Consider the following 144,179-nt stretch of genomic DNA (forward strand, 5'->3'; position numbering starts at 1 on the left):
TATCTGCTAAGAAAGTGCAAGAGTAGGTTTTATCCCTACAGATTTCCTTTCTTAGTATTAATGTGAGGAGTACTAAGTTCTAAGCTTTACCTCTGCATTGATGAATAGATGTTGGATTTTTTTTCAGAGTTACCAAAAATACTTTTTCTTATTTGGAGCTTGCCTTTGGGACACTAAAACTTGTGACATATTTCACTTGCCACCTGCAATTCCCAGAACTACTCAAAATAGATGAGCACGTTAAATACAGCACCAATGGACTCTGATACGAAGTCAGCAAAGTGCAGGGTCTTGGAAGCATCCTGGCTATCCCGCAAAGTGTGGAAGGAGGGGCAGAGGCAGCCGGTGGCTGCAGGGCCTGGAGCAGTGCCTGATTCCCTCATGCTGGTTCCGGGGCCGCCGGGTATAAAGAGCTTTATGCAATGTCTGGAGGGTGGGAGTTTATAGAAAACGCGATGTCTCAACAGGCGAACACGCCTATCTTCTGCAACTAGCAGGATAAGAAAAAGACACCAGGCTCCTTGTGCTGCTGCTGTGCAGATCAGCACCCCGGAGTCCAGGAGCCAGCTTCTGAGGAAGCTGGAGCATCCCAGCCCAGATGGGACCTCACCATCGGATGGATGGAAGAGCAGCAACTGCTTGCAAACTGCTCATATTATTCGCTGCATGCATAATGCAGGGCAGTTGCCAAGGTAAGCACTATGCTCCAGCCTCTCCGGAATGGGAATTGCACGGCAAGGAGCACATCCCTACTCCGGGGACTTTTATAAGAAAAAGACCAAGTGCCTGAAAGTAGAGGGTTAATGGGCGCTGATTCAAGGAGTTCTTTCTAATAGCTAGGGGAGACAGTTGGCTCTTTCCAGGAGTCATTTGATGGAGTCGGTTTCTCTTGTGGAAAAGTGAGTAGCGCCTTAAAAATACTGCAAACACCACCGACTCTTTCGCTTCACTTCATCTTGGTTTTAAGTTATCCTAGGATGCTTCCTTTGATTGTTTTTCTGATTTGTGCAAACTCTTTTTTCCCTGGTTGTGTAAGTCAGCATCACACAAATGTGACTAAATTTTGAGGGACATCTCAGATTTTGCAACTCCACGGTCTAAACTAATGGTTTTACAGAAATGCAAGCAGGCAGGTTTTTCTGTGGGTCCTGATTACTGGCTGTGAATAAGGAAAAAAACAAACAAACAAACAAAACCCCATCCCAGACTTTTTGCTTTTTTTCTTGCGATCTTTGTGCCTTTCTTGCTACTAAAATAAGGGTGGCTTTGCAGAGCAGAGTTCACCTGCATTCCAAGAGCTGATTTGGTTACCACTGAAATTGTACCCAGAGTTGTTTTTGGTGAGGAGTGCACAGGCTGCAGCACTTGCACGTAGACAGGTTGGGCCGGGGGTAGGGGTAATGCATGGACATGCTTGCCTACGTGTGGTATATGCAGTCATTTGCAGAAGGCTGTAAGAATGAAACAGATGCTTAGTCTGGAGCACAATAAGCTCCCCTCAGTCGGTCTCAGACGCAGATTTGAAGTTGAGAGAGGGAGAACTTTTTCTCTGGGCTTTACTGTTGCTAGGCGACATGGAGGAGCATGTGACTGGCGGAGCAGGCTGAGTGTCGCTCCTCCAGTACTAATCTGGCTGCTGGGGATGGAGTAGCCCGAGTCCTCCCTCCGGCCTGTGACTGCAGCCGATCTTCCTGCCTTCGCCCTCTTCACGCTGTTTAATTGCCTTGCATTAAAAATCAAGCCTCTCTTGTTGGGCAAGAGTGGCTGAAGTGCATTTCCCCCGCCCCGCGTATTGACCTGTAGTCCTGCTGTTCTGTATGTGCCTGTGTGTTACGTGTGTGTTCAAATTGTTAATCTGCTTTCTTTGCTCAACTCTTAGTTTAAGCTCCTTAGACAGAATCAACTGAGTAATTATACAGCAACTGCTGCTAGCAGCTCCCACTTAGGAACAGGGAAATGAGAGATAGCTAATGTGCTGGAGACCTGCAAAAACTCCAGCCAAGGAGGTCACACTGGGCAGAATTAATCCTATGCACTATTATTTTACATTGGATAGAATGGAACCTGCAGTGCAGATCAAAAACTTGTGGTTTTGTTATAGAGCTGCTTGTGATTGTCCAGAATGTATCTGATAAATGACAAGACGGAATAAGCAGAGAGAGGCTTGGAACTAGGCAGTAGAAGTACAGATTTTTTTTACTTTTATGGTGTTCCTCCCCCTCTTTCTCCCGATCTCCCCTCCCCCTTGCCTCCATAGTAGAATAACTATGGAAATCAAACTTTCTAATTTTTAGTAATGGATGACTGATACTACCAAAATGCCTGGATAGCAACTTTGCCTGCACTGTGATTATGATAGTAAAATATTTGTTAACCTTAAGTTACAGTTCCTTGAATGTTGAGATCATGTCAGACACTTATTTTAAAAAGAAAATTTGGAGAACCATGAAAGCAATCCCAAGCCTTAAAAGGAAAATGGTGAAAATCTATTATCTTGCCTAAGCCTCAGTATTTCCAAAGGTTGCTTCACTGATGTTTTTTGAGATTCTTATTGGCAATATCTGAGTGTTCCCAGTAAAAGACGGATGTTTCTAGAAGAATTTCACCTAAGCACTTGCTAAAATGATAATACTCTTCCTTAATTTACCTAATTCTAGTTTTACTGAGAGTAAACATAGTGCTCATAAATGGAATAAAGACGCTGTTTTGTAATTGCCAGCAGTATAGGGCCTGTTTGTCTGACCTTTACTCTATAGGTCTTGTTGCCTGTGGGGTAATTGTTGTCAGAAAAAAGTGTAACTGGAATCTAAATAGTAGTTAAGTGAAGATAGAGTCAAGCAGGAGCATCACAAGACTATTGCTCATGTTTGTTTTGAATATCAAAGTGCTTCAAAACTCAGTCATTAACTAGAGACAATGGATGGATACCAAATTTCATTTGCATCCTGAATCTCTGTAATGATAAATCATCAGCTTGATACATCCCAGGCAAATATGACTAAAATTTGTTGCCATTATGAGGTCTCTATTAGTCTGAGAATGAAGGCTATTCTAAGAATGAATATGTTTAGTGTGATACAATATATCAGAAATCACAATGAACATTTGTATGAAGTGTGGCAGGCATCAAGAAATAGGTATGGTAAGACCAAGTAGAGAAGAAGTACAGGAGTTCTTTCTGGAAGTTGTGGAGAAACATGCTTTTCCATAAGGCATTGTAATAGTTCTATCTCCAAATTAATAGTTTAGTGGTTTTTAGGAATTTTCTTCACTCAAAATGATTTAATTTGTCTGTAGGATGATGTACAGTGACATTGCTACAGGCAACAGGTTAGAGTCACTATTCATACTTCCTTGTACAGCGCTGCACAGTTTGAAATGACAGAGAAACCTGTCTGTAAGATTCCAGCCCTGCCAAAACCTGGAGTTTGAAGACTTGAGTGACTGGGGACTGAGAATTTGGAAGTAATGAGAAGGAAAAAAGGATGACAAGAAATATGACTATACTGATGCATTTCTGACATACAATTTACCGGGTTTTGTCCATTTCAGTGTTCATTATCCTGCACTAGTACAATTTTCTTGGTTTCTCTTGGAGATATACTCACACAAAATCAAGAACAAAAATTGCACTGAGTGTCCATCTACCTGGCTTCTAAACTGGCCCAACAATTTAGAAGTATCTGTCAGTGAAACACATTATAGTCTTCTCACATTTTAATGAGTTTTTCTGTGCACTAACAGGGATTTTGTTCTTTTTTTTTTCCCTTTGTTCTGTTTAATGAATAGCCCACTTCTAGTACATTTCTTGAATTTTCTTAATAATTCACTTTTTTCTGTATTCTGTTCAGTAAAGCATATCAGGTATTTGCAAAGTAATCAGCTAAAGCAAAGAATGGGTCAAACCCCAGAATTCTAGTTAAATATTGAAAGCAGTAATTGGATGGCACCTGGTTAGATTTAGGTTCTATGCCAAATGCTAGAATTACAGTAAATAATTAAGCTACAGGAGTGAAGACAAACAGCGACAGAGCATCCAAGGAGATTTCAACTAAGATAAATGTGTGATGTGTGTGATGCTTCTATTTTCCTGTAAGACAACCCAAAACCTTCTTTCATAAATTGAGCTGATTGGAAATTTGAGCAATGAAATCCTACTTTAATCCAGATTTACTTGCCATGTGTTTTGCAGGAAATAGCAAAGATTCATTTGGGGGAAAGGTAGGCTGCAATTTCATCACAGCCTTTTAATTCTTTTCCTTTTGGTCTTCCTGAGTTGACATGAAATCACTGGTACTGTTTGGAGCCTTTCTCCTCCATGCACCTTCTTGCACTCTTCTAATTCTTTAACACTGAACCTGGAGGCTCTTCTAAATCTAAATACTCATCTTTTTAATTGAACAGTAAGCAGGCACATTGTAGACATAGTTTATTTTATCTATGTTATTGGATCCATTCAGTCTTCTACAATACTTACTTTTAGATCTGAGTGGTCATGATAACTTTTCAGATAGACAAATATGACACCTGAATCAGACTGTACTATCACTTTTTAAAGCAGGAGTTGTATCTCCTGTTTCCGAGCTCTGCTTAAAACATACTGGAACCACATGGCACTTTGGATGTTTCAAAGGAAGTTACACTTTCTAGAAGTAGTCACTGTTGGAAAACATTAAAGGTCCCTTCTAATTAAGGATCTACAGGTTGACATCTATTTAAAGAGAAGTGGATGTTTTTATTCGACTTTGACTAATTAGTGATGAAAATAATTTGTCCGTTTCTTTTTAATAGCTTACACTGAATGGGGCAGATAAAAGAGCTGTTTTTAAAATTATTTTAAACTAAAGTGCTTCTTTATATAATTCGATAATAATACACTGTTCTTAAAAATACCTTGAGCTGTTTCTAGATGAAAGAATAACAAGGTTTCTTCTGAGTGGTGCAATTCTTTTAATTTCAAAGAAATTACATTGAGTTGTACTGATCTAAGACAGAACATATGAATCAGTGAGGAGTAAGCATCTATTTAAATGCTTTTTATTGTTTGAGATCCATTTTGAATCCATTTTGTTATGATAATGTTAATTTTTAACAACTTTTTTCTCCCTTGACTCAGTAGATTTATAGAACAGCTGAAAAAAAATTAAATTTAATGAGTAAGCATAGACCTGTTTAAGGAAATGGATAGCCCTTAGTGTATTCCTTAAGCTTTTACTGTTGGTTTCAGGGGTTTTAATGTTTTCTTTGTTTTGCAATGCTTAAAGTGGATTAGAGATCAAAGGATCACTGTTAAAAGTTTTGTTTTGGATTAATGAAACGACATATGAAAGTTCTATTTCTATGACCTGTTCTATTTTATAATTTTAGCATGAATAAGTTGCCTTTGTTTTACAATCAAGAAGCCAGATCTTCAGCAAAAGGGCACTGTTTACAGCAGCAGTGTGCCTGCCCAATTATTTTCCTGCACAGCCAGGTCATGATACTACACCCTGCTGAGTCAAGACAGAGAATAGGGAATTGGAACTCCCTTTAATGGGGATTGCAGGGTCATGCTTTTGTGGATTGAGAAGGCTGGGGCTTTGGTTGTGTTCTGTGGCTCTGTGGCATTTCTTAAAAAAAAAAAAAAAAAAAAAAAAAAAAAGGCCACAGTCCCCAAGATATCCCAGGAACCGGTACATCTGATGCATTCACTAATGTATTTATAATCTAGGTAATGGTTTTTATCTTCAGAAACCATGGTGCACATTATCAAATAAATATACCATAGAAAGTTCAGTTTACTTTGAGGAAGTATAAGGCCTGTAGAACTGGAATACAGACATATATGAATAACCCTTCCCAGATTTGTCCCAGAGAATAACTACTGTGTAAAGTTCATATCATTCAATACCCATTTTGATCTGATCAAGCCCTTGTCATACCTTGTCATCTAAGGGTAGAGTTTCATGAGAAGTGATGAGTCCCATGAACAGTTAGCTCACTGCTCCTGGGAGGAGGATGCTCCCACTTATCTTCCTTTCCTTTTCCAATGTCCCATGCCTGTGTTGCTGACAATTTTGGGTTTTTGGTACTTCCTTTGTGCCCCTGCTTATTGGACCTTCTCTGGGCTGCTTTCACTTAGAAACCTGTGGGAAAAATAAACCAGATTTACGAAATTATGGGTTAGGGATTTTGAGCAGCATGCTGAAAGAAAGGCCTGGTAGTTACTGGAGTTTGTAAAAGAAAGGGGCCCTTGGCATCATGTACAAGGAGAGGTGTTAGAAAGAGGGTGAGAAAAAGACACTCCATTTTCCTATGGTAAGTCAGGCTGGCCATGCAACCACTGTCTAATGTTACTGCTAAAAATCTTACCATGCTGCTAACAAGAGTAGTCCTATCAAGGCTAGAATGAGCAAGTGTTAGGCTGCTGGAAACCCTTTTATAAAGTTGTCTTGGGTAAATGGATGGTTTGACTTGAATGGGGCTTCTCACATGTTCACTTTTGAGCAGGCTTGTAGGGCTGTTCTCAACCTGCAGTGTAATATGTGAATTGGATGATAACCAAGCACAAGGAGTGTTGCTGCAGTTATTGTTGGCCTTCTAGCTGTATTATTAAAAATTGCTTTTAGTACTGCAAGGTCTAATACTTTTTAAAATCATTTCATGTGAGACAATCTCCAGTCTGAAATGAGTGACAAAGTCTGTGGTGTTTTCCATAAGAATATTTGAGCTGTGTTTGTTAGCTCTGCAGTTATTAATTTTCTGTATGAAGTCAGCCACAGAATGCACTTTAAAGCTTCACTAAAAATGGGTGCAAACCTTTTTATTTGTTGGCCTATGTAACTTCTTCTAATAGGAGTTAGGAATTCTCAGAGACTTAAATCCTGTAAGACAGTAGAGGAATGGAGAGCCTCAAATGATCACCCTGTTAAAGAAAAAGTCTTGCCTTTAAACAGCCTGTGTGGAGATACTGACTCTCTGGACAGAAATGTAACAGGTGTGGTTGCAATCTTCTCCTAGCAGACATTGTGAAAGACTGATGGAAAAGTGTTGCTATGAGGAGGGGATTACAAGTTAAAGATTGCAGACCTGTGGCAAATGCCTGCAGTCCTCTGAGCAATGTGATTTGTATGCTGTGTGTTACCATTGAGATACTTGGGAGACAGTGGATGCGTTTCCTGTATTTTTTTGTGCTTGCTTCTGGATGTAAGGAAGGACACAGGGTGCAGTATGGATATGCTTTTGTGTTTCCAAGCATGTAACGTGTAAGGATTCATGCAGCTATACCAGCTAGAGAAGTTCTTCCCTACTACTAACCTCTGTGTCTGGAATGCTGCTTAGGGTAGCTAGCTAATGTAATTTAAAGAATTATTTAAAATATTATGCCCAGCAGCCACTAATGAAGGGAAGTTACAGCAGAATCAAGCATCCTTTAAAAGCCAAAATGGGTGAGTAAATCTGAGAGTTACAGAGTTTGGATACTGAGGGAAATTATAGGTAAAACGCTTCCATTGGGGTTGACAGGAAGAGCAATATTTTAGGAGAAGATGATATTTCTTGTATTTCTCTTCTTCTGATGAATTCAAGAGCTGTTTTTTAATGTGGCATAGTCATTAGCATTACTATTTGTGTAAAAGGATTTCTTAAATTATTCTTTAAACCAAAAACTAGAAAAGTACTAATTAGTATTACTATTTGTGTAAGAGGATTTATTAAATTATTTTTTTAAACCACAAACTAGAAAGAAAATATGCTATACTTAGAAATGAAACAGCCAAAGGGTGATTTAATTCTTACTGTTTTCCGGTCCTTTAAAATAAAACTGCATTTTGTATGTGCACATCAGTCAGAACAACATTGTTGTTTCAGTTCAGGTGATCCTGGCAGGAGGTGTGCAACTAGATGATCTTTAAGGTTCCTTCAAACCCAAACCGTTCTATGATTCTATGATCTGTCATTTATTCAGGTCTGGCTTGACATGTGGAATTTCCTTTTTGGGAAGCTTGGTAAGGAGTGACCAGCCATTAGCTGCTAACTGAAACAGAGTCACTACTGAATAATGTGTAGTGTCAATGCATCCAAAGGAATACCTGTAGTCCCCAGTGTCATGGGCAGTAGTAAGCAGCATTAGAATATCTATTAGGGCGCACTAGATGCTTGTAGCATGTGGTCTGTCTATTCTGTACTGCCATGTGGGTTCTGCTTTTCTGACAATGTTCCCACACGTTTGGTTTGCAATGAGTAACTGTTGCAATTTTTGGAATTTGTGCAAAATGACAAGTGCCCTGTGAAGCTTTGGGGCACAGCTTAAATTGTCTTCTTCTTTTTTAAATCTAGAGTCCTAGTATGGTATGATGCTAAAGAATTTTGTTATGGATATAAGTTCTGTGGTAGGAAGACGGAAATAGCTTTCATTTTATGTGCTTATCATGTTTATTATCTGAAAGGGAAAGTGGCTTATTTTTTGCATGGCAGGTTTCATTTAATAACTTGTAATATAAAATTATAGTAAGGTTTATAATTTAGCAAAATGTTATATATTGCATAGCTATTTTCATTCTAGCAATGATACAGAAAAGAAATACAAAAATGACACAATTTCACTGTCACTAACTGCAGGAAGGCTCTTACTGAGGCCAGTTCCTAGTGCTACAATGACTCATCAGCTTTCAGGAGAGCATGACAGAATTGAATGCAGGTCATCATCTCAGCATGTGGTCTAACTTTGAGAAAAAACAGCATAGTGGTTGGAAAAATTATTTCAAAAACTGTACAGATCTCAAAACAATAAAAGCTTCCTCAGACAGTTGTTTTTATCATCTGCTACTGCATCTGTCTGACTTTCTCAGTGTTCTCTCTAAGTTGTTAAGGCACTATTTTTTTTTCCCTCTCCACTTTCCACACACTGTGTAGTAGTAAATACTTCTTAGTCTTGAAGATTTTCCTCTTTTGGTCATATTCCCCCCCACCTTCTCTTACCCAATTGTTATTCTACAGCAGCCTTGGGGCTATTAGCAAGATTCATTCTTATGAAAATGCTTGGGATGCTTCCTTCTGTGAGTAACTGAGGCTGTCTTTATTTCTACGGTGTTTGCATGTTCTTCTTCCTCTTTATGTCATATGGTCAATTAGAACAGATTTTTGCATACTTAATGTGCCATTCATGAAAAAGAAGCTACTAAGATTTAGGAGAGCTGGGATGTGTATGCTTCCCTAGAGATCCACAGTGCTGCTTCACTTCCCCAGCTAACACAATCACAACTGATTTATGTGGATTGAGACACCTAATGTCAAGACAACTGGTTGGGGTTATCCAATTGAAGGCAGAACATGTTCTTCACATATAATGTCTGTAGCACATTTTTATATTGAGAAGGCTAATCTTTCAGCAGCACTGCAAGTACTGGTTCTCTTGAATTTGGCTGTACAGATAATAATTTTATGTAAATCTATAAGGAGTACAAATAGTTTTTGTTATTATCCTCCTGGAAAGTATTTTACATACAGTTTAGATTAATGAAGGTGTCCAAAAAAAAATTAATGGCTTACCCTCAGTTATCACTGAAGTACAAGAAATTTGTCAGTGACTTAAATGAAAGAAGGAACTTGGTCTGTTCAATATAAAGAATATTTACTTTATCAGTAGAAAGGTGTATCACCTCCTGTCTGTTAGAATTAGTCCTTGCTTAAAAGGATTATTTCTTATTCCTATCTTGTTATAGGACTAAAAAGATAGTAAAAGTTTATTTGTTGCTTTAAAAAAAGTGAGTTGAAACAAGATTATAAAGAAACCTAATTTTTATAATTTTGTTTGTAGTACAGTGTGATGGAAAAGGTACATAGTATGGATATGTACTGTTTGTGAGCATGTATGATAAATAAATTGTCATGGTTTTAAATTTAGAAGGTTGGGTTTTTACATTTAGGATCAATGTAAATAACTTCAAAAGATTGAATATCCTATTTTTTTTTTACTTTTCCCAGAATAATTGGTTTGAAAGTGGTAATGTAGAAACCGTTGTTATTTTGTTCTGAATACCAGAGTCTTGAGGAAAAAAATAGAACTAAGATTTTTTTTTTTTTCCTAGGAGGTCTATATGTGGTATATATTAAAGAAAAGAGAGCTTGTTCTCTTTATTGGCTCAGGCTTAAACTTGAAAAAAAAAAAATTGAATAGATTTGTTAAGAACTAATTAATAAACTATTTCCATTTTCATTAAGCTGTTTGCATTTGCTGTTTTTTCAATTAATAAAACTGAAATAAGGTAGAGGAGATGAGGATTATGAATATCTTTAATGTTGCTAGGAAGCATTTACAGTGTCATTCCTTTGAACTTGTTATCTACAGGAGACCTGAACCCTTTTTTCTTTGCAAGAAAGCTTTCCTGCTTAGTTTCAGTAGATTAAAATCCTGAATTTCTTTAATTCTTGGATTTATATTGGGGCATTAACAAAAATTAATTTATAGTTATATTAATTTATAACTGAATTAACTGAAAACAAATAGTTTAACATTAAATACAACGATTTAAAGTATTTTTATAAAAGATTTTGCATGTGAACATTATTAAAATGGTATTTGATGCTTTAGTTTTAATAATTGCTTTAGTTGACAAGTATCTGTATGTTCAAGAACATGCAGACACAAAATGCAGAATATAATGTAGATTTTGCTGGGGTGTTTTCCTGCTTGGCAAGTAAAGGCAAACCATAAAAATATGCTGATGCTGCAAGGAAACATGGTATTTCTACGTCCATAAAGAAAGACAATATTTTCACTTTTGGTTTTGAATTTGAAAGTGCTTTTTAAAAAAAGTCAGTGAGTAAAAATTTCGAATGCATATATTAGAACTTACCTGTCAGAGTAGAACTTGTTTATTACAGTTTCTGATACTCATCATTGTGCTGAACACAGAATGTGGTTTACTCAAAAGTGAGTCCAGGTGATACTGATGAGGAATCACATCTTTTGCTTCCAGGTCAGTCCTTTATCATTTCCATCACTGCTCCCTGCCTCCCACCCCCAAATAACCTCATATGTACCTTGTTTTTTTGCTGTCTAATAAACATACCAGCAAAAACCAGAGTGTGCCTCTCATGTATTATGACTTTTTTTGCGTGCTAACAGATTAAAAATAGAATATGAATATGTGTTGATGAAAGGAAGAACAGGCCCAATTGGCCTCTTGACATCAGTGCACCCCTGGGAGTTCAAGAGTCTGTTGTATTTATGCTGCAAACTATCTAGGGTAGGGCTCCTTTTGTTACATGACTGTACAGAGCAAGGCACAAGGAGTTCTTGATCAGATGCTGAGTTTGTAGATGCTATTTTACTACTAATAATCTTGTTGTATATTATTGGATAATAATTCAGTTAAAGAAATCCTCCACTTCCTTTTAACAATGTATTGCTGTATATCTGGCACTTCTGAGCTTTTCTGCTTCAGATTGTCCCTTGACTAGTCTTCTGTCTGCCTATCAATCTATCTATAAAGATCTTGCAGTCATGTGAAATGGGTGCAGCTGCACATTTGTACTGTCTTTTCGTTGATATTATCAGGAAAAATTATTTCTTTAATCTAATTTAGAGATATGTAGGTACAAAATATGTTTTGTGTTGCAAGGGCTTGAAAACTGCAGGTAAACATTTTACTGCTTTGTGTAATACCTATAAATGTTTGTGTGGTCTGTGTTTTCTTTAAATCTGAATCGTTTGTATTAAATGTAATGAAATTTAAAGAGTGTAGAAAGACTGAAGATTAAATACCATGTCAAGATACGTGGAAGTTAGCATGATTTCATCAGACTCTATTTTTCTTATCTATTAAATAATATTTGTTCATTCTCCTATTATAATTGCTAGCAGAGTACTGCTTTTCAGTATCATAGGGCATTGATTGAAAATAAGCTAAGGTTTTTCCTAAATTTTTAATTTCCCTTACTTCTACATTAGAAGGAACAGAGACGGAATTTCCAGAGGTTCAGCCTTCCCTACCCTGATCATTCCAATACCTCAGGCTGTTTGACATGCAATTAAGCTAGGCAAAAATCTGACAACAAAGTGTATGGAAGGTGATCCTTCAGGATTCTTTTACCTGCAAGGGCCCTAGAGTAGGCTGCTCTATTTGGGGGCCAAATGGGAAAGAGAGTACCCTTTTTTGGAAGCCAGAAAGAGAGAAAAAAAGAGCTTGCCACTTATTTTTCTATTTGTAAATTTTGTGTGGGAGAGGTTTGTAATGCACAGTCTGTTTGCATTTACTTGTTGAAAACCTGAAGATGTATTGCAAGTGGAACTGCTCTTTGAACTGTTGAAAAAAATACTGCCTTGAAGAACATTACTCTTTTAGATGCAAATAAATCTGTTGAGAATGTTGATTCCTGAAGTGTAAAGTAATTGCACCAGTGTAAGTTTGATTTCTGAGTGGACAGTTTGAGAGTAGTACAATCTACCCTGGGCTTAATACATTCCTCATTACTTTAAATTCTTTATTCAGACTTTACTGCTAAAGAAGTGTTAGCAGTTCCAGAGCACAAGGAAGGAAGAATGAATGAGGGATTTTGGCCTATTCTGTGTAGTCAGAATGAACAGTCATGGCCCTTAATCTATGGATGACAAATGTAATTCAGAAGATGTGCAGAGTTAAAAGCGTGAGGGACTGCAAGGTTAAATGGACAGGTAGAAAATGTAAGAGAAGAATACAAAAGACTGGAAGCATTCAGGGAGGAACTGCAAGGAGTCAAAAGTAACACCGAGGGGTGAAGAGTAAGGCTGTTTTTTTCTATTATAAACCAAACATAACTTTCTGGTTTTAATACAAAAGGATTGAATTTTAGCTTTAATTCTTAAACTATATGTTTCTACACAAAATGGAGCCCAGTGGAGGTTGAGAGGGTGTAGTGGACTGCCTTCCTGTTGAAGACTGTAATCCTGTAGGTTAAAGCATTGTGCTGTGAAATGTGTGATGCTATTAACCTCCCTCTCTTCTGATGGAATTCCCTGTGACTTAATGTGACATTGAGTAATGTTCATTAGTTGTGAATATTGACTACCATCCTCTAATGGCAGTGCGGTTTGTCTTTGGCAGTGGTTTACCATAGGATACTTCATTCATACAGGCAACAACTGTTGCAGAAAAATAAGGTGAATAGTGGTAGAAGATACACTCATTTTTAATAAAGTAAAAGTGAAAAAGGGTACTTTGTTTGGTTAGTAATTTGCTCAATCTTTCCTGTGATAAAATCACTACCATGTTGTTCTATTCCAGTGGAAAATGACTACCTGACAAAATCTTTCTACAAGTAGATTTCCCAGAGCTAGTAACATAAGCCTTCTTGTTTTACCTGGGCAAATTCTGAATCTGAAACATCCACTGAGAGTCTCTTACAAGAGAATCCCAGACACAGAGAACAATATAAATTCCAGTGATCAGGTTAGCACGAAGCACCAAGATTGTAAGTAAAACAAGAAGTTTGGAGCTAGTGGTTTGGTCTACATTTTTCCAGTGATGCTTCTGATCTTTGCTTTGCAATTTCAGTATTAGACTCTTTTCTATTAAAGCCAATATAATATATTTGTTATTTCTTTGGTGTTTTCCTGAATATCAAGCAGTTGAAACAGATTTTAACTTTCAAAATTATTTTGTTAATTCCAGAGATTCTTCTTTATGTATATATGTTCTGGTGTGATTGCTAAGGTCTGCCATGCATTTTTTAGTAGTGCTTTAATCACAGTCAGAAGACTGAAACTGAACTATAGTAATAGTAGAGTAACACTAAAAATTGAATAATTTCTGAAACTTGAACTTGAAAAGTCACCCAGATTCTGTTCTATTAGCAAATTGTAAGCATGAAAATGAAGACTGATTACTTTATTGCTCATTTTTAAACTCAGTGGTTATTTCCTTCCTATCAGCATTTGTTAGAGTAAATCTGAATTTGTATGGAAATTAGCTCATTAGTATTATGTTTTTTGTAATATCTGACTGATTAATGAGCTGCCTCACCATTTAAAAAAACCACAAAAATTTATTGAAAAGAAAACCTTCCATAAAATTACTAGTGAATAATTCTTCAGTGAATTGAGGCTTCAAATAATATCAATAAACAAGCAAATACCCCTTGTTTTCTGACAGTCCCTGCTCTCCCTGAAACCCAGGTGCTGCAGGCTCACATTGCATAGAATATACCAAATCTGGTTATTGCTAACATGGTTATTTTTCTTTCATTCTGGTTATTTCTCCTGGGTATTTGTAGCAGTAACTTTGTAATCGTGTATTTTTCCCCTGATTACCTTCTCCTTTATCAAAGTTAGAATTGTTTAGGCTCACAGATGAAATACCAGCTTTTTAGAACCTTTTTGAAAAGTGCCCTTGATACTGCGGATCACTTTTACTTCTTTCATATTACTGTTTTTCAAAGATTTGTTTTTTAAAATGAATTTACATAATTATCTGCTAAGTAATTTTCTTTGTTGTAAAGGTAATATAAAAAAGTGATAATTAAAGCATTAGTCTTTCATAATATTTGTAGGTGTTTCAGAGCTCTTTGCCTTCAGTTATAAGTAAGCACAGCAGATAACATTTTAAAGCTTAATGCCATTATTAAATGAATTATAACAGATCTGCTGAAGAATAAATGGACATTGATGGTGCTTACTGTCTATAGGTGTGAGCATCTTAAATTATAATTCTGAAAAGTATTGTAGGGAGTAGCAGAACTGTGTGACTTGCAGGTTTTCTGTTAACATTCAGTTATCATTTCTGGTACTGTACAAAGACTGTGTGTTTATACTGCTTTTAAAAAGGTTTATCAGTGTTATCGCCTCATTTTAATCACTATAAGGGTATGTTTAACTAGAAGATAGGCAGAATAAATTATTGTTGTACATAGTGCTTGAAATTTTTTTAGCTAGTTATTATTCAGAGATAATATACAATTATTCATATTACTTGTTTATGAGCATATTTCATTAAAAATTCTAATCCTGTGGTTGGAGATTTGATTCTATATTGTAACTTCTTTTTTTTAAGTAAGTGACTATGAATATTTTTTGAATAGCCATAATATACTAAATATACAAGAAGATTTAGTATTTGTTTTGCATAGTAATTGCAACTGATAAATGGTGGGTTATATGTTGTGTTTTTAGAGTTTTAACTGCTAATCTCATATGAAAATGTTGCTTTGTAGGGCAAAATTCAGGGAGAGGGCCTGGGATTCCAGAAAGAACTTGTACATTCCTTCAGGGCATTTTTGCAAGGGAGGTTGTTGTGTTTTAAAGGTAGTTGATAAGAGACCTGCACCACCAACCCCAGACCTGCACCACCAACCACCATCATGCATTAGTCTATAGAAGGTATTTGGGTGAACATACTCCTGTACCACTCCGTACCACCATTTATCCAAGTGAAATTTTTGACCATTTGCAGGATACATTATAAATCAGGGTGTCACTACCAGACAATCAGATTTGAACATTCCTTGCATAAAGTAGCTTGCCTATATCCCTGAGGAATACATCACTTAAGTGTGTTTATGTGACAGTGTTGATATGCCTGGTTTTACATGAAAGTTAGGTAGCATGTTATTTATGTCATCATGAATTCACAAAATAGGTGATTGTGCTTTATGTGTACTGAGGTTATCTTCTCTGGACAAATCACTCAGAATAATTGAAAGATATAATTTTATTATATGGTTATTAATTTAATCAGGAAACAGGATTTTTTTTAGAATTGGACTTCGCTATTACCTCAGTTTTTTTTAGTGTTCCCCTCTCTGAGGTGCTGACAACAGATTAACACAAAACAGAGCTCCGTTGAACCTAATTATGTTGTAGCTCGTTGTTTTGAGGATCTATAAAACTGTTTGCTCCCTTTTTATGAGGCTGTAGTGACAACGAAAGGCCATAAACAGTGCCTTTTCTCTTTCCTACGGGCTGAAGATTTCATTAGTTGACTCTAATAAAGGCCCGATCCAGCTGCCTTTACACCTGGGAATGAATGCTTCTTTATCAGGTCTTAATCCTTAGTAGATCAAGCAGGAGAGAATGACAGCAGGATAGCTTTTGATCAGCCATAAATGTCTGAAAGCTTAATTTCTTTTAAAATTATTTGCTATTCAAATCTTGACTCAAGACATGCCTTCCTGTACTTCAGAGAAAATATTTTAAGTATGAGGGCATTATTATAAAGCAAAACAAAACAGATATTTCTATACTTTCAAGAAGTTACCACTGAAACAACATTTCCACATCGGCTAAGGGGATTATTATTGTGTGTTTTTAAATTCTCATACACTTTGGAGAGCACTAGTGCTTAGCAGTTTTAGCCCTTAGATATAATGTCAAAAAAGATGCCCTACTTTTATTTAAAATCTATACTGCTTGGGAATTTAAAATTGATACATTCCTGCTAAATGGGTTTCTGTAGTGTATGTACTCTGAGACTTGTTTGGGTTATTTTTTCCTTTGTTATAACTATTTTTGTTTTATTTGTATAATACAGAAATGCTAAAATTATTGGAATTTTCTAGCAATTTAGTTGGAGATGTTCTGTAATACTTGAAGATAGTTAAGATAGTTCTTAGCTTTTTTTTTCTTTTTTGTTTGTTTGACTGATTATGTAGAGCTTTTTAAAATATATATACTTCTTACTATTTTTTATTATTTTTTGTATTCTCATTTTTTCTCCATGTTGCAAGGTGGTGGGTAAGCTAGAGTTCTTGATGGATTTCAGTGTCTGTTTTTATGTGTTTGTGCTGCTAAGGTGCCTGTTCCTCTGTTTAACCTCAGGGTGTGAGCGGGGGCAGTTCCGCTGTGGCAACGGTCGCTGTATTCCTGCAGACTGGAGGTGTGATGGGGCCAGAGACTGCTCGGATGACACAGATGAAGCTGGCTGCCGTAAGTGAAACAAATACACAGCAACTCTTTTGTAATAGAAGAAATTAGGAGATTCCAACGTGCTCAACTGTACCTATGGTACAAGAATGAATATTGAATGGGGAGAAAACTGCTAGTTGTTACGAGATACTGCAGAATCTATTTGAGTCATATTCCATGAGCTCATCTGGCTTTTCTACACAGAAAAATCTAGTAGTGCTCAGCTTCTTACATGATTTTAAACTTTTAAAAATCTGACTGTCAAAAAATGCAGTTTCATATTATGACTAATGTTCTAAGTAGATGTAGAAATGTATTGTCTTTTATTACTGTAGTAATCCTGAATATTAGATGTATATACAGCTACCACCAGCATCACTTGTGCTCCAAATATTTGGATTTTTCAGACTCTGGACAACTAACTGTACCTACTGTACCCAAAGTAAAGTCAAGCTTAATTGTCTAGAGTTGATTGTGCTGTGTCAGCAGCTCAGGGACAATGATTTTATTCATATGGACTGTAATATTCATGCACAGAGATTCTCTCAAGCTGAATGGAAAAGTTGTGAAAATTAAGAATTTCCCTCCACAGTCTATTTTCAAGAACTTGCCTTATTTTATCTTCTCAGTTCTAGTGTTCTTTGAGTCTTGTGGGCTGGTGCAATTATCAGCCCACTTACAAGTCAGGCAATTTTTGCCCCTCAGCTGATAGTGAGTGAGATTAATTTATAGCCATTCTTTTTACACTGTTATTATTTATTTACTGCTTGACCCATGTAATAATTGTAGGCCACTGACATGGCTTGGCAGTCTGATTTGTTGCTTAGCACTTTAGCTCCAAAAAAACTAGTGTAGTCCTGGAACAAGAATACCTTTAAATTGGCAAAACAAAATGGTGTCGTCCCATAGCAAGAATGAATATTAGACTTAATTTTTTTGGGTTAATTGTCCTTTAAAAACAGTATGTTAGTATTGTTAAAACAATATGTTAATGTGCTATAGGTATTGGGGCACGTGAATGCCTAGCAAGATTGATTGAAACTGGTCTGAGGTTAAAATCTTACTAAAAGATTATTCTTTGTTTCTTGAAGCAGGACTTAAAACGGTATTCATGAAGAACATGTCTGTAGAATGTGATCAATTTTATCCCTCTAATTAGTTTATTACTGATGTTATTTTGTACTTTTCAACTCTAAATCTACAAATTGTTTTAATTTTCTCCCTCAATGCTTTGGTTAAATTGATAGTTGTGCTTGCATATCACCCCACGAGCACAAAGTGTTTCAAGCTGACTTTGTATTTCTGCAAAAACATAATCCTGAGAACAGAAGTGGTCAAGACCAGAGTCCTGTTTACTGGACTGTGTTGTACTAGGGATTCTTCCAGGAGTATTAACTAGGGATGGAGTAAGCTGTGACACAGTTTCAAACATTTATTTTGATTTTTCTCTTTGATGGTTCCTTATTGTTTGTCTATTTGAAGAGTGGAGCTGGAACAGCAACATTCAGCTTGTTCTGATCTGACCCTCACTTTTGCCTCACGAATTCACAGGGAAGAATCATGACCTTGTTTTGGGAGAGAATGTTCTTACCAGGGATAAAGCAGCTGAGGTGGAGTGAGAGCAATTGAACAGACCCCTGTGGGGAAGCTAGTGTGACTCTACAGAAAAGTGTAAAAAAGGGCTCTGCCAGAGGGCAGTTCAGAACCTGAAAATTTTTTGGGATCTCCCTTCTAGAGGAGCTTGTGTCTCCAGGGGGGATATAAGGCTGAAGAGTCTATGCAGAAGTTTACTAAGTTGAATTTCGCCTTTGAGCATCCTTTTGCTGGTCCAATTTCCCCGCTGTGATCTGTCCATTTTCTTTGATCTGTTAAATGCTTCATGTGTTTCATGGAAGTTACAATTCAGTGACACTTGAACCTTAGACCTTCTTTTCCCTTATGCAATTATTTTCTTTGAAAGTGCTTTCCCAGATGTCTGTGAAATTACAATTTTTTTCATTGCTTACGCTAGCACAACCTACCTGTGAGGGAAATCAGTTTCAGTGTCAGACTGATGGGGAATGTATTCCACAGTCATGGGTTTGTGATGATGAGGAGGATTGTGAAGATGGCTCAGATGAACATCAACAATGTCGTAAGTATTTCAACTTCCAGTGTTATACCAGCTTTCTGAAATAATGTAATTTACATGGCAGGATATTGAAAACATACAGAAACAAACCTTCTGTAATTACAGAAGTCTCTTTAAAGTATTTCTAGAAATAAAATAATCTGAAGTCTGAAGTAGATAAAATACAGAAGATACGTCTAAAAAGATATCTCCAGGTCTTGAAATCTGAAAATTACTCATGTTTCTTTTAATTAAAAAAATGTATATACTAGTTTTATATTTGATAAAAAATTTAGTAATTTTAAAAATGGTGAAATGTGTATATTACTATATCTGCTGTATTCATTGGCTACCAAAATTCACACTGGCATCGCAGAATTATATATAACAAAATTTAATTATTTTTAGAAATTTATTGGCATATAAAACAGGAGGAATTATCAAAAATCAGCAAAGATTGATAAATATTCTTGTACGGTTTTCAGCAATGCTGTTTAGTAGCATTATTATTTAGAATTAACAGAGCCATTCTTTCTCACACTCAGAGAAGACAAATATCTATGATCTTGGTGTCTGGTGGGAGTCTAGTCTTTCATTATAATTTGGACAGCTCAAACTTAGAACATAATTCTGATTAGTATTTCACTTTAAACATGCTAAACAGTGTATTATTCATGTCTGAATTACTGTTTTCAAGTAAAGTGTTTAGTGTTCTCTGTACAGTTTAGATCAAGAAAATAATTTACCTGCCTAACTGCCCAGCCATAGACTTGCCTCTTTTCTTAGTATTGATAGACAAATAAAATATATTACTCTGGCTTAGAATTTCATGGCTAAGCATTTGAAGGGCTGTAATACATGCCAGAGTGGTGAACGGTGAACTGATTACTGCACCAAATTACATTCTCTGCATTATTGCATAAAACACGAGAACAGCTGTAGTGTTCTAAAGAACATTTTTTCTGCCACTTCTAGTATTAAAATTTACTCTAAGTGATGAAGATAAGATTAATTTATTTTCATTTAGATTGTGTGTATAATTTTTTGATAACTTCTTTGAATTGAACAGCTCTAGAGCTACTCACCAACCCCTGAGGATGTTAAAATGTTTATTTTGGAAGGTTTTTGCTCACAAACTTGGTTTTGGCTTTTGTCTCTTGATTCCATCTTCATCCACTGAGGATGGAAAGTTTTGAATTGTATATAACTACCTTTTGACCCCCTCTTCCTCTGAGAAGGTGTCAGCACAACTGCTGGTTATGTTTTAACTAAAGAATCAGTAGATACAAAATGTAAAATGAGCTACAGCTCCGAGTTTGACTTTGGAACTGGGTCGCTATAACATTGTTCACCATGTACCGGTAAATCACGAGTGTCAGTATCTACGCAGTGGCACTCTGCTGCTGCTGCTGCTGCTTTTGAGTAATCTCCTGGTATTTGTCTTTGTTGTTGTAAAGGGACTTTTTATCCCAGTGTTTGGGAAAGCTAGAGGAAATTTTCCTCCTTGAAATATTACAAGTTTGTCTTGTGAAAACTGGCTGACAGCTCTGGAAGTTATACATGCAGAAATTAGTTTTACTTTACTGTCATGCTCTAGTTTTTCCTCATGACACTAATATCCCAGTAGCTGATGTTATTTTGGGAACACCGCTGACAGAAGGCGCATAGAGAGCCCTCGTAGGGCAGCTGATGACAAGATGCCAATGTATAGACTGGGATGATGTTGAGATACAACATGAGTTTGAAAGAAACAAATGTGCAGGTGGCAGAGGGAAGGAAAAGTTGGTAGTAAGCTTGCCCTTCAGCCATAACTTCACAGATTCATGTTAGTTTGCCTAAGAACTGAAAGTGTGATTTAGCTGTAGTGAATCAAAGTGGAATTCAACAGTTTTATGTGGTTGCTTTTTCCTGGCAGCTGTCAAGAGAAGAGACCTAGTCATTCTCAATTCTCCATTAGTTACATATGCGAACTATTCCTGACTGTTGAGGGCCTGGCTGTATCAGAAAACTTACCTTCAACTCTGCTGTGTTTACTTTGTGACACTCCAGCTGACTGAATAACTTACAGTTACTGACAGATTTTGACCCAGTAAATAAAAGAAGAGAAAACTTTAAATCAATGAGAATTGGTAATTTAATATTTTAGGCAGAGTAATTACAGGGAGATATTTTTTAATCTAAAGGTCAGTTCTTCAGTGGCAAAAAGCAGTGACCTTGCAGACTACAGGAGCCCTCCAAGAGCTGTGCTGTCTGCTATGTGCTTGTCAAGTGTTCTTTAATCCCCTTGAGTACACCAAGATACAGGGGGAGAAAGTGTTATACTGATATTTATGAGAAAGATGAAGTAGTTAAAGAGGAAGGAAAATATTTTTCCTCATAAAACAGGTTGATAGGAAAGACTGACTGTGTGGCTGTTTGTTGCAGCGGGAAGGACATGCTCAAGTCAGCAGTTCACGTGTTCCAATGGACAGTGCATCCCGAGCGCGTACTGGTGTGATCGAGTGGAGGACTGCACTGATGGGACAGATGAAAGAGCCTGCCGTGAGTCTAAACTCCTAGCACAAGATCTGGTTTCATCTCATCTCTCTGTGGCATTTTAATACATTTGTAAGATTAAAGGGCTTGTTGATAGACAGGATGACCACAATATGCTTTTTGTTACAAGAGTTTCATTTCAGATTCTTCTGTGTATTAGAGCTGATGTTCTGATACAGATCTATTACCACAGAACTCAAGTGCAAACTGCCACCGCAGGATCAGATCATACTGTTTCTCATTTTCTGAAAGATAATTAATATTGCACTGTAAAAAGGCAACCATATTTAATTGACTTATGGCTTTGGGACACTCGAAGCTAACTTTTCTGAAGTTTTTAATATTGTTTTTGCATACTCCGTATGAAGTCAGTGCTAGTCTGTACAGAAAAGCAAAATTTGACTCCAAATGACTTGAGGAGATTTGATCCCTTCAAAAACATTTTATTCTAGACTGTAGTTTCCTGTGGAGATGATTTAGTCATATTGTATTCAGATGAGTGTTTATATTGTGCCAACAAAATGCAGATGGACAAGTAGTTTTTTCTCTCTAGCTTCCCCAGAGTTGAGGCTGCCTGTCTGGTCACAGTCTCCCTAAATTCTGGCCTAGGTTGAATACTGATGGAAAGGAAAACTGACCACAGAATAGAGGCTAGTTTTTCAGAAATGTTTTTGTCTAGTACCTACATAACAGTGTGTAACAGGCATGTCTGTTCATTGTTATTCTTAAGGAAAAGCTTCACACATCCTGAGTGACATCTAACATATAAGCTGTTATTCCAGCTGTTAGAACATAATGTGCCTTTGGGAAACAGACATAGCTGTAAATTTCACTTAGAACCAGACCCAGGGCAGGAGGTGGGGGGAGAGGCTGGGGTAGTAATGGGTGGGCAAAGAAGCAAAGAAATGAAATTTTGTTAATGGTTGTGCTTAGGGGGGAAAAAAGGGCATATGCTGTGTAAAGGAAGACTATATGGTCATTTGACTGCTGAAATGGTTTATCCTTGACACACAAGCGGCTAAAATTGCCCCTATGTAGAGTGAAAGAGGATTTAGGACTATAGGATACTCTGGAATAAAATGCTACTGAGTCATCCAGCTTGGAATTTTTCATGTGATAGATGCACAGCCACTGCTGAAGTCACCAATATAAATGGCTAAAAGCCAAGATTCAAAGTACTCCATCTCATTGCTGGAAAAATGTCTTCTGCGGTTTGGCTTTTTTTTCTCTTAAAGAGTAAGAAATGAAGTTGGTTTCATGTCACACATGAAAAAAAATCCTGAAGAAAAGATATCTGTGTTAAGAATGTAGTATCCCTGAATTAAAGAACTGGAACAGCTAGCATCTCTGAGAAACCTGTGAGCAGTCACTGAATACAGCACGGAACAACCAGGTGCCATGGTCTGATTGTTATAACACAGTAAATCTGTGTCAGTCTGGGGGGTGGAGTCCTAACGGGAGTGGATGATACTTAAAACTCTTTTTTCAAACTAGAAGATGCTGTGATGTTTAAAATTGAAGAGCACATTTTATTTCATGTTTAATTAAGCTAGGTAAATTAAAAAGGCTCTTAGGAAAGGGCCCTCTAGATACATTAACAGTAGCACTCTACTGCTGTGGGGGAAATCCAGTCATTGCTGCATCAGCAAATCGCCCCGTGACTGTTGTGGGGGCAGCATATTTAGCCCCAAGGAGAGGGACTGCCTCCTATCATTCAACAGCCTCTACTCTGGTTTATTAGAATATGTGTTGACAGTCCTTCTGAGACAGAAGAATAACTGTGACTTGGAACCTTGAAAGTAGGTTGGACTAGTTTAAAGAAATGTGACAGTGCTGAAGACAAGAGAATCCAAGAAGAATGTAATGACAAGACCCTTGAGGAAGGCTGGTTAATTTTATTGCCTTTTTGTCTTTGCAAGGACTGGAACTTTCAACAGAAGCCATAAAATAAAATTTACAATTTGGTGCTTTTATGATTAACTGTATAGTACAGATTAGTGTGATTTCTTTGGAGCAGATTCTAAGACTTGCTTTGAATGTTTCATTTTTCCCAGTGTTTAGTGTATTTCCTTTTCCACATTATCCAATATAAACAAATGTAAGAGGAATAGTACTATTTTGTCACTAAATTCCCCTTATTTAATTTTAAACGTTTATTTAGTTTTATTTAGTTTTAAACGTTTTCATAAATGAAAATGAAGCAACAAAAGAATAACAAAACAAATAACAAATGACAAATAACAAATAACAAATGAATAACAAAAGAATAAAGCTATTTATAATTGATTCTGGTGTTTCATGGAGCATAACAAAATGCAAACTTAGGTCTCTTTACTTATGCTTTGCACTTGCTCATCTGTCTGGAAACAGATTTAGATTGTAAAGAGGATAAAGTTGTATTCCTGAATAAGTAACATTATTTAAGAAAGTAGTCAAATGCAAAATGTCACCAATATAAAGTAAGTCTGCAGTTAAACATGTAAAAAACCAGAACAAAGGAATTCAGAGCTTTAGTTCATTTTATTGCTAATAGGATTAAGAGCAAGGGAAAACTACCCATGCAGAGGCTAAGATAAACATCAGAACAAAGCTTCAGCTACAGGTTATACAATTAGTGCACTGAAGCTGTTTTGATTTCATAAAATTATGGCTTTTAATTTTTTTAAATACACATATCAGGCTGTTTCCTCACTTTTTTGAATAGTCAGCAGTTAGCAAATACTTCAATTTTATAACTTTAGAAACATAGAATAAAATGGCAGGCTATTTGGGGTAGCAAATGCTTTTTGGGACTAAGCGGCCAATACTGGTATAATTTTTCTGTTACATTCTTTATTTCTCTCAGTTAAGATAGAATTCTCTCTCCTGCCTCAGCTGCATAGATGAAAAATGAAAATCCCAGCCATGTCCATTTTGCTTTGCTGTGAGAGAACAACCTTTGTGGATACTGCTCAGGCAGCTGAGGGCTATGCTGATGCTGTGAGGGAGAGAGGGGCAGTACTTTAAAGATACACTGTTGAAGCTAGTGGGCTGAGTGTGGGCCAGGACACACTGGATTTTTGATTCTAATTTTGATGTTGAGTTGCTGCCATAGGTCAGCTGCCTAACCTGTGAACTCCTGCCTCTTGTTTGCTATGCTAAATAGCTGTTGTGGTCAGGAAATGGACAGGCAGCTCTGGGATTAATTTGCAGAGACCAGGGTGAAAGTGAACAAAGATCAACAACTGAAGAGATTGTAAGGGAAATAGTCCAAGAAAGAAGAAAAAGGCCATAGTCAGAGACCAATATTTTGGATGTTGGATAAATTACATGTAGAAGCTATAGAATGAGGGAGAAGTTCAGGCTAAAGGAAATATCTCCACCATGAAGAGTTTGGGACAGGGAGGTAACGAAACTGGAGCAATCTAAGGCAGGCAGCCAAAGACTAGTCTCAGGGGTCAAAATCAGGAATTAAGGCCAGGAATGAGGGTCTGATCTGTCTGCCAGCTCTGAAAGCATCTCTGCTATTAACACTGCCTGCTATTATGTAGCTCATAGTACTCTTGGGCTTGGAGTTAAGTCTCTATCCTGGTGTCTCTGGTAGGCTGTGAGCTGTCTGGCCAATGCTTTGACCACTATAAGGTGGTGACTCATGGCAGTGAATCAAACCTTATTTTGTAAAATGTTTTTACGTGTTGCAATAAAAGACACCTGTTAGTAGGAAATTGCCTTTTTTCTTTTCCTTTCATTTCTACTCCTTGTAACATGGGTGGGGTTATGGAAGCTTACACTGTTGACTGTGTGACAGAAATCAGCTTGTGCTGAATCAAATACTAGTTGCAACTATTTCCTGTTGCTGTTTTTGTATGGATTTATTTCCAGCTTGCAGAACAGAAGTGTTAGACATAGCACAAAATAATGTAGGTTTAGCAATTCCTGTGACATAGGTTTCAAATACCTTCCAGGTGTCCATTGAATGATACCATTTAAGTATGTTAGCAACTGTTGCCTCAAAACAGTTACAAGGACCAAGGTGCTTCATCTGTCATTTGTGCTGGTGTTTGCCAGTTACTTATATTTTGCAACTGAAGCATTGGCATGCATCAGGGAGACAGATTGTGTAGAAGTATTTTGGCTAAGAAAATGCCTGAGGGGAGGGAAGAGAAAGAAGAGCTCCCTTTCTTCCTGAGCATTGGAATGAACATAGGTGAAAACATTCCCCCTGTTTTCACAAAGCTCGTATTATCTTCCAGGAATTGTCATGACTACAGAAACATTTCTTCTTTTTAGTTTTCTGTAAAATCCACCACAGGTTTTTTGGGAGGAGAAGGTAAAGGAAAGACTATTTATGTTGGAGGATATTAACTATTCAAAATGAGGTGAAAGAAAACCGTGTTTTGTTTTGGTTTTTTTCTGTCCCTTCTGTCTCTTAATGTTGTGTTTGTATTGTCTCCTTTCACTCTCTTGTACATCTGTATTCCCAGACCTCCTTAGGTACAAACTACCTACCTTGTCCTTTTAATTCAGAACCTTATCCTTCCTTTTTTGCTCTTTCTAGTCCATTTGTCACCAACATAGAAAGAAAAATGTTCCATTGCCTGGAAGAGAACACCTTCAAGTCATTCACAGAGTACTGACACTTTTCCCACATGCCCCCTACAACAGAGACAGTATGATCAATTTCTCTGATTGTTATCAGTTCTGTTATCAGCACAGCTGTGGGATTTTATATTCAAATGCAGTAATCTTCAATCAGGTGTTCTTGGGTTTGATCACCTGAGATTCAGGTGGTTTAGAGTCTTTTGCCCTCTGAGAGGCCCCAAGCCAGACACAAGAAAGAGGCGGAGTCTTCAAGGTCTTGTTTCTCAAGGTTTCTTGTGTCGTTTGTTATTTCTTATCTTACAATTTTCTCTGTGCCCGGCCTAGGTCTGGTCAGCAGCACGGACATGAGGCGACTCCCCCCAGATGGGGCATCGCTCTCCTCTTATAAGATAATTACATGTCTATTATTTACAATTACGTGTCAATACCTATCACCTATACTAAAAAGGTGACTTTTACTCTGACCCAATCTCCTTGAGCTACTTTGTGCCACCGTCACTGCAGAAAATGGAGGCCAGGGGAGAAGAAGAAGAACCAAGGACACCACCCTAAATCCTCCATCTTGTTCCCATTCAGCTCCATTCTAAAAACCCAAAACTACACAATTTTCTACCCTGTACTAAGCTAAACTACTGTTTTTCACACCTTTGTGGTTTGCAATTCTTCTCTCAATGTTGGAGGCCTTTCCCATGGATTGAAATCAAAGCCAGGGTCTTCCTGGGCTCTGTGCCAGGGTCTCCAACCCCCCTGGACCAGCTCCACACACCCCTGTCCAGGATTCAAACCCTCTTGCTCCTGTCCCAGACATCTCTGCTGAGGTCCCTGACCTCTTGGGACACCCAAAGGGATGCCCTGGACTCCGACAAGGTGTGTGCAGAGAAATCTTAGTTTAAATAAAAATTCAAATAAAAGCCAAGAAAAGTTTATTTTGCAAGCTCCAAATGCAGTGACTGATGTAAGACCTTTCCACTTAAATTTAAAATGTTGTGATACTCACTTTCCAACTTCATTTGCTGGAGTGATTTTCATTGAGCTGGATTGTACAGGTCTTTCAGTTTTAGGAATTAATCCCATTCCTCCCCTCTTGCTGCCAAGGTTCAGATTCTTCTTTTCCTTTTAAGAAGTCCTCATTAGGAGTAGAAGGAGTCTAGGAGTCCCCATAGGAGTAGAAGAACTAAGCTCATGACTAATGTTTTCTAAATTTTAGAGAAAAAGAAGGGGAGTTTAAATCCTGGAGTTTTTGCAATTACAGGGACAGTCATTCCTTTGTCTTCAGATATCCTAGTATTGTTATGAAGTTCTATTTTGGCTTCCTTCATTCTCTCATCATTAAGCCCTCAGAGAAGCCAGCATTTCTTCCTTGATTCTTTTATCTTTTCTACTTCTCCTCACATAAAACTAACCCAGCAACTTAGGAACTGTCCTGATGGCACAGATGTTCCTGAACCATGCAGTGCATTGGCTACAGCCTTTGGTGTAGCTCACAGTTTTGCCAGTTTTCATGAGACTTAGTTTTTAATGCACCAAATAATTAAAACCAATTTATTAAAATAATATGCTGTAAGGTGCAGAGTACAATCTGCAATGCAGAATGTAGTAAAAAATATCTTTCAGTTCAGTGAGGAGGCTGTGATCAGAACTATCATTTACTAACCTTGGTCTTTTGACAAGGGATTGGAAATGGGATTACCTGTACAGAGTTAAATATTAAATTAATCTCCATCAGGCTTTTCAAAGAATGTTCTTGCTTGTGCAAGCACAATTAAAATAAAGAATCTGTATACCAGTTTTGAAAAGAGAATAAGAAAAAAAGCATTTGTTCAAATTCTAGTAAAACACCAATTTAGTCAGAATATATATTTTGAAGTATCTTCAAAACATCTTTACTTATGGCTCTTTGTATTTTTTATAGTGATTGTGTTTATACAATACACTAGACTTTATAATATAATAAAGATTTTGCTAGGCTGAGGGCATTTCCAGGCCTGCTGCTGGAGAGAAGACTTTGACAAAGTTTCCCTTCTTGTAAGGGAGTTTAATATAAGCTTAAGAAAATCTTATTACTGGCTAGATGCTTAGTCTGCCTGGGCATTCTTGAAGAAACTGGCAGTGCAATGCAATGGGTTCAATTGTTTATTTGCTTGACATCAGTCCATTTGAAACAGTTTGGAACATCACTGGAAGTATTTCTGTGGGATATGAAGGAAAGTGAGGAAAATTACAAACCCACCCATTATACATGCCATGGGAGCTTTTCTACTTCAGTGCATTTACAAGCACATACCTTGTATTCCTCCTTTTCTTCCAGTCTGCCCTATAATACAGTGTACTGCCATAGCTGTTTCTGCTGGGCCTTAGAACTCCTGATGGCTCCTCCCTGTTACGCCTTCTGTGCTTTCAGACAGGGAAGAAGCATTAATTCCATGGTGAACTTTAAACTTGGCCCCAGGTCAGGCCTTTCTTTAGTCCTTTCTGTAGGCAGAGCTAACACCTCAAAACACATCTTATTTCCAAAGTGTTATGAATTTTCTCTAAGGCTACTGAAGCAAGAGAAGGATGTATTAGAAAGGTGATTGTCTGGTTGAGAAGTGGGACCAAATAATACTTAGGGCACATATTGACATTGTCAGACTTTGAGAATGGAAGATTGGGAACTATCACTAGAAGGCCACAGGTAGAAATGCTGTAGCTGGAACTCTGCTAATCTGCAAGTACTGTTCTTTGATCAGGCACACTCTGTTCCTACATGCAGGTTGCTGCTTTATATTAACTGCAGTGAAAACAAATGAAATGTAAATGAATCAGCTGGGGAGATAGTCAGGCTAGACTTGTAGTGGACGTGAACACAGCTACTTATCCTCTCATTTTAACAATGTAACAGTTAATATCACATAAGCCTATTCCATAGGCAATTGAAATTTTGTGGGAATGTGATAATACACAGAACAGCAGAAGCAAGCAAAACAGTTTGCCACTGTCTGCAGAAATTGCAGGTTTCTTGATATCTGCTTGAAGCAATTTTATAACCCATGTTTTGGATTCCAAGGGTATGAATGGAAATGTGCCTAAGTGAGAGCCTTCTCTATCTGCTTTATTAACTCCTAGAGAAGTAAAATGGGATAAGAATTCAATCTGAAAATCTAAAATGTCCAAAATGTTATTTGGCTCTTCTGTGCCTTGAGTTCATTTATCTTCTATGTAGAGACAAAGGTTCAATAAATCTAATTTCTAAAATTACCAATTCTTTGCTTTCTTAGTTGCCATTTGACCAAAAAATGTAAATTTTGTCTACATAGGAACAAGCTAAACTATGAGGTCATGTTCTTCTACTCAACTCTAGCATGTGCATATGTTTAATGTGTTGGATATTTCCACTGACCTCACTGACTGCTTGTATGAATAATGTTCTCAGAATTTCTTTTAAGTAATTTGAAACAATGCCTTGTATTTGCATATGGGTCATCTGTATAAGTAAAATATCCAAAACCTAAATAGTCATTATTTCTGCAGAATCTGTTTTTTTTTGTGAAGGGAGGAGCAAGTAATAAAAAACAGTAGTTCTAACATAGTTCATGGAATTTCATATCCTTGACTTAATTGGAACAAAACCATAAAAACCTGAGGTCTCTGAGTTTGAGAACTCAAGACACTTGAAGAGGACCTAGGAACTGTAAATTGCAGGAAATCCTTTGCTATCTAAACACTTTATTAAGATCAGGATAATGTAAAAAACTGAGGTACATATAAATGTTCACTGTTTCCTTTCTTTTTATGTTCCATTGCTTTCTATCATATTGTAAGCTGTTTGGGTTGCAAATCTTTTGGGGGTGTGGGAAGGCATTTGATTTTTCTCTTGTTGCTTGCAAGGTTTTGTAGCATCCATCTAGAGGATATTCTTTAATATCTGTTGGCAAAGACAGTATACTGTATACATGGATTACTAGTACAGGACTACTAGTAATGGAGTTTTGATTTCCCTTTTTCCTTTAAACCAAGATATACTGTTGACACTAGATGGATATGACTAATTATAGTCTAACTTCATGCTAATATAAAGAATTTTTTATTTTAGACTATCCAAGGTGTGAACAGTTATCATGTGCAAATGGAGCATGTTTTAATGCAAGTCAGCGATGTGATGGCAAAGTTGATTGCAGAGATTCTTCTGATGAAGCTAATTGCAGTAAGTCCCCTGTGTGGAGTGATCCCAAAAAAATTTGATTTATAGACCTTCTTTTGGAGCTAAACACTGTGGTATTCTGACAGATTTTCTGTCTGCGTTTCTGTATTATTTTTTTTTTCAGCACGTGGATGTTCCAGTACGCAGTTCCAGTGTGCTAATGGAGAGTGCATCCCGCGAGCCTTTATCTGTGACCATGATGACGACTGTGGAGATAGGAGTGATGAAAACTCTTGCAGTATGATGTTTCTTTTTTTCCCCCCTTTCTTCAACTGTTTTACTAAGACCTGGTTCAAGCAGATAGCAGGAAGCAGATTGCTTGACTGTACAGCCATCAAAAGCTAATCACTGTTCTACAAGTACTCCTTTGTATAGAAAGATGAAAATTGCAGTGCTACTTTGATAGACTTTGTTTTTTGCTGCTAAGTTCCTGGGTATGTTGTTACTATTTGAATTTCCTGGATTGAGTGACAATCTGGTTCTTAATACGTATAGTTACACTTATGTTGTAATTTTTTTAATTTCAGCATGAATCAAAGGTAATTCATACCCAAATGAGAAGAAACCAGCAGTGTTTGCAATTTATACAAAATATGGAACTGCCTAAGTTTTTTAGGAGATATAATAAATGATCATATATGAGACAATATTGTTATTTTTAACCTTTTAGCTGCTTAGAGCAGTTAGATTTTCTTATGTTTCTTTCTGTAGCTTATGCAACTTGCAGAGGCAATTTCTTCACTTGCCCAAGTGGCCGTTGCATTCATCAGAGCTGGATTTGCGATGGCGACGATGATTGTGAAGACAATGAAGATGAAAAAGGATGTGGTAAATACTATTGCTAACTTCCAATGGTGTTTTCAGAGGAAGATGACATTAACCTACATCTATGAAATTTAGACCAGTCAAGATGTTCTGAATACATTTCATTTCTTTTAAAACCTTAGAATTCCACCTTCATTTTTATTTCTTTTTTATAAACTTTGGCAATATTTTTCTTATTGTGTGTGAGAATTATTGTGATACCGAGTATGATGCAAACTCAGTTTAGCATATAGCGATTTTTTTTTTTTTAATGTATATTCTCTTTTATATTTTGTTTTGGTTCTTCTGCATGTGGAGATTTTTTGGGTATCTGTTAAGAGACATGAGGCTTCTAGTAACCAAGACCCATTGATTCAAAGTAACATTAACTCAGATCCTGCCAAGATTTGTCATGTGAGAAACAGAAGCTTTAACAAATGAATGTGTGAATGAGATTTTTTTTGTTGGCTTTTTCTAAGATGAACACTATGTTCTTCATCCAGACAACTATAGTTGCATTTCTGGTGCACTGGTTAGTTTAATGCTAAATGGTGTTACCATTTCTAACAAAACAGAAAACTAAAGGGATTCATGTGTTGTCTACCCAAGTATCACTGGCCTTGCAGTTTGAATGTAAAAGGAAGCATGACGAGTAAGTATGTCTTTCCCAGATGTGTGCTGGAAACGGAAACTGCATATCAAAGGATAGAAATGCTTTAGGAAGCTGTTAGAGAAGAAATTTTAGTCTTTGAAACATACTCTTCATAATTCTTGTTTTTCCTTTCTGTAGAAAGTGGTCGCCATGAATGCTACCCAGGAGAGTGGTCCTGCCCTGGATCAGGGCATTGCATTCCAATTGGGAAAGTGTGTGATGGAGCTGCAGACTGCCCTGAAGGAGAAGATGAAACTAACATCACTGCAGGCAGACACTGCAGTATGTATGAGGATGAAAAACATACACATAATAGCAGAAACATAAGCACTGAAATATTTTTACTTTTTTACATTTATAATTTACATATTTACTTTAGTCTCCTAAACAATACTGAAATTTTGGAAGCTCACTATTTTCATTGGCACCATTTCGACTGGATGATCTGAAAGAGGCATATAGGCTGCAAAGAGATAATTTCTTTTTAAAATTTGCCCATGAAATTTGACAAATAAGGATTTTAAATTGCTCTCCATACTCTAAAATATATTCATAGTCAGGGAAAGGTGTGCTATATGCCTTCTTTGTCTAAACATGTTTGTACCTTTGTGTAAGTAAGAAGTAATGATTTGTGCTGATTGGAACACAGCATTGAATCAGTATATCCTAAGTTTTGACAAATTCACTTTAAAGATTAGGATTTTTTAAAAAATCTTTTTACCTGGGATGTCTGTTTCTCCAGTTAGTGGTACACTGCATTTTTTCTGTTTGAGGCAATGGGCATGCATAGTTCCTGCTAAATTTCACTCTAATCCTACAAATATCAAATCCCTCTGAGGACAAGGACCAATGTATTTTAATTTCTTGGAAGATGGAAATTCCTATTAACAAAATCATGCCTTTTGGAATAGGTGGGCAGAAAAAAATAAGAGGAAATTAAATCTTATTGTAAAAAAGCACCTCTTGTTAGTTACAGCAGGTATGAGCTGCAAAGCAAGGCATTTAATAGAAGAAATTGAGGAAAAGGAAAATACTGACTTTCACCTCCTTCTTTGTCAAGTGTTTTACAATCATAACTGATTTGCCTGTCATTGAATTGTTTATTAAGTAGTAGTAGAAGGAAAAAAGAAAGATAAGGAAAGGATAGAGAAGCATTTGTCCATGACTACAATGCAAACAACATATTCTAATACATTGGAATGTTATACATATTCTTCTTAATATAACATAATAGAGTTTTTTCATATAGAAGGGTAAATGATGAGCCAATAGATGGAGCTCAAGGATATGTTGCTCACAAGTAGGTCTTGTGGAACCAGGGAAAATTTTGCTGCATTGCAGATGGCTTCCTCTGGTCACCCTTTTACACAGGACTTACCATTGGTGGTACATGTAATATTGATGCTTATCCTTTAAATCTCTTCTAAAAACCTATTAAAAATGTACTTTCTCTTCTGTGTTCCATGCCCTTGCTTGCATGTATGTATGTGTATGTGATTTTATGGAACTTTGTACATAATTTTTTCTGCAGATTGGTTTTCAGAAGCTGTACTTGAAATCGAAGGCTTATCATAGAAAAGACTTCAGCTTTGTAGCTCTTAATAAGGCAGAAAGCTGTTCTACTGGTGATAGGTGTGTTTCTGAGATATTTTATTATCTTTCAGACGTATCACACTGCGCTGCGCTGAGCTGCCAGTATCGCTGTCATTCCTCTCCCTCAGGAGGGATGTGCTATTGCCCTGCTGGATATATAATAAGTACCAATGACAGTCGTACTTGCATTGGTAAGTCAAGTCCAGGGATTACAGATATCCAGTACCTTCTCACAACCCATTGGGAGAGTTTGGATTCCAGGAAGGCGAGTTAGTTCAAACTGGGTGGATGTACTGGCAAATAGGAAATCTCAGGAACCAGCAAATGTATGAAAATTTTAATAGCACAATGGCAGCATGGTGACAGAAACAAACCAGAGAGTTATCATAAAAACCTCTTTCGCTTTGACCTAAAGACATAGTGACAGCATGATCAGGTTTAAAATATGTACTGTTGGATGGCTGGTTTATTATCAAAAGTTTTTACTGGTCTTAAAGTGTTAACATAGAGAGAGTTTGTTTCTGTCTCAGTGATGTGTGTTGCATGCTGGAAAAACAGTTAAGGATGTTGAATTGTTTGTTACTTCTGGAAAGTGGCTGTATATGAAGACAGCAGAACATTATACTTGAAAATAAAAGTGGTGTTTTGTATTTGCACTATGGAAAGGCTGTGTCTTCTGTGGGGTTTCAATATATACATAATTTACACGAAAAAGAAGAATATTTACATGAACGCGAAGGTAACTGTAAAGCTGCTGTAATGTGGCAGTACAAATCATTTGTCTCAGTAGCTGGCAATTGAGTAACTTCAGAATCATTAAAGTTAGCACTGCCAAGTAAAAGAAAAGGGGTAAATATCTCTTATGAATTTTCAACCCAATATATGGTGTTTGTGCTATTGAAAGTATTTCAGATGCTCAGTCTCTAATGAGATTTTTATATTTTTGGGAATACTGGGTGGCCTAAGGCTGTTTAAGCTGCAATGGCAGAATGGTTGCTCTTTGTAGAGACAGAGCAATAAGGCACAAAATTTCCTCCATTTTTTCACACTTTTGTGGGAAATACATGGACGACACATTCCCAAACCTGGTGCAGTCTCAGTGAGTCTTCTGTTGTTTTTGACTGTTCTGTAAACCTTACTTATCAGATCCTGGCTTGTAAATCTGAGTCAATGTATTTTGGTTTGCTGAAATCTAGGCATATATTTGTGATTGGAACAAAAATTGTCATGAAGGAATGGCTGACAGTCAGTACTGTATAATTCCAGATCCAGTACTTTACCTATATAGTATTTTGCATGCTGAGAGGAACTTTTTCTTGCTGATTCTGGTGCACACACAGCTTTTAATTGTAAATCAGATACCTGTTAGCATGGTACTAAATCTGAGCTAATAAACACTGTCTTCAATTAGGACTTAAAGGCTTAAGCACTGCACTAAAATAAAGGTGGGGCTCACCTTCAGAGTGAGCTTAAATCCAGCCAAGTCTTTGTGTGTGCCAAGTATAGAGATCTTTTGCAGGAAAAATATTTCATAGACATATTGTATATTGTGAAAAGTAGATAATGATGTCCCTTCAAATGATTTTCCCTTTTCTTCTGGCAGGTGTGATTTATTATTATTATTATTATTATTATTATTATTATTATTATTATTTTTGTTGTTGTTGTTGTTGTTGTTGTTGTTGTTGTTGTTGTTGTTGGTTGGTTAGTATTTTTTCACTGGGGAGCAGAAATGCAGGTAGGTCCTTGGGCAGGAAACACAGTTTTTTTGTTATCCAGAAATACAAAACTGAAACATTGTGAAAAAACATGCAAACCCTCTTTCTTCATGCTATAGTTTTGCAAATAGATATAAAGCAAGCAGAGAGGACGAACTTGCAGCTTCTTAATTACAACATGAATTTTATACAAAGCATTTTTTATAAATATGCCTTATTCACTTGACAGATTTTGATGATTGCCAAATGTGGGGTGTCTGTGACCAGCTGTGTGAAGATCGTGTGGGACATCACCAGTGCCACTGTGTGGAAGGTTATTTTCTAGAGCATCACCGGCATTGTCGGGCCAACACGTCAGGTTAGTGCACTTCAAGTGTCTTGTTGAGCAAATAGATAGAGCCAGGTAAAATGGGGTAGTTTTCATGTCTGTGCCACACAGCTCTCTTTGATTTTAACTCTGCCCTTAAGGACTTAGGACAGCTTCCAGAATATCAGCAAATGTCACAACTCTGTATCTGCTGGATTGTGTAGGTTGGTGTTGATTGCCTTTTCAGGGCTGCTTCTCCTCTAATTGACAAATGTCTTTTAGGCTCAATTGCTTTTTCAGCACTCCTGACTTGTGCACAGTTGGGAGGTTATTGCCGGAGAGCTCCTGAACAAAAAAAAAATCTTGTTTCTATGAGAGGCAGTTTTCTGTCATGCTCTTTATGGAACTTAGTGTCAAGAAATCAGGAAACCTCCTTTTTTCTAGAACTATGCCAGAAGACAGTTTTGCTGAATGGTGAGATCAAACACTTGCCTGTGAGAGAAGCCATGCTCTTAGCTTTGAGTGTCCCAGAGTCTGAACTCTGAGGAATACTTGTCTCTTAAGAGTGTAGTTCTTCATCAGTTGTAGGCTGCTGCTCTTGACCTCTTGGTCAGATCTAAAAGCAGGCCCCAGGAAAATCTGCTTTGTGGAGATGTAAATGTCCTAACAGGCTTTTGTGTAAGGCAGGTGCTCCTGTCTGCAGAGAATCGGTGGGGATGGGAGTTCCTGCTTGGCATAGTTGATTAGCAGTCTTGTTTCTTAGAAAAAGCAAAAACTGCTCAGTTTCCTCCCCCTTTTTTCTTTCTTCAGCCACATCTGCAAACCAGTCTTCAGCTCACAATTTTCTAAGTATTGTAGAGTACCTGCTATAAGTCAGTTTCACTGGGTTCATTTTACCTTTAATAGAAATAGTCTTTTGGTGTTTGCACAGGGCTTTTAAAAAAGTTTTACCTGGTAGGGCTTTAAATAGCTCTTCCTGCCTGATTTACCCCAAGTGTACAAACCGAAAGCAAATCACAGCAAGTTAGTACTCATATAGAAACATTTATACAGGTTGTAGTCCAAGCATCTATTTAAAACTTTGTGTCCAGTGTATATGAATCAGCAATGCCCATTTGCAAAATATCTTGCCTGCAGAGTAATCATATCTCTGTCACTCCTGCTTTCAGCTGGTGTTGCATCGATTATTTTTTCCAATGGCCGTGATTTACTGATTGGAGATCTTTATGGAAGAAGTTTTCGTACTTTGGTGCAGTCGCAGAATCGTGGAACTGCAGTTGGAGTGGACTTTCACTTTTACCTGCACAGAATCTTTTGGACTGACACAGTGCAAGATAAGGTTGGTAGAGATTTCAAGAAGAATGTATTTCTGTGTACCTGGAAGTAGAGAACTGCAAGAGGCAGAATGTGTTGATAGGCCCTCATTTTTGAGAGCCAAAGCTGGGTTTATTTTTGTTTTCTAACAAAAAAGCTCCTTGAAATGTTTTATGTTAATGACTGCATTTTTTCAACTATACTATTACATGTGACATATTAAACAAAGAATCCTATTATATGGGAATGTCTTGAGCAACTTTTAATTTTACTTGAGACTGAGTCCAAAAAACTAATTAAGAGAAATAGTAGACATTCTTTCAAAACGGAACAAATTTTTCTTGGTAATTTTTGAAACATGATCATTTAAAATGTAAAAGCTGTGTGCCTTCCAAGATGATAAAAATCAGATTTCTTCATATACTTCAAATGGCACTGTAATTGAGCTTTAATAACAAATATTGACGGTATTTTGTGTAATGAGCCAATATTGTGTTACTTTTTTTTTTTTAAGAGTAATTATTTTAGCTTCAAGGCACAGTAGAGCAAAATAATTTAAAAAAACAACAGTCTGGAGACTCTTGTGGAAGCTGGATGGCCCCCTTGTTCTTTTTTTTCTGTGCATAACTTATGGAAACCAAACAAAGTCTTAGGTCAAATGATGAAACTTCATAATCTTTGTCCTCATGTTGATCGTCATGCAGAGTGGAGTGTTTGTGACCTCGCTCCTGCTAATGCCACTGATGAATCAATTTGGTCACTGTCATAATTCTGAATTTACACATAAGACTTGTAATAAAAACTCTAGTTCTCATCACAGTTCCCTGCTGGTTCTGTAGAAAGAACATTCACTGCCTGGCTGTCAAGTGGATAAGATTTGTAAGCACAATTTTTGACTTGTTCACAGTTCTGGCATTTTTATTGTGGCTGTAGTAGGTTCCTATTGCTGCAGTTGCTTTGTCAATGGCTGAATGTAGTCAGGGTCAAATCTGCACTTTTATGAGACAGGAGATTTGTTCTGTCATTGTAATAGGTATAAATAAAAGATAATATAGGTTTTTTTGCTGCACACCCCAGGTAGCCAGGACTGCCTTTTTATCTGCCCAATATAGTTTAAGACTAATTAATCTACTTAAGTACTAGATGGAATATCCAGATGAAAACATCTGCATTTAGAATTTTCTTAAATTATTAATATTTCTACCTGATGTCTTAAAATAATGATATTGCTCGAGCTTTTTTTTCTTTTTTTTTAAAGTTTCAGATGTAAACTAAACCAGAAAACTGTGGGTGGTGTTTTGTGTCATCTTTATCTCATTTAGTGTACTGTCTGATAACCTAATGCCCATAAGCTCTTTCATCAAAAGGGTTTCTAAAGAACAGAGTAGACAGTTAAGTACAGTTAAGTGGTTATCTTGATTATTGTTACTTGGAACTGAAGAATATTTAAAATGATACAACTCTTTCAGCTCTTATTTTTCTTGCATATATTTATTTGGTAATATGTATTTTCATTTAAATGCATTCCAAATTTCATGCTGTTGTTCCATTAAAAAAAAAAAATACAAAAAAAATCATATTAGTCAGTGTTGTAATCACAAATTACTGCATATGTAAAATTATTGTGTTTGGACTGTTTACTTCATGTAGCTCTGAACTTGCTTGTAAAATAACATTATTCTTCTTGAGCAGAATGCTGTTAAAATTAGCCTTAGATAAAGGAGACCACAAGCTGAAACCTCCTTTCTGTGAGGATGGACAGCTTTCCTTTACTTTCTTCATTTTGATATTTCCCCTTAGTGGTGGCTGCAGTAAGAGCTCCCCCTCTTGTTTCTGGCCACTGTTGAGAGCTTTACCAAAGCATGATCATCTGTTTTCAATCACTAGAAATACTGGATTTTGCTAGATTCCAGGAAAGCAAGTGCACTTTTTTTTTTTTTTTTTTTTTTTTTTTTTTTTTTACCTGTTTGTTAAAGGGCATGGCTGTTTTAGTCTGTTATCTTGTCCATTTTGCAGAAATTCTAGCTGAAGGCAAACCTCCTGCGATTTTTGCATTGCTTTCCATATTTTTGCAAAAAATCCTAACCTAAGGAATAATTTACAGGGTAACTTGCTTGTATCTGATGGCCAGTTGTGGATTGGGGATCAATGTGGTGATAAAAGACAAATACCATGTGACCTGTGATTAAAAAAACATCATGTGTGGACTGACAATATTTGTATTGTTTCAGGTTTTTTCTATTAATATTGATGGCTCTGATTTCCAAGAAGTTTTAAATATTTCAGTTGACACACCTGAAAATCTAGCAGTGGATTGGGTTAACAATAAACTATATGTGGTTGAGACCAGTGTGAACAGAATAGATATGGTTAACTTGGATGGAAGTAACCGTGTGACTCTTATTGCTGAAAATCTTGGAAATCCTAGAGGAATAGCACTTGATCCAACTGTTGGGTAAGTGACACTTATCAGATAATGGTAAAAGATGTCAGAAATTCTCTTTATCCCCATGTAAAATGAAGACAATTAGGAAACAGCAAGAATAATAATTTTAGAATCAGATATAAAAGATTTTGAACATTTGCATTCTATCCTAATGTATTCTACACCTTAATTTGTGAGAGGGCTCTGCAATGCATTTATTTATAATATGTGGAATCTGTTTTATGATTGGAGTTCTGTGTGCGTGAGTAGCACTGAAAATGGGACCTGTGGAATTGCCCTGCAGAGGAGTATTATCCTTAAAACTTACCATCCACAGATCTCCTACTATCTGAAATAAAGAGATAGAATGAAGCCAGGAAAGTTAGTGTCTCCTAATCCCATATGCTTCAGAAATATATGTGAGTCATGAAAACTTGGATCTTCAGAGAATGGGAAGAGGAATTTCATGCAACTTGTAGTCATGGCTGCTGCTTTCATGATGCAGCTGTTTGTCACTGGTTTATTTCTGGCAGTAAACCTAAGTCTGTGATTTAATAAAGGAAAACTAGAATTTCTGAGGTCTTTTGGGTGAAAGCATGCTTCTTTATGGATATATTCTATGAATGAAAATGAAAATTACTTTTTGTGTAGAAAGTATAAATTATGTTTTCATAGTATGCCAGCAGAGAAACAAATTCTCTTCTGAAGGGGTGCTGGTTTTAAGTTCCATGTGAAATGCTGGGGTTTCTTATAAAATCTCAAGGAAACGTGACCTTCTTTCTTTTTTATCTCTTTATAGTTATTTGTTTTTCTCAGACTGGGACAGTCTATCTGGTGATCCTAAAGTGGAAAGGGCCTTCATGGATGGCACAAATCGTCAGTCTTTGATAAAAACAAAATTAGGCTGGCCTGCTGGAATAACTTTGGATATTGTGTCAAAGAGACTTTACTGGGTTGACAGCCGGTTTGATTACATTGAGACTGTAACTTATGATGGACTTCAAAGGTAGGTGAAATATTATTCCTTGGAGGCTACAGATACACTGAACTTTTTGTATCTAGTTCAAAAAAGACTTTAGCAAAATGAGATACACAAAGGATGAAAACTACAACATAATGAACATGATGCACCTTTGTTTCTATGGTGTCATGCTACTTCTAGACATTCTTTAATTCATCATTCTTTGCTCTTTTTTGACCTTAAATGCCTCTTGCCCTTTTATAATGTATGTTTTATAGTCCACCAGTACAGATGTTAGAGCATTTGCTTTTTATTATTTTTCAAATATATTCATTATTTTCCATCATAATTGCTTTGCATTTTTCATGAATGAGTTTATATGAAATATTTCACTTCAAAACATTAATTTGTTTGATAGGTATTAAATGCTTTTCTTACATCATATAAATCTTTGCTGTCAAAAATTAAGTCATCCTTCACCCTATTATGATGCTAGGGAGACTAAATCACAGCATGCAAAAAGGGAGTCCTTGAGTTTTTATGGGATGGTGTCTTGGAGCATAGTGTTGTTTAGAAGCCTGCTTATCTCTGCATCTCTGATCAGTTACTCAAACACAAGAAAAATATGTCTCCTTTATCATATCTTCTATACATTGACTTCAAAACCAGTCTTCTGCTCATTTGACAGGTCTATTGTTCAATGTATTTTTTCACTTACTGAATTATAAAATGAATGTTGGTATCTTTTCTCCTCTCTTCTTTATTCACTCTGTTTTCTTGGAATTTGCTAACACTTTTCCTCTATTTTCACTGCTATGTCCTTTAAGTTGGTCAATCATCTATGTTTAGCTTTATCTCTTCAATTAATTTGATTTTTTTTCCTTTATACTTTAGTAGCTTCTCTGTTGAAACAAAAATCAGTGAATGAATTAAAAATACTGTATCCATTTTTCTGTTAATAATGTTATTGTTTAGGTAATATAAGGTAAATAATTTTAAATCATCTTTATAACAGGAGAACAGTAGCTCATGGACGCTCACTGATTCCTCATCCATATGGAATTACTTTATTTGAACATAATGTTTATTTCACTGATTGGACCAAAATGGCAGTGGTGAAAGCTAACAAATTTTCAGAGTCTAACCCTCAAGTGATCTACCAATCTTCACTGAGACCTTATGGAGTGACAGTTTACCATGCTGCCAGGCAGCCATTTGGTAAGATCGTAAATATATTATGAAGGAAGATTTAGGAAGTATGTTACCAAAAATTGATAAAAACTATGAGATTTTTACTTTTTACTCTGTAAGCAACTGTAATTATGATACATAAATTTGTATTGTAGAACTGGGCTGATTTTTATCACACAGTTGTTTCATCCAACTCCTGCAGCTAAGGAACTGCCAAATGCAACTTTCAAGAGTAGCGAGCTTTATAAATATACTGATACTTGGTGAAGTGAAACCTGTGGGTTTGAGTAGTATTGGTGTTTAGGACTTTTTTCCTCAACACTGCAATGAAAGCAGTGAAAAGGCTACCAGTATTCAATTAATTCTGTGAGATATATTTCTGAAGTAGGTCTGTGTGAAGAAGACTATAGCCAAATTATGGCCTTAATGCTGTGTGCTGAGTGTCTCTGTATGAGCTGAATTCCTTAATGATGGTTACCTCTGATGTGATTTCGGTGCATTCCACTGTAGAACTGGTGGGGTATGTTTTCCATGTGATGTAACTCTCACATAATACACATGATTTATTGTGGATGTTGAAGAAAATCCTGAAAAATCAAGATAATGATGCTGTTTGGTTAATAGAGGAAGTTATAATTCTATCTGTATTATTTTCCAGTAAGAAATCCTTGTGGAAGTAATAATGGGGGATGTGAACAGGTCTGTGTTCTCAGCCACAAAACAGATAATGATGGCCTAGGTTATCGCTGTAGGTGTATCCTGGGCTTTGACCTACACGTGGATGGACGACATTGTGTTGGTAAGAAAATGCCAAATTACAATTGTTGGAACTAATGCTACTCCATTTGCTCTAGAGCTGTTTCTAGAACATCTTTCCTCTCTTCAGTAGCTTCAATACACTGAGGACTTTTTGTGTTTTTACCACAACTCTTTTTGACAGATTTAAATAGAGTACTCTCTGCTGATGTTAATTTCAAGCCACAACTTAAACTCACCTCTTTTAATGAGGATTTTGAGTTAAATATGGAATGTGCATAGACAGCTGTATGATTGAACTCTTAATCCTGAAATCAAGCATGAATGCTTCGTAATATGCAGATTTTGCATTTTTTGAACATATAAATCTGCTTTTCTGTGCAGTAGTGTGCAAATTAGGTTGGTATTCTCCCTTTGAACACGTGGCAAGAGTAAGAGATTCAGTTTTGGAGCTTTGTGTTTCCATCAGCAATCATCTGCTTCCTGTTTGAGTGCAGAATTGTCACTGATGCATCTTTACTATGACTGCTGAGAAAACATGCCAAATATATTATCTATAATTTTAGTATTTGGCCATTCATTTATCTGGCTAGCTCAGGTACTGTCTAGTTTCATGGTGGCTCCACAAAGCCTGTGCATCTTTTTTTAGAGATGATTATAAAGAAAAGAGTACAGAAGATGATTTCTGCTTCCATAGGTATAATATTTGCTTTGAAAATGTATTAGGACCACAGTAACAATGAAACAGGAATACTCCACACATCACCTAATATTCGGGATTGGATTTTTTCTTCTTATGTTCTTAGGTGTTGTCAGTATTTAAATCCCTTTTTTCTTACTATTCTTTTTCTACTTCCAGGCTATTAGTGTTGTCAAAATAAAACAAAGCTTTTCTCAATGCTCAGGTGTCTCCCCTTGTGAATGGCCTGTGTCTGATTTTTCCTTTCACAGCTGTGCGGCAGTTTCTGCTGTTTTCATCCCAGACGGCAGTGCGGGGAATCCCATTCAATCTCTCCACCCAGGAAGATGTGATCATACCTGTAACAGGGAGCCCTTCATACTTTGTTGGAATTGACTTCTCTGCTCAGGATGACACAATTTTTTTTTCAGACACAAATAAAGACATGATCTATAAACAGAAAACTGATGGTTCAGGTGAGAATCAAACTCGAGAATTGTAGAGTAATTATGGTAAGGAGACTCTAATATATGTTTTTTCTAAAAAATTAAGAAAAGTCATGTTATGAGATATACAGATAAATCTCAGTGTGACCCCAGTAACCTGGAAAATGTTTCTCAAAAATATTTGTACAACTCATATTAAGCTTGTTGAATTCTCTTGCTTGACAAACTTGCTGAATATATTTGGGAACAAACTATTTGTAGTACTTCTCACAACTAGTATTTGCCCTCACCAGTCTGTGTATGCAGACAAGCATGCCTTTCAGTAGTATGAAACTGTTCTATTTTGATTTCCCTATCTGGAGAGCAGGATGTTTGCTATGATACTGTAATACAGAAAAACAAGATTAACTTGGTTAGATTTTTTGAAATCCTGTTTATGCTAGTGTAAAGAATGTTTCTCTCCAGTTTAGAATGATGATCAAATGTCAGCATATGTCTTCTGTTCTGGCTTGCTGCCTTGGGTCAGGTTAATGGTAGACTGCAGCTGACCATTAGGTTAAGAGTAGGTAAAGTCTGGCTGTTGAGCAAGATGTCATTTACTGCACTGACCTTACTGACCCTCATTTGTAAAACCCTCAGTGTAAACTTAGTGACAGATTTTTCTCTGACCTTTGGCTAGTCTTTATTTCCCCTCTTTTGCAGTTGTGCTTGTGAACATATACCTTTGTCTAGAGCAAAGGGCACCCCTCCCTCCCCTTGGTTATTGGTCTTTACATTAAGTAGCACAGAGGCAGCATTTTACCAAGGGAAACCACACAAGTTTTGTCAATAGAATACTGCACTCATTTCCCCTATTCCTAAACATTGGCAATCATTATGTGCGTTATAAATTCTAGGAAGAGAGATCTTGACTGCTAATAGAGTGGAAAGTGTTGAAGATTTGGCTTTTGACTGGATCTCAAAGAACCTCTACTGGACAGATCCTCGATACAGGAGCATAAGTGTGATGAGGGTGGCAGATAAATCCAGGAGAGCTATTGTTCAGAATTTAAATAATCCTCGCTCAATAGTGGTTCATCCTGTTATTGGGTAAGTTTAGGTTCTCATTTTAAACTATATGTACAAATTTATGGTTTAAACAGAACCAGTGATATTAGATTTACATCTGTTTCTGGATTTTTGTTCTTTTCAAAATACCATCTCTTTTCAGTTGTCTTGTCTTTATTTAGTTTGTTTTATTCCAGCCTAGGATTCAGCGCCCAGAGGAAAGGGCATGGTGAGGGAGATTTCGCATGACAGAAGCACTCAAAAGAACTCTCTTTAAAAGCACCATGTCTTTTTCCTTTTACTCCTGTTCATTGATAAAAAAAGAAAAAGAACTTAGTTTCTTTGTATCACTCAGAAAGCTATTTCTCATAGTTGAAAGATGAAGTTTTCTAAATTGTTTTTAATATACTTTCAATTCCCAGACTCCTAACATTGGTTCCATAGTTTTATATCTCTGAATTTCTTTATTTGAACCATATTGGATGCTACTATCTGTATCTGATACAGACCTTACAATATGTGACTCCATACACAAAATAACCCCCTGCTTTTCTTTGATGGAAACACTCAGTTTCAAATTCGATACTCTGTGTTCTTTGCCAATGCCAAGACAGTGTTTCTTACACTGTTTTTCTTTCACTTTCTTTCAGCATAGTTTGGCTTTGTAGTGTCTTACTACTGAATTTCTTGATTTTTGGATATTGATTTTTCATGAGTAACCAAATATGCTATTCTGAAAGTAATCTCATAAGAATAACATTGAACCTAGATCCTTGGATATCCCAACATTTTTTTGTCTGCTGCTTTATAAAATTGTTTAACACTAACTTCAACTCTTTGACTGTAAGCATAAGTCAAATGCATCACGAGAAAATTCTTTGTAGTATTCATTCTAGAAGATGCATTTTTGATTGATTCTATTTCTCTGTCAGTAATTACATGAGAACCTTAACAATTTTAACCAAGCTACAGATATTTTATATCTGAAGGGCCATAATACTTCTGAAGATTCTTGTAGTTGTATACAGGATAAACATTAATTGTTGGTACCTCTGCCAGTTGAGGAGAGGGACAACATGAAATGATATTTTTTTAAGTTATGTGAAAGATGTGATACAAAGAAAAATGTTAATGCTGTTTCAAATGTTTGCTCTGTTTAATCACATGATATAATTTAGTTTATGTGTCTTCTGACATATGTCCTTTCAGGTATATATTCTGGACAGATTGGTTCCGTCCAGCAAAAATCATGAGGGCCTGGAGCGATGGATCCCATGCCTTGCCAATTGTCAATACAACATTAGGCTGGCCTAATGGCCTCGCCATTGACTGGAGGTGAGGGCAACACAGAAGACAGAGAAGCTTTTTTTGAGCCAACATGTTTCTTCCTTTAAACTGTTGGGGAGTAAACATAAAGGAATTATGTTAAAAATATAGATTTATGTTAAAAATATAGATTTATGTTAATGTTAAAAATAAAGGAACTAAGATTGCATGCACAGGCACTCTTTTCTTGAAGACCTTATCTTTGAATTGGTTGAAAAGCCTTAAAACGTAAGGTTTTCTCAGAATCCCTCCCCACACACCCCAACAGCTTCTTGTAGATTTAAGATTATTATTTAAGAAAATGCTAGTGCTTCCTAATGGACATAATGTAACCTAAAAAGATATGATATTTTCATTATTTCTAGTTCTCTGAGGTTGTACTGGGTGGATGCTTTTTTTGATAAAATTGAGCATAGCACCTTTGATGGGCTGGACAGAAGAACTCTTGAACATATTACTCAGATGACTCACCCATTTGGCCTTACTATTTTTGGAGGTAAGTCTGGCATTGAAAAATATTATCTATTATTATCACAGATTTTTCTTGTCATATGGTGATCTGTGAGTCTGTGAGAGATTTTGTAAAACTGGTTTTCCCAAAAAAGCACTCTTGTAAGTTTCTACTAAAAATATGTATTTAGTACTTCTTGCTTGGTTATAGAACTGGTTTTATGTATATTTGTTTTAAAAGAATTTTAAACAGGTCAGGTAGTTTATGTTGTGCAACAAGTCAGATATGCTGTACTAATTATAGCTTCCAAGATGAGTTATTCATACTGAACAAACAAAGTGAATCACCACTCCAGGGATGGTCAGCATTTCAGGATTTCTAATAATTATATGTAAAGTTTATTAAATGGATTTTTGTTGTGTCTGAAGAAGGATGTCAGTATATGATGGTTTTTGATTGTGTATAAAAATATCTTCAAAAATACTCTAAAATTTTCTGTGAAGTAGTCTTAATGAGTGACTTAAAATTGCCTTGGAATTTGAAATTCTAGTTGGGTTTCTTATATGTCAATTTCAGCAAAATTTGAGAAGACTTTTCTAAGTTATGTCTGTCTGTGACTGAGGGCTCACTTTGACAGCATTGTAAGTGGTGAAAGTCCTTTTGTCTTTTTCATGAAACATGGTTGAATGGTTAAATGAAAAATGGTTAAATTTTCATGAAAAGTCTTCTAGTGTTTTTTAATGATGCTTTATCTTTTGTCATATTTCTATATAATATGTTAAATATTTTTCAAAACAGGTTATGCCTATTTCACTGATTGGAGACTTGGTGGAATAGTTCGAGTGAGGAAGTCTGATGGAGGAGAAATGACTATTATCAGGAGGGGCATTAGTAACATTATGCATGTTAAAGCATACGACGCTCATTCTCAAATAGGTGAGGCCCTTTCTTGTACAGAGGGAGGATGTAAAATAGGGAAGATGAGACAAAATAACAGGACAGCAGATTTCCAGTTTCAATTCTATAAATGGCTTCACTGAATCATAACTGACATACGAGGGAGGCAGCACAGGCACTTGCAATCACATGTTGTATATTTCACTGCTTTGTGTCTGGATACATTTTCCCTCTAGCCCTTGTTACAACCAAGCAAAATGAAGTTATGATTCCATTGTGTTTTGTGTACTTGTATCATCAACTACAGCTTCATATTTCTCCTTTTCTGGTAGAATTTTTTGTTAAACTAAATAATTTATTTGAGGGAATTGGGTAAATGTTTGTTAATCAAATTACTATTCTTCAAGTAATTACTATGTATAAATCACTAATTTTTTCTGTTTTCTTAAGTTCATTGTGAATCTGCAATCTAAGCCATGGATTTGGTATTGTAGTTAATTTTTTGAAACAGCCAAGGCACTCATCAAACATATGATTAAAACTAAGGCTCAATGACTACAATCCAAAGATGGTATGTGGTCTCACAGCCTTTGGTCAGAGGTTCTCATTTGTGGTAGTATACCTATTTCCAGACAATTGCTGAAAATTGACAGAAAATTGGATGAAATTTAATATGTTTTTGACTTCCATAAACATTTGTGTCAAGGAAGAGTATATGGCATGCAACACTTATTTTATGTTACTGCTACTATTGCTGTTGATGAACTTGACTGTGTTTTGCAGTATGCAAAACCAGGACTTGCTACAGCACTTTTTTTTACAGTTATTATGCACTTTTAATAGTTCCCAAGATATTATCTGTAGTGTGTACGTTGATCTTCTCTATCATTTTTTAAGGCTCTAACTACTGTAATAGAGGAACAAATCCCAATGGAGACTGCAGCCATTTCTGCTTCCCAGTACCAAACTTTCAGAGAGTTTGTGGATGTCCTTATGGCATGAAGCTGGCTCCAAATCAACTGACATGTGTTGAAGATCCATCCAATGAGCCACCCACTTTGCAGTGTGGCTCTTACTCATTTTCCTGTGGTAATGGAAGATGTGTGCCTCGATACCAGCAGTGTGATGGTGTCAATGATTGCCATGATAACAGCGATGAACAAAACTGTGGTTCTTTAAGTAAGTAATCCCTGTAATCTGCAGTTAGTGTTCCTTGTTTGCAGATGAGCAAATTTAATGAGTCAATATGGCTTCATTGGAATAAACTCAAATTTGTTAGGATTGTATCTGTGAATAAATACTGAAATCTTCCTGGGAGATTAGTACTTCAGAAATTGTATCATAGCAGTACAGGATTTAGTATCAACCACTTAAACATGCATGAAAATATTCATTATCTTGCTATTCTCGAAATTCAATTTACTGAGTAACAAAAAGTTATTTTCTAGAGAAGAAAGTTGTCTTTAAACTTATTTTTTGTAAATTTTGAAAGATATTGGAATATCTTGCCTGATTTGGATGCATAGAGAGGAACAAGCCACCTTGGTACTTAAAAAATAGCACCATAAGAAAAATAACAAAACCATATACATTGCCTAACCTTCCTTTAAGACTAAAGCAGCCCTTTTTACTTCACTTAACATCAGAGCAAAAGATTTTTTTTTCATAATATTTGGGCAATACTGATCTATTTATTACATCTGGATTTTAACAGTTAAGTAAATTAAAAGTACATTGCTTCATTTCCTGGTTTTACAGTAAAATGTCACACAAAATATTTTATTGCTCAAGTAAATTGAGAGAACAGTGGGATAATCATGGCTGATAAGGTATTGAAGAGAGGATAAAATACCGAAGATATCAAAGAGGCTTTTATGACATGGCCGCTGTTTCTTCAGAGTTAATTCTTTTAAATCACAAACAAGGAAATAGGACATGGTAGTAAAATGTGCCCCCTAATGCATAGGACTAACTAGTATGACTGAGGTATAACCTGTTTCTTATTAATGGGCTATTTTAGAATAACTAGAATATCTTTTGGGGAAAAGTATAAAGCAAACAGTTACTACAAGAAGTTACTTTTCTTGTTCTTTAGATTGTTGATGTATATTTTAGGCATTCTGTAAGAGTAATGAATAACTGTTGCAGGAAAGCCAAGTTTTGGAGAACTTAATAAAGACCTTTTTTTTTTTTTTTTTTTTTTTAATTCAGACACTACTTGTGCTTCTTCAGCTTTTACCTGTGCCAGTGGACAGTGTATTCCAGGTCGCTGGCATTGTGATAAACATCATGACTGTTTTGATGGCAGTGATGAATTGCATTGTCCTACACAAGAACCCTCTTCATGCCCTGAAACCCAGTTCACCTGTGATAATAGAAGATGTATTCCAAGAATCTGGCTATGTGATACTGATAATGACTGTGGTGATGGCTCAGATGAAAAAAACTGCAGTGAGTGTCATGACTATCTGTTGTTTTTATTGTCAACTATGCATATCTGTTGGTATATCTGTTGCTATTAGGATAATTAATTTGGGAAAAAAGGACTAGTATCTAAATTAGACTGATATTTTGTAGTTTTTAAGATGTGGAAAACTGGTCTAATTTGAAGTTCCAGGGAGAAGTAGAATGCAGAGAAATAATATAAAAAAATTAAAAGGTGCAAATGTAATGTAATCATGGTGCTGCATAATGTCATCCACTGTAATTAGCAAAAAGCAGTTAAAGCTGAGATGTCTTAAACACCTACTTCTTGAGTGATCTCAGTGATTGCTAGTGGTGTAGTCAGCTAACCTAGGCTGGAAGTAAGATAATAGCTTTTTCATATACTTTCTTTTGAGTTATTTATTACTACGTGGAATCTTTAGTTTATTTTCCATGAGCCCAAGCCTACATATAAATGAAAAATTACCTGATATTAATTTATTAGTGCTTGTAATTTATATGATTGCTAGTTGCTGCATTATATGCTGCAAGTTAGGGATAATGTTTTCCTACTTTCTCAGCAGTATGCTGATTTCAAAAGACAGGAAAGAAGCACATTAGCATTTATTGTCATTGTTAATAGCTTTGGCAGGTACTTGTGAACCCGGGCAATTCCAGTGTCCAGACCATCGCTGTATTGACCCCTTCTTTGTCTGCGATGGAGACAGAGATTGTATAGATGGTGCTGATGAGCATGACTGCAGTAAGTGTAACTTACTTTGTTGAATGCCTCTTTATTGTTTCCTCACACTTGCCCCTAAAGGAGTCTTTGGTGACCTCATATTACCAGCTCCAAGACAGCAGAATGCATGATAAACCTGTCCATAAATTAACCCTGTTTGTGATGCTTTTGATCTCTGGGCTGGTTGTGGAGGGCTGAAATCTGCTTCCTCTGTTTTCTGTGAACTACGAAGTTACTGCATTTTCTGTGTCTGAGGGAAATGATGGTCTTCAGTGGAATTGATACTATATCAGACTTAAGCACCTGTAGGGTAAATCTGATGCAGTGTAGCACTGTAAAATAAATAAATATAATTCAATATTTTAAAATTTTGTAGCATACAACTGCAGTGCCACAGAATTTAAATGTCGAAGTGGAGACCAGTGTATCAGCACCTACTACCACTGTGACGGTGTTTTTGACTGTAACGATCACTCAGATGAGGCTGATTGCCGTAAGTATATTGATACTGAAAGAAAGACTTCAGTTATTAAGTGATACTTCTGAAAATTTCCTTTAATCTGCTATGTCAAATGCTGTCTTTGAATCTTAATATTCTTTTCAGGGAAACTTGTCTTTATATAATTTTCCTGAGTAGGAATTTCAAACACAGTTTCTAGCACAGGAATACCATAGAATCATAGAATGGCTTGGGTTGGAAGGAGCCTTAAAGATCATCTAATTTCAACTCTCCTGCCATGAGCAGTGACACCTTTCAGTAGACCAGTTTTCTCAAAACCCCATTCCACCTGGTTTTGAACACTGCCAGGGATATGGCATCCACAACTTCTCTGGAAAACCTGTTCAAGTGCCTCACCATCCTCACAGTAAAGAATTTATTCCTAATATCTGATCTAAACCTGTTTTCTTTCAGTTTGAAGCCATTCCTCTTTGTCCTGTAACTACGCGCCCTTGTAAAAATTTTCTCCCCATCTTTCACTACCTGAAGGGAGCCTATAAAAATGGCCACAATTAGGTCACCCTTAAGCTTACTCTTTTCTAGGCTGAACAATTTCAATTCTTTTAGTCTTTTCTTGGGGTGCTCCATCCCTCTAATCATCTTGGAGTAAACTAAGGAGATTGTGCTGGCAAGAGTAGATGGTCTAATCAAAGAGGAGAGTGTATTCCTTTTGGCTATAACATTTTGTTTTACTTGGCATTACAGTCTCAGAATTTTAAAGTAAAATTAGATCAATTAATATAAAAAACCTGGTATTCATGAGAGTTAGATTGAAACTTTTTTTGAGTAATTTTTTGACACTTAAATTAGTTAAAATGTCACAAAATAGGGTGGTGAAAGAGAAACTGATTTTCTGTGGCTTTGGACAGGTACATAGGTATAAATATGTGCTTGCTCAAAGTATAACAATAGTTGAATTGCCTTCAACACATTGTAAAGTAGGAGTTAAATTGGTCAGATTTTTAAATGTCATGTAGATTGACTGACTGTGATTCTATGGCCTGATCTAAAAGCAAGACAATTCTTAATAGCACTGTAAGTGGCTATATAAGAGATGAACTTGGACATAGTGGTTTTGCTTCTCTGTCTAAAATTGAAACAGCTTCTGAACTGTTGAATGTCACTGTTCTAGCTACAAGACCACCAGGGATGTGCCACCAGCATGAATTCCAGTGTCAGTCAGATGGCAGTTGTGTTCCTGGTAACTGGGAATGTGATGGCCATCCTGATTGTGCAGATGGCTCAGATGAACATCACAGATGTCCTGCCAGAACGTGTCCTCCATCGCTCTTCCGCTGTGATAATGGCAACTGTGTGTATCGAGCGTGGATCTGTGATGGTGATAACGACTGCAGGGATATGAGTGATGAGAGAGATTGTCCAACTCAACCTTTCCGGTGCCCCAGCTGGCAGTGGCAGTGTCCAGGTCACAGTATCTGTGTGAATCTCAGCAAAGTATGTGATAATTCTGCTGACTGTCCTAATGGAGCTGATGAGTCCCCATTGTGCAGTAAGTTACTGTTCAACCAGCTACTATAGAATGTGTGTTCTGTCTTCAGAAAGAAATACTTAGCATGCTCTATTTAGTGTCACATTGTTTCTAGCAGAAATGTAAGCACTGTGTAATTTGAGCTTAAATTTCTAAGTGGAACTTGCTTTCAGTGAAAAGAGACTACAGTGATGACCAAGGAATTCATTTGCTACGTCCAGTTTTCTGTTCTGAATTCCAGTGTGACTTCCACTGACTTTAGATTTTTATATAACTACATGGGAATGAACTTTGTGTTCCTGAACACATTCACTAAAGCATAGTATGCTTTAAATTCAAATGAAATGTGATTCAGTCCTTATTATTCTCTTTTAATTTTTTAACTTCAAGAATCATGATTAAAATCAAGAAGTTTGTGTGTAGCCAGAATTTGTATTTATGTTGATTACTAATTGATTTAAACATAATCTTTTTCTTTCCTTCTTTCCTCCTTCTTCTCTTTAATCAATGCACATTCTCAGATGAACCCCAGCCAGGTATGATTATAAACTATTTTAAATTATTATTTATACAGCTTTAGGTTTCGAGTGGTAAAGTAAATGTTCATGTATTTCTGGCTATTTTTAAAAAAGTTGTTGTATGTACTTAGACAGCCTTCTGTTTGGCATTCATTTGATGAGATTCAGTACATGCAATGTTGTTACCTGCCTTTATGTGCACCATGTATGTTGTATTTTGCATAAGGACCCCAGTCCATTATCACACTGCATAACTGATAATTCTGCAGGCATTTTAGCAGCAGTCTTAGACTAATAATGCAATTGTAAAGACTTAAATTTATCATAGGAAGCCTTTGTTGACTATTTGCTTATCTCTTTCCCCAACCCAACTTCAGATCAGGAAAGCTGCTCTGACAATAATGCTGGCTGCACTCATGAATGTATTCAAGGACCTTTTGGAGCTCAGTGTACCTGTCCTATTGGATACCAGCTTGCAAATGACTCCAAGACCTGTGAAGATATTAATGAATGTGACCCTCCAGGTTTTTGTAGTCAGCACTGTTACAATGAGAGAGGGTCTTTTAGGTGTTACTGTGATGAAGAATACATTCTAGAAGCCGATGGGAGAACTTGTAAAGCAGCAGGTGAGAAATGTTGATGTCAGTGTAAAGAACGATGTCAGTGTCTGAAAACTGCCCAGCTTTGTGTCTCAGTTTGAAAGAAAGGTGTCTGCCAAGGAAGGTGGGAACCTCCCTTGGAATGGAAAACATGACCTCCTTCCCTCCAAATTATTATAACCAAAATTAAGAGGCTTTCAGGCAAAGATATGGAAAAAAGAATAATAGTTCTTTATTAATATATGTATACATATGCATATGTATAACAAGACAAACAAAGAACAACAGTGGCAGCCACAACAAACCAAACCAGAAGCCACTGATGGCCTTCCCTGGTGCAGTTACAGTCACCGCGGGCAGGGGGCGCTGCTGGCTCCCGGCCGGGCGGGGCTGGTGCGATGATTCCCCTGTGCCTGCAGGGGGCGCTGTGGCCGAGCTCAGCCGTGTCCCCGCACGGGGGAACGGCGGGCGGGGGGTGGTGAAATGGGCTGCAGCAGGAACTGTGCAGAGGGGGCTAGAAGGCTGGAACAGCAGATCCCAGAGTACCAAATGAAATGTATGGAAATGTATCAGAAGCTTCACAGCTGTAGCAGGATCTGCGGGGTTTCAGCAGGCAGGGCTGTGGGCTTGGAGTGAAGTGAAAAACGCAGAGGAGTGGCAGAAAAATGGCGGGGCTGGGCAGTGGCAGCCTGGCTCCAGAACACAGCCAGGAGAGACTCCTTTGGAGGGGGCTCAGGGTCCCAGGTTTTCCCGTGAGGCACTGAGGTAGATGGTGAGGGCTCTTTCTAGTGTGGTGGGGTGTTAATAAGGTCCCAGTTCAACAGCTCCTCTTATAGGCAGAGGCTCATCCACAGTAAAGAAGAAGCAGTACAGGGCTGGGTGGTGGCAGTGACAACAGCTCCACTGACCTGTCCTCCTCCCATGTGGACAGCAAGAGCCAAGCCCAGCCCCTTGCCCCCCAGCCAAAATCTCGTGGCATTGCTGCCCTTCCCAAGAGAATGCCTCTCAGCCAGCTGCAATCATCCCCCTTTTCCTTGGCTATATCCTTTGTCCCTTTTAAGTACCAGTCGTTATTGTCTCTTAGCAACAAATGGGAGAAAATTTCCTGAGAGAAAGCAACAAAAGGAAAAATCCTAACCCCTAACACTTTACCATTATAATATTGTTCTCTTCTAAAAGAGCTGATGTAAGCAGTCACTTGGAGCTGTTCATGGCCTGTGTCCTTGAGAATTAAAACTGTCAGCTGAAGGGTTAATTAGAAACTAATATTTCATTGAAATAAAATAACATATTTAAATGAACACTGCTATTTTTAGCCTGCAATGGTGAAAAATAGCGTTTTGAAGAAAAGCCACGTCAGTGAATTGTAAGCCATAGGCCAAAATTAAAGTTCAATGCTCACAAAGTATTTAAATCCCAGCCTTTCATAAGACTTACCTGATGGCTACGCTGTACTTTGCTCATTTGTAAGGAGCAAGTATCACTGATACAGCCTAGATGCCGGTTGTTCTGTCTCTTATGTAGTACACTGACAGGGCAGAGGAGCCATATACCCAGTGGAATTTGTCTTTACAGGTTTCCTGGTTTAGGGATGTAGTCAGGTTGTGGAAGACACTTGCATTTTCCCTGAACATAAGCTTGGCCATTACTAATAGGGAGTTTCTTGTACTTTGCTTCATTATGGTTCTACAATGCAGTTGTTTTTGAGCATCTTATCTATGCAACCTAATTACAGCAATCTATGGCTTTCCTGTAATCTATTTTTTCTCCCTTATTCCCACATGATCTAAAGGGGGAAAAAAAAGAAGATGGGTTACAAAGGAGGTAGACCAGCTGAATAGATTAATTGGAGGTACCAAAAACTTTGGGAGTTGTACCAGGAGTGGGACATGAAAGAGCTTTATGGAGGAATGAGTGTTGGATGTCAGTAGCAAACTGGTTAGCCAATGGGGAATAAGACTTAAGGCCTAGATAGGAGCCTGGAAGGGAAGTCTTTAGAAAGAGTTATGGAGAAAAGCCAAGAGAGATTTAAAAGTCAGTGTGGATGGACTGGATATGATAACTGTATCTTGGCCTGAGAATTGATTTGAACTTCTCCTTTCAATATGGATGTCTAGATAATAGAGTTTTGATGCTATAAAGTCATGTTAAATTACTCATTGTTTCTTTTTCTCCCAGTTACTGTTGAATAGCTCATTGGTTTATTTTAATTTCTATTCCACTGACAGAATCTGGGAATCTTCTTTTGCTGGTGGCAAGCCGTAACCAAATCGTTGTGGATAACATCACTTCTCAGTCACATAGTATTTATTCTCTGGTTCGGGATGGGACAAATATTGTGGCTATTGATTTTGATTCAGTCACAGATCGTATCTTTTGGTCTGATACAACACAGGATAAAATTTGGAGTGCTTATCAAAATGGGACTGACCGAAAAATAGTAAGTTTTGCTGAATAAGTTTTCTTGTCTTTTATGGAGAGAAAATGAAGACACTGTATTTTCAGTTAACAAAGGGGAAGAGAGAAATCAAAATATAGTAAGAAAAGAGATAACAAAGTAAAACAACTTTTTAGATGCTAAGCTAACATTTCACATAGCTGTTTGAAAAAGGAAACTGAATGCTTTCAAGAAGCCCTTTTTAAAACATCAAAATATAAGCTGGTTTTCCTATTACTAAATTCTAACTTCTTCAACAGACCTGCTAAAGTTAGTACAAATGTTTGGGTTTATGCTTTGCCATCATTTTGAATATGTACAACGTGATTCATTCTGCATAATAGACCTAGAAGATATTGGAAACTTGGTTCATAATTTTCCATATCTATAGAAATGCAAAGGGTAAAATTTAATATAATCTTTTTTTTTCTTCCCCCCACCTGCTTCTGTATTATTAAACAGGTGTTTGACAGTGGTGTCACTGTGACTGAAAGTATAGCTGTAGATTGGGTTGGTCGCAACCTTTACTGGACAGACTTTGTTCTGGAAACAATTGAAGTCTCTAAAATGGATGGGAGCCACAGGACTGTGCTGATTAGTGAAAATGTAACAAACCCAAGAGGACTAGTGTTAGATCCCAGAACAGAGTAAGATTTTTCAATATTTTTTTTATAAGGATGCTTATTTTAGGATGTAACTATTGAAATTTGAGACATGCCCAAATTGTATTGAAATTGTAAACGACAAGTGGAAGAGACAACTTAAAACAATTGAGTGTGTTTGCAGAGTTGATTAATATCTCAAGTAATTAGGTAATCACTGGTGATATGTTGCTCTCTTTCAGTGTAACAAGATGGCTTTTTAACTATAAAAACCAGTGACACCAGTAGCTTCTATATGCTGCTATTATTGACAAATAGAAACAGCAATAGAAGTATTAAAATAATTTTTATAGCAGAAATTACTGTAATATCTTAAGTAAACATGTTGCTAAAAGAAATTATTTCAGTATCATTGTGTAGGACTGTTCTTAGAAAGATTGCTTCTATTTTTTGGCTAATAAGTCTTTATGTAATGTTTCTCAATAGACAGCTAGATTTTTTTCCCCTGATTGCTAACCACGAGTTACTTTTTTCAGTGCTCATGTAATGTTCTGGACGGACTGGGGCCAAAATCCTCGAATTGAAAAAGCCAGCATGGATGGCAAAATGCGCTCAGTGATTATTAGCAATAAAATCTACTGGCCCAATGGACTTTCCATTGATTATCCAAACAAACTTCTCTATTTTGCTGATGCTTATCTTGATTATATAGATTTCTGTGATTACAATGGAAACAACAGACGGCAGGTGGTTGCAAGTGATCTGGTAAGACATTAATAAAGAACCATGGGAAAACCATGTTTTCCCATGTCTCTGCTGATAGTACTTAAAGATATATTATCTTTGTCATAGACTTGGGTGTATTTTTCTTCAAAATACTTGAGTGAAGCAGATGTGAAGTATTTTATCTACTTCCTAGTGCTGGAAAAAGAGAAATTGCATATCCTATTCAGTTTCCCAAGATGTTCAGCAGAGTCTGGAGCTGCATGTAGACATATTGCTTTAGATCATTCTCATCTGTTCTGTCTGCATGTATGAAATCTGAAGGTGACATCTAACACTGCTGCTACTAGGTGGTGCATTTTCCATAGAAAAATATAGTACAAAAAGCCTGAAGAAACTTTTCCTGGTCTTTTGTGAATGATTATTGCTATTATTCTTGACAGCAGTGAAAGGTTTTGTGTTACTACTTGCTGTGTGCAGCAGCTCCATCAAGAGCATCCCTCTTACAGTCTGTCTCCCAGTGCTGCTGAAGTGGTGAAGCAGTTGCTGGCAATCTGAAGTTCTGCTGGCAGCTTGTAGCACTGTCTTTGTACCAAAACCATAGTGCAGATGTTCAGCTGGTACACAAAAGCTGATATCAATAACCATGCGAATGTTTTCAATAATTGACGCTTGGGGCTTTTACTTTTGGCTGATGAGGCAATTAGTGTGGAAGAGGAGCCAACACAATCTTTCCACTCCTGGTTATCTGAAATCTAGATAAGCCACCTTCTTTGATCCTCTGGTAAATTTTAGGGGAGCCTATCAGGGATGCAGGTTCTTGACAGGTCTGTAATTCTCACTAGACCTTTCCTCTTGTACTCTTGAAAATCTACAGTTGGCTCTTTATCTGTGGGTTCTGCTGAAGTAGTTAGACTGCTTTGTTAATTCCTCATTCTCTTCATCTCACAGGGTCTATATAGTATTCTAGTTTTTTTTTAAAATATATTTTCCTCATCAGTGTACTGTTTTTAGACAATATATTATATTTCTGGGTTTTTTTTTTTGTGAAAAATGTCTTTTGAGACCCAGTTGATTCATTATTATTTATTTAAAATTTATGCTCACCTCTGTTATTACTTCATTGAAGCTTTACATATGCAAATCTCCAGAAGTAAATTGGTAATCAACCTTGCCTTTTTAGATATTGCAGCATCCACATGGTCTAACTGTCTTTGAAGATTTTGTGTACTGGAGTGACCGCTATACTAATCGAGTAATTCGGGCCAATAAATGGCATGGAGGAAACCAGACAGTTATGATTTATAATATTCACCAGCCTTTGGGTCTTGTGGCAGTCCATCCTGTAAAGCAGCCTAGTGGTAAGTTCGTCAAAACAACTTTGGTAATTGCAGAAATAACTATGCGGTAATGTCATGCATTGGAACACCAGGAATCAGATTTTCAGGAAATGGGTTGGGTTAAAACAAGCAAATAATTCATACTATTGACTTGCAAATGTTCAATCTGGTGTTAGGGAAAGTAACCACCTAGGTAGCATCTCAGGATGGCAACTAGCCAAAAAGAATAATGAGGTAGTATACACCATTTTCTTGCATTTTGTTTGGGATGTTTCTACAAGACAATTGAAGCATTTTTGGAAAGCAATTTAATTTAAAAAAATTCTCTCTGTGGCATACTAGATTCAATTTCTTGTGCAGTAATAATTCTTTTTTAAAAGATGACTGTCATCAGCTTTCTCTGAAAGTAGTTCTACATTATTTTAGTCAATGAAACAATAATGATAAATAAATCCCTTCATTGCATTAAATATTCTCTCTGAGATCTTGTACAGATGATCTCTTGCAGCTGAAAGACTGTAAAACAACCCTAAATTATTATCTCTGTTAGGTAGAGATCTTTCATAGCAAATTTTGTTTTATTTCATGGCATGACTTGAAGAGTTGGAAGCATGTTGATATGAATATTTTCTTTCAGCTTTAGTTATATTTCTTGTGTATGGAGTGTTTCCAGCTAAGAAATATAATTTTTTTTTTGTTGAAACACACCCCTATGCCAGTGAAGGTGGAGACCTGCATCTGATTAAGGCACTTGTACTTTGAGTGCTGGATTCGTTTTGGAACAAAACCTTCCTCTGACTTTAGTACTAAAGCCACCTATTCTCACTGCAAATTGTTCAGTTAGCAGAGCATAGCATTAATTTCTTCATCATAATTATGGTTTGAGAGGTTTTATTTTACAACTCAAGGTTTAAAAACACTTTCTGTCCCTGGAGAATTTTTTTTCTTTTTCTTCACTGTGTTTAGTACATTTTAAAATTTTCATTTTGAATTATTCTGTTGTACTTTATGTGGCCAGGCAAAAAAGGAGGGGATAGAACACTTGCAGAATAGCAAAACATACTGATGGTGACAAATCAAGAAATAATTACATGCTGATTGAAATTCCAGATGCAGTAATAAAACTGTCATCCACTCTCCTATTTTTAAAATCATTAGATCTTACACTTATCAGAATTTAGATTCTTTATACTGATGACATGAACAGTTTTCTTAAAGTTTGAGTTCTGAGTTCATGCCATTATTTTATTGTCATATTAATTTGTTTTCAGTTCTTGTTAGGTTTTATTTTAGGAACAATTATGTAAATTCCTGTAACTTCGAAGCCTTTTAGAACAAAGTCTACTGCAATTGCTAAGGCTGTAGTCAAAATCTGATTTTTGCTTTTGTATGAAGATTAGTCATTCTGAAAAATCTTCTGCAGCAAGTTTGTGGAAGTGATTTTGGTTGAATTTTAGTGTATAGTAATAATAGCAGTCAGGACAGACTTTCAATGTATTTTTTTACATTTTACAGCACTAGACTGACAGTTTCAAAGTGGTCTAAGAAATTCAGCATCGAATTCCCACTATCTTTGAACAAGACATTGCAACTATTTTCTCTTTAGTTTCTTTAAGAAGTTTCAGCAAATAATTTAAATACCTCATCTAAAAGGGTTATTAAAATCAAGGACTGCAAATCCCACAAGTTTCCCCATACAGTTCAGAAAAGTATGGAATGGAGTTTGAAAAAATTTTTATGATGCATGGAAGTTGAAAAGATCAGTATGATAATGTACTGGTTTTCCATGGAAAATCATATCCTGTTACAAGTTGTATTGCTTGTGGTTCTTAGAAATAGTTTCATTATTTTAATTTTAAAGAAATAGCAAAACTGTCTTCATTCTGGGTTTATGTTGTTGGTAGTAATGAGACAGAATATTCTCTCTAGTTGCTTATATTGTTATAATTGCTAATAGTTCCTTTCTTATTTTCAGGTATTAATTCCTGTGCATCGTCTCCCTGTAGCCACCTCTGCTTACTTTCTTCATCTGGACCACTTTTTTTTTCCTGTGCTTGCCCTTCAGGATGGATCCTTTCTCCTGATAACAGGAACTGCATGAGAGGTAGGGCAGTAATAATGAGATGATAAACACGCCCTGATAATGTCAAATCATCCCTCTCCCAGGAGAAATGCACACTTCTGTGGGCTGCTGCTCATGACATCAGTTTGGGCCACTCCAGACAGACTTCATTTAGGACACATGGAATATACTTGGCCTAAAGGTTTGGACACAGGTTTGGGAAAGACCTGAATCAGACATTCAGATTCTTCATTTGGGGAAAATGGGTGAAGTTAATTTTCTTATGAGCACTTTAAAGAAGCCACACTTTAAAATTTCTCACCACATGGAACGTTTGGCTGTTGGAATACATATCAAAGGAGCTTAGTATCAGTTAAAAATGAAAACATACTGTGGCAGATTTTTGTGTTCATTTTAAGTATCCAGCTTGGAAACAGGGGTTGTAATTGTAAGAATGCCAGGATGCAGGACTGGAAGGGACTTCCTTGGTCACTGAAGTTTGTTTCTTTGTTGTCCTTGACTGGGCATCATACGTCACCTTCCACCAGTCAGGCTTCAGTTTTAGATTAATCTGGGTTCTTGCCCCTAAAATTCACTGAACCTCACAATTTTGATATTTAGAAACCTAATTTTCTGTTCAAATACAGTCTTTCTCTTTCATTTTATGCCCATGTCTGATGCTATTTATATCCTTCACAATAAATAGCACAAGTAGTTCTCCTTTAGCACTGGTAGGTTTTGTTTTATATATATTTGAAGTGACTATCACATTCTTTCTCAGCCTGTATTTTGGTAAGAAATAATTCATGATCTTTTGGTTTCCTCTAATCAGGTGAGATATTCTTCCTGTTACTTATCACTCTCCAGACTGTCTGAACTAATGCATTTTGAAATTCAGATCAAAATTTCTCATCTTCATCTTTTTCCCTCTCCAGTGTAAAAAAGTAGTTTGCCAAATGCAGAAGGTCTGGAAACAAAGCTTAAAATTGCATGTGATTATATTTGATGCAGCTGCAACAGAACTAACCTTTGCAAACAAAACTTTGTATTAAAAAGTACCACTGAATTTTCTTTGGGTAGTCCACAGATCTCAGTGATTTGTAAAAGTCATTGAGCCAGTTCATTTATAAAAGGAAGCAAAAAGTCAAATTAGTGGTAGGCAATTTGTGATGAAAAATTTGACCACATTGCTTTTGTCAGATGAAGCATTCATTCATTTTTCCATCAATTGTACAGATATTAAGTGTGCTTTGGTGCCTCTCTATATAGGAAGCTTCAGATCACTGAAATTTAATTGAAATTATTCTTGGGATGAGCTAACACTAGATATCTGATAGTCAAAAGATAATTTTCTTCTAAAACTATTTAAATGTTAAAGACCAATATCACGTTCTTTTCCTACTTGATACTTAGTGATGTGCTCTTTAAAGGGCTGTATTGCATTCACATTTTTCTTAGTCAGCAGCAAGGGAATTACCAATTTATATAATCTGAGATGAAGTGTGAATTCGTTTAATCTATTACAAAAAAGAGGGATTCTTTTAGAAGTCTGCACGTTTGATTATGTGCAGGCTTATAGAAGGATCATGATGAAAGATATGGAATATCTGATGAAGCACATGTACACGTAGAGGTTGACCCAATTCTGCCACTGAATTGAGCTATTGACATTTCTTATCTTCATTTTTCACATGTTGCAAATTTCCCTGTGTCTACTTAGGTACAACTGTGGCCCTTTTATTGACATAAATGTTCTGTAAAAGAGAAATAACAATATCTTTCTGTGAAGCACAATTCTTTTAAACTATATGGGCTTATTTTTTTTCTATTTAGATTTAATTTATACAGTTAAAACAGTATGTAGAAAATATCTTCAGATTTGGAATTTAAAAAAATTATTTGCTGAAGGTCCATACACCAGAAAAAGTTATAAAAGATATACTGATTCTTTTCATTGTAAACTATTTTAATAATTGCTAATGATTAATGTTCCTTCCAATGGCAGAAAGGTTGGAACTAGATGATCTTTAAGGTCCCTTCCAGCCCAGGCTGTTTGATGATTAGATGATGACGCATAAACAGGCATTTGTCATTTCTTTACTAATATTTACTGTTTTCCTTATCCCTGCTGTCATTGTTTAATAGGCCAGCTCAAGTTTCAGAAGAAAGATTAAAATGAGCTGCATGCATTTGATTGCCCAGTGTCTCTACAGTGATATTGCTGGTCCTTCTTACTTAGTTTGCATATTACATACTGCCAACTTCATTGATTCTAGGATTGCACCATTTTTAGCTTTATGTACTTGTAGTTTTGCCTTTGTACTTACTTTATTTTAAGCCACATTTCAGGTTGATATAAAAGATGGTAATGTAGCAAGCTGGCTTGGAAACAATGGAATTTGTGTATATTAAAATATTGTATTAACATGGTACATGTGCATATTTAATATAACAATATATTAATATTATGTGGACTATAATTTTTTGTGTAAATTATATTAGGTTTAGGAATTGCAGAAGTTATATTAGTGCCAATCTGATGAAGCTACAAAGCTTGTGTCTGTGGGAAGAAGAGGCTAGAATTTGTTCTCCAAAGACCAAAGCACAAGGAAGAGGGGTTTCTGTGTTCAGGAGATTCTCTTCCCCTAGTCCCTAGCAGATGAGCAACGCAGTTGCGGACTCTCACTCTGCAGCTCTCTGATGCATTTTCTCAGGTCACCTGATGAGTTGCCCTTTGTTAATAAGATTTAAGCATAAGGGCACAAGTTTACCTAAAAGTAAATATACCATGAGGGAATATGTCTGTTCCCTTAGGGATAAAACAAGGGAACGATACTGCAGTTATATTTAATAATAATAATCAGCAGTTGCCACAGTGACATTGTTCCATGTTTGTGAGTCCTGCATAATTGGCATTAGAACCCATCACAGGCAGGTCCTGCAGAATCCTCAGAGCTTTGTCTGGCTGGTTCGCCTTCTCAGAGATTTGAAAAGGCAGCTTAGAGCAGCTGCACAAATATCCTTCTTTTGTCTGGCAGTGAGTGATCCTGCCTTATTTACTTCCTTCTGCTCAGCATTTGCATTGTAATTGCACAGTGCTGAAATTTAAAATGTTACAGCAGTTTCAATAACTGATAACCTCATTCCTGGTGAGGGAACAAACCTCTATGTAAGTGGTTTCAAAACTTCACTGGTAATACTGAACCATTCTCAGCATCAGGGAATTTTTGGGTGGGAAGGGGAAAGCATATCATAATGCCTTTTCTTGACCAGAAGCAACTCTGAATTACTCTTTGTTTTCACAGTTGAACACCCTTTCCTTATTGCTGTAAGAGATAATATAATTTATGGAATTTCTCTGAACCCTGAGGAGAAGACAAATGATGCTATGGTTCCAATAGCAGGAGTTCAAAATGGTGTTGATGTTGACTTTGATGACTCTGAACAGATGATTTATTGGGTTGAAAATCCAGTAAGTTAGTATTTGTGTTCAAAATGTGCACTAAACTAAGACCTTTTTTATTTTTAACAAGTGTTTTAGACTGAAATATGTTAGCACTGCTGGTAAGAATTTTGATAAATAGAAAGGAATGAAATGGAGGGGGTTTATGTTTTTATGGTGTGGTGTTTGTAAACAAGTAAAAAATCTTTATCTCTTGTAAAGTAGCTGTTATTTTTGTCAGCAGAAACATCTGATTCATGTTTTTTCTGGCTTGGAGGCATGAACAGGAAATACTGGAGCATTGACAGACCCACACTCTCAGCCCCACTGTGCTATAGTCCACTCTCTCTCCTCTCCTGACTTAGGAGTCAATTCTGCAAACACAGCCAGAACACTTCTCCATGGGAGCAGTGCATGCAACACAGCGACCTTAACATTAGAATGAATGTATGTGCATTTAGTCTGAGCACTTAATGAAGTAACATCAGAGAGAGGAGGCATCTTTTCCTTAAAATAGAAAATGGTTGCAAACTCACAATAATTTCCAGGTATCATATATAAGCCACATATGAGGCTTATAGGTTTAATAATCAGTTTGAACAGTCAATTTTAATAGTTTGACAATAATTTTTACCAGTCAATTATAATAGTTTGACTAATTGCTTTAATTGCTGGTCATGAACTAAGAACTTATGTGTTCCATAAGGCTAACTTGTAACCCAAAAAACCCCCAAAAAGCAAAAAAACCCAACAAACAAACAAACAAACAAACAAACAAACAAACAAAACCTCACAACAAAACAACCCTCCCCCCCCCAACCCCAAAAACACTCCATACTTTTTGTGGATGGACACTTCAAAAGGAAAAAAATCTATGGTAGTCTGAGACAGATGTGATAGAAAACTACTAGGAAACTACATACTGATTCTGCAATGTGTCTTGGAAACTTAAAACCAGTTCTTTTTGTCAAGAAAAGCAGTAATTAAGTTTTCGAGAAGTATGATGGTGGATAAGGAGATTTCTGTAATTATGTTTTAACAGAAAGAAATCACACAAACTTGTTTTGTTTCATCCACACAAGATTTTTGCTTTTTCCCCAACCTGCTTTCTTTACATTTTGCAGCTCTGACATAAATAGAATTTTAAAAATAAATTATTTTAAAGTGTATTCTGTGCCACTCTTAAAGAAATGGTGGTTTGTTTAATTATTTGTTCTTTTAAAGTTAGAATATTTAGTTCAATTAAGTATTTAAATAGACCTATTTAAGCAACCCTTTGCCCAAGAAACTACTTAAGTACTTGGGAATGTTTCATCTTCTCTGCAATCCGAAAAAATATTCTTGACAGATGTCAGCCAGCAGATACAGCTGACATACACAATTGTGTAGGAGGTCAAGGGCTGACAGGTCCATTAACAGCCAGTTAAATCCTGGCAAGTGAAATGGCAGGTACCTTTGCAGGCCAACTGTTAGGTGCTAGCTCTGCTTTAGGTGGGTCTTGATAAAGCCTGACAAATGTGTGCCTCTGGGCTGTGCCCCACAGCTGTATCCCTGACCTGGGGGCCTCAGGTTTCTGTTGATCCCAAACAGAGCTGAGATACTTCTGTCAGTCACGGATCATCCTCTAAAAAAAGAGATATTTCTCTAGTTTCTGTGCTCCATTTTTTATTCCTGGTTCTGCTCTGCCTCTGCCTTCTCCCTCCTTGAACTGGGCTAACGTTAGAAAAGATTGAAGTATAAAAGAAGTGCTAGTGTAGTTGGAATAGAAGAATGTTTTCTGCTCTTAACATTTTTTTTTTTTTTTCCCAAGGGTGAAATTCACCGAGTGAGGTCAGATGGAACTAACAGGACAGTTTTTGCTCCAGCAGCTGTTATTGGTGCTCCTATTGGTCTAGCACTAGACTGGATATCTGCAAACTTGTATTACACTAACCCAGGAACACAGTCAATTGAGGTAATTATTTAAGAGGGGCAGCAGGAAAAAAGGAGCTTGGTATTTTTACTGTTATGTATACAGGTTGAAATTAGTAATATTTATTTAGTGAAAAATTTAAATTAGATTTATTTTAATGCACAATCTGACTGTAGAAAATTACTTTACAAACTTGAACAGAAACTTAAATTTGAACATAGTTACAAAGATTGAAAGTGGTATATTCTGGACATTTTACTTGTGCATAGATCTATCCTGCAAACTTTATTTATGTATAAATGACTCTTTTTGTTTTCTCCCTACAACTCCTTGGGCTTCTAGTGTTTAACACACAACATCTGTGATGGCTAGAGTTACTGTTGTTACTATCCTTACTTCAAAACAATCCATTGCCTCATATAATAAAGGAATGCTGCCATTGAAGGCAGTAAGATCCATTCCCAAATGCTTTGATAACTGTTATGCAGCTATTATGCAGCTTTCTGGAGACAAGCAGTCTCATGGTATGTGAAGGATAAATTTGTCATTCAGAGTAGGGAAATGGAGAATAAGTAATATATAATACAGTAATGACTGTGAATAAACCCAGTCATTGTTGTTCTTATTCCAAAATGCCTACTATTAAATTAAAAGACAGCTAATTTAAGCAAATGAAATGGGATGCTTCTTAAATCAAATTTCATCAACCCATCCAGGCCTTGAAGATATTATGGAAACTAGAGAGGTTAACTTTTTTTATACCAAGGATTATTCCTTGTTATAGGCAGGTTCTGAGGTGCAAGCAGCTCCTTCAAGGGGTGCATGTTAGAGAAGGGACATGGTTAGACTGCAGAATAATGTGCTTTTTCTTCATGGTATTTGAGAAAGTCTTCTGCAATTTCAACTCCATGTTGATTTAGGCTTCGTTCCTGTAATTTCAAAATGTACCATAACTTCTGTATTACATGATCTGATAAGTTCAATGTTTGCATAGGTCCTGAAGCTGCATGGTGACATAATGTACAGGAAAACACTGATTACCAATGATGGCACCTCTCTGGGGGCTGGCACACCGATTGGTTTGGCAGTTGATCCAGCAAGAGGGTAAATTTCCAAAACTGCTGTTGTATTTGCTCATGAGTGTATTCTCAATATTCTTCTTGGTTTTTAGGGTTTTCAGATTTCATCCTGGATTTGACATGGTTTTGTTTGTTTCATATTTGTGCAGAATTTATTTACTCTTTTTAAGCCATAAAAAAACAAGTGCATAGCTTCCTAAATTATTACATAGATGTTAATCTTCCTTAATTTACAATATAGTACCATTTTTAAAATCAAAAATAATCTCAGAATATTATGATTGTGAAAAAAATCCCTGAAAAATAGGAACCCAGAATAAAGAGAACTCCAAAATCTTTCTATAAAATACCTTGTGATATCTGACTTGAGCCTAATGGAAAGACATATTATATGGGAAAAATGTCACATGTCAAAAAGCATAGCACTAAATATAATTTTGCTTCTTGCTTCCAATAAGAACAATTTGCCTTTTTTCTGTTTCGTCTAGATTTTTTCTGATTCTAGTTTTAATTGAAACCAAACTCATTCTGAAATATTGCAGCCTTCTGTGAAACAGAATTATTATTCTCCTCCTTTTTTGTTATAGTCATAATACTCTAGTGCATTTACCTGCTGATGGTATTGTGGGTTAATATAGGCGAGGTTATGGATTTCTAAAAATTATTTAAGAGGCATTCCTCTCTTTCAAGAAAAGCAGGTGTTTCTCTTTGTTGAAAGAATAAGCTTTCTTCTCTTAGTCAAATCACCTCTTTTTCATCATGGTTTGATTCAACGTGAGCTCTGTTCAGCATGTTCTGAAGTATTTGACTGACAGAGGAATTGGATTTAAGCATATGCTCAAGCGACTCTGGTCCCCTGATTTCTCTTGCCACTTTTGCTAACAGATCTGATAATGTCTGTTACAGGAAGTTGTACTGGACAGACCAGGGAACTGACAGTGGAGTCCCAGCAAAGATTGCCAGTGCAAATATGGATGGCTCAGGCATACAAACTCTCTTCACTGGCAACCTGGACCATGTAGAGTTCCTTACCATTGACATTAGGGAACAGAAGTTGTACTGGGCTGTCACAAGCACAGGAATGGTAGGAGATATTTCTTTAGTAATTGCTTCTTTGCCTGTCTCTGCATCTGTGGTTCACATAAGTGATTCAACTACATCACTTTCTCTTATAAATGGGATTTGGAAGACCAAGCAAAATCTAGATAGCTGTTGTTATTAAATACCATCAAAAATATAAGATCAGATATCATATACTGCCTGCCTTTTCTTCCTACCTTGTACCTAAAGATTTCATGCACAAAAGGGATTTTAGTATCATGCATTGCATTTTAGTTTTATATTATAACACTGAACTATTAGTATAAGAAATGTAATCTTAATCTTTAAAATGATTTCTTAGATTGAGAGAGGCAATATGGATGGTACAAATCGTGTGACTCTGGTGGTTCATCTTTCTCATCCCTGGGGAGTTGCTGTGTATGGTACATTTCTGTACTACACTGATCGAGATTATGAAGTTATTGAACGAGTTGACAAGGCCACTGGTGCAAACAAAGTAGTACTGAGAGATAATGTCCCAAGACTGAAGAGCCTACGTGTGTACTACAGAGACAGTGAGTATTTGCTAAAGAGATGTTTCAGGATATTCAACTTGCAGAAACTTGAACCTGTCTTAGAGACAGAATGTTCGCTCTTTCAAAGGAAATGCTTTGATCTGGCTTTCAGGAAAGTGTCAGAAGCATTTTGACCAGTTTTGATAAAGACATGCTTCAGCATCTAGTTAAGGCATCTATTGGCTCATGTAGTTTTACTAAAGTAGTATTGATTAAGAAGTTTTGTTACTTTATCTTCAAATTTGTTTTATTTGAGTGTTGGCTCCATTGATCTTAGATGACAAGAGACCAGTAACCCATTGCTAACACATCTGTGCTAAAATGTATTCTGACTAGGATCTTTATTTTTGTCAGGTGATTGTTAATACTATACAAGTGTATGAATTTGGGTGTGTATCCATGGGTGTTTGTGATGATACAGTTGAGATTTTTGTTTTGCCATGTATGTATTTTGCAGATTCTGCTGGTTCCTCAAATGGCTGCAGTAATAATATTGGAGTTTGCCAGCAGCTTTGCCTGCCTGTACCTGGTGGATTATTCTCCTGTGCCTGCGCTACTGGCTTTCAGCTAAATCCTGATAACAGAACCTGTTCCCCATACAGTTCATTTGTAGTTGTTTCTATGCTCTCTGCAATTAAAGGATTTAGTTTAGAGACATCAGATCACTCTGAAGCCATGGTACCACTTGCAGGAAGAGGTATGTGAATATTATAATAGGAAAACATCTTGTCATGCCTAGTATTTTGGCATTTCTTTTTAGCATGGCACATATTTTAAATGTTACTTTAGAGAAAAAGTTATTAATTAATACTTTTCAAAATATTTCAGGACGGAATGCACTTCATGTGGATGTTCACATGCCTTCTGGTTTCATTTTCTGGTGTGACTTCAGTAGCACAGTTTCTTCTCAGAATGCAATACGTAAAATTAAACCTGATGGTTCTTATTTTAGAAATGTTGTTACAAATGGAATAGGACGAAATGGGATCCGTGGCATTGCAATTGACTGGGTGGCAGGTAAGCAAGCTGAATTTAGGAGAATGTTATTCTTTACATATTATAAAATTTTTAGGCTAACATAAGCAGATTCTAATGGAACTATTTTGAGTGGAAGTACTATGGTTCTAACTTGTGGTTTAATGGACTGATTTTAATATAAGGGGAAGTAATGAATGGCTCTTCCATTTATATATATATGTAAAGGTGAAAGTTTATCAGAGAAGAAGTATAGAGCCTTTTCTCTCCTGATGCATTAATATTTGTCTTAGGCCTCTCTTCTTGTCTGTACATTTGTACATAGCTGTGTACTACCATTGTGAAAATATACCAGAGAAGAATGCACAAAACCTGTCTTACGATATTGTAAATAAGGAAGGACTTTTCATCTACCCTCAGATTGCTGTGTACACATATTATAAGTTATAGTGAAAAGTAAAAAAAACCAGAAGAAATATTTTATCTTTGAACTGTAATTTTCGTATGTGAACTTCCTGTTCCTATTTAAACATATTAGAGGTGAATTAATATAGTGACTCTTTAGAAAGTGTTAATCAACAATTGCCATTAATACTTTAGTTATATAGATATATATGTACTGTATTATATGTTCTGCAAAGGTTCTTCAGTTGATTGATAGGCTTGTTGGGATGAGTTTTAGGATAATCATCTGCTGTAAATACTTAATTTAGTTCCTGTATACAGTCTTGTGCCATAACATGAATTTCCTAGTTGTATATTTTAAAAGGCAACTGTACTACTGATACCCATGGCAATTCATGAGGATTTAGAAATTAATTGATTACTGTCAGTTTAGCTGTCTTCTTTCTAATTCATCAGATTGTAGGCAAATATACCTTATGCTTCCAACTACTAACATATTTATGAGGGCTATTCATTTTGTGGTTTGGTATTTTAGCAACTTGTGTTTCTCAGGTATTGATGCTAATATTATTTTTTTTTATTTTTTTTTATACAGGAAATCTTTATTTTACAAATGCATTCCTGACAGAGACTTTTATAGAAGTTTTGCGTTTAAACACAACTTATCGCCGTGTGCTTCTGAAAACTACCATAGACATGCCAAGGCACATAGTAGTTGACCCAAAAAACAGATATCTCTTCTGGGCAGATTATGGGCAAAATCCTAAGATCGAACGTGCGTTTCTTGACTGTACCAACAGAACAGTTCTTGTGTCTGAGGGCATTGTCACACCTCGTGGGTTGGCCATAGATCACAGCAACGGCTATGTTTACTGGGTGGATGATTCCTTAGATATGATTGCAAGAATTCAGCCCGATGGTGGCGATGTTGAAATTGTACGTTATGGCAGTCGCTATCCAACTCCATATGGTATCACTGTCTTTGGCAATTCCATGATCTGGGTGGATCGAAACCTGAAAAAAATCTTCCAAGCCAGCAAGCAGCCAGGCAATACTGATCAGCCAACAGTAATACGAGATAACATTAATTGGCTAAGGGATGTTACAATTTACAACAGTAATTTCCAATCACGTTCACCCCTGGATGTCAACAACAATCCTTGTTTGAACAACAATGGAGGTTGTTCTCACCTCTGTTTTGCCCTCCCTGACATTCAGACACCAAAATGTGGTTGTGCCTTTGGAACACTAGACAGTGATGGCAAGAGATGTTCAATTTCAACGGATGATTACCTGATTTTTGCTCTTGAGAATGCCCTCAGAAGTATCCACCTCGATCCTGAAAACCACAGTCCTCCCTTCCGCACAGTCAATGTGTTAAGAACTGCTGTGGCCCTGGATTTTGACAGCATAAACAACCGGATATATTTTACACAAAGTTATCCTACAGGAACGGGAAGAATCAGTTATGTTAGTATTTACTCAGGAATTGGCTCTCCAACTGTAGTTGCATCTGGTAAGTGCACTGAAATATGGTACAAAGTAATCAGATATTTTAAAAAATGACCTGCAGCACCTATCAGTAGCTCAACTGGCATTTTTATGCTAAAGGTCAAGGCCAACCACTTAGTTAACATGTCTAATAAAATGCTCTTTTTTCTTCCTCATTTTTTCCTTTTCCGAGATTCTTATTTCATCTTGATCCCAATGAAATGGAAACATAAAACTGGATAAATATTATTCTGTATATAGAATTATACATAATGGTAATAAAATGATACAAATTAAAATTATATGTAATAAAATAATATAATGGAGTGAGGGAGGATTCCTGCTACTTGAAGAATAGCAACCAGAACTTAAATCTATATGAGGGAAAGGTCTTTGCAAGACTATTGCATACCCAGGTCTGCCTGATTCCTAAGTATTATTACTTCAGGTTTTTAAATGGACAGATTTGCACTGGTACCAATGGCATTTCAAAGAAGTCTTTGGTGTAGCCAAATAATAATAGGTGAAGAGTGCTGCAGTGTCTCAGGAAACCATGCTGAGGTTGTGTGTGTTTGCTTGCATGTGCCTAAGACCTGGGGACTCCAGACGGCATAGCCTTTGACTGGATCAACAACAGAGTTTACTACAGTGACTACCTCAATCAGACCATCAGCTCGATGGCTGTGGATGGATCAAACCGCACAGTGATCGCCCGGGTGCCGCGGCCGAGAGCCATTGTATTAGATCCCTGCAGAGGGTATGTATTGCAATTTGTTTTGACTGCAGGCAGAACTACAATTTAAACCTTGACAAAGACTGACAGACACTTCCTATAACCCTAACCCTTCTTTTGTTGTATTCCTTGAATGCTTCAGAAGAATTCTTGTTTCAGTATCAAAACATTTCCTGAGAGAATGGGGGCATTACTGTATGATACTATGCTTTTAATTTCATTACCAGTTATACTGTGTTATAATTAAGGAAGATAAGAAAGAGATTAAAGAGCTGGAAAAAGTTTTCTGAAGTTCACTGCAGTGGACCCTGGTGATCTCTCTAAAAGACTCCCTTGTCACTGTGAGCCAAAATAGAGGAAGAAGATCTTTTCCTGTAGTTTTGCAATGCACGTTTCAGTGAGGGCCACCAGGGTGGAAATACCACCAAAGGCAGAGTTTGTGAGTTTTGTTTTATGAAAATATAATCATGTTATTGGCAGGTATATGTACTGGACTGACTGGAGTTCCAATGCAAAGATTGAACGAGCTACACTTGGAGGAAACTTCCGAACACCTATTGTGAGCACAAACTTGGTATGGCCAAATGGACTTACCCTGGATTATGAAGAACAGCAGCTGTACTGGGCTGATGCAAATCTGTATGTATTGATAACACAATTGCTGGTTTACATTTGGTTAATATTTTAATGCCTCTATTATTTATTTATTCCTAATTTCTTAGCTGTTTTTCAGCATTTCAGTTGAATCTGGTACTTGACATTATAGAATGTTAGGAGTTAATAGCAATGCAATGTCAAGTTGTAACATTGATGTGAAACTACCGTGCAATAAGAAGTTATATTATGTCACAGTGTAGATTTTTTTTCCTCTGCTTTATGTATTTGTATCAGCTGTCAGTTTGTTTGTCTTACATACAATTCAGACAGAATACAATCCCAGTACACATTTTACAGTATTCATTGCTCACGGTTAATGCCTCTCACCTGTGGAATTTGGCCTGATATTCTTGCTGTTGCCTAAGAGACAGAGCTTTACCCTTGAATTTATGCCATAGAGTTTCCTCCATCAGCAGGAAAGTTTTACAAAACTGTTTAGTTTTCTAAACATCCAAATTTCCCCATGGTCCAAGAGAAACTACTGCAGCAATCAGACCTTTCCCCTCTGATTCCTTCAGCATAGGAGTTTTTTTCAGACTGCTTTGTTTTATTAGAAGAGTGTTCTCTGTAATGTAATAAATCCCATGGCCTGTGTCTCTGTGGAATCTTCTGGGAAGAAGGTGGCTGTTTGGATCTATCTGCATGCAGGAGGGCAAGGCACTTGTAATGGGATGTCTATTTTAAGAGGAATTTAGGATGTCAAATGAAACGTACACTTTTCTGTTTCAAACTCTAATTAATGGAGGTGGGGGAGCAAAGCAACACCCAAGATATTGGTGAAGACTACTGAAATGCTGAATGTCAGTTGCCGGACTAATTAGGGCATGGTTTTATATATAAAAGACTTCTTAAAAGACTTCTTTCTTTTAAGATATAATAATTTCTTTGCTATTGTAGGCAGAAGATTGAGAGATGCACCCTCACTGGTGCAAATCGTGAGGTAATTGTTAGCACTGCTCTGCATCCATTTGCAATGACAGTGTTTGATCAGCACATATATTGGACAGACTGGAACACACGAAGCATTTACAGAGCCAATAAGTATGATGGTTCAGATCAGATTGTAATGATCATGAATCTTCCTCAAAGACCGATGGATATTCACGTCTGGGCAAAAAGCAAGCAGCAGCAGTGCATGAACCCTTGCAACCAGTTCAATGGTGGCTGCAGTCACATCTGTGCACCAGGTAAGCTGTTATGCTTGATGACTGTAAGCTATTGCTGTCGCCTGTATTAGAGTTTTGACTATAACAATTTTGGTCACATGGGGACAGCTGAAATATTTCTTAATATTCAAAATTTTTAAATATCCATTTTATTTATAAATGCAATCAAAATGATTGCCATTTAAGATCATGGTATTTCACCAACACGCCTAGGGGTTGTGTCTGAGAATCCTCACAAGTAAAAACTATGGGTTTCTCTAACTTAAACCAAAGCATCATTTTCTGGGATTTAAACTTTCCTTGGATGAGATATTAAGTGAGTGCTGCAGGATATGCTTACCCTAGGAGTATATACTCTTGCTGTATATTAATTGGATGTTTCCTGCAAGACATTTTAAAAATTTATGGTTGTTATTTCTCTACTACATCAGCATTACAGAGCTGTTTCATGTGTTGTAGATTTTTTGAAGTTATGATCCTTGACTTTGAAAAAAGTCATTCAGTGCTTGTTTTCCTTTGTGGCATCTTAAATACTATTAAAAATCTGTCTTGCCTGAAAACAACTCAAACTTCTCATTAATTTTGAGAAAAGCAGTTTGTCTATTGTAAGAAATTTTGAACGCCTGTTTTGATTTTGAGGGATAAAGTCTCAGTGGAGATAGCTGTGATATTTGAAAGCATCACATGCCATCTTTCTGCTACTGAAAAGGCATTTGGACAACAAAGAAAGTACTAAGATACTTCAAATTCTGACTTCAGTTTCTCTAAGAAACTCTGAAATAACTTTTGTGGGTTTTAATGGGTTTGCATATGCTTAACTGAGGTAAAAGTCTGGCTAAGTCACCACACTACTACCTAAGTAAATAGATAATATAGGAATTACGATAATTTCTTTGCCTTTTCCTATGTGTTCTATGAACACTTTCATGGAACCCTATATAAAAACATCAATGTTAAAATTGTTTCCTTTTTTGTGTGTCCTATTTTTATTTTTTCAAACTGTCGAACATAAATTTAGGTCCATCTGGTGCAGAATGTCAGTGCCCCTCTGAAGGTCACTGGTATTTGGCCAATAACAACAAGCACTGTATCGTGGATAATGGTACCAGATGTGATACTGGTTTCTTCACATGCCTTAATGGACATTGTATCTCTGAGCGCTGGAAATGTGACAATGACAATGACTGTGGTGATGGCAGTGATGAGTTGGAAAGTGTGTGTGGTAAGCATTTAAAATAACTGCTTTAGAAAGTATACTCTGTCTTCCCTGTTCTGTAGTCTCTGTCAATTTTATGGCTTTGTGATCATGGATCTTATGGCTGTAGTTTGGAAATGATCCCTTGCTTGCTCACAGATTTGAGGTCTGAATGACTAGTGGTTTGCTTTAGAATCCAGAAGCGCTGTAGTATTGAATTTTTGTCATGTATAGCCAATTTCTAATTTTTTAATTCAAGTATGTATTTTACTTTTCATGCAGTCCGTTTTGCAGCTGTGTTTGCACTGGCAGGTAAAAATATTGTGATTTTACTTGTTACTTTGTCAGAGAACTTGGATTATATTTTATCCACTTTTTTTTTCTTTTTAATTTTCTGCAGCTTTCCATACTTGTCAGCCAACAGCCTTCACCTGTGGCAATGGGCGATGTGTACCCTACCATTACCGCTGTGACCACTACAATGACTGTGGAGATAACAGTGATGAGCTTGGCTGCTTGTTCCCAACCTGTGACTCCAACACAGAATTTACTTGCAATAATGGAAGGTGTATATCCCTTCAGTATGTCTGCAATGGAGTAAACAACTGTTATGACAATGGCACATCAGATGAGAGGAATTGTCGTAAGTTGAGCCTTAGTACCTAGTGCCTCTTTGAGTCTGACTCTCTAGACAAAGGAAAAGGGAAATGTGGTTTGAAAGAAATCTGACAAAATCAGCAAAAAGGACAAAAGTTTTTAAAATTTACATTACAGATACTGTTTAGTGTTTTTGAAGCAAATAGCATTGCTAAATCATGTTCTGGAACACCCTGTGATCTTAGATAATAAATGTTGCATTAAGTAGTCTGCCTTGAAGGAAAAAATGCTCATGCAGTATGTAATGTTAATTCTTGTGAGTAATCCCATGGATTTCAAAAATATTATTTCAGATAACTTGGGTTCAGGGTTTATATTTTCGCAAGATTAACCTGGAATTTGACAATGGTTTTTACTTTGTGTCAAGCTATATTTATTATACCATATTTAATAATCAGGAGTGTATATTGTGATCCCATAATGGCACAGTTTAAAATTATATGCCTTATAAAAGTTATCAGTTATGTTTGTTTTCTTTAAGATGTAAACTGTGATTAGTTCAATATTGGCTACTTCTGCAGTTCATGAAAATAACAGTGTAACAGTATTTAAAATAGCTCTAAAGCACTTTTGCTTTTTTTCCTCCCTCCTTAAAGCGGAGCGTACGTGCCAGTCTGGTTTTACAAAATGTCAAAGCACAAATATTTGCATTCCTCGAACATATTTGTGTGATGGTGATAATGACTGTGGAGATATGAGTGATGAGAGTCCTACTCACTGTGGTAAGTTAAGAGAGTTAACTGTCTTTGATTTCCATCATTAAAGGCACAGAGCAAGTTAAAAGGCCAGACTGAATCCTTCTGGTATTTTGAAACTATCAGAGGGTACAGGAAAGTATTGGTAACTACTGAAGAAATTGTCCAAAACCCCCTATACATGTCAGGATCAAGGGGCCTGAAGCCAGGATCTGGCTGAAGTGCAGAGAGTACTTGCAGCGTGCTGAGCTGGAACTACTCAGTGTTATGGTTTGTTCTTCACTGCCATTAAGATAAGATTCAAGAAGTGAAGAAAAACTGGTAGGAGGAAAATTCTTTACCATGAGATATTACTTCCTTAGTGCACATTTTGATTTTCTGTAAAGCACTGAGTCTGTTATGCCTGGTTTGAGTACTGGAGAAATGAGTATACTGGAATGTGGTCATTTTCCTGTGCACAAATCTCAATAATAAATGTAGAACATATGTACAATTACTGCATGCAATCCAATTTCCAGGGCAAATTCTGCCTACGTACTAGCTCATACCTATGCCCAGGGAGAAGATCATGCCCATTTTTTTGCATACAAATATCAAGCTAGTTTGTACATATAATTCATTCCAGAGAGGCTGAGAAAAGACATCTTTCCTAGCATAATTTTTTCTCTTTCTTTTTTGGGGACTGTAATATTTTTTGCATAACATGGACACAAAAGCAACTTAAAACGAGTTGGAAAGGTAGCAGGAAAAAAAAAAATCATGCATAGGTTTTTTCTTCCAGTCTCTCTGACTTGCACAAATAGTGAGTTTCGTTGCACATCGGGACGTTGTATTCCTGCTCATTGGTACTGTGATCAAGGAATAGACTGTGCTGATGGATCTGATGAACCTGCCTCTTGTGGTAAGTCTGCACTCAGAAGATACAACATGATCAGTTATGGCAAATCAGTAGTTTGTCTTGTAGGCAAAAGCTTTAACCCAGGTTGGGTGGAAAATAAGTATCTTCTGGGTTTTATTCACTGCCTCTAATCTGAGTCACTGAGTAACTTGAGTTTTAAATACTTAAAGATGTGTATGGCATATGAAGGTTTTAGTTGCAACAACTGATTGCTTGTAATGTGATTACTCTTAATGTATGACCTCCTATCTCTATAAGACTATAATGGTAGTGAATCAAATGGCAAAAAATAGCAAGTATTGTGGTATTGTTTTGCATGTAAAAGCAGATGTCATGCTGTACAGAAAGTGTGCATGCAATATTACATTTGGGGAAAAAGAGAATGTGGGATGCAGAGGGGAACAGTGTTGACACAGTATATGGGTATCGTAGTATTACAGTAAACAAATCCTGTATGTACAATAGAATTTGATGGGAATAAGCAGAGGAGTAGTGCAGGAGGTGAAAAAGAAAGGATCTCCAGTGAAAAAGAGAAAGACCTAACTGAAGTCACTGATAATTGGTATTATAACATAGTTATTCTCACTTTAAAAGTAAGAATAACACAAAGCAAGATTCTTCTATGGTTTCAGTAGGGCTGGTAGTTCTCTTTGCCCATTGTTGGAGATGCACTTTTAACTTAAGAAAATGTTTTGCATCTTACACATTAACTATTTTACAATTAAGCTTCGATTTTACATTTCACTGTCATAAGCTTCTCCCTGAAATATAGTCCTCAGTAGATTTCCTGGTAGTGCAGGTTAGTTTAACAAGCACAGTGATTGTGTTCATTTTTAAGTGCCCCATGTCCGGACTTGTTCGAGCGACCAGTTCAGATGTGATGATGGCAGATGTATCCCAGCAACATGGATCTGTGATGGTGATAATGACTGTGGGGATATGAGTGATGAGGATCAAAGACATAATTGTGGTATGTGGTTAATGCAAGTAGATACTGCACTTTGTCCTGCAGGTATTTTTTAGAAAACAACTCACCCCCAAACTCTCACCTAGTGCCAATTTTTCTACCCCATAAAGGTGCACATTAAGCATGAGGTACAATCTTCCTCTGCCTTCATTTTCATGATATTGAATTGAAATTGAATATTTTACTGGTAAAAAACCCCAGCAAAACATCGTTCTAATTTTGCAATTATTCTTCTTTGAATTGTTGAGTTAAAATGGAGATATAATTAACCTGGGTCGTGTGTATGATGTGAGCAGCTAGAGCAGCTTCACTGGAGATGCTCTCTGGTGATCATGCGCTGCATCTTGTGCACATTAATAACTTAATATGTGGCTTAATATCTTTAAAAACTAGTGAACAAAATAAGCATATCTGTTCAGAGGGTAAACAAAGGGAAGGAGGTTCACCAAGCCTGGTCCTGATTCTTGGTACTTTTGAGAACAGCTGGTTATACTTCTAGGCCTTGCCCTTATTAACTATAATATTGCTTGCTACCTCTGCTTGCTCCCGGAGCACAGATTACCTTGAACATAACAGGCAATAGAGGCTGTTCAGCTCCCAGAAAATTTGGCTGTAAAAGCTTATTTGGGAATCCAGTAACATGCAGATTTCTGCACATCAGCAGAATGCTAAGGAATGCTTTGGCTCTCAGACAGCCTCCAGGAAGAGCGATGTGCAGTTTTGTACATGGGAAGGTACAGTTGTATCTGTCTCTGCATGTGTAACAGGGCACGGCTATGTTGTGGATTATGGGTGGATATCCAGGCTCTTTGTGTGGGTGGCTGAGGATGGTGTCACATACACTGAGTAAAACTTGGCTAGTGAATGTGCTTTTCCTTCAGCAAACCGCAACTGCACAGCAGCAGAGTTCACTTGTGCCAACAATCGACCCCCACTCAGGAGGTGCATTCCTCGGGCGTGGGTCTGTGATGGTGATGCTGACTGCAGTGATGCTCTTGATGAACACCAGAACTGCACACGAAGATCTTGCACAGAAAATGAATTTACCTGTAGTAATGGCTTGTGCATCCGTAACACGTACAGGTTTGTAACTACCCAAGCAGCTGTAGAAATTCTCAAAAATTGCTTATTGTGAAGGAGCTAATGAAACCTTTTTTTCCACACCATTTAGTTGTAATTAATAATTAATAGTAATTAATAGCTGTAATTAGTAATTAATATTTTAATGAAACTATTTATCTGCTCTGCATTTGTGCATTAGATTTGAATTGAAAATGCTCTAGAATTTTCTGTTAATATTCCCATTGCTCACCATTAGCATTTAATCCTTCTTATTGTTACTAGTAACCTCTCCTGGGATGATTCTGTCCAGCCTGTAATGCCCACAGAGAATATTAGCAGGACTCACAGGATCAGACTATATAATATGACCCCAGCTTCTGAAAGTCTCTTCTATTGGAGCCAAAAATATTGACCTATTACAGAAATTGGGAGAGTGTATCTATCCATCTGCCCTGGAGACAGTGATTGCCTTCTTATATTTGAAGAGAGTGTTCATTCTTCTTCAGGTGTGATAGGCGGAATGACTGTGGTGACAGCAGTGATGAAAGAGGCTGCATCTATGAACCATGTCAACAGCACCAGTTTACCTGTCAGAATGGGCGCTGCATTTCCAAAGCCTACATCTGTGATGGGGATAATGACTGTGGTGATGAATCTGATGAGCTGGAACATCTCTGTAGTACACCAGAAGCCACCTGCTCTCCCCATCATTTTAAATGTGACAATGGAAACTGCATTGAGCTGGTTAAAGTCTGCAATCGATTGGATGACTGCTTAGATAACAGTGACGAAAAAGGATGTGGTATGTATAGAATTATTTGTACTGTCTAATTAAAAAATCTTAGGCACCTTTGAAAAAATACACTCCAAAGACTATTCCTTAATTCCTATCATGTCTATTCCATGGCTGTTCCTCAGAAATTAAAATTATAAGAAATGTATTTTTAAAATTATTTTTCTTTAATTAAATCATACTTATGTGCTGTTTTAACTGACTGTGACAATGAGCTAATGATATAAACAAAATGTATTTCATATATTGTGATGTATTATGAATATGCCATAGGGAATTATGAATTATGGCATTTTGAATATGCCATAGTCCATACTTTGCATTCAGTGTTTGTGACAGATTTCAGAGGTGGTAGAAAAATTTTATATTAGATTATGTTGTTTTCTTTTTTCCTTTATTACAGCAGCCCACATCCACATTCAGCACTTTCAGGGGGTAGCCAGGAGAGAGAGACAGAGTGCATTGGAAAGTGACTGCACTATTACTCCGCTAGCTGGCTGCTTCAATAGAACTCCTTTCCTTCCCCAGGTGTAAATGAATGCAGTGACCCTTCAATCAGTGGATGTGATCATGACTGTACAGACACACAGACAAGTTTCTACTGTTCTTGTCATCCTGGATACAAACTTATGTCTGATAAACGGACTTGTGATGATATTGATGAGTGCAATGAAACTCCATCAGTATGTAGCCAGATTTGTGAGAACACAGCTGGCTCCTACATCTGTAAGTGTGCCCCAGGCTATATCCGGGAGCCTGATGGAAAAAGTTGCCGGCAAAATAGTAATATCTCCCCATACCTTATTTTTAGCAACCGTTACTATCTGAGAAATCTCACAGCAGATGGCCAGTCTTACTCTCTCATTTTGCAAGGACTGAGAAATGTGGTGGCACTGGACTTTGACAGGGTGGAAAAGAGGTTATACTGGATTGATGTGGGGAGGAATGTCATTGAACGAATGTTCCTAAATGGAACAAATAAGGAGGCAGTGATAAGTGATGATGTGCCCAACGGGGAAGGTATCGCTGTTGACTGGGTTGGCAGGTAAGAAAATACATTTTTTGTCTTTCTGGGCTACTGAAGAAATAATGTGTGAAGGAGTTAATCTTGGGGGGTTTTCCCCACTCCATATGAAATTCCTGATGAATACTGAAATAGTTTGGGTTGTGGATGCAGTGTTATACAACTACTCTGAAATTGTTTATCAGCATCTGATACATTACACTTAAATTACTCTCATATGTAGTATACTGAGGTTCTGTCAGACTTACTCTCTCATCAATCTCTTGCTAGCAGTTGTTGGGATTGGCATGCAGGTTTCACTCTGCATAAACAAAATATTGTAACAGGTAACTAGGTCCTGGTGAAGTAGGCAATAGTAAGCCTTAGTGAAATTTAGCTCCTGTACTGATGTGAAGAGCATGTGTCTTTTGCTCTTGAAAAAAAAATGCACCTTTAAGGGACACAGTCAAACAACATGAGCCACTTGATTTTCTATAAGGAGGCCAGCATATGGGTGAGGTAATTGGAAAACACATCTCATTATGGTAAATTTTAATTGCCTGCTGTGTTTCAAAAAGTAGCTTGCCACAGAACTTACATTGTTGTATGGTGGCCACTCTGAGCACTCTGACAGTGGTCTTGCTGGGTTTCATCTTGCTTTCCAAATGCAGTAATATAAGTATGAAAAGTTTAAATAACATGGATCAGACTGTAAACCAATAAGAATTGTTCAAAAAGTTATTTTTGGAACTTATACGAGAATGTTTATATGAATATGTCCATATAATAGTTTTTATTTTTAAGCCACTTTTTCCCTAAACCTAGTAATAATTGATGTTGCCAGCAGCCCCAAATGCTTTATGATTCATGGAGAGGTGATGAAGCAAAAGGCAAATTTTAGCTGAAGTGGTCTTACTGCTTCATTTCTAATACAACTTTTGAATTATTTCAGCTACCATTAGTTATGTCTTCAATCAGTTTTTGTTTAGGGGTTCGAGGCAGGCTGAAGGACAGTACAATGGTTGGATTTTTCTGCTTGATTTCAGTGCAGAGAGAGGGTTTAAAGACTCTATGAGATGCAGTTTGGAGAAGACTATTTTCTCCTCCTCCCTGGTGGGAATGGTACTACTTAGGGTGGTGTAGGTAGAATTATATCTGTCAGACTATTTCTGGAATGACACTGGGGATGCTGGAGCTGACCACCTCTGCCGAGAATTTCAAAGTATCCTGCTGTAGTTCTAATTGAATTTAATGTTTTGCTTTGATACAGGCTTTTAAAAAGTCATCCCTTCTGCTTGTATTTCTTTGGCTTACAGCTGTGTGTAATTCCCAGGCAAAGTAATAGAAATGTTAGAAAATTCTAGGTGAAGCTTAAAATGGGATGCCAAACTACTTAGGACTTTTCAACTTGTTTGATGAGAGCAGAAGTGGCAGCATGGAATAGTTGAAGATTCTCTAAAAAGCCTTATAGCCCTGGTCACAGTCCATTGCACTGCATGTCTGTTTTCCTGCTCCTGACCATTACTGGTAGGACAGAAAGGGAAGAGGAGTTTAGGAATTTGGAGGCAAATGGCATATTATTACTCAACTGCACCTGCAAGTTTGAATTTGCCACCACTGATTGTGGTTACAAGAAAAACAGAGGTGAAAAGGGCAGCCTGGAGCATGGTGTAGAAGAGATGTCAATGAAATATGTGTTCCTTTACAGTGGATACATTGCTTCTAGGAGCAAAAAAAAAGATGCTGTGAAGCAAAATAAGGTGAAAAATTAGATTTAATAAATTAACTCTAAAATATTTCAGGAAATTGTACTGGGTAGATGCCTACCGAGATTGTCTCTATGTCTCTGAACTTGATGGAAGATTCCGGAAAAAACTGGTGGATCGGTGTGTGGATGCCAACAATACTTTCTGCTTTCAGTATCCCAGAGCCGTTGTTGTTCATCCAAAATATGGGTATGACCTTTCAAGAGTCCTTTTCCTTTCTTTTGCAAATAATCTTGCACTATTCTGAAAATCTGAAGTAAATTTGGGCTGCTTGCCCAATTTTCTGTGGTGTTAGTACTTAGTTGCAGTGTAGGAAAAATAGTAGCTTGCCTATTGTGAGTGTATATGTATGGCTGTCAGCTACCATTGAAAGTGGAATTTGGTTCCATATGGACTAGAAAGTTCTGATTTCTAGGCTATAAAGATTGATAGAAGTATGTGTGGTTTGGTAGATGTTGGGGCTGACTGAATTCAATTGTGATTGCACAATTGTCTGCTGTAGCAGTTAAACGAAGAAATACATTAGCTTTCTTCTTCCTCCATCTCTGCTTTAGTTCTGTGGCAGGAAATACTGTATTTGAGGTGTGGAATATAGTATTTACTTCAACAATCCTAACTCAAAGTGTTCATTTGATCAGACATATTTACTGGACAGACTGGGCAGATCGAGCCTATATTGGACGAGCCGGCATGGATGGCAAGGAGAAGACTGTGATCATCTCTACAAAGTTAGAGTGGCCCAATGGACTTACCATAGATTACACCAATGACAAGCTCTACTGGACAGATGCCCATCTAAATTATATTGAGTATGTACACAGAAATTATTAAAACAACTGAATAATTGGTCATGTCAGATAGGAGTGGGAGAATTTATAGGTGCTGTAAAAAGAATATGTATTTCTGCCCACTTTCTATTTTCTATTGAATACTGGAGTCAAAATGTCTGGAGTTCTAGATAATATGGATCATTAGATGACACAGTAACCAAGTTGTTACATTCACTGAAAACTGTCCAAAAATTACAGTGAAAAGGTTCTCACTCTGTACTAAAATATGCAACTTCTCTTTATCTAGTTATACAACCTGAACATAAAAGTCCCTATTTTTTGATTCTCTTGTTTCTGCTTATAGATAAGAATTGAGCTGTAACTAAACTAGTTATGTGCTAATAACTTGTATACAAACCTTTAGAAGATGTCTGAATATTAATAAGTATGATATGGAATTTCCTGTTGGCAAATGGGATTCTTTTGTCAATCAAGAAAAATCTATACACTGTTTCTAGTACTAGAAAATTACCACCTGAATAACACTAAAAATGAATAATAGTTATCTGACTATTTCAATGATTTTGAAATACATGTTACTGAAATACTTTGAAACCAATAATTTGTATTTATGTTAGTGTTCATATTTGTATTCATATTTACATGCACATTTAAATCTATGTTTGTATTTAATTCTATTCTTGTCCACATTAATTCTTCTGGCAGCCATTTCTATGATAAAGTATTACAGATGTCTTTTTAAAAATGTAATTATATGTATGTTTCTCTCTCTCCTCTCTTGTATTTCATAATTTCCCCATATAGCAAGGTATTAGTAAAAATGTAAAATCTTGTCAAAGGTAGCTCAGCAAAAGAAGCTCTAAATCAGAAAGACATGTGAAATTTAGGAATATAGGAAGCCTATTATTGTCTTCAGTGTTCCATTATTAGCAATCTGAATCATCTAGGCAAGCTAGTCTCTTTTGTGACAAAATTAACTTGCTGTTAAGGCAATAAACGTGTGAAATTTCATTGTTCTAGCTAATGTGCTTCTGTGGGAAGACTGTACATTTCAATGGATGTGATTCTATTCTATTTATTTCCCTGAAATAGCCTGTTTTACTTTCCTCCATATACTGAAATTAATTTGCTAAGGATGGTGATCTGTCTTTAGGGCATAAAGAAGCTGCAATTCTACATTGCATGTTTCTGGTCACCAGTAATGAAGGACCACAAGCCTATATAATATGTGGAAAAAAAAAAGATGGAAAGAAGTTTTAGCATTTGTCTGATTGTTTTGCACAAATTTTTCTTTGTGGAGGTACTCTGACCTGGATGGACACCATCGTCACACGGTATACGATGGGACTCTGCCTCATCCATTTGCCATAACAATTTTTGAAGACACGATATATTGGACTGACTGGAACACAAGGACAGTTGAAAAAGGAAATAAATATGATGGATCAGAAAGGACTGTTCTTGTTAATACCACGCACAGACCATTTGACATCCATGTTTACCATCCATACAGACAACCATTTGGTGAGAACACAGAATTATATTTGCATTTAGAGGGTCAGCTGTTATCTGGGGACTATTTGTGAAGGGTCCCGAGTGCACTCAGCTTTTGCTTTTGCTGGGTGGAATAAATTGCACAGATGTAGGAATTTACTTTATATTTATAAATAGCCCTATCTTGGAAAAGCAATGACTGGTAATGCATAATTTTAAATTAGTTTCTAAAACATCATGGCTTAATAGCATACATTTCATGTATATGAAATGACATATATTTCTCTCATGAAATGCCTACTTACCTAGGTTTTGCTTTTCAACCTCTTACATTTAGAGTTTCAAAACAGCATTAGAGGAATCTATTGTAGATTGAAACCTTTGTATTCTGGAATTTACGAAGTATGGTAATATTTGTTCTTCTGTTTTACCAGTTAATAATCCTTGTGGCACCAATAATGGTGGTTGTTCCCATCTTTGCCTAATAAAAGCTGGTGGTCAGGGGTTTTCCTGTGAATGTCCTGATAACTTCATGGTCATACAGTTTGGCAATACAGCCCACTGCCTTCCGATGTGCTCTAGCACCCAGTTTCTCTGTGCAGACACTGAGAGGTAAGTCCACTGCTCACCACCACTTTTTCCATGTGTTTTTAAGGATGTATTTTACAGTTTAGTCTGTTCAAAAGGGCAGGAAATTAGGGATTCCTTCTGCTCTCGTTATGAGTTTGTGATGTGCTTGCAGAGAGAAAACCAGGAAAACACAGGAAGACAGGCTTTTATTTTGGAAAAGTATTTTTAGACTGGTTCCTTAAGTAGTATTTTTTAACTTTTCTTTCTGTTATAGGCATTGCTAATGTAGCAAAATTTGGGTTGTTAACATGTACCTCCAGAAATGATTTCTTGTTGAATTCTTGAATCTGAAACCTCTTTATTTTATTTTTTTTTTTTTTAACTTTTTAAATGGGTCTGTTTCTGCCAAATATATGCTGTCTGCCAGTGGCCCAGGAAAGCCATGTAGCTTATGGGAGGGCACATTTCTAACCCCTCTTACTGAGATAGCAGTGGAGGGAGAGGAATGATGATAGAAGAGCCCTTGTAGTGATGTATCTATGGGATATGAGGCAGGTGTGGTTATAAGGTTGCCTTTTGAAGCAATGTTATAATGATAATCCTTAGTGAAATTTTTGTGCTAAAGTTTGGGTGAATTATTGAAATATTACCTCATTAAAAATCCAGTTGGAGATTGATCTAAAAAGTATAAGAGAGGACTACCACAAATAAACATAAAAATTAAATCTTTATTATTTTATTCTATTTTAACTTTCTTTCTAGAGGTCCACCAATATCACCTTTTTATCATTTCTTTCTGGTGACAGTAATTCTGACATATTTTGTTAGCATTTGACATACGAAATAGAAGACATAAAATTCAAGATGTTTGGGATGCTTCAAGAAATAACATTAATACAAGACTGTCTTTTGTGCTGTAAACGGATGGTTGTACATCTGTAAAGCCATATCCTCAACAAAGAACACCATGTATTCTCTTTGTAGGTGTATTCCCATCTGGTGGAAATGTGATGGACAGAGGGACTGTCGAGATGGCTCTGATGAGCCCCCAACTTGCCCGCACCGGTACTGTCCTGTGGGGCAGTTCCAGTGCAACGATGGGAACTGCACGAGTCCGCACTTCTTGTGCAATACCCAGCCGGATTGCCGTGACAGATCAGATGAAGATCCTGTACTTTGTGGTATGTTCCAACAAATAAATTTAAGTGTTTTTCCTCTATAAAGCACATAATCAACATGTTTTACATGTATATTTCATAATCACAGTCCCTTTTTCAGAGAAGAAAAGGTGAGATAGACAGATGCAGTCTTTTCTAGTCTTGCACCTGCTGGAGCAATTCATCTCACTGCAAGCAGGGTAAAGGAGACAAAAATGTACTGTATCAAAGCACAAACAGTTTCTATATCTTCAAGACAGATTTGCCCTGAGGTAAATTACCATCTGAGGTATAAAATATAAGAAAGAGGACTCACTTTGTTTTTCTCTGAGTAAAGCCATTGTGAATATGAAGATTCTAAAGCTTCCTAATGCCTAGGTCAGTCTAACAGGTGTGCTAATTTTCCCTCTACTCTACTTTGTATGATGGGACAAAATTATTACATCCTCTGCAGTGCACAAAATCCAGTTCATGTAGGAGGATTTGTTTTGGAGAGCTGTATGTGATAGCAGTCTTATAGAAATGTAGCATAATTATGCAATAATGTTACCTCCTTAAAAACCTATGCTATTCCACATACTTATGTCTAATTTTAAAAAGCATATCCTTAGTTCTCTTTTTGCAAATAATGTAGTTCTGGCAGTTGCAAGCAAGTAATATAAAGCAGAGGGGAAAGCAGTGTGGTTATATAACTGATAGTTTCATTGCCTTCCATTCCAAAGTGGTTCTAACAATGACAGAATTAAATGAAATGTCAGTTTTAACTGAGTTTCAAATAGCTAACATCTTAAATGTGCCACAGGGGAATTAAAAAAGTAGAAATGTGGCAGCTGTGTAATGCAGTGATTTTAACACACTGCCTACCATAAAAATCAGTTTAGGTCTGTGTAATTCCTTTTACTCATTATCTCGTGGATAGGAACAGAATCCTTTGGTCTAGAATATATAGTTTTCTCTTGATCTGTCTGGCAGCGTTTGTAAAAGAAAGTAGTAGAGTGGAGTACAGTGAGACATAGAAATTCTGGAAGGAGAGATAAATGTTGACTCCTGTTTTCAGAGCTACCCCAGTTTGCCAGCACTGCTGATACCAGCTTTCAGTGCTTTGCCCTTTGGGAATAGAGGCTATACATTTGTAAGTTGTGAACCTGATATTGGCATGTTTTCTGTCATGTTCATTCATACAGAAACAGGCTCATCAGGCAATACACACCTAAGCTGATAGCATGGCCAGATCCAAAACGCCAAAATAGCTCTTCTGTGAAGTGAGTGGGAGACCCTGCCTCAATCATATTGTGTGCTGGGTTTACTTCTCTCTGCTTTTGGAGAAGGTAGTATATCCTAGAAAACTGTAGAGCTTTAGTAAGCTTGTCTGAAGGTGCCTAGGGAAAATGTGACGTGTGATGTTAAAAAAATATGTACCTTGACTGCTTTAACTGGGCAAGTATATGTGACTGAATTTTTTCTGGCTTTGTTTTTAACTGTTGGTGTAAACATGAGGACTCAATTGATAAAACAGCAGCAATCATATATGTAAGTTTCAGTATCCTAACAGCTGATCTGTATTCTTTCAGCTAATCACCAGTGTGAAACTCATCAGTGGCAGTGTGCCAACAAACGATGTATCCCAGAAGCCTGGCAGTGTGATAGAGAGGATGACTGTGGTGACAACTCGGATGAAGATACTGCTCACTGTGCCAGTAGAACCTGTCCCCCAGGCCAATTTAAATGTGACAATGGCCGCTGCATCCCGCAGTCCTGGAAGTGTGACGTGGATGATGATTGTGGTGATCACTCTGATGAGCCATTCCACGAATGCAGTAAGCACACAGCTGTAGTAAAATGCCTACATTAAAGTGCACTAAAAGCAGAGTGAAACACATAACTTAATTTTCCTGAGATTGAAAGTTTATTGGAAAGGAGTATTTTCTGCAAGCTAATTGCTTTCATGTAGTAAAGAGTATTAGAAAACATGGAGACTATGTGATAATTTACTATTTACATATTCTTGAAGGGGAGAAAGCTTATTTATGCTGGCCAGCTTATCAGAAACTGGCAGCATCTCACTCTGACTTTCTTGATACTAGGATTTTCCTATATGCTCTAGCATGTCTCTCTGAACCAATGAGCATCTTCAAGAACTTGTGACCTAGTTTTGCCATCTTAGGACAAGCTGCCTCCTCTGTCTCCCATGTTTGGGGCTATTGCCTGTGTCACCAGCTCTGAACAGTTTAGGGAAAAACATGAGTATGATTTGATCCTGTGATGGATTTGTAACATATGCAGAATAGAAGCAGCATAGATTGGAAAAGATACTAAAATCAGATACATTAAATGCTTTCTCTTTTACAACACTGAAATTAGCAGAATTCAGCTCTTTTTAGTCAAAATAATTGACTGAAAGTTATAAAAGGTTAGGAGAGGCAGAAGAGCAAGTAGGACAGTTAGTGGCTACGTAACACAATTAATTTTGACATCTGCCTCTTTCAGTGGGATCAGCTTATAGATGTGACAATCACACACAATTCAGCTGTAGAACCAACTACCGTTGTATACCAATGTGGGCAGTGTGCAATGGCAATGATGACTGTAGAGACAACAGTGATGAACAAGGCTGTGGTGAGTTTGGAGATGGTCATTCCAATGTAACTTTGTGCCTAAAATATTTCTCCAATTTGCAAACACCCAGATTTTCTGAAAGCCTTCAGTAATAATGTACTTGGGCAAAGACTGTGTTAACGTGTACTGTTTTGTTGGCAAACTCTCTGCACTGCAGAGGAGATGACTTGCAATCCTGTTGGAGATTTCCGTTGTGACAATCATCGATGTATCCCACTGCGCTGGAAGTGTGATGGAGATGATGACTGTGGAGATAACTCTGATGAGCACAACTGCAGTGAGTTCTTGTTTTGTTTGTAATTATATAGTCCCACTTTTGACTTAAATATCCTTCTATTTTTTATGAAAACAAGGCAGACAGCTCTCAAATGTAACCATTTTATGTTTTGTATAATAGTTTGTCTTTTATTTGCTGAAGTACCACACTGATATCACAAGGATATATTCTGGTTACATAAAAACACTGATCAATCCAGTCATCACAATAACACAAATTCCTGTTTTCCTCTAAGAAGTGACATTTGAATTTTGTCCTGTGTGCAAATGTGGTATTATACAGGTTCTTAAATAATGATAGTGGATCTTATTTTTTCTGATTTGAATTAAAAGCTTCTGGATAGTTGTGTTGAAACAAAGTCTGCAACAATTTCCTTTTTTCTGTGTCAAGGGGACATGGAATATCTACCTTATTTAAAGAGTGCTTGGGGGGAATGTTGTTTTAACATCATTTAATTTTAAAGATTTTACCTCATTATCTGCTCACATTACTTTTGTCGGGTGCAATGAGGCGGGTGTGGATGTTTAACTCTACATCTGGGAAACTTTTCATATTTGTACATTGATTTTAAATGAAGGTCCTCGTGAGTGCACAGAGAGTGAATTCCGTTGTGACAATCTGCGCTGCATCCCTTCCCGGTGGATCTGCGACCATGATGACGACTGTGAAGACAATTCAGATGAACGTGACTGTGGTGTGTATTATCTGAATGCTACCTCTTACATGTTCACACTATTTTTCTAATGTGATAAATTATTCTGCAAAATGATCTTTTATGGGAATCATCTTTAAAGGAGTAATGTTCATCCTGTCACTTTAGTCACTCCACTAAAAGAAGAGAATACCACAGTTTTAGTAGTCTGGGATTTTCCAGCGTTTTTTAGAAGATTGTTCTCAAATGTAAAAAGTTAATCTGTCTTTGAACAAGAAGACATTTCAACAGTTACTTCTGAATCTTTTCAGAGCTGAGAACCTGCCACCCAGGGTATTTCCAGTGTGCAAGTGGACACTGTGTTGCAGAGCGCTTCAGATGTGATGGAAATGCAGACTGCCTTGATTTCTCTGATGAAGCAACTTGTCGTGAGTTATAAGCTTTGCAACTGGTGCTCGTTGTACTTTCCCCTATTTTTAAGTGAGATGACTCCTTAGAGACATAGAACTCTGCAACGCTCAGTGATGTTAGTAAAAATTCAGATAAGCATAATATTTTGAATCAGCTTTTTAATATAACAATGTGTTGCCACCTCTTACACTGATTGTAAACACATTCTTAATGGTGGGAAATATGAATGTGTTTACCAAGTCCAAGAGAAGATACAAATGTGATCAAATTAAAATTTTTCACTATCACATGAACACTGCTCCAAACTGTTTCAGTTGTACCAAGTTCTAGCAAGGTTTTGTAATGAGATTACTTTTTACAATACTCAAAGTAGCTTAAAGTGTCCTGAAGTACCAGTGAACCCAAGGAAATAATATACTTTCCATTTCTGTTTTCCTTTGGTATATTGATCTACTGTGAAAAAAATATCTGTAGCTTGCCTGGATCTACAGCTGCAGCTGTTTACCCAGAAAGTATTTTTCCCAGTTGAAATGCAAATACACCCTCTGTGCTCTATCTGCACTGACTGACATCAGCTTTTTGGGTGATACTGATGTGTTGGTTCTGACTTACATGATTCCATGATTTTAGACTTTAGTATTTGGGAGAATTCCTTTCTCTTCATGCTGGTGTCAGGGCAGTTCTGAACATCTTTCCATGTACTTAATTTTAACACCTGTGCTTTAAGTAAGAAAGGGCATCTGTACAGTACTATATTTTTCTGATGATAACCACATCCTGGGATGTACATCACAGCAGTTGTCTTTCAGAACCTGAGCTATAAAACATTTGACTGTTCTTAAATGGAGGATAAAGTTTATGAGAAGCCATTGAAAGGGCAAGGGTATGGCTTATTTATATAGGTTGGTAGTATATTTTTGGTTTTTCTTGGTTTAGTTCGGTTCCTTTCACAGCTTTTACAGAATATGAGTGGGGGTTTTTTGCTACATCAGCATGAGTCCTTTTGGAATTACAAATCTTATGTGCTTCTTCAATCATTCACATTTGGTGCCAGTGAGGTTAATTATCTTTTTTATTGAGCTAGATTTGTCAATAACAAATTCAAGTATCATTTGTTAAATTAATTTGTTTATTTTCAAAAGCTTGTCTAATGTAAGTTGTTTCACTATTCATTTAAACCTGAATTAACGACTTGTAGCTGTCAAGAAGTCTTCAGTCTTTGCAGTGTGTTGTTTCTGTACATCTTTGAAGCACCTCATATAATATCTCCTATTGTGGGGAGAAGTGCTTTTAAAAATAATAGAGGGTTGGACTGAATATTTTTCATGAAAACATAAAATTTTTATTGTAAACGAAAATGTCATACATTTCTTTTTCTCAGCAACACGGTATCCTAATGGCACGTACTGTCCACCCATGCTGTTTGAATGCAAAAACCATGTCTGTATTCAGCCATATTGGAAATGTGATGGGGATAATGATTGTGGAGATGACTCTGATGAAGAACTTCACCTTTGCTGTAAGAGACAGGAATTATATTAAAATGAAAAATATGCTTAATCTCTACATATAATACATCAATTAGAAAATAAATTGTAATTATTTGGGATCAGTGCTAAGAATTTTGCTTTATATGCAAGTTCACTTCATTCTCTGACAATATTTCTCACTGCTTTGCAGTTGTTTGTATATGTGGTTATGAAAGTAGGGAGAAGCATATCAGAGACATGAGGTCACTATTTCACATTTTCAAGTTGGTTATCAAAAATAAAAATGTCAGTTTTGAATGTAAGATTAATTCAGATAATGTATATTGTCATAGGTGCTGAACTTTCAAAGCTATTAGTGTTGTCAGGACATCTTTGTAAATATGACTAAGAAGTTCTAAAGCCTAATAATTAGGTGTTGGAGGTGCTACTTAAGCTGGTCAGTTATGCTCTTAAATGACATGTTGGATTTCCAGTCAATTTACTTCATAAACAAACTTAGAAACCTCAGTGTCATATGTAGTTAGAGAATTTATCTTTGGCCAAAGATGAAGTCCTATCTTCTGATTAAAAAAAATGGGTAATGTCCTAACATGCAATCACCAAAATGTGCAGAAAATACTTTTTGTCTGAATGCCTCCTCACCTTTTGAAAGACACAAAACATACAAATGTTCCAAGAGAAAAGTGATATGAATAATGAATAATTTGTGACCCAATGGCCTGAAGTATCAAAGTGTGACTGATTGACCTCTGTGCTTTCAGTGGATATTGCTTGTGAATCTCCATTCCGTTTCCGGTGTGAAAACAATCGCTGTATATACAGTCATGAGCTGTGCAACCAGGAGGATGACTGTGGAGATGGAAGTGACGAGAAAGAGGAACACTGTATGTTTACACAAAATTGAGCATCAAATTCAGAAATTTTGATGTGCTTAATATTTAATAATACCAATGGGATGTCAAAGTTAACCATAAATAATGAAAACAAGACCTCACTATGAAATAAGGTTATTGGTGCTATGTATTTATAGCTCTCTGTACAAGTAACAAAAATCGGCAAACATTTCTCTGAAAAGAGCATGTTTTTCAAAACAGTACTGTATTTTCTTATGAGCACCAGCTGCGTTTGTTCATCTTATTATAAACTCCACTTAAAAGGAGGAAGAAGAAAGAGTTTGGCTGGATAGTAGATGGGGTGGGGTGGGGTGGGATGGGATGGGATGGGATGGGATGGGATGGGATGGGATGGCCAGCTGGGACTTTTAAAATAAAGAAATGGATACTCCTGAAGTTATGACACTGTTAAGAACATATTAACAGTCTTGATATTTAGGCCCATACCCTGCAGAAGCTCTGTTAATATTCAATAGTTTTTTTCCCTCAGATATCTTACGTAGTTCTCTGATTGTGCTGATCATCTTCAAGTTTAATTATATTTTTCGTTGCTTAATGATATTATTTGCTGGATTTATTGTAAATATTCTAGAAGTTAATAGTTCACTAATATCTCCATAATTTCTTTAAGTCTTCAGTAGGTGTATGAAGCATATTGTTGAAGGATATTAATAAGTTTGCACCATTAAAAAGAAAGTTTAGTCAAATAATAACATGAAAATTTTTCCTTCTACCTTTTTTATAAAATAGCAGGACTTCTTTTAGTTCATGGAGAAATCAGGATGTTATATCCTGCTTATGATTTTAACTTTATGCAGACTTCCAAAGTAGCCTTGTCACTGTTTTACCAGATGGCATCAGCTTCCCCATTAGCAATGGGGAATAGTGCTGTCTGTTGGTACTTCACAGTTTAAACTGTGACAGAGGAATATTTCTCTTCTTGCTTGTAGGTAGAGAGCCAACACCAAGACCTTGTAAAACTGAAGAATTCAAGTGCAGTAATGGAAATTGCATTCCCCTACATTATGTCTGTGACAATTACGATGACTGTGGAGACCATTTTGATGAAATGGGCTGCAGTAAGTAATAATATCAATAAAATACAAAATTACAATGCTGTTGAAATAGAATTTTCTGAAATGGAAAGCAATTAATTTTTTTCTAGAATAGCATACTAAGAAGTATTGTTTTTTAATTAGCCTGTGTGGATTTCCTTAGTGTTTTTTAATAAGCCTATTCTAGGATTATTCAGTTAGAGATGACAATATTTACTGTTTTCATTCTTTCATTATTTTATTTTGTTTTAATTCTCTTTTGTTTTCAGTCTTTTGTACATGTCTTCCAAAAACATATAAATGCGTTACTTAGAGACATGGCTTTGTGGGTCTTGGCAGTGTTTGATTTATAGTACAACCTGATGATCTTAAAGATCTTTTCCAACTTGAATGATTCCATCATTCCATGAAATTCCATGCTCTGAATACAGTCTTTTACAGGCTTAGAGTATTTATGCATCACAAAAAAAAAAAAAAAAAAGGTTTGATCTTGGTTTTGATCTTGTTTTGAAATGTGTTGCTTTACAGAGGCAACAGCATCCATTTCAACCATAATTGCAATAGACCAACCTATGGAGGTATTTGTGGGCAGACTCTGAACTGATATATGTTGCTCTAGCCCTGTTAAAAATAAAAGTGTATTGCGATGCTTCTATTTTCCTTTTTATGGACATGACCACAGAATTCTTTAAGTACCACTAGTTCTTTGCCTGTTGCCCCTCTCAGATCCTCCATACAGCTTTTATTAACTATTTATTAAGTATTTACTGGCATCCATTTATATGCAAAACGTTTGACTTGAACTTTGATACGAGAGGTAATCCATGGAATCTCAAAAAAACCCAACCAAACAAACCCCTGAGTTTTTATGTCAATATATAAACAGCTGCAGAGTGCTAATATGAGCATAAACTTGTAATTTCAATTTGTCAGGTGGCATTTGACAGCATCAAGTGAAAGTGCCAAATGCTACACTGATTATTTGCAATCCTGCAGACTTCCAAAACACAAATAACTTGGAAGCCTATGGTGTAGTACATTTTGAAGCAGCTGATTTTTCTGTTTCAATTACCATCCCAATGGCCTTTAGGTAATATAGCCTAATGCAATGACTTGAAAATATAGAAGTAAAAAAAAGGCTATGAAACAGACACTTTCTGATATCTGCATTCTGCTCTTTGGGGATAAATGTGAATACAGATCAGATGGTAACGTTTGGAGCCTTCCCAGCATCAAATACCCGCTGTAATGAAAGTAGAATATTTGTGTGTGTATGTGTACTATGAATTTATACTTCTACATGTGAAATTGTATACTTTCCACATATGAAATTGAGCTGTTTAAACTTAATTTAATCAGCACTGGAATGTGTATGTCGAAAGCAGATAATCATCTTAATGTAAGATTTTTGGCACACATCTATATCTTTTCCTCATATTCTTCAATAAGCATACTATTTATCTTTTCTTGCTTGTAGGTAGAGAGCTTATATAACAAACTTGCTTTTGTACTCAAGTATTTTATGCATGTATAGAGTATATATGAACCAATAGAATTCTATATGTATTTTCAGAAGTGTATAATTTTCATTATCTGTTACAGACTGATTATTATCCCTGACTTGGCTTTTCTATTATAGGAATGTTTTAAGGGGCAGTACATTCTGTGTAATGACCTGTACTGACTGCAGTAGGTTTTAGATTAGGTTTAGCATGAGCTATGGGTCATCTTCCCTCTAGTTTCCAGATGTTAATAATGTAGGGCCTGTGCTATGCATGATATCAATTGACAATATTTCTTGTTCAGCTGGTAAGAAAGCAATGGATAAGAAAGACCTACGTCAGCAAAGTTAGGAGTTAGAGTCAAATCTCTTAAATTCTGCAGTTGCTGCAGATTGGTGGTAATGTTGAATATATTTTCTGTTAAGGAAGGTGAGCTTTAATGATTATGGTTCTTTTCCTGTCCTCTTCACTACTTTTTTAGTTGACAGCTCTCTTAACCAGTGGTTACCATTGCCGTCTAACTTTAGTTAGAAAAAAGAGAAAGGAAACTAACTTAATCTATCTGAAAACTATTTTCAATTGTAATAATGATCAAAAATATTATGCCTCCCCCTTATCACTTCACTTTTTGCTTACAATTTTTCTTTTTTTTTCTTTTTTTTTTTCCCCCTTTCAGATCCTGGAACAGAGCGAACTTGTGCAGAAAATATCTGTGAACATAACTGTACCAATCTGAATGAAGGAGGCTTTATCTGTTCCTGTAGGCCAGGGTACAAGGCCAGTGAAACTAATCGCAACTCCTGTGAAGGTATTTTTAATCTTTTTAATCATAACTTTGCAATCTGAGATATACAAATTTTGTGGGGTTTTTTTTCCTTATTGAAAACTAACTGACTGCCGGTTATACTCTCCTTCTGTTCTGTTCTGTTCTCAAACGCACCTACAGTAAAGGTGTGTTGTGCTGTATTTTTGCCCTGGGTTTTATGCAGATAAAATGTGGTGAGGAGTCTACTCAAAGGCCATGGTTTGTGGCCATGCAATGTAGTACCTTCCCAGTTGGTGTTTTAGTATGTTTTGATGAGAACCCTCTGCTTGTTTCTTGCACCTCATGTGGACAATTTGTGTAGTTTTATTAAACATGATCCAAGGACATGTCTCCCTTTCCTTCCTGCTGATATCTTTTCTAAAGGACTATATGTCTTGGCTTCAGCATTTCAAGAAAGCTTTTCTCTTGCATCTCATTTTAGTCATGCCTCATCTTTTGTCTCGCCTTATTGATTTAACACAAAAATACATGATCAAAAATGCATCTCTGAAAAGAAATCTCTTAAGCAGGATTGCACTAATGTAGTTATTGGCAACCTGTAGTTAAAACATGGTAAACAGCAGATGAGTGATGAAGAGTTGTTTGATAACAGACGCTGATTTTCAGAATCACTTATTAGGTCACTGATCTTTTAGAGTATGTGGGGAAGGAACAAACCTACCATTTCATGGAGTAAATGTGACCAGCGTAGAATCATCAAGTTCAGAAGAGGCCGTTAAGTATTTCCACTCCAACCATCAACTCAGCACCACCACTGTAACCCCTAAACCACAAAACCCTCACCCAGCACCAGATGCAGATGGCTCCAAAACACCTCCAGGGACAGAGACTCCACTGCCTCCCTGGGCAGCCTACTCTGATGCCTGATCACCCTAAGAGACAAAGTTTTTGTCCTAATATCTAATCTGAATTTCCCCTGTCTCATCTTAAGGCCATTTCCTCAGCTCCTCTCACTGCAGGCAGTATAAGAGAGACTGGCCCCCACCTCACTACAGCCTCCCTTCCAGGAATTGTAGAGAGCCATGAGGTCACCCCTGAGACTCCTAAAGACTAAACAAGAAAGAAATCAAGTTTTAGGAATCTTTTCTCTTCTTATGTCTAGATATCAATGAGTGTGAGATCTTTGGAACATGCACCCAGGACTGCAAGAACTCCAAAGGAAGCTATGAATGTTTCTGTGCAGACGGCTTCAGGTCTGTGGGTGATCAACAAGGGAAACAGTGTGCAGCTGATGGTATGTTCACTGATAGCAAGATTGATTGCCACCTGTAAAGAGCAAGTGCAATATAGCAACTTAATAAATGTAATCCTCTCTTTTGTAAGAAGGGGATAATGAAACCCAAACCTTATTCTGTAAGATAATACTATCTGTGTATTTCACCTATTCCATAATCAGGAATGAAAGTGCTCATCTCTGCTTCTAGTTGCAAACATTGGAAATGATACTTGATTTGAATGCCTGCATTCATTTCTCCTGAAATTTTCTGCAAACAAAACCCTGTTGTCCTATGGTTATCATCAGAAGGAAATTAATGTTGCCTGTTCCTAAAGTTTAGATTTTTTCAACATAATAATGCATCAGAAAATGTTGCAATAAACTGGCATAAATCAAAGGCAGTTTGATGACAGGTTGCCATTCATTGTTCACGGACTGATGCACACAAACAGAAGGACTTTGGCCAATGTTTCAGATCAGTCATTGGCTTTTTATCATTCCTCAGTGCAGTGACTACCATGTATGATAGTCTTTGAATAGGCAGAGTTGACTCAGAAAATAATAGTAATAGATCAGTAATAATAAAAAAAGAGGTAAAGAAAATAGAAAAGAAGTGATGATGGAGCAGTGTAATACAAAAACAAAAACAATACTGTCTCTAGAAAAGTAGTTACACTTCAACAGCTTTAAGAGATAAATTATAGAAATATTGTGTCCTTAATCAAAATCTTCAGAATAGAATGCCTGTGACCAAACCTACTGGAGGTTTTGAAACCTAAAAATTATTTGTAATATGAAAAATGCTACAAGAAAATAAGGTCTCCAGGTTCCCCATCCAGGAGCCTAGTTTGGCCAATATTTACTGCTGAGCATTTGGGTGGAAATGCAAAAGGACATTTACATTTCAGTTTCTGCCTGGCTGCCTGTTTGTGCCTGTGTTGGAAATACAGTTCTTTGATACCCTTCTTCACAGGATTTGTCCAGGAAGCATCTAAACACACAAAGAGTTGAAGGCTGTGATAGAAGATAATATAATTGTAGCTGGTAACAATGAAATTAGTTGTGCCTAAGTTCTATTTCTATATATACCCAGAACTCTGCCCTGCTTTGTAGAACAATCTCACAGCCTTCAAAAATGAGGCCCAGGTGAGATGTTGTTAGGCCAACCCAAAATTAAACTGTGGTCAGGAGAACATTCATCTGAACATGAAGACATTAGAATTTAAAAACTTTAAGGTAGAACTTGGACATGTCATGGCTTAAGGGACTGGCAATTTATTTGTCCTTTCACAAAAAACCAAAAAAAACTTTGCTCTACTTTGAGTGGGAAAGTGGAACCATGTACTGTGTAGTGGAATTCTGTTTTAGAGGTATAATGATATGTCAACAATGTAAGTTTAAGAATTTTTAAGGACTTATGTCTGCACAAGACCTATGATGAAAGGTATAATACTATCCTCAGTGTTAAGCATTTCAATTTCTATGAATTTTGCAAAGCCATGAAGTTTGAATAGCTCTGAAGCTTTAGGAGTGGCCCTACATTCCCTCTGCTTCTTGTACAGATACAACTTGTGAAAATCCCATTTATTTTTAATTAGAAGTGACTTTCATCTGTTTTTTTTCTAAAATGAGAAAGACACGAAAATAAATTCATGATTGTTTCCCAGGTAATCCTCCATTGCTACTGCTGCCAGATAATGTGCGGATTCGAAGGTACAATATCTCATCGGAGCAGTACTCTGACTATATTGATAACCAGGAGCGCATCCAAGCTCTGGATTATGACTGGGACCCGGAAGGGATAGGCCTGAGTGAGTATGCTGACCCTCAACCATGCAACAGCTGGTTTTAAAAGATGCATTTCTGCAGCATGGATGTTGAATTTACACTGGAAAGCAAACTCAAATTAGATCAACTGGCCAGGTCTCAGTTGAATGTGCCTTTCCCCTAGTCATTCTCCAGCATCAGTGTACTTTCTTTTAATGTTTTAATTTAGTTTAACCAGATTTTGATCTGATTTTTCTTTCATTTTAGTGTGAGTTTAGCTGTAGAATTGTGGCTCTTTAGGATTATACTGCAGAAGATTGTTATCAATCAAACCCTTCTTCTGCCTCTTCAGTTCCCAAATCTGGCTCAAGTCTTGCAAGAACTAATCCTTCTACTATTATTCTAAGCAGGAATGGCCAATAGATCCCTGTATTAACTTATATTTTTACATCTTCCTCAGGTTCCCTTTTTTTGCTATTTCCACAGGGCCACTGTCCCTGGCCATACTTGCTCCTTAGGGTTATGAGAGCTTATATTACTCTCAAAATCATGTGAAAAGGTTTCAGAGCTAAGATGCTCTGCTCTTGAAAAATGTCATATATATTTCTTGATGGTCTAGCTCAAGATGACTTTAGATGTGTATCTTGCATATGATGGATGGCTTTAGAATTTACACACTAATGCGATGTAATTTAGCTGAACAGACAACTCTTACCTTATTCATAAATAAATGGGGCTGGTAACTTCACACAAGAGCCTCAGAAAAATTAGAATTTTCAACAAATATGTAATTAACTTGACATTTCTCATCTTTTTTTTTTTTAAGGTATTGTGTACTTCAGCATTCTGGGACAGGGTTCTGAGTTTGGAGCTATCAAACGTGCTTATCTCCCCACATTTGACAGCAGTAGGAACAATCCAACAAAGGAAGTTGACTTGAATCTCAAATACATAGTTAGTCCTGATGGGTTAGCTGTTGACTGGGTTGGAAGGTAGGTACACTGAAAAGCTAGAAAAATGCTGTACCAATGTGTCAATTTGTGAATCTGATCAGGCTGTGCAAAATCCACTTTTTTCTTCCTTATGAATTGTCTCTGAATATGTCTAGTCTGAAGGTAGTTCAGAACAATGTAGTAAGCTATCCTTGCCCAGACAGCAGGTTAATAGATGTGCATGTGGCTGACTGCATCACATATTCTGTGCAACTGGCAGGTCAGTTGTGCATCAATAAAGTGATAATACATAAACCTTCATGTCAGATGGATTCTTCTTCAATGACTTAGGTACGCTCCAGGAACAAGCTTTCTCTGCTGTTGGAAGGAAAACTTCCCAACTCACAATGGATTTTTATCTTTTATCTTTGCTTGTTCCTTATCAACACTGTGCTATATGAGCAATCCCAAAACAGAAGTAGCTCTGAAGTTTGATGAATGCATGTAGTTTCTCAGAAAATGGTTACATTTTTGTAATTATGTTTCAGAGGTTTTTCTCCCTTTTACTGACTCTGGATTTTTTTAGCCTAAAACATGGTAATTTTTTAAACTTAATGTTGTGGTTTGAAAGCAAAATGAATGAGAGGCTCCAAGTCAGAGATATAATTTAATAAGAAGAAAGGTAAAAAGGTAAAAGTAAAATAAATGCAATAACACAAAGGATCACTTACAGAGTCAGAATAGAACCTGAGCAGGATGGTGGAAGCAGTCCAGGTGAGGTGCTCTTCCTGAAGCAGTGATCCTGTAGAAAGGTCTGGTAGCCCTGCTCCTCTGGGAATCCAGTGGATAAGTGCTAAGTGCACTGTCCCACATACCAGTTTATATCCAGGTGAGAATGCTTGGCTCCTCCCCCTGGGCAGAGCATCTCACAATAGCATGAGAAGTGTGAAATGGGTCCTTGATGGCCCATTAACAGAGATAGCTCCTGGAGGGAGTTATCTGTGACTCATGGGCCATTAGCAGGAGACACCCCAAAAGTCATTAGCAGAAGACACCCCAAAGGCATTAATGGGCCATTAGCAGAAGACGCCCCAAAGGCCATTAGCAGAAGAGGCAGGGGCTTAGGAAAACACGAGCCCACCTGGTTTCAACAGTTCATGAAGATGGTGATAGAATAAATACTTTGTGTAAATCCTACACTGCAACCCAGGACACTTAATCATAGAAATCATGAGATCACTCCTTATGTTTACTACCTTGGAGAAGACAAAGTTGGGCCTGACTCTTGGGAGTTTGCCTCTGATGTTCACGGTGTCATTTCATCTTGCAATATTTAACTGTTGAAGGACATGGTGGACAGGCATAGCTGTAGTTCATGTGGTATAATGTTGAGAGGAACTTGATGTATATAGATGAACACTATGAAATGTAGTCAGGATTCTGTTTGAAGTTGGATGGACAGAAGTTATAGAGATTAGTCAACCTTCTGAATGCTATTGCCAGATTTTGGATACAAAGTGATGAGAAAGAGTGAAAAAGGATATCTTTTCTTCCAGCAGTTTAGAGATAGATATATCAGGGTCTGGGTTAGCCCTCAGGTTATTCTGCTGTTTGATTCATAAACTGGAGGCACCTAGAAAACAAAATGTCTCTGAAGGCAAAAGGGAGTGTCTGAATTTTGTTCACAAATTCGTATGGTCATGAGAGCAAGCATCCAGGATAGATATATCACAAGCATCCTAGTGAGGCCTCAGCTTCATCTTGGTGAGCAACTTCAGCACTTCAAACATAGTGCTGCACTGATTTCAGAACAAATGAAATTAAATGTATTTTAAAAGGCCACATTTAATTGTCTGCACATTATATAAAATGTTACCCATGGTTTGAGACACTTAGTCTTGCTGCTCATCTGCCAAATAGAAATTACAGTATTTTTTCACATTCTCAGGCCAGCTAGTAGACAATTTATTCAAGCAAAAGACACTATGTGATTAGTGTATAATAATAGAGTGCATAATAATGAGTCTGTTTATTATCTAAGGTCAAAAAATTATTAAGGCATGATGATAAAGATAAACAAAATTCAAGGAAGAGTAGAATGAGCACCCTGTTTATTAGGACTAAAAGCATTTTCATCTAATATAGGAACAATTTATTTATTAGTATCTCTATCAGAAGACAAAAGTCTAGAGAGGAGCTGTGAACTAATAAGCTGGATATCTCCAGAGCTGCTGCATAAATTACATGGTAAATGAATTTTTACTTGTAATGAACCTCATTGTCTCCTGGAAAACAGAGTCTTTAGAAATGCTGATTAGCCACTTCTGCTGCTTAAAAGTAACAATGAAAGTTTTAGTAGCCCTTGAATGAAAATTATCTGACAGGGACCAGAGGTAGCTGCAGAAACTTTTTTCAGAGGAAAAGAAGAGTGAGCCAAGAGATCACATTTCTTGAACTTACCTATATTTAGGGTCTGTTTATTCTATATAAGTTTAGTAATCAATGCAGATTCATTATATTAATTTTGTTCAAGTTTGATAGAGTGTTTCTTCTTAATTATTTTTATTCCTCCTTCAAGTGTAAACTATTTACTTTTGGAATGTTTTGTGTTTTATGTAATTCAGACATCTTTACTGGACTGATGCAGGGACTAATCGCATAGAAGTGGCAAAATTAGATGGACGGTATAGAAAATGGCTTATTTTTACTCAGCTGGATCAACCAGCAGCTATTGCTGTCAATCCAAAACGTGGGTGAGTACTGCAAGACTGACAAGAATTATTTCAATGCTATTCAAAACAAAAAAAAACCCTCAGTGGTAAATTTTTCAGGAAAGACTAAGGGAATATTTTTGATGACTTCCCTTTACTAACATTGCAAAGTTTGTGAGCATGGGAAAGCATTCTAGGATTAGATTTAACATGAATGCCTGTGTTGGTGACAAGGCCAGCTGGTTCAAATAAAAATATCTTTTCTGCATTATTATGCGCCCACTAAATTTCTCTGTTACTACTGAAACAGGGAAATAGATGAATGTCTCTTTACCAGCTTTAAGCAGGAAAGTCATAGTCTCCTCCATGGGGAAAAGCAATGTAAATGCACTTGTACACTCAACAGCTGGGCTTGCTTGCAACTTGGATTAAATGGTAGATCGTGAGGTACTGTGATAAGTGCTCCTCTCAGGTAGAGTACAGCAGCATAGCTCCCTGAAGTGATGTGGATGCTACAGCTTTATTGTGACTGGTGGATGTTCTTTTGGTATTTATTGTTCAGTGAACTCTCTGTCACCTTCCCAGTCACATCTGCAAAACATAGGTTGCTGAGCAACATTTTATCCCATTACTGACCTTTTCCATGAAACTCCAAAGGATAATCACAATGACCAAATTCTGAACTGTATCCACTTCTCATTCTGTCCTTTCAGGCTCATGTATTGGACTGACTGGGGAAGGCAGCCAAAGATTGAGTGTGCCTGGATGGATGGACAACAAAGACAAACACTGGTCTCTGAAGACCTTGGCTGGCCAACTGGTCTTTCTATTGATTATTTGAACAATGATAGGATCTATTGGAGTGATTCTAAAGAAAATATAATTGAATCCATGAGACCTGATGGGACAGACAGAACCATTGTACTACATGGAGGTAAGAACATACTATGTAATGAATAGTAATCAAGATGTTCTTACAAGCACTTGGGCTTCAGAAGTGGGGCTGCATTTAGGAGCTTTTCAAACATTAAGTCTTGGAAGTGTTTTCTCGTTTGTACAGTGATCAATGGTGCACCAGGCTCAGCGATGCCTGGTTACTGGACTCCTTGAGTGGAGTCTGTGTTCCAAATAGGAGATAATGTGGAAAACTGGATTCTTGCTTTTTTATGTATACTATTAATCAGTATCAATCAGTGTGGGCACTAAGACATGAAGAGGTCAGACAAATGAGGATATAAATAGATGACTGCATATGTCTTAAAATGAAAGTGATGAATAATATATTTAAGCTGAAGAAGAGCAGTTTTCTCTGTTCTACTGGAGATTTGCTTGCTGATAGTGTCTTATTTGGTTCCTTTGAGAAGTAGGCAGTCCATACAGCCTTGATGTCTTTGAAGGCCATTTATATTGGATAGCTAAAGAACGAGGAGAAGTCTGGAAGAAGGATAAATTCGGAAGTGGAGAAAAAGTGAAAGTGCTGACCGTAAATCCGTGGCTTACCCAAGTGCGCATCTATCACCAGCACAGATACAATCAATCAGGTGGGTAATCAGGATCCCAGTGAGCCAATTCTTGCTATGAAATTGAAATCGGTATTGATGTCTGCAAAGAGCTTAGTAATCTTTTGATTGTGTGTTTTTTAGTAAATGACATTAGTTTCTGAAAACCTAAAAATTAAATAGAGGCTGACAAGTATTTTCGGCACACCCAAAATGAAATTAACAGTGAAAGACCACACACTGGTCTTTCGAGTCTCTAAGTTATGACCCTGTCATTTCTCTTTTTCCTTTCTCTCATGACGACAGTCATAATATGTATTTATCCTGGTAAAATGCTGATCATTTAATACTTGGAGTAGTTTGTTCCTGGTGCTATATGGGCTCTCAGCAGCTATTGTCTCTCCCTTAAGAATGTAAGGGTGTAAGAAAAGGCAGAGAGGAGGTTTTGGTATAAATGTGGTGTGTTAACACAACTGACTATGGAATTGCCCTGCCTTACCTCAGGAATATGCTGCATTGCTTCTTCAAATCTTTATTGCTTTATGACTTTTTCAGTGCCTAATCCTTGTAAAGATGTCTGCAGCCACCTCTGCTTGCTGAGACCAGGAGGATACAGCTGCTCGTGTCCTCAGGGGACTCGGTTCCTAGAAGGCAGCAGCACGGAATGTGATGCAGGTAGAAAAATTTGTCAAACTGAAAATGAAAGCAAGGGAAACTTTTCTTTAGGAATACAAATGCATTACTGAATTAGAAGTATGGAGGGATAAGCTAAGTGATGTAATAGATATAATGGTAAATCAGAACACCTGACTTTTATTCTCAGTTATCACTGATTTGTGGTCACCTTGTACATTTTCTTTAATGTCTTTGCATGTCATTTGTAAATTGGATATAGGTCTGTCAATCCAACCAGAGCAGACCCAGCTGCAAAACCAGTCACACTTTCTGATTTTTGTTTTGAAATTCCAAAATATTTTTTTTACGAATGCATTGATTTCAGAACTAAGAATTCCTGAAAAATTATGTTTAACAATTTTTTTTACAATTCTGTAAAAGCTCTAACTTAATCAGTATCGGAGAAACTTAAACCTTACAGAACTCAAGACTGTGGTCAGAGATAACTTCTGGATAATTATACTCTGGAAAGCCTTTCAGGCACTAGAATTTCATGCTTCATTGTTGCATTGCAACAAAACCCTCACAGTGCTTCCAGGAGCACAAATTAAATAGAATTTCTCAGCCTTTACTGAGAACAATGAAAACACCACTGCAGGATTTCTATTTCTCTCTAGCTGAGAGTCTGCATTCTTAGCTTACAGTGGTGTGGGTGGTAGCCAGCTGTCCTTGTACTTGTCCTTGGAACATATCTTTAACATATTATGATTTGTAACATTATGTCTGGCATCTTTCCTATGGTTAATCTTCTCTGAGTTATATTCTTTTTGCACTGAAAGAGAAAATACCATCACTTTTACACTGCCTTACTTCTAAAGGACATTTTCTTAGTAATTATGGTGATTTTTTCCTATTGCTATGTGGCGTGAGCTGAGAAAGAGGTTATAGTAATATGTAATAGTGAATGAATGTATGCAATATGTCTTTAAATTAGGGATCAATAACATTGTTGATTGCATTTGCTAATTGCTGCTTATTGCTCTGGGGACAGTGAATTTGATATTCTTTGCTTTTATGTAACTGCTTTACACATAAAATGTTTGGGAATTAAGAAAACTGTGCTTGTGCAGTGACCAAACATAGCTTTTGTACATACATTTAGTTTATTTGGTCCTATTGCAGCTATTGAGAAACAGCCTATAAAACCTCTGCCTTTCATGCCTTTGTACCCCATTTACTTGAAGGGTGTTTTACCTGTAAGAAACATTGTAGAAACACACTTCCTTCGTCTGGCTGATAACAATTTTATGACAAAATACTATGATCTATGTCATTCCTCAAATCTATAGCCTAAAATAATGGCTCAGATCCAGGGCTTTTCCTATGTTAAGTACACTTTTCTGACAGTATATCCTGAGCTCTTACTGAAGAATAGTATGATTTTTTTTCTCCACTTGATTCAACGTTAGAATAATGCTGTTCCTCTATGTGCATTTCCATTCATTACTTTTCTTCACAAGTAAATGCATTCCAGTTTGGCCTTCTCTCTGCAACTTCCTGCTGGTAGAATGGAAGAGTCTGGACAAAAGAGAAAGCAATGCTGCTTTCTGAATGGAGAGGTCTGAAGGGTGGTGTTGTGCTATATTGCATGAAAAAAAAGAAAGCGAGCAGACACACAACTCTTGAGCTGACTATGCCTACACTCTACTAAGTTGTTATGTTCTGAGAAGTGGTTTTGCTTCAATTAATTTAAGCTGATTTGGCAGAAAAAAAAGCACAAGAGCAACAAGCACAACATATGCTACCAAAACCAAAAATTCTGAAAAGCAGCCTGAGAGTTTGCATATGCAAGATCTATAGAGACAAAGAAAATGCTTTATTGCTATTATTTAGTTTGTTGAGGATGTCTTGATAATGCATATGTGCCTCCTGAATTTTGCAGCTATTGAATCCCCTCCCACAATGCCACCAGCTTGCAGGTGCATGAACGGTGGAACATGCTATATAGATGAAAGCAGTCTTCCCAAATGCAAGTAAGTCTGTATTATTACCCTAAGTTGTTAGGGTAGTCCTGGTAGGCTGTGCTGGTTTAGCTTCATGAAACAATTAAACTCTTTGAAATCTGTTGGAAACACTTCAGAAGGTGTCATACATCTGCAGTAGCATTTTTATAACATGCATAAAAATAATAAAAAATAAGTAATGTAAATACATCAGTTTGGGGAAAAAAACCTGAACAAACCCCCAAACCAAAAACCTAAAAAGGCAAACCTCTGAAGAGTCTAATAAAATGCTATGCCCCAAAATTATAACAATGGAAAAGTAACTCAGTAAATGTAGCTTGGAACAGCCAGCAGGTGCCGCCTATGCTCTATTGAAACCAGACCTTCTGACTCAGCACTTTTTATTTTCACTTTTAGTTCTCTGAATGTAGGAGACATACTATATTTTTACGTACAGTCAGTGCAATATATAATTACTGAGCATGGAGTTAAAATTTCTGGGTTGTAGATAAACATTTCAGAATATAATCATAAAGCTGAGATCCCAAACTTAATAAAAGTCGTTCAGTCAGCTGTCCTTCTTACATTTACAGATGTTCTTACGGATACACTGGGAATTATTGTGAAATAGGATTGTCAAAAGGAGTCCCTCCTGGAACAAGTAAGCTTCGAGAATATATTGCACTTGACATTTGAGCTAAAGAATGTGTAATACCTCACCATGATACCTGTTCGGGGTCAGACTTCTAATTCTCTGGGCTCTTTTTTGCACTGAACTATGCTTGCTTGAATGTTTTCTTATTCTTCTGTCTTTGACAGCAGCAGTAGCCGTGTTGCTGACAGTCATACTAATCATAATAATTGGAGTGTTAGCAGTCGGAGGCTTTTTTAACTACAGACGAACAGGCTCCCTTTTACCAGCGCTTCCCAAACTACCAAGGTATGTTTTGAAGGCTTTCAGAATAGGAATGTCTGTGAACTGGAAATGTATATATTTTTTTCTAAATATTTCTGAAAAAATCAATTTTTTTGCTGTGTGCCCATTCTGGTGGAATATGGGAAGTGCAGTGTTGCAGTAACTCCAGTGAATTTTTCGTTCCAGGCAATACCATAGCTGAACATTACTGTATAACAAAGGGTGACTGTAAAACTCTTTGACATTCTAAATTAACTTTTAAATAATGAGCAATATGGAAGACTGTTTACCAGATCTGAAACTGCATACTCAGTTCAAAAAGATACAAAAGACCGTAGTTAAATGTTCTAATTTTTTATAAAACTTTGACCTGAGATGATTTGAAGAGGACTTTTAACACTGAAATGCTGTATTCATCTGCAATGCTGTATTCATCTGCTTAAAAATATGGCAGGTGTGTAGTGAACTTCTGTTTCCAAGTCTGAGACAATGGCTACATGCTGACAGTCATACTGGCAAATGAAAACAAGCTTTGTGAAGTGTCATCAAAAATATTTGGTGTTTTACATCAAAGGAAGACAAAGGAAATATATTTGAAATTATTTAAAATTAATCTGTTTTAAAAAATATGTCAGAATATGATGCTTTGAATTTTTTTAGCTTTAAGCAAATTATGTGTTTTAAAATGCATAAAGGGACATTTTCATAGTCCTTCGACCAATTTCCCATTAATAGCTCTTAAATCAATCTAATTAAATCATGATAATCCATAACGTGGATGATGCTAAAACTGCTTCCTCACTGGAGGATTACACTGAAGTAGTGACACTGAGTGAGCCCAGATGAAAACCACAAAGATGATTAGAGGGATGGAGCAACTCTCCTACATAAAAAGGCTGAGAGAATTGAATTTGTTCAGCCTGGAAAAGAGAAGGTTTAGGGGTGACCTAAGGATGATTTTCTAGTAGGTGAAGGGAGTCTACAAGGAAAATGAGGAGAAACTTTTTACAAGGGCACATAGTGACAGGACATGGGAAGAATGGATTCAAACTGAGAGTAAGTTTAGATTAGATATTAAGAATTAATTCTTTGTGAGTGGTGAGGCACCAGAACAGGTTTCCCAGAGAAGTTGTAGATGCCCCATCCCTGGCATTGTTCAAAGCTGAGTTGGAAGGAGCTCTGAGCAACCTGGCCTAGTGGAAGGGATCCTTGCCAATGGCAGGGTGGTTGAAATTAGATGATCTTTAAGGTCACTTCCAGCCCTAGCCATTCTATGATTTTATGATTCTAATCCAATTTATTCATGAGTTGATGTAGTTAAATTGAGGCAAAATTTTTGTGTAGGTAAATCCTGAAGGACAGAGAGGTTTTAAGAGATCTCCAAGCTACTCACTGAAATTCCCTGTTTCCTGCTTTTTTGAATGGAAACTTTCTGCATTGTCATATAGTGAACAAACTGAAATTTTAATGTACTGACTTGATCTTTACTATTCAACAATGCTTCCCACATAAGTTACGAGACTGTGTGAAAAGGAGACGTCAGTTTTTTGTCTGTAAAGGCTTGATTTGCATTCATTTCTGCCATGAGTATGTCTTAGTGCTGCCATTGCTCAATCCCTTTTTAAGCTCTGAAGTTCTACCTTTACAGCAGAGTTAACTCAAACTATAGTGTAGCTGTTGCATGTCATATGAGACCTGTTCATGTGCAGGAATCATAGCTAAGGTCTACCTTTTAAAAATTGAATCAGCTGATGCCTACAGAGCCAACTGGTGACAAGTGTACACAATGCACCAGCTGCAGAAAGGAAGTTTAGCACAAGCCAGATCCAGTGAGGACATGCAATAGGAAAGATCATTTCAGTATTTCTGCCTTCCTTCAAGTTAGGCAAATTTGACAAAATGAAACTAAAGGTTAGCTATGGAGCAGATTTGTAGTTAGCTGCCTTGGGGATGTTACATGCTCAGATTTCTGTGTGGGAATGTCCTGTATTCTATCTTTCACTCCTCTTATTATTTTTTAGGCCCACAGTGTGCTTTCAGACCATTTCCAAAATTATTCATGAATATCTAGTGTGCACTTGTGATTGTTATAAATCTATACACAGATTGAACATTTACTAGTATGAAAAGAGTGTCTTGTAGGTATTTTCATGATTTGCATGCATAAATCTTCAATATAGGTATTGGTGGAATTATATTGTCAAATTTCAGATACATGTTTTAAAAATCAATGTCAATGCATTTGTATAACTGAGTGAATCTGTGCATTTGTGTTTAAATCAACACAGAAGTAAGAGTGGTCAAAATGTAGGTAAATTTTAGGAAATTGTATTTCACTGACATCACTTGATGTCTACATGAGCACACAAAGGTATTTGAGATGATTCTGAGTGGGATAACTTAGATTAGAAAACTCGTTAATCTAAAAGAAATACAACTTCTGATGTTAGCTTCCCAAAATTCAAAGTCATAATGATACTTAGAAGAACAAGTGAAAAAAAAATCTATATTATAAATTTCTCTATAATCTCTACTACTTTCTTTTTATTTTTGTTTGTTTGTTTTTGTTTGTTTGTATTTTTTTATAGTTTAAGCAGTCTTGTAAAATCTAATGAAAATGGCAATGGAGTAACTTTCCGATCTGGAGCAGATGTGACTATGGACATAGGAGTCTCTGGCTTTGGGGGAGATTCTGCTATAGACAGAGCAATGCAAATGGTAAGATTTAGTTCTTACATAATTTTTAAATTGTGTTCTTTTAATGTAATTTGTACCTTATAGAAGGGAGCCTTTAGCTATAAAATGATAGTGAGATGTGTTCTAGAAAAAGAAGTGAACAATGATTGATAGTTTCCTAAAATAGCTTTTTGCAATTTGAAGGCAAGGACAAATATAGGATATTCTTTAAAATGATGTGAATTTTTCCAAGATTTATGTAGCAGAAATTAAGTCAATTACCCTCTTTCGTCTTTCAGCATGTTCGTGGAATATAAAGGGAAAGAGTAGACAAATGACAGCATTGTAACAGGGAATTTTTTAGGACCTTTCTGTTCCATGGAACAGTTTAAAAATGTATTGTTTTCAAAACCAAATGACGTGTTAGAGCATTCAGAGGTAAAACGCAAACCTAACCACAGGATTCACTATTTTTTGCAGTACAGGATAGATTTGACAATTTCATAATTTATAAAGTTTAAACAAATCATGTTTAACAGTTATGGGGACATCATAAAGTGTAACTCCATATTTTGTTATTCATATCTGAGAACTAGCAGACCCCTGTGTCATTCCTGTTTATCACAAGAAGTATGATGTACAAATGATTTTTACTTGTAGGAAACAAGTAAAGATCATGGATATGTTTGAATAGTAAGCACTTGCTGCTAAAACTTGCTCCCTAAACTGATGGTGAATAGATATGAAATGAAACAGCTACAGAAGATAAGTTCCTAGTATAAATATGTGACCTTTGTCTAGATGAAGAAACACAGTCATTGTTAAAATTAGGCAGCTTGTAACAAAACATCCACATGAGCATTTCAGTAAACACTGGAAAAATAGCTTTAGGCTTTGTATATTTTATCCCAAACATTTTTCATACACAAAAAACTTGACCCTACTTGGCATTTTCTGGCCCCATACTGACATATTGAAGTTCAAGCAATGCAGTTTATACATTGCCAATAACAGGTCTGGATTCAGACTATCTCTACTTAAGTGATGTTAATTCTCCCTATGTATTCAGATAAACAAAAAAATGTTATCTTCACTGAAACAATTCAAAGGGTTTGATGTACAGCAGTGAAGAACTGTGGGATGTGCCTCCTAAAATTTTAATATCATATATGCATGGGTAGATGCTGGATATTTTTCAATGGGGCTATTCTTAGTCTGGTTTGAGGGAGCTGACAGGAGTTTACTGTGTTATAAAAAACATATTCTGGTAGCAAAAAAAAAAAAATTAATCCATGTGGCACGAAGCAGTGGTTTGTGAAAATGAGGCAGGTTTAAGGAACTAGCTGGTGTACTATTCATGTGCTATTCCTTGCTAGCTCTGGCATGAGGCTGTGTTGAAGAGCAGGACAAGTGAGTCTGGGTGGGGTTTTGTTTTCATTATCCTCCTACTTGATGTAACTCATCTGACATAAGTAAGGAGACACACTTACTGCTTTGTCTCAAAAAATACAGCAATCTCCTTCTGGGACAAAATTAATGAATCCTATTCTTTTATATATCAGCTACTGCTTCTCAATTTGTATGTCATTTTGAAGTCTCTAAAATATATAATTGGATACTATTCCTCCTTTGGTATCTCTTCCCTGATGAAGGTATTATTTGTGAAAGTTATCTTTCCTCATCATAAAATACTTTGAGTCAAGTATTGAAATGTGTGTATGGGCTTTTGTCCATCTAGGAAATGGAATAATATTGGAACAATCAGTAGTCCTGACTGCTAAGTCAGGGAGTAAAAGTAAATTGATGTTGTGATTTTAGCAGATAGTAGGTTTTGTCTAAGCTTATGTGAAAGTAAACATGTGTTGTTCCCCAAGATGAAGAGTTTGACTGCACATTAATTCCTAGGAGCATAGAGGTGTTTATTCCACTGCAGTTGTTGGGTTTTTTCCTCCATAGAATGAAAACTTTGCAGTGGAGTCGGGGAAACAACCAATCACATTTGAAAATCCAATGTATACAACCAGAGATGGTGGAGCCAGCACAGCTGGTGCAGTCACAGTCGTTCGGCCAACACTTGTAAGATAAATTTTGGCTTGACTTTCACCTTTAATTTTCCCTTATGACCACCTTTTCTTCTTTGAAGGATGTTGATTTTTTTTTTCTTCTCCTACAGGTAGCAGCAGCTGGTAGTGAGGAAAATGAAAATTTTGAAAATCCTGTGTATTCCTCTGTGGTATCTACCAGCCCGCAGGAAACCCCTCAGAGTACAGATGCACCTCCGGTAGGAAATGAAAATGCTGTAAGGCTGCCTTGTTTGTTTTCTGCTCCAGATCAGAGAAATGGAATTGTTAGGGAAGCTGCAGTCAACTTAATGTAGTTCCATGTCCCTCTGTAATTTCCCTTGTGTTGTTTTCAAGACAGTTTTTTTCCTCTTTGATGTACTTGTCTGGAATGATAGCCTTCCATGAAGTAATTTAGTAATTTTTGTTTCGTAGCCTTTTGTGAATACTTATTTAAGTGAAATAACTTGGTTATCTAGAAAAAAAAAAAAAAAGAAATTTGGGCTGCATGCTTAGAATTACAACATAGTGATGGAAGAACATCTATCTGAAGTTAGTGAGACAGCAGTCAATGCAAGTGAAATCCAATACTGTAATGGCAGTTTCCAGAGAAGTTCTGAGAAAAATGTGTAAAGTTCTAATAATTTTTATGTTCCAGGAATCAAAGTGGAGTTTCTTCAAGAAAAAAAAGAAACAAAACACTAATTTTGAAAACCCAATATATGCAGAGGTATTGTCTATATCTTATAATTCTATTTTTCAGCTAATGTACTACTGGACTTTGTTCTTACATTCATAGGATAAAGATAATTGGTAGATTCTCCTGCTGTGTGGAACAGCATAGAGATTCCAGTCCAGGTTAGGGACTGAAGTGGTTGTGAGAGATTACCAAATTTCATGCACAATGAGGTGTTGAGCAGACTCGGCTCAGGTGGCACAGTTGCTCCATTAAGCATTAAAGTAGAAGTTCCAGTGTATGGAATAAGTTTTTAGTATTATTTTTACTTAGCTCTACTATCTGAGCTGAAATTAGTATTTCATTTTGTTACAGGTGGCTTGCAGAAATAATTTACACCATGAAGTTTAACTTTAGGAAAATTAATTTACTGTTTCTGAAAGTTAATGTTGGATGTATGGTGCATTAGAATGTAAGGTTTGATTTTATGATTATTGTTTCAGATGGAAAAGGAGCAGCAACAGGACACAGAAAATGTCCCTACCCGTTCTCCTTCACTGCCTCCCAAGATTATTCTGAAAAGAGACCAACCACTTGCTTACACGGCAACAGAGGATACATTTAAAGACACGGCCAATCTTGTTAAAGAGGACTCTGTGGTATAACTAGGTAACTCATTTAGGGAAAATTAGACACATCCATTTGCACATATATTTTTATAAACAGAAGGTTCATGTTCAAATGCTTTATAAAAAAATAAACATCTCTTAGCCAGTGGCTGGAGATGTATGTCGAAACTATGCCTTGTTTTTTTTTGACAAATGCCAATTTCTATTTTTATGAACAATTATCGTGATGTACTATATGTATATCTTTGCACTGAAGCTGTCTGAAAGTAATGTTATAAATATATTGTACATTTGTAAATTTTTTTAAGATTATCTTGTTCAGTGATGTTGCTAGTAGGAATCTGTATGGAATCTATCATATATTTAGGGCTAAATTAATTATATAAATGCTTAAAAGTAAAAAAAGAGAACCAAACAAGGCAAATATAGGAACATTACTGATTTACAGGGTCTTTAGGGTGTATCTTTCGTAACAGCACCTTTTAAAACTTCTGCTGGTGCTCTGGGCATCTTTGCCATCTATTTTATATAGTACTGTATATCAAAATGGGTATCTCCTTATCTTGTGTTAAACAAAAGATGAAAGAGTCAATACAACATTATTATGCTGAGTAGTTACCTGTGCAAAACGTTGTTCTTACAATATTTTAATGCCCTGAGATAATTTCCTCTCAATCTATAAAACACATACTTTTCCTCTAGGTTCCAATTAACACAATTCCATTAATAGTCTTCCTATGAAGACTGGATATATTTAGATTTTAATGCCACAATTACTTAATGAGCTTTTCTCTTGCTCATCAATGGAATACCTCTGTTCTTGGCTGGAGTCTTTGGAACTAATTTGTACTATGAAGTAGCTAGGTTTCTATAATAGCTTATTTTCAAACAACAAAATATGAAAGATATTGGTTCATTTCAGTAATTCTTCAGGGTTTTTTTAAATGTGAAAACTTAATTTTATTGACTATTTATTTCCTGAGGTGGATATTAATAGAAAGGGAAACAATTTCTATAATGCAGTCTTTGTAGTTATCTGGTTGTTCTTATGACCTTCCATCAGAATATACTGTTGATCTTTTTAGCTCTTCTATTAATTAGCAAAGATAGTTTTCACAACATGAACCATTTGAGAAAACTCCGATTACAGGACCATGTTCTTCAGCATTCCTGGCTAGCTACTCATATGAAAGATTCCTGAAGTTATAATTATCGAGACTTTTGCTATTTGATTGTTCTATATCTAAATTCTCAAAATATAAACTATTTCTAATTAGAACGCTTGTAATTACATTGTAACATACTTTGATTAGAAAAGACAACTGGAAAATGATGCTGCTGAATAAGTCTAATAAACATATTATTTTATCACATTCCTGTTCCATAATTTGTGTCAAGGCTCTATATACTTTTTTCAGTTGAGGAGACTTCAGTGCACTCCGAGATGAAAACATCAATGCTTTAGGGAAAGTCAAGTAAGAGTAATGCTTACTGCTTCACAGAACTTCTAAAGTTCTTCCTGTAAGGTGTCTTGATACTGACAATTTATCTCCAAGTGAAAGCTGCCCTATTACATACACTCAATAAACTGGCCCTTGAAACAGGAAACTCTTACTATTGAGAGGCTGACAATCAAGGTAGTATGGACATAAGTGATTAAAACCTTATTTCAGTTAACTTTCATATCTGATGTCAGAATTTGATGCTTTGATCTTTTTTTTCTTTATGCACATTATGTGTTTCTAAGAGCATTTTTTTCTGAGTGCATGAATGTGGAAAACTCCTTAGAGTCTGCAACACAGCAGACACATCTGTAAGGATTTCTTTGAGATGCAAAATGCTATTCTAAAGGAAAGGATTCACAAGGTTTTTTAAAGGGAAAAGACTTCCAAAAGACTTGTCTGCAGTTACATACCACAAGAAAAAGTAGTATCAGTTTTGGGAATAGTCTTTGTCAACTCAAAGATTTGGAAGCGGTGTTGGTGAAAACTGCTAAGATGTCGGCCATGTACCAGAAATATATTTTTTTCCCCTCTAATAATTTTAACTTTTCAGATAATGGAAGAAAACAGTCCTCGGGTTACCCTGTAGTAATGTAGTATGTAGATTTGGTTGGTTACCATATCTGATGGTGAAGGATTCCCAAGCTTTGACTGGGACTCCTCCTCCCAGTGGCATAGCTGAGTACCCTTCTGGTTATGTACCCTTCATGAGTATATCCTTCTGCTGATGTAAAATTTAGGTTTTAGTACTTTGTAGTAGAAGTTTTAGATTATACTCATAACTTCATCTTTCACTTGTATTCTTTTTCCCTGATCAGGACAGTCTCTGTCTGTCAAGAATTCCTGATTTCTTAAATTTTAGACTCTTTTTGTTGCAAAGAAATCTGATTTTTAGAGATTTCAGCAACTGTCTGTAATCTGCAAATATAGGGCAGATAAATTATACCATTAATTTTTTCATGTACATTCTCTTTAGAGCTGCCAGGCCAGATAAAAATTCTCTCTCTGCAGGTATTTATAACAAAATGAAGTAAAATAAATTTATTCTTGAAGCCATTTGCTAGATAATAGAACTTCAATGAAATACTTAAATATTATACCTTTTAATATTTACATATTTAAATATTCATAATATTTAATATTTATTTAATAATACACTTTTTAAATACTGTCCTTTTTTTGCACATTGCAATCACACAGACATGCCCTCTCACACAGTGATGAAACTTCTTTTCTTATGTTTGGAGTCCTGACCTGTACTTGGTATTTTTTTTAAGCTTAATTGAATTGCAATTAATGATTAATCACCAGCACAGCACTTTAGCAAATAAAACCTTTACCCCTTCAATTTTAATATCTCTACGAGCACCAGTTTGTGAGCCTCTGGCCAACAGCTTAAGACATAGAAACAGTGTACAAAAGGCACAGTAACCTCAATTAATGTTTTGGCATTATGAACATACTCTGTACAACTGAAAGAATTTGCTATAGCTTACACCAATGACCTATTTTGTCTGCTAAGTGAAATAATAATCCTTTTAATTGGCAAAACACTGCAAACACTGAGGATGAAAGAAATATGAATGCCTATTGTTTTTGTATTTTCCCCATAGACTATACTAATACTAGGGAGAAAGTTAAAATATGCATTTTGATAGTCTGTTTGCATAGAAAAGTGGAGTTTTGGTTTTTCCTGGAATTGCATATCTGTAAAATTGCTTGTAGTTTTTTTTCTGCAGAATTGAATAATCAAGTGGTCAGATACTATAATTGTAATTTCTGGAATACACTGCAATAGCTGGACGTTGTTATTATTTGACTTCATGTCCTGTGTGAATAATATTAATTAGCTTTGTAGCTGAAAATTTTATGAATGCAGATCCTATAGAGGTGTAATTTCTGAGCATCAGCCTTCAAAACATGCTGGATTTACAAGCCTACCTGCGAACTCAGAATTTCAGGTAAGGTGGGGTGAAGGATGGAGAAAATGTCTTTTGAAAAGAATTTAAACAGTTTAGTAACTGGTAATGAAGAGGACATCTAGTTTTGATAGGATAAATATTTATTTCTGCTCAGCTGATACTCTTTTATTACTAGACATTAATTAGAACTCCGTGACCTGGTCTCCTGCTCTCTGTTGGAGCTGGAAATGTAACACGCAACAGCATATCAGACAAACAGCTTGGGGCGTAGTAGAGAAACAGCCAGAAGAACTTTGCATCCCATCCAGCTCTGTACCGTGTCCTGGGGTACTTTGCTATCAGGGCATGTTCCATGCATTTTATGACATTAGAAATATCATAGTCACACAGTCTTTTCACTGATGATCTTTGGGCTTTTATATCTGTAAACAAAATAAAAATCATCCTGAAAGCATTTATATGCAACATCTCTGCGTGAGTATTCTTTATATCCAAAGGTTTTGCTAGAGCTTCAGGCTTGCTTTAAACTAGTGCCTTGAGTGCTGAGAGCAGTATGGCTACAGCAAAGGAGAGACAATAATGGCTGAAAAACACCCAGAAGTCCAATAAGCAAAAACCTCAGTGGCCTATACTGTGAGCCAGATGTTCCATACAGTATGTACTGTGTCACAGTGCACTAGCTTCTCTGATACCACTAAGCAATAACGTTGCATATGGTCATAGCAGCTCATTCCCATTGGGCATCCTACCTGTAAATATTGAGGGACTAAGAAAGGTAGCATGACCTCATATCTCACCAATCTTGTGTGAACTAATATATCAGGCCTCATCTAACAAACACATAGTAAAGAACAGCCAGTGATGGATCCTTAATGAGCATTAACAATGTCTAGTAAATGTTCACAGAATCACAGGTTGAAGTTGAAAGGGACCTCTGGCACCAAGCCCCATTACTTAAGCTGGGTCACCTAGACAAGACTGCCTAGGACATGTCCAGATGGTTTTGAATATCTCCAAAGATGGGGACTCACAACTGCCCTGGGCAACCCATGCTAGTCCTCAGCCACCCTCACACTGAAATGTTCAGTAGGAACCTCCTGTGTTTGTGTGCTCACATTGCCTTGAGTCCTATCCCTGGACAACACTAAAAAGGACTTGGCTCTCTTGTCTTTACAGCCTCAGTTCAGGTATTTATATATGTTGATAATATCCTCCCTGAGCTTTTATACAGTCCTTTGTCTACTTACATTCAACTAAATATTTTTCTCCGTAGGAGTTCCTGATCTCAGGAGTCAGTCTGTTCCAAAGTTTGAAGAGGTATTTCTCAATGATACCTGAATTAACTTCTTCTGCCTTAAAAAAACCATGCTCAACAATGCTTACTTTCACTCCAAAATGCTGCATTTCTATCCTAGAAGAAAAAAACAACAAACTCCCTGACCACCCAATAATGGCACAACTATGAATCATGAGTAAGTTTTGGGACTTTGATTCTTATCTTCATATATCAGATTTATTTTTAAATGTTCAAATTAGCTTCATAGCAATGTACTTGTCATGTAAAAGCAGAGCAGACAACTGAGAAAAAAAAAAAGCAGTATCAAATAGATTAACAACTCTCAGTGTTGTTTATGTTAGACTCATGCAAAGGATGTAACAGCCAGTTGCATCTCAGTCATGTATTATACTAAAACTTTTGACAATTTTATATACTGTTTGTTCATTTTAGTTCACAGCAACAGCAGATTATTAAAGTGTCTGAGAAAAAGTAGAAGTTAAAAAAATTCAGTTGTATTAGATCTTTATTCTCTATTCAATGGTTAAATGGCTATGGTTAAATAATTAAATGTTAATGCAATAAAGACTAGTGAGTTTCCTCACAGTGTGGTTCCCTCTGTGTAATTCTTAGTTGCAGTGCAACTCCTTTGGGGTGAAAATGGCATCTTTGTCTTGCTGGGCAGCTCAAGAGACCCAGGTAGCCGTGTTCTACAGTGTGTAAGGAAATGGACCACATGTACATTTGCCATTAGTTTTTTATTTCTTTGGGGTATATGCTTTCTTTAAGAAAGTACTCATAATAGTTTGAAACCAGCTTTCCTAGTCCTTCTGACTCATGAAGACTTCACTCACTGGGCTGGGCCTTAGCTTTTGAGGAGCAGTCCAGTACAATAGGTTTCAGTAAAGTTACAATTACCTTTGGTAGTGTGGTTGCTGTCTGGAATTGCCCAGCTCAGATTGTTGTGGTGAATAAGAACAAAATTACAGGCAAAATATACAGTAACCTGCCCAAGAAACTGGATCTCTGACCAGGCTATATTGTTGACTTATGTTCAGGTACGCACTGGATTCACATGCCTGGAATCTGCACACTAACAACTAGGATATGAAAAATTTCAAAGTGCATTGCTGGGTCTGTCCATAGTACTGGGGACAAAAATCTTAAAAACGTGACCAGTCCTCTTATTTTCCTTTTCCCCTTTAGGTAAGATTTCCAGAGAGAAACCAAAATGGGCAAACATACAGTCAACCATTCCTCAGCACATCTGGAATCTGTTCTTGGATTCATGCATGTGCTCCTGGCTACTCACCGTAAGGTGTCAGAGAAAGCTTCCATGCCCCATTTGGACAGACTGTAGCCACCCCCTACAAAAGCCATGAGGCCTTGGGCATTAATTAGATTGACAACTCTTCCCTCAGCTTTTTTCAGAAGTGGGAGGAGCTTGAGTGTGATTTCAATCAATCCCAGCAGGCTAACATCCAGAACTGAATGGAAGTCTTCAATCCTCAGCCAGTCAGTGGGTCCTACAGGTGCTGTTCCTTCAGTATTGCTCACCAAGCCAAAAAGCCCTAGGAAGAATGCAAAACTATTTATTAAAGTATATGCCCATATCTTACCTGGAGTATCATGTGTGCATTGGGAACCAAGCACATAGTCTGCAAAATCTTCAGTGAGATGAATACAGTTATCTGGGGTTTGCTTGGATAATCTACTTTGTACACTTGGTAAAATTTGCTGAAGAACTTGGGTAAAGCGTTAAAGGAAAACTATTTTGTTTGGAGATGTGGGCCGCCATGCTGGGCTTTATTATCCAGATCCACTCAAGTATGTAGGCTCTTATACACGCTTGTATTCTTGTGAAAATCAAATAGTCTGGATAGAAGTGAAGAGGCTGATTTTTCTGGTTTGGGGTCTAAAGGTCTGAACCAAATGTGTAGAATTAGTCAGTGCTTCTAAAGATACTAGCTTAGCCCTGGGTATTTATAATACTGCTTTACTACCTTTATAAATTACTCGAGGATCTTTAGATAAATAGTGACGTTTCTGAGAGTTTGCTGAGGACAGCCTGTGCCTGAGGGGAGAGGCTGAAAGTCCAGCACTCAGCCTCCATAAAGAGTCTTACACACTGAGGTGAAAGCATTAGCAGTGGCTATCCTGGCTGAGAACGTGTGGTTTTCTACAAGTTGGGAGCAAGAGCCTGCTGGAGGGGGTAAGTGCTAATAATTTTGTTAAACTTGCTCTCAATCTCTGCATTCGAGAATGGTCTGGAATACTCATGATGAGGCCAAAAGCCTTTAACAAGATTTGAGGAGAAAGTAATGTGGTAGAAGATACATATTTTGCTGTTTCAGGTACTTTATTAATAAGCCTATTGAATAATTGGTATAACTGTGTGTTACGACTGGTAGTTATAGTGCTGTGGTGCCCTTTGGCAGCCTTTAGTCTCAGCTATCGGTGCTGATAAATGTGTATTGCCACGCTGAATATAATTACCATGCAGATCTTTTTACCGTTCTTTGCCAAACCCCTCACTGAAGTCTCATAGGTATCCAAGGGTAAGCTCTTCTTCTTTTACAGGAGTGCTCAGAGGTGTATGATAGGAGTAGTGAGGGCTACTTATGTAACAACTCCAAGAAAACTGGCTGAAATAGCACATGTTAACTGTTACAGTCAGTGCAATTGTTGAGTAAAATGCAAATGTCAGACTTAGCCAGGCATGCAAAAATATACTCTTCTGTTTACTAGAGACGGGCTGCAGAGGCCCTGAATTAACTATTTTTAATTGAGTGGGCGGAATTTGTCAAGAAAGTTTTCTGGTACCAGTTAGTACCTTCCTTCCACTGACATTCTTCAACTACACCAGGAAGAGTTTAAAAAACACACCTGGGAACGATCTGATTTTAGCAGACCAAGCAAGTAGATTTTTAGGCATTCTGTTGGTGAAAGCAATGAGTAGCATTGCTGAAGAGAATATCTTTGAACTGAGAAATGGCAGAACTGAGGAGTGAATGTGTTTCATCAGTAAGATTAAAAATGCCTCTGCAGTGAGTAGAGGTGCAACAGAACTTTTAGCTAGACCAGATTTGGTTTATACTGAATTATCTTTCTGAGAAGTTGCCTTGTGACTTACCCTTGCCAGCTGTCTGTTCAGTCACAAACACCACAGCCCTGGCAATGCTGTTGGAGTCTGCTAAGTTCAGATTCACTGTCTTCAGTGAGAGTGAAGAGCAGGACTGTAGCTCTTGGCTTCCTTTTTCTGTGGCACATGCAGCAATGACACAAAATCCCTTTTTGTCGAGCCATTTAGCCAGTGAATTTCCAAGTCCAGTGTCACAGCCTGTTATGAAGACATGCTTTCCATTCAGATTTCTCACTCTGTATCTGTCTCTGATGGTCCAGTAAATTATAAGAGAAAGTATGGAAGCCAAAATTGCTATGTGCAGTGAGTCTGAAAACGAGAGCTACAAGCAAATAGGTTAATGATGTAGAAGTGCAATGCAGCAAGTGTGCTCAGCCAACCCTCCAGCTTCCTGAGACACAACTCTTGTAAGGGGCTTTGCCCTTCCAGATCAATGTATGTTACGGGAGAGCAGAAATAGGAGCTTTGGCACAATGTGACCAGGATCCATGAATAATGTGCACCTTGACAAAACCTTCTGTATCTTTCTTTTCAATAGATTTTCACTGTTTCCAACCTTTGCTGACCAGACTTTCTAGTCACCTCTGTCCTTTAAGGACATTTCAGACCGAAAGGAATGACCTTATCAGTTCTCAAAGTTCTCTTTTTGTGGACATTGGTCATTATTTATGCTGATACCAGAGAAATTCCCCTGGGGAAAGGGCTGATTCTCTTTGACCACTTGTATGATGCTACCCAGGCTGCTTTTCTAATCAGTAACACGGAAGCAGAGTGACCCCAAGAACAACCCAGGAGAAGTGTAAGGTGCAGTGGTGGATCTGATGACTAATTTGTTATGTAACTTACGTTGTGTGACAGTGAGTGATTTGCTCTCTGCCCCTTAGACAGGGTAGACTTTGGGGCAGTGCCTGAGTCTTCTGTGATTTTTTGCCTGTTTAACAGTGATTCACAGCACAGCAGAGCATACTATATAGGAGGTGTGTTTTTATAAAGAAATGTGGAAATGCATAGAGGTGTTGCCCTCAAAAACATTTAAAAAAAATTTAAAAGGCACTAAGGAAATTCAAGGTTTCCTAACTGTTGGGGAGGATATTGTTTGCTTATTACAAAATGTTTTGATAAGTGTAGAATACAATTCTTGCATCTAAATTCTTGATAATTGATTACTAGTTTTCTATTTGTATTTTGGTTTTTACAAGAACTAAACCAAACTAATTCATTAAAGCCAATATTTATGGACATCCAATAAGCATATTCTAGACATCCTGTTAAAAGAAATTTTTTGCAGGTTCTAAACTCCTAGGGGTTTACCTAGCCCTATGCTCTACGTACCAACATATTTGTAGATGTGCAGACATCTCACCTTTAAAATGTGACATTCTGTGTAGCATTATTTCTATCTCAAGACGTGAATATTAAAGGAAGCTCAATGTATTAGGCCTGTTTGCTAGAGTCTGTCTATTGCTCTTGCTCCTACTGAGTTCATGGACTGATTTGCATTTATTCTGATCCTAAATTTGCTGCCACCTCACCAAGTAGGTATGGAAGAAATTTCAGAATCTGATGGTGAATGAAGGTTGAACTCTCATTAAATAAATAAATCAGTTGCAAAGCTAATAAAGTATAACAAGTAACAACATTCATTTCCACTTAATGATCTTTGAGTGCCTCTGTAGCCATCAATATGAACTTCTGAGCTATTGACTCAGATGACTCAAAGACTAATGGTCCCTGATTAAGCAAATATTTACAGGTAAGAGGTTTCTTCTCCTCCCACTGCAGTTTACAGGAGGATTTCACTGAATTTTTGGGATGTTTCCATGCTTATTTGTGGCCTATCTCACTGTTGTTTTGAGGTTGATGTAATCAGCCTTCTAGCTCAGGTACATTGTTTAGACACTTGCCTTTCTTGCTGAGAATGTCCCTGTTAAATTTGACAAGGATTGCAGTGTTCCTGAATGTGTGCACTTTAAAATCATCTTTGTAATTTTTCACTGTGTTGGTGACATTGATTTTCTGAGAGAACTCAAAGAGTGCTCTGATGAAGTGCCACTACAGCTATGTGAAAGCACTCAGACTAATGAAGGCTTTTATGATGTAAAATAAAGTCTGAAAACAGAATGTTGCAGCAGCTGATCATAGATCCCCCCAGTCCATTTGCAATGATGTGCCAGGCAATGACATTTCCTTTAACTGCCCATTTAGAATTTGGAGCAGAGCTCGACACAGAAAGAGAGAGGAGTTGCTGTCAGCAGGCTCTGGTAACACCATGGCAGTAAATCACAGCAAGGTATTTGGCAAGCTAGTCCAGCGATATATATACATAACTTTAGGACTCATATTTCCTTTTTTTCCAATAAAAAATTAAACAAAATAATTAGAGTTTCGGGCAAACAATCTAATTGAAAACAGGACCTGTAAGTCACATCTTCCTTTCTTGGCTATGCTGTAGGGAGGAAGCAGTGGGCAGTGAGCTTGCACTACTGGAAAGTGAGTTAAATTTGAAACTGGGCTCTCTGTAGATAAATCCTGGGGTGTTTGGCCAGGATACCAACCTGGTTTCTGTAAAGAAAACGCCTGGGATTGCTCTGATTAGTGTTAGCCACTGTGTTTATGTAGCAATAATTGGCATAGAAGCTCTGTAAGAAAAAAGGCTCTAGGGGAGACAGCTGAGAGCGCAGCACTGTGGATTATCCACTCTTCTTTTCCCTGTCAGCCCTGGGCCAGTGTTACTAAGTCTGTAATTCCTGACTCTCTAGCTCTTGCCATGTCCTTCTCCAGTAACACAGTGACCTGAGCATAATGGGAGGTTTTGCTCTGCTGGAGCCTTTGGCCGCTATGTGTTCTACTAGACAATGTAATTCCTGCTGGAAAGAGCCTGGGGTCAGAACCAAGAGAAAGAGTTTCACTTAAAGTTTTCTTTCAAGAAAATCCTCTAATTCTGTGAATGTATAATGTTATCCAAAATATCTCTTCTTTGATAATTGTGAAGTTCTACAAAAGCCAAAAAAAGCCACCTGGCTTCCAAGATCATATCGATTTTGAAATAGCTGCATGGAGTGGCAAACAGTGTATTTCCAGAGAAAATGTCAGCATGATATTTCAAGAGTATTGATGTATCTTCATAAATATTGCATTTGGATTAATAATGTAGCCAGTAAATAGCTAAAGGCAAATTCTATTTTCCATCAAACTTTGATATTTGCCTGGCAAATTGAGAACTTGTGTGATAGAGCTTGGCTTCTTGTGTCTACACATGTGCCATTATAAAAGCAACTGATTTTAGAGAAAAGCAGTATGACTGCATTGAGAACCCTTTAAGATCTCTAGATGACTGTAAATTACAGCATCCCCCTGCATCTCTGCACTAAAGGAAACTGAAGCACATAGACCCCGTATCAAAGAAGGCTGTTTTACTCCCACAGCAAGCTTGCTCATGCCAAAGAATTTCAGGCTGGGGTGAAGTCTGGGGTCTGTGTGTGCTGTGGATTTCTTCACCCCCACTGTGCAGGCAGTGCAAAACTCCAGAAGTCAGTGCTCTGCCAATGGGAAATTTAGGCACTGTGGTTCTTCAGAATGAGCATGCACATAGCAGTCAGTGGAAGGTTTAGATGTATCAGGCAGTGCACTGAAATATCATCCAACAGCTCTCCAGAGTCACCCTTCCACAGCTACAAGCCTCTAGTTTTCAGTTAATTAATTGAACAAATAGGCAGGCAAACAAAACATCAGATCTCTTACTCTTAGGTGAGCTATTCCTATACATGCAGAGCTTTGGACTTCTGTTTCACAGAAAAGGAGTGCTTTTTTGTACGCTGTGTAAATATGTCAGTGTAATAATTTGGTGTGGTGGTCAACAGGTAATTTAGGATCTTCATTAATATGTCACCTGAAAAAAAATAAATTTCTAATCTCTCCTACACAGCTTTTTGTAGAGAGATGAATGTAGTCTGGTACAGTGAGTTTTCCACATGATTGGATCTTCTTTGTATGGCCTGTACTTCGTATTTTTACCACTGCATAATAAAAGCCCCAGGAAAACAAAGCCATTTAAAATCTTAGGTCACTAACCCAGTATTTGAAAACTGAAGTAAGGAAAGATTCCACATGTTGTGAAGAGCATTTCTGAGTTAGCAATTTATTCAGACCATGTAGGTGCTAAAATAAGCAACAATTGTTAATATTACTATAGAAAGGAAGGGACTGCATGTTCCCTTGTCTGTGCACTAGAAAACAAATGCTTAGCTCTCTTAGATATCCTGCAAATACATATAATATGTACTGCTCATTATAACAATACACACAAGTTCTACTCACGCTCTGGGGAGACATCTGCAAGCTCAGGCTATACCTCCAGGTGCTCATGAGTTGCCTTCACCAGTTATTTCCAATGTCAGAACATAGCAACAGCCCAACTTCCTCATAAACTTGTGTGCCAAGACATGCATGTTGATTTAAAAAAAAAATCTCATAAAGTCTGTGTCTGGTGGTACTTTCCTGATTGATGCACATCAGCAGGGCCCCTCTCCCTGCTATTGCTAATGACTTGTACTGTGATCTGTCTATTTTAGGGATGTACTTGGTGTTAATCTTCTGGCTATGCTCTGTGCCTGCCTCACCTACCCATGTTGTATAAGCATTGCTGGCTATATATAGTGATTTAAAGAGTCCGGGAGACTGTCAAGGCTCGTTAAGGAGAACTAATCTACTGAGCTGAAAGGACTGATCTTCTCTTGAAATCAGCAGGAATCCTTCTGTTGATTTAATAGAGCTTGCTTCAGATCTCCCCCTTTTCTTTTGAATGTGAACGAGTTATTGTTGATGTGACTTAATTTTTTAAGATACCTCTTATATATGACAACTGTTAGGGATTAGATTATTTTTACTAGTCTAGGGACAGATTTTTGGTACTAGGAACAAACCAATTTCAACGTTTCTTGAATAAATACTCAAATATTACAAACTGTACAAATAGGATCTCTAAAGTTTGAATGGGCACAGATGCTAACATATGATTGCTGGGTGGCTTGTTTGCTTAATCTTTGGTCCAGACTCTAGTGGACACTTCTGATCCAGCTCTGAGTACTACTGCATAAACATGGCAGCAGAATTTCTTTTCCCTTCACATATGTCTTCACCCACAGTGCTGTGCAGTGCCAGGTGCTGCAGTCAGCAAGGAGGCTTGGGCAAAGACCTTTCTCAACAGCAAAATGAATGAATAAGCCTTTTTGTGAAACTTGATTTGAAACTAACTGAATGAGTAGGAAACTAAAACTGAGGAAACCAAGTAAGGTGGTAGGATGGAGCTGGAAATGATCTTGTCCATACAGTTGAGTGGATAATGGCAATGGCAGCCTGTCCCAGACTGGCTGATGACACGTGGCCTGGCTGGTCCCTGGCAAGAGCTGTAGAGTTGTTAGTTCATCCTCTGCATGGTGGGCAGCTCTTCCCCCTGAGTTTCTCTCTCTGCCCCCTTTGGCTTGGGCCTGGATATTCTTTCTTCTTTTTCCACTCTTGAGGGCCACAAGCTGCAGCATTGGTTGTCACTGTACTTCCAGCACTCTTGGGGCAGTCAGGATGTGCAGGCATCTTGCTGGAGACGTGAGGTTCAACAGGTGGCTGGCAAAAATTTCCTCTCCAGGACAATAGCCTGGCAGAAGTGCCTGCACAGCCCTGTCTGGCCTGATTCTAGTGATGGGCTCCACAGTGTGGTTGGAATGACCACAGAACAGCACTCCAGCATACAAAGCCTGTAGCAGGGAAACACTGCTCAATCATTGTCACGTATGGGGTCCTGCCATTGTGGGTAGCAATCCTTTGCCATGCAGCTGTAGGAGAGAAAAACATTTTCTCACCAAAATTTATTTTCTCACCAAACTGCTTTTGAACTGCAGAAAGTAATTTCAGAAAGCTGAATAGAACCTGCTTAGCATCTCATAAAACATTAAAATGGGGAATTTTCCCAGTAAGTTCCCTTCTTCACAGAGTATCCTCCAACTCTCAGAACACAGCATATGGAGGACCTTACTGGAAAAGAAATCACATAAACAAAATCTGAGCTCTATTCAGAGTTTTCTGTTAGCTTGGCATGAGACATGCTTTTCTCTGCAGAAAGCAGACCTTGACTGTCTGATTTCCTATTGTTTCCTTAGGTGTATTTTGTAATGAAATCCCTGACTCTTAGAAAGGAAAAATTGCTGTACTTGAACCAAAACATCGGGGAAGAAAAATTCCCATAGTTCAAATAAAAGCAATTTATCAAATTATAAACAATTTTATGAAGAGATTAAATGTCAAATGGAGATTGTAATTTAGCAATAAGTAAAACTTACTTACTATGGTACTATGGAACATCACAATAGACCAAATTTAGTAGGATTCACCCTGTAGAATCTTGGGCCTTTGCAAGCTCTACTGCAGTGCTGCTCCTGCTGAAATCAATTAGCACCGGGAACAGCAGCAGTGTCTTGTCTTCCCAAACTTGTTGGATCAGGAATATGGGATGTTTTGCAAGCAGTATTTCAAAACAGTTACATCCAGATTTGTTCAGTAGAGTGCATATGTAATTTTTGTTTTTGATAGAATGAGTGATAACTTAGAAGTCATCTATTACATGTATTCAAATTTTAAAACAAAACCACACCTGTTGACTGGAATTTTATTTAATTTGTTCCTTAGCTGGGTAACACAGGTGCTGAGCACTTGTGGCAAAACCTAGATAAGATGTAAGTACAAAAAAAAAAAAAAAAGCCCCAATGAAGATTCCATTAATTTGATTTTTGTTCTGACATAATGTCAGAACAGAATGTTATATCAATGTATCAATGATGTATTGATAACCCTGACTTTTTGAGCACATTCCCAAATATTTATCTTCCATTAACACATGCTTGTCAAATGTCAAATAAATAAGCTGTGAATGTGGCATGATATTTCAAGGAAAACTCTCCTGCCTTTTTTTTTCTTGAGCAGAAATGAGACTGAGGCCAACAGGCAACAAAAAGTCAAGCAAAACAAGTGGGACCCAGAACCTTTCCCATTACTGTGAATATTGAAGTTGTGCTACCCAGAAAAATCCATGGAGGGCTTATATCCAATGAGAATTCACTACTACTCAGGAGCGTTCAGTCTGTAAAATATTCATTCCAAAGGAAAAATTGGAAAAAGTTAGAAAACAAAGCTTTTGAGCAAGTTTTTAATCTGAATTTAGCTTAATCTCTGAACCAATTGTCATGTTATTCAGCTGATGTTACTATGTATGGTAGGGACAAGAGCATACACAGTTATTGTCTGGCGAATAAAGTTGCTGATAAAAAATGCCATAATAATTCTTCCTGCGCATTCAACTGTGAGTTGTTTTCCAGAGAACTGTCTGGTCTCCTCATGTATAATTGTTTTGCAAGTGCCCTGACTTCGTTGTGAGATTGCATTAGTCAAATTTAAAGACTCCATTAGATGTCAACGAACTGAAAACATTGTGACCGCATGGTTATTGACCCAGGTGCAAATAGCCAATGCCCAATTGAAAGACTCAGTTCTGACAAATGGGTTAAAATAATGAAAATATGCTGGGAAATGCTTGAGTGCTTCACTGACTAATTGAACAAAGTTCTTGCAATTTGTTTATGATCCTATGATTTTTCACAGCCACGGGTGAGTAACAAATTTGCCCTGTTTATCATTTCAGAGTTAACTGATGACACTTCCTGAACTGAAAGGTATTTTTAGTTTTTTCCTTTGGGACAATTTAAGCTAAATGCTGCATTTCCTGTGCATAGTGTTGTTTTTGGTTGTTTTTAGTTTTTTAATTTTTTTCAATGGGACTGTTTGAAGAAAGAGACATTTAAGTGCTATTTTGAAGCAATATATGCTTTTCTGCATAAATGCTGTCACTAATATGTGAGGAACCTAACTTTGGCGAAACATGAAGGGTTGTGCTTTCAAAGCCAATTTTAAATGTTTTTTTCTCTTCACCCCTCCACTCCCCTTTATGTTAAATAAAGATCTGATCTGAATAAAGAGCCCAAAAAGGGCTTTGGATCAGGTCCTAATGTTACTCCTTTACAGGATGTGTTCCTTTTTTAGCATTTTTCAAGTATTACTTATTTAAATCTGAATTTTGAGTTCTTCAAATATTTTTGTTTCTCAAAAATCCAGCAACTGCACTATAACTGGCTAGAGTAAGATGCGACTTCATTTGAGTGCAGTTTGAGTTATTCTCTACTACTAGGTTGTATTTTGCACACACATGGGTAGATGAGATGATCTATTGCCTTCTATTTTCTCTGATTTCTGTTATCTTGATTTTAAATGCAGACATCAGCAACAGCATTTTGCAAGATGTTCTAAGTGATCCCTGTTAAATTCAGACCCTGAGGAAGGTTATTTTAATAATCTAATACATCATGTTAATCTGCTACACTAATCTGTTTAAGTAAGCTAATGAATGATGCCTATGAAACACAACAGTATTTGACGTGTGGAGCTTTAGAAAAAGTAAGAAAAAATATTTCCATTCAGAAATATGGGACAGTCATAATTTTATTGGAGAAATAACATCATTCCAGAACATTTACCTCTAGCAAATCTTTGCAAATAGAATTCTTGTTTGAATCTATCAATCACTGGGGGTTTTCCACTTTTCCTGTTACTTAAAACTGTCTCAGCATTCAGACTTTAAAAAACGTTACAATTATAATTATAAATTACAAAATTGATAAACATTTGTTGAAATTAAATAAAGACAATTGATCTATGCTATCTAAATGCTTAATATGCTTAAAATGAGAGGTTGTGAGTGTTTTATACAGATGTATAATCATGAAAATTTTGATACTTAAAGACTGGAAGAAGGTGTAGTAACTATACCTTGGGATGCATTACATTAAACAAAGATGTGGATGAGACCACATTGGTTGTGAAAAGGCATATTTTGGGGATGACTTCTGCAACATTTTCCCCTGGGTGCATCTTGGATCCTGGGCGTCCCTGGCACACGCTTACTCACAAAAGCGCTTCTTTAACAAAAAGTTATTAACTTTGTCTTATTTCTTTTCATGTATGATATCTGCTCAGCACATTGATGTGACTATAGGAATAAAACTGTCCAGAAGAGCAGCTCTGGTAGCCAAGAACTGTGGGAGTGCAGCTTTTGGTGATGATGCAGATGTTGGTGTGGATCTGGGGCTCCCATTGTTCTCCCTTCTTGAGCCCCAGTTGTTCCCAGTTGTTCCCAGCCATTGCCAGTTGTGACAAGACAAGGCAGGGGTAGGCAGGTCCTGCTGCTCCCTTGTAACTGAGGCAGGATCTGTCCTGTTAATGTCTCAGCCTGTAACCTGCCCTCGCAGAGGCCATAGTTCACATCAGCAGAGCCATCCCTGGGGACAGGGCTGTTTGCTGGGAGCTGCCAAGCCCTGCAGGGCAGACTCTGCTCAAGGCAGGAGGCACTGAAACCTCACAGGTTTCTGCTCAGGGGTGGGTTGGGCACTCTGAGGTGTTTTTCTGCTCTGTAGTTTCACTGAGTCCATGACATCTGCCCTGTTTTAACTTGTGCTGTAAACAGTGGTATTGTCCTGGGATCATGAGGGCAAAGGGGGAGTTTAACATAATGTTGTTTCATGTCCACAAAAAAATGTATGCTGATACTCTTCTTCTCCCCATCCCCACACCCCATCTCTTTTCAGGACTTTTGATTGAAGTAAATAATCAATATGTCTGACCCAGTAGTTCTACGTAGCATCAAGAGACTGGGAGAGGATAATTATGCTTTTGACTCGGATGGCAAATGTAAGAAGTTTATTCTTCAGTCACCTCCTTATGTTATAAAGCATGTAAAATAGGTGGGTGGGTGGCCTAAGCTAAGCAAGTAGTCTACAGAATACAAAGCAAATAGTCTATGAGATAAATAGTGTTATATGGTGCCTGCTGTCATAGGTATGCTCCCCCCAAAATTTTCTGTAGAAAATACTCATGGGCAATCTTTACAGGTAAGCTAACAAGTTCAAGGTATCTGCATAGGTTTTACGCTTAGTACTTTATTGTACAAGTAAAAGACTTCTATTGAAGAAAAAAAACCCAGTGCTCTTCCATAGTTACTTTCAGCAAACACTCGTATTTGTAGTCACACATATATTAGGGAGAATTCTTATGAGCTAATTCTAGGATCTTAGCTAATGCTAAGATCTACATTCCCTCTTCTTATCAGAGCTTGTCCTTTTTCCATTTTTCCTTTGCAATATACATTTTTCCATTTTGTCAGTCCAAATGCAGAAAGAGTTGAGAAACATGAAGAGAAACTGGTAAATATTTTGAGTTCCCTTTGTAACACCTGAGAAAAGCCCCCTCCCAAAAACAGAGGATCCCCCTCCCAAAAATAGAGGATCTTAAATATTTATACAGATCATAAAGTACAAAGGAAAGCAAAACAGCAGCCCATAATGGAAACCACACTGCAGTACAAGTTATGGGGAAATGGGTAACTTCTGGGAAAGAAAACTGTTCATCTCTTCCAGACACTTACTTTGAACTCCCAGGTTGCTCTAAGTTGTGAAGGCAAGAGTGAGGAGCTAACACTCCTCCTTTCAGGGAGCATGCATGGAGTGAGGATTAGCTTAATATCCTTTAGGAGGCAGTGTCCAAGACAAAAAGTTGAATATTAGCAAACAGTTGACAATGAAGATGACTTTCAGCAAATGCTGTGAATAATGTTCTTAGTGTAAACCACATCCTGGATATATGTATTAGTGGGAATAAGATGTTTATAACTCAGGAATGACCCCATCGAGTTGTAGAGTTTATGTTTCACATGTCTACAGAAGGTTATGTACTTTAACAATAATCATTAACTAGACTGTGCATTTATTTTCCCTCACAGATAACAGCTTCAAGAAATCAGAGTAAGTAATGTAAATTATTGGAACAATCAATGTTTCTAGGAATATTCTGAGAAATTAATGTCATTGGATCAAATAGATGGGATATTTCTTGTTTTAAAAAAGCTGTTCTCTAGTGGTTGAACTGCCTTATTTGATACAACTGAAACAGGTAGACTAAAGCAGTCGTAGAAACTTTTAAAAATATAAATTTCAGCAATATGATCTTCCTTCTGAATATGTTTTTGATATTCTAATTTATCTTTCTTCAGGGTTTTTAGTTTGAGAAATCATTTTTTCAAGAATTTTAATCAAACTTGATTAATTTCTCTTATAAGTTAACTGTGAGATTTTAAAACAAAAGGAATTATCTCAGATATTAAGATTTAAATGCAGAATTCAGGATAGTTTAAAATTGGGATGATTTAGAGAATTTGACCTTAAGCTAAATCAGAGATCTGACTGGAATTAAGAGCCTCCTCCTTCCTAGACCTTTGGGCAACTGTGTAGCAGGCTGGACAATATGCTATCATTTGAGCCAGTTCTTTCTGGCACAGTGTACCCAGTCTGGCAGCTACCTCTAGAACAGGGAAACTAGAGAATTAATTTTTCCCATTGTCAGGTTGCCCATCTAAGAGAGCACCAGCCCAGTATTAGAAGTCTACCACATCTTTCCACCTTGAAACCCAAGTTCTGTTGGACTTTCACATGTAACACACATGTGATCTGTACATACCTGAAGGAAAGCTTGCTTTAGGCTCTGGTTTCTGAAAACAGTTTATGATAAATACAGCTTGAATAATTTGCTTCATTAAAAACCAAACCAAAAAACCACAGCACAAATAGAATATCCTTACTTCTTCATCACTGAATGTACACAGCTGATGATGATTCCTTGCTATCGGAACAGGAAATTTCTCTGTCTTAAAGGAAGGATTAACCAACAATTTGGGCAGTAGTTTTTTCTTTAGCTGACCTCAAAGAACTCACAATCTATCAAGTAACAACAATCCATGTTATAGAACAGTGTTGAGGAGCTACTTATGGAACAAAGTATAAGCCTCTAGAGAATTTTAGCCTAACCTCCATTCTAGTCCCTGTCTAAAATTTCAAAGAACCATCAAATCACTGGTTCCAAAGAAATCTGAAAAAAACAGCTTGTCTCCTAAAATCCTGGGCAAAATGTCTCAAATAAAATGTAATTTTAAAGAAGTGACCAAGAGAATAAAAGTAATAATGTAAAGTATTATCCTTTTTGCCAGAAATTTCTATGCATATGAAGAACCTTTTATAGAGAAGAAAAGTGAAAAGTAAGTTAAGTTCAATTCTTTATACTTTGCATATAAAACAAAATAAGTACTAAAATACAAGTTTATGATTTTATGTTTTCTGTTTTGAAGGTCATCAAAGAAGAAAGAAAACACTGTTCGTGTTGGCTTCTTTCAGCTGGTAATGAAAGCAGTGTCTACAAATATTTGATGTGTATTTTGTTGCAGAATAAGTGACAATAACCAGCACCATTGTTTTGGGGTATAGCTGTGACTAAGCTGAACTTCTAAGGAAGGCTTTCTTCTAGTCCTGAAATCCTACCAATAAAATTCAGTGGGAATTCAATAGAACCCCTTGTCATCTTGTCCGTTTGGTGTCAAACAGTCTATTAAACATATTATATTTAAGCTACAGGTACATATGGGGAAATAAGGTAAGATGCATAGCAGGGTTCTAGGTGACCTTGGTTCATTCTCGTTTCTGCCATAAATTTGCTCTGTGATATTTGGCAGATAATTTAGCTCCCACATAATTGCTCCACAGATTTTAGAAGATTTGGTTGCAATGGAAATTTGTGGATGCACAATACCGTATGGTATGAGTTACATCTAGCCTTTGATATAATTCCACTGGGTTCATCTAAAGTTTAAAAGAAATGTAGTCAAGAGGTATCTCAACTCCTGGTTGGGTGGAGAGAACAGTCTGTCCCCACAAAGTGCAAGCAGAGAGTATACTGTATATACTGAATACTGTAGCTTCTTTTGCACAGATATTTAAGGATATTTAATTCCTAAAATGCAGTTGGTAAACACAGTATGTTTGCATCAGATATCACATATCTCTGCATTTCCTGTGTGCTTTTTATTTTTTAATCAAGGGAATTCCTAGGTTTCTTATGAGCAACATTTGTAAAACAGTGGTAGAGTTACAGTTTTCTTCTGACTTTTTTTTTTTTTTTTTTGTAGAAGGACCTTTTTACTTATTTCTCTTTTGTGTTAACTGGTTTTCCCTCTATATTATCTTTGCCCTAATGCCCCTTTCCATATATGCTCTAAATTCCCATCCTTTCTTCTCTAAGACACATTACAGCACCTACAGAACCTGGACAGGTTCTTCAGCAGGCTGAGATTCTTCTTGACACTCCTATTTTAAAATGCATAGAATTTGATACTGATATTCTATATGGACATATATATATATATATTAATATATATATATGCACATGTGACTTCACCCTGAGAATCAGACTTCATACAATCATGACAAAGGCAACTTAAATCACTGTATCTTTGTCAAGCTACCTGTGTGAAAACTATTTTTCTCTCAGATTAAGATCCAATCCAAAACTGCTTGGCTCAGCCAATAGCTTTTGAGAATTTTAACTATGACAACTTCCTCTGAGATGTTTAGTTGATTTTCTATCACAGCACCTCAGACTTGAGAAATTGGATAACTCTGTTCAGAGGCTCTACATAATGCCCTAAGGCTTTTTCTTCTCTTTCCTCTCTCTCTGTCCCCACTGGAAATCTGCAAAGCAGACTATATATATGATGTTACTATTCTTAATCTCTTACCCAGTCTCTGGAATAATGATAATGTGGAATGATATTGAACTATTGATGTTATATGATGATATATTAATTCACATGTTAAAAGGAAGCTTGTAATAATTTATGAGGCTGTAATCACAGATGTAATTAGATTAGATTGGACAGAGGATTTAGTCTTTCTATATTGAAAATAATTCTGAAATTTAAAGAGAATGTTTTTTATCTGATCCACCTTATTAATGATTTATCATTACACAACCAGTATGAAGACTGCCTCTCAGCAGAGACAGTCTGCTGAGTCTATTTTTTTTCTTCCCTCTTTAGTTTCGATTTTCGTCATCTACAGAGATTTTGATGATGGTTGCTGGTAGTTTGTGTGCTATTGTTCATGGAGTAGCCCAACCAGCTGTGTTGCTTGTGTTTGGTGCAATGGCAGACACATTTATTGAATATGACATTGAAATGCAAGAGCTTAAAGACCCAAACAAGACATGTGTAAATAACACCATAGCGTGGATTAATGGTACTATTCATCACAATGAAAAGAATGCCACAGTAAGATGTGGGTGAGTAATGGATGTATTTGTTTCTTTCCCATTGTTATCATAGCTTGTCAGAGAATGTCTTGCTCTTGAAGGTCCTATTCAGCCTCTAAATCATATATATTCTGTTCGTAAGGTAGAAAAGAGGCGTGATTCTTGTTACATAGTCCTGTTTCTGAGCTGGCAATATTATCTGGAGGGACAGAAGCAGCTTGGATCTTGCTCTTTCAGTTAAAGTTGTCAGCAAGAATATTCTTTGATTATGATTGTTCTGATAACAGATATTCATGTTGCATATCTCAGTTCATTAACCTAGTTTCTCTGATTACACTGTTGGTAGTAATGACTTCTGGTCATTCTAGTCAGGTCTTAGTTACCTGTAGTTGCCTCCTGACTTCTGAGCAATTTAGCTAAACTTTTGTCACTGAGAGAAATGAGCATTTCTAGAATGCAATTCATCTTAGCTTATGGGGGATGTCTGAGGCAGATCAAAAGAACTACCCCATAAGACTGCCTGTTTCTTTCCATTAAATATAATAAATGGAGACTAGATAATTCATTCAGATACAGATATCTATTAATGCCAAATTTGAACCTGTAACCTTTCCTAAGAATTGTTTCTTGGTGCATCATTACAAGGGTTTTCTAATCTCTGAGTGGCATTTCATTACATGCTTAATTGGAATTAAAAATTACTTGTCTAAAGGTCTCTGAAATTCAGAGCACATGAGAAGCTATTCACATTCTTAGATGTAGGTGACTGGGGCCAAATTATTTTGCTCCAGGCTGTTCAAGCCAGCCTTTGGAGATGGGCTGGCAGATATAAGATAGGATTTACTACTGACCTCTGTACCTCTGAAGCAGCAACTACACACCAGGCAGGACACATTCATAGAATCATGGAATAGTTTGTGTTAGAAGGGACTTCCAGGACCATCTAGTTTCCATGTCCTTGCTATGGACAGGGACACTTTCCACTAGATCAGGTTGCTCAAAGCGTCATTCAAACTGGCCTTGAACAGTTCCATGGATGAAGAATCCACAACTTCTCTGGGTAACCTGTTTTAGTGTCTCACCATCCTCACAGTGAAGAACCTTTTTCTAACCTAAAGCTGCTCTTTTACAATTTAAAGCTATTTCCCCTCCATGCTCTTGTAAAACATCTCTCTCCTGCTTTCCTGTAGATTCCCTTAGTGTACTGGAATGTGCTCTAAGGTTTCCCCATAGCTTTCTCCAGGCTGAACAAGCCCAACTCTTTGAGCCTGCTCCAGCCCTCTCATGATCTTCATGGCCTTCCTCTGGACTTGCTCCAGCAGGTCCATGTCCTCCTTATGTTGGGGTTTCCAGAGCTGGTTGCAGCTCTCCAGGTGTCACCAGAGGAGAGAAGAGAGGCAAAGTCCCCTCCCTCGATCTGCAGGTCACACTGCTCTGGACGCAGCCCAGGACAAGGTTGGCTTTCTAGGCTTAGAGCACACATTGCTAAGTCACGTCAAACTTTGTCCATAAACATCCCCCAGTCATCTCCCCAGGGCTGCTCACAATCCATTCTTCATCCAGCCTGTGTTTGTGCTTGGGATTGCTCCGTCTCAGGTGCAGGACTTTACACTTGGCCTTGTTGAATTTCATAAGGTTCACACAGTCCCACCTCTCAAGCCTGTCACAGTCCCTCTGGATGGCATCTCTTCTCTCCAGTGTCAACCGCACCACACAGCTTGGTGTCATCAGCAATCCCAATCCCTGAGCAACAGGCAGAACAAGGAAAGCAGCCACTAGCAATAGCCTCAGTATTGGAAGAAAATGCCTCTGTTAGAAAAACAAGTTGATTTCCACCTGTTGTGAATCTAACTTGAGGAAACATCAGATTAGAAATCTGTGAGAAACTTGTAACAGTATTACTCACTTCTTTTTTTTCCTTTTTCAGGCTCCTGGACATTGAACATGAAATGACCAAGTTTGCAGGATACTATGCAGGAATTGGTTGTGCCATACTTGTGTTAGGATACCTCCAAGTCAGTATTTTGTTTTCTATTTTGATTTCAAAATTTAAATCACTAAATAATTAGGTTTATAATTATTATGTTGGTTTTAACTGCTTAGCTACTCTTTTGAGCAGAACAGATGTTTTCAGCTCTCATTCTATCACTGAAATATGTTAGCTCTGGAAATCTGAGAGCTTCTTGGATTTGCACATGCATACCTGTGTAAAAGGATGAATTTTACCTACACCACAAGCAATACTTGCTCATGTGTGGCTACTATGGAATCCACATGCCCTCCAAAAATAACAGCTGAAGGGCATGCATATTCCCAGTAGGCATCTCAACTGTTTTGAGCCCTGTTTCTGTTACAGAGATATTATAGAGCAATACTAGTGTAAAACTAATATTGGAGAAGAATTGTTCCCTACATATTCTGTAGTAATTGTTCCGTCCTTATGACTGAAGTGAGTCAAAAGCTTGGATGATTTCTGCATAGTCTGCTGAAGGACCCATGACTTTTGAAGCTTTTTATAATCCCCAAAATCACTTGTCAATTTCCTTCCTGAAAACTACCCAAGAATTTTGCTGAGGTAGGATGGCTGCCATCCCTGTATTACTTACAGTTGTAGATGGAAAAAATTTTGTCCATATGGTATTCATGTAACAGCATAAGTAATTTAACTTGCCTCTCCTCCCATCCTATCAGAATTGAGACAAACACTTGATCCAGAGGCTATATAAAATTGTTGTGTTATTTAAAGATTAAAACAGCTATCATGTCTATGTGGCAGAATGCATTTTACTGAAGAGTAATTTTATCAATAGCCTTTCCTATTATAGCCAAATTGCTTTTTCTGATCCGTTGGGAGCAGAAAGACCTTTTACTGCAATTATCAGATGTTTTGTGCTTTTCCCAGATCTGCTTTTGGGTTATGTCAGCAGCTCGTCAGATACAGAAAATCAGGAAAGCTTATTTCAGGAAAATAATGCGAATGGATATAGGCTGGTTTGACTGTACATCTGTAGGAGAACTTAACACCCGAATTTCTGAGTAAGTAATCTAAGAAATCCATATGCTACAGAAAACATTTTGCAATTCCTTCCAAACACTGCAGAGTGCCAATAATCAGGCATGTGACAAACACCTTTTAGTGGAAATACAGCTATGTTCATGGGAGCAGCAACTGGACTGATTAGCTCCCTCGTCTTTGAACTAAGTGCCATAACTTTGAACCACAATTATTTCCCTTTCATTCCTTGTCTGTGTGTTTCATTACATGTGTGTGTGTGTGTTGGATAGTTTTGGGGTGGGATTTTTTCCCCAGTTTGTCCTCTCCTCTCTTCTCCTTTTGTGCCCAGCCCTTTCAGAGTGATCTGTAATTTGGCTGCCAGTGCACACTCCCTGAATCAGCTGCGCTACAGTAGTAAGAGCCAGCTAGTGAATGAATCTGCTGCCAGAACAACATTTCCTGGGAAAGGACAGTATCTTCTCTGTAGTATTCATACCTTAAAGTCTTCTAGATTGAAAAGGTGTCAGGTTTTCTCACTGTACTCCAGGGTCTATGTATGGAGTGTTGGTGAAAGAATAGGGACGAGGATGGGCCCTCTCCAGAGAAAAGTAACTAACTCAAATGTGGCCATAACCTGCAACACAAACAAAATTTATGCTCACCACTCCTCTGTTGATTTTTGTTGCTGTTGTTATTGTTTTCTAGTGATGTTAACAAAATTAATGAGGCTATTGCTGATCAAGTAGCAATCTTCATCCAGCGCATAACCACCTTTGTGTGTGGATTCCTACTGGGATTTATCAGTGGCTGGAAATTGACCTTGGTTATCATAGCAGTCAGCCCTCTCCTTGGGGTTGGAGCAGCTCTCTATGGCTTGGTAAGTGAATTATGAAAGATTCATCTTGAGCAATAATGAAAGAGGAAGATCAGGCCAGAAAGCTGTGAGGATTGGTGAAGTGGATTACACCCCTTTAAAGTCAGGAGAGGCAGATTATGGTCCCAGTAGCACTGAGGGAGGGGAGAGGGATGGAGGGAGGAGTGCAGTAGAGGGGAGGTGGGCTTTGCTCTCATTTTGTTTTTTTCTGATTCCCAGCATAATAAATCCTGCTTCTAAGAGGGGAATGTAAACATACCTTCTGGTGGGTCCTGTGGATGGGTATTAATGCTGAGATCAGAAGCTGGCGTTCACCTTCTCTATTGCTACACACCTGCTTTAGATGGCTACAAGATACAGGACTTGATTTTTCTATGTGGCTTTTATAGGTGATAAGTTTCAGAGAGATAAAATGGTTGAGAATAACTACTCAAACTTACCTCAAACTGTACCTGCTCACAGAAGCTGCTGTGCCTTCTTTCAGTTGTTTCTGTTCTGCTTCTCCATCACTTCCTACAAACTTCCTGTCACTGTACAGTGGAAGGACAGTAAAAAGGGAAACTGCAGGATCCTCTGCCCCTCTCACCTCCTCTCCCACACTCAGCAGAGCTGGGTAATTCCTCCTCATCCTCTTCATTCTTGTTGGGGTCAGCCCTTTGGCAATCTCATTTCTTTCACATCAGGAACAGCTTGCTATCATTTTGCTATCTAATGTCTAATGTAACTGTGACTAATTTCTTGTCTTCCAGCTCTCCTTTAACACCTTGTGCTGGCTGCAAGTAACTGACATGAATAATGACTCATGTGAAGTGGGAGAGCAGAAGCTTGGCAGGGAATGAAATAAAACCCAAAATGTTTTTCCTCCATTTGTGATTTCTTTCTGACCTTATTCCCCTTTATGTTTTTAAGTTTCTCCCTTCCCATTCTTATTTCTCTGTACCCATCTCTTTCCAGTCACGTATGTACTGTTAAGCTTTTCCTCATTATGAGCTCTTCCAGCCCAAGTCTTTGTTTTACACCATGAAGAAAATACACTTGAGGTCAATCAGGCCTGGTTTCCTGTCTTCAGTAGGGACTAACAGATGCATGGGGTAGGGTATTTGGAAAGAGAAAGCAAAGAATGACACATTACACTTCCTAATGATGTCTCGTTTCCAAGTCAATGTGGTATCTCTGTGTAGAATTGTAAATGACTACATTTTCTTCCATTAATTTGAGCATTTCTTTGAGTCTAAATAAGCTTTTGGCATCCAGTGAGCTCTCGGTTGCTGTGTAGGGACCTGTTTGCTATCAGCCCATGAAACAAATCCCAGTGATGGTCAACATCTGTTTTCATCCTTCCCCAGTACTACAGTTACCTCTTCTTCCTGAAGTTGGGATCTGCCATGGTGGCTAAAGGGCTGCTCCTGGCACTTAAGCTCCCACTTCCTCCCACTGTGCACAAACCTTCAGTCTGCAATCTGCTTCAGCCTAGTTAAAGCAGAGAGAGGGAGGCAGGAAGGCAAGAAAAGCAGGAGCTGCTCTTTCTAGCTACTTGGAGCAGAGGGCTGTTGCAAAACATATGCTACAAAGGTGTATGCCCTGACACTGCAAGAGCTAAGTCTGAGTGTGCAGCATGACTAATAAAAGCCTGCTTGGAGAGCAGGAGGTGACCCAGTGCAGAGCAGCCAGCACATAGTGACAGCCATCATTGCTTATCACTGTCCTTTTCTGTACCTGCAGTTCAGGTGTAACCAGCACTCCTTATGCTTTTGTAGGCTGTGGCAAAACTAACAGGCCGAGAATTAAAGGCTTATGCAAAAGCTGGAGCTGTGGCTGATGAAGTGCTCTCATCCATCAGAACAGTAGCTGCTTTTGGTGGGGAGAAGAAAGAAGTTGAAAGGTTTGTTTGAACAAACTCTAAGGTCACTGATTTCTTTTTCCTGAAGCAATATAATGCTGTAATGCACATCAGATACATAGCAATTAACCTCTATATTCTACAACTATGACTATCTATTAGCTTTGAAACTTATATGCATGTATGTTTCAGAAAATTAGGTTTCAAGGTATGTATTCAGAACTAGTTTTATAATTCATTCTATCAGTGAAATAAAGCATCAGCAATATTATATTCAATTCACACTTACTTGTAGGAACATTCTGTTAAATTTTTCCCTAAATGCTGTCTGATATGTCACTTTAGCAGCACATCTGAGAACTTTGAGTACTTTCAAGCTGAGTAGGAAAATTATTTTCATCAGGACATGTTTTTTTTTTTTTTCTGCAAATTTCTCTTAAATTCTATGAAAACATAACATTGCTGTAGGATGTGCTCTGGAGTGTTGGCCAAATTCTCAAATTCTGTGTTAATCTGCTAAAACTCCAAACCCCATGATGAGGTATCTGCCATGAGTGTGGCTTTTCTTGTGCTTATTACACTAGAACATACAAGGATTTCATGATGTGGGAGCACTGCTGGTTTCAGCAGTGATCTCTCATTTCAGAGTGATTCTGTATCAACCCTATGTGTGGACATTCTGCTGAGTCATCACAGATGGCTCATTTGGTCTTGGCTCATTTTGAAATTTCTGCTCAATTGATTTAATTCCATCTTATTTTCCTCTCTTTCTACAGATATGATAAGAACTTGGTGTTTGCTCAGCACTGGGGAATTAGAAAAGGAATAATAATGGGATTATTCTCCGGTTATATGTGGTTTATAATTTTTCTAAGTTATGCATTAGCCTTTTGGTATGGCTCTAAACTTGTCCTTGAAGAAGATGAATATTCACCTGGTACTCTTCTGCAGGTATTCATTTTAGCTTGATGCAACTTTTCTGGACTGTTTTTTAAAGTAATAGTTCTGGAACACATATCTGGTGTCTCAATGGTAACAAACATCATGTAAATCTTTTAAAGATCTTTGCTCAATATATGTATGACACAACTGGATAAGATTAAAATATCCATGTTTATTTTAAATATTTTGAATATTACCTATGGCAATTAGAATAATGCTTTCATTTGACAGCCCACTAAACAATTATCAGAGGCCTGAAACTCAGGATCAGCCTGGGGCTTCTGGGACGTTGGCTTCTCTGAAGAATTTTATGATGAAAAACACTGTGGTAAAGAGACCCCTAACCAAAGTCTTGTCATACCTAATCTCTCATGAACACTTTGTGTTCCTTTGAGAAACCATTTCCTGTTGTTTTGTTTTTACAAAGGCCATATAAATATGTATGCAGATAAAAACACACCTGGCTGTGGCTCCTGCAGCATGTACAAAAACTACACTAACCTGCATGGCACTCATGCATTCACTTCTGCACAGTAGGTGCTTTAGACACTGCTGGTCTCAACGCAACAAAGCCAACATCTACAGGTATTTTGGTTAGTTGCTTAAGCCCAAATGGCAGACTCCAGTCCAAACCCAGAACAACTTTTCCTGAACCTTAGTAAGCTCTAGGTATCCTGATGAGACATCTACTTTTGCTCCTTCTCTGCCTGTTGCACACCATGAGTGTTCCCAACCACCTGCAGCATGCAGTGCAAAGCTTCCTGGTAAATGGAACTTGGCAAATTACCCAGAGAACATTGTAAACCTGAGTAATTCTGTTCAAGGAGGAAATCACTGGCACCTGCTCTCAATACCCATCGTTGATGTGAAGTAGTGCTGTGCAAAACAAAGTGAGCCATTTCCTTGCGTTTCTCATGGTAACTATAGTCCAGTGATTCCAAATGACAAATGGGAAACAGTGGGGAGCTACTCTATAGCTGAAAAACTGGAGCTATCAATGAAGAGAGTCTCCCTTATGCTCCCCTTCCTCACAGCTTCCAGTCATCCTTTCTTCTACTTTGTATTTTCTACCATACACTCTTAGTTTTGTAGGGGGCAGGACGAGGGATTTCTAGATACAAAACATTGAAATATGCTTTTCTTGCTCTCTCAAAAAGTCATGCACCAGCCATACTGCATTGAGAGGTACTAAGTATTGCCTTCCCTTCCTCTTCTGCCAGGTGTACAGAACATGCTCCTAAATGTTCA

The 144,179-nt window shown here is 37.1% G+C and overlaps 3 protein-coding genes across 3 annotated transcripts in view; 2 read left to right on the forward strand and 1 right to left on the reverse strand.

The window, feature by feature from the left end:
• Nucleotides 1-381: 381 nt before the first annotated feature.
• LRP2 (LDL receptor related protein 2) lies at nucleotides 382-115,585 on the forward strand (the record flags this gene model as incomplete). The annotated part of the gene is given in 82 exon segments (XM_083864833.1): nucleotides 382-428; nucleotides 430-497; nucleotides 500-581; nucleotides 583-692; nucleotides 16,772-16,879; nucleotides 18,870-18,992; nucleotides 21,393-21,509; nucleotides 30,157-30,267; nucleotides 30,389-30,502; nucleotides 30,976-31,092; nucleotides 31,859-32,002; nucleotides 33,385-33,504; nucleotides 35,261-35,389; nucleotides 36,508-36,677; nucleotides 38,884-39,107; nucleotides 39,877-40,083; nucleotides 41,054-41,256; nucleotides 41,888-42,028; nucleotides 42,937-43,140; nucleotides 44,007-44,199; nucleotides 45,367-45,492; nucleotides 45,849-45,979; nucleotides 46,733-46,870; nucleotides 47,729-48,010; nucleotides 49,043-49,282; nucleotides 49,899-50,018; nucleotides 50,374-50,490; nucleotides 51,629-52,006; nucleotides 52,881-53,129; nucleotides 55,331-55,542; nucleotides 56,002-56,186; nucleotides 56,678-56,906; nucleotides 58,048-58,225; nucleotides 60,180-60,308; nucleotides 63,572-63,738; nucleotides 65,519-65,662; nucleotides 66,615-66,724; nucleotides 67,606-67,783; nucleotides 68,102-68,315; nucleotides 68,773-69,012; nucleotides 69,144-69,332; nucleotides 70,291-71,211; nucleotides 71,778-71,943; nucleotides 72,400-72,558; nucleotides 73,474-73,763; nucleotides 74,761-74,964; nucleotides 75,338-75,580; nucleotides 76,191-76,316; nucleotides 77,071-77,190; nucleotides 78,026-78,157; nucleotides 79,036-79,237; nucleotides 79,723-80,018; nucleotides 80,538-81,054; nucleotides 82,815-82,967; nucleotides 83,417-83,587; nucleotides 84,870-85,093; nucleotides 85,498-85,675; nucleotides 86,618-86,814; nucleotides 88,362-88,607; nucleotides 89,278-89,406; nucleotides 89,564-89,683; nucleotides 90,261-90,377; nucleotides 90,647-90,763; nucleotides 92,128-92,265; nucleotides 92,998-93,120; nucleotides 94,080-94,208; nucleotides 96,363-96,494; nucleotides 97,615-97,746; nucleotides 99,396-99,539; nucleotides 100,322-100,487; nucleotides 103,052-103,180; nucleotides 103,852-104,072; nucleotides 104,503-104,679; nucleotides 105,193-105,312; nucleotides 107,195-107,285; nucleotides 107,849-107,916; nucleotides 108,075-108,195; nucleotides 110,760-110,889; nucleotides 112,804-112,923; nucleotides 113,021-113,128; nucleotides 113,566-113,637; nucleotides 114,087-115,585. Coding segments are annotated over 82 exon segments (14,199 nt in total). The 3' UTR covers nucleotides 114,249-115,585.
• Nucleotides 115,586-117,022: 1,437 nt separating this feature from the next.
• On the reverse strand, nucleotides 117,023-127,467 carry DHRS9 (dehydrogenase/reductase 9). Its single transcript, XM_083865334.1, has 5 exons — nucleotides 126,372-127,467; nucleotides 122,046-122,376; nucleotides 120,225-120,483; nucleotides 118,884-119,047; nucleotides 117,023-118,058 (listed from the first exon to the last, which is right to left on the reverse strand). The coding sequence occupies exons 1-5, from the start codon at nucleotides 126,417-126,419 to the stop codon at nucleotides 117,808-117,810; spliced, it is 1,053 nt and encodes a 350-aa protein (XP_083721460.1). The 5' UTR covers nucleotides 126,420-127,467; the 3' UTR covers nucleotides 117,023-117,807.
• Nucleotides 127,468-128,278: 811 nt separating this feature from the next.
• Nucleotides 128,279-144,179, forward strand: part of ABCB11 (ATP binding cassette subfamily B member 11) — a 42,170-nt gene continuing 26,269 nt past the window's right edge. The window contains 11 exon segments of the mRNA XM_083865332.1: nucleotides 128,279-129,772; nucleotides 131,738-131,840; nucleotides 132,928-132,949; nucleotides 134,188-134,235; nucleotides 134,326-134,374; nucleotides 136,069-136,310; nucleotides 138,208-138,295; nucleotides 139,183-139,316; nucleotides 139,981-140,152; nucleotides 141,907-142,031; nucleotides 142,766-142,940. Of these exon segments, the coding sequence (XP_083721458.1) occupies nucleotides 131,765-131,840; nucleotides 132,928-132,949; nucleotides 134,188-134,235; nucleotides 134,326-134,374; nucleotides 136,069-136,310; nucleotides 138,208-138,295; nucleotides 139,183-139,316; nucleotides 139,981-140,152; nucleotides 141,907-142,031; nucleotides 142,766-142,940 (1,131 nt within the window). The 5' untranslated portion in view covers nucleotides 128,279-129,772; nucleotides 131,738-131,764.

The sequence above is a fragment of the Zosterops lateralis genome (assembly GCF_965231275.1).
Source record: "Zosterops lateralis genome assembly, chromosome: 7".
In the NCBI taxonomy this organism is placed as follows: domain Eukaryota; kingdom Metazoa; phylum Chordata; class Aves; order Passeriformes; family Zosteropidae; genus Zosterops; species Zosterops lateralis.

Excerpts from the sequence above, each read along its gene's own strand:
- DHRS9 (XM_083865334.1), bottom strand. The coding sequence starts at position 126,419 with ATGAGCACCTGGAGGTATAGCCTGAGCTTGCAGATGTCTCCCCAGAGC. Across the intron at positions 122,377-126,371 it reads TGCAGATGTCTCCCCAGAGC|CTCTCGTTTTCAGACTCACT; the intron begins GTGAGTAGAACT and ends ATTTGCTTGTAG. Across the intron at positions 120,484-122,045 it reads TGAACAGACAGCTGGCAAGG|GGCTTTTTGGCTTGGTGAGC; the intron begins GTAAGTCACAAG and ends CATTCTTCCTAG.